Below are 107,708 nucleotides of genomic sequence, written 5' to 3' on the forward strand. Positions count from 1 at the left end.
CAATTCCATCGCTTCTTATCCCTTCCTCTGAGAGAGGCAGTGGGGATGGAGGGAGCTACTGTCTGAAGCTTAACATTTCCCCAGAGTTGACACAAGAAAGGCAAGGCAAGGGTGGTCACCACAGGCCACCTACTTCTTCAGGACTCAAGATCTCGGACTATCTACTCCCCCACCACGCACAACATATTGGAAAAAAAGAAATAGAAAAGACATGACAGTTCATGTTTGGGGCCACTTATTTATTTTGATGAAGCAATAATAGTCACATGGTTCAGTACTTGGGATGTTCTGAGTGGCATTCAGTACCCAGTTCCTGCTCTCACCCATCCTCTTCCCCAGAGGTAATCAGTGTTACTCATTTCTCAATGCAGGAATAAACAGATACACACTTATATCCTCCTCGTATTTAGGCTTCTATTTGTCTTTTTAAATAATTCTTTTTATTTCTGTGTCGGCATCTGGGTGGGTATGTGCATGAGGACAGGTGCCCATGAAGAGGGCATTGGGTTGCCTGGAGCTGGAGTTACAGGTGGTTGTGAGCAGTTAATGTGGGCGCTGGGAACCAAACTTGGGTCCCCTGCAAGAGTGGTGTGTGCACCCTTAATCACTGAGCCATCTCTCGGGTGCCTTTCTTTCATTTTAATGGTGCTGAGAATTAAACCCAAGGCCTTGTACACGATGAACAAAAAAAAAAAATTATCTGTTGTAAAACTGTGCCTTGGGTTCTCTACCCCTGAGTCACATTTCGAGCCCTTGGTTTCGTGAGATAAAGTCTCACTGTGCAGATCAGTCAAGCCCCCAGGCAGACTCTGGGATCACAGCTGTGTACTATCACAGCACTAGACGTTCTCCTTGCTCTAAAAACACAAGCAGGGAGTGAACAGAAGCATTTCTGCATGCCCTTTCCCAGTGAAGGTTACTTCCTACTAACAAGTAATGGCAGAACGGTTTTCAGCTCAGTTGGGTTGCACTGTAATACTGTCACAATGGGCCTAGCCTGGTCAGTCTGCTCAGGAACAGTGCGGTGTGTCTTGTTTTCAGCCACTGGTGTTTCTTTGTACCGTCCCCTGTCCAGAACTCAGGGAAGCCAGTGACAAGAAGCCCTGAAGCAGGTCCCATGAAGCCATATCCCTCTCTATCATGCTTACTTGCATGTCTGTTTCTAATTGGACAACCCTTGCTTTGGGCATGGAGTCCCAGGGCTTTCTGTTTCTCACCTTTGATGTCCTCACATGGTCCCTACTCCACTGTCCCAAACTGGCTACTGCGGGGCACAGAGACCATAATCATGCAGAGTCTTGGAATAAAATAACTATTTGTCATAATCATAGCAACTCCAAGCCACCTGCTGTCTCTATGACATTTTGAAGAGAGCACAAAGCAAGACTGTAGCAAAGGCAATGCCTGCTGTTGATATGTGATAGACGCTGGGAGCCAGGCAAGCCTGGTCCTTTCCAATAAGATGTTCCTTTGCATCTTTGAGACTTCCACAGACTCGGGACCAGGAGAAGGGAGTGCAGTTGAGAAATGAGGGCAGAGAACACGAAGGACAGGCATCCCTTCGGACTGAGTGGGAAATCCTAGAATGTAAGAGCGAGCAGGGACTCCAGGAGGTGTGGGCAAGAGAGAGGGAAGAGGGAGGCTGGGAGGAAGAGGACTGTGGACAGGGGTCCCTTTCAGCTCATCTGTGGATGCTCCAGACTCAGGAAGACCCTACTCTGTGGTCTCTAGAGAATTATCCTCATTGCAGAGTCCTCAGAATGACTATAAAACTTTTACTAAAAACCAAAAAGAAGGAAAGAAAAAGGAACCATTTTGGGGAAAATAAGAACCACCCATAGCCATTACTCCAGGCTCCTAGCAAGGGCACTCTGCTCCTGAGGCAGAAACTCAGTACAGCCATGATCAACAAAAGCCCAGTGTCCCTGTGTTTCAGGCATCATGATGGGCTCAGCTTGCTCCAGGCAGGGAGGAGGAGACAGCAGAAGAGAGATGGGATATCAGAGGTGTGAGGACAAAAAAGGGAACCAGACTGCCCTGTGCACTGCCAGCTCTTGCTCCCCAATCCTTACCCCAGGGACCTTGGCTCGACTGTCCATCCAGGGGACACTTATTTATGAGTAAAGCCCCCATGGGAGAAGTCAGGGAGGTCAGGGGCACAGGTGGCAGTTTGGGGCAAGCAAGCCAGGGGGTTGACCTCACAGGCCCTGACATCCTGGTCCTCCCGGAAATAGATGGAGTCAGCAGAGTAGAAGGAGGGATCCTCATCAAAGAAGTTGTAGGGTCTGAGGAAGAAGCCCACCCCGTTTCCCACAGTCACCGTGTTGGGGATGTCTTCTGCATGTGGGATATGCAAAAACCCGGCTGTCACCCAGGCCACCAAGTCCTAGAGGGAGAGAAAAAGAGGATGGTGAGGTGGGCTGGACACAGCCTCCCTGCACAGAGGTCTTTTCAAGAGTCCACAGATCTTGAATCTTTAAATGGTGTCTCCTTCTGATGTCCCAGAAGTCAAAACATAAAAAGCTCATTCCATTTTGGGAACCTCGCCTGCCTCCCTGAGACGGGGTCTGCATCTCCATCTCTGCTGCCACCATCACAGCGCCTTTTCCCTGCTCACACCAGAGGGTGATCACTCCAGGTGACTTCTGCTTTTCTCTCCTAATTATCTAAGAGGCCCCAAAGTGTAACTCAGGAGAGTGTTTGTGGAACAGGGACATTCAGGCTTTAGAAGGTGGGAGCAGGGTCTGGAGAGATGGCTCAGAGGTTAAGAGCACTGGCTACTCTTCCAGAGGACCTGAGTTCAATTCCCAGTAACCACATGGTGGCTCACAACCGTCTGTAATAAGATTTGGTGCCCTCTTCTGCTGTGCAGGCATACATGCAGGCAGAACACTGTATACATAATAAATAAATCTTCCAAAAAAAAAAAAGGGTGGTAGCAAGTTGACATGTAGAATACACCCATCAAGGCAGGGATGGGAGCTGTGGTCTGTGGTTTTTCTCTGTAAAAACCTCAGGCCTGGAAAGGGCTCAGTCTACAAACCTGAGGCTTTGAGGGCTTTAGGACCCAGTTGTTTGCACATGACTTCTCAGCTCTGGAAGAGCCTTGCTAGAGCAGAGGTTTTCAACCTGTGGGTCACAACCTCTTGGGGGGGGTCACATTTCCAATATTCTTCATATTAGATATTACATTATGATTCATAACAGTAGCAAAATTACAGTTATGAAATAGCAATGAAATGATGTTATGGCTGTGGGTTACCACAACATGAGGAACTGTACGAAAGGATCCCAGCATCCAGAAGGTTGAGAACTGCTGTTCTAGATGTCATGATCACATCCATCGACGTGCAAAAGGCAAGAACCAGCTCCTTTTCTGAGAAGTTCAGATGGTTTCCAGAGACCCACCCGTGAGAAGGTAAAGCTCATCCTTGTACCCCCATCTCGGTTCGTCCCACTGGCTGCTCACCTCTCCAGCAATGGTCTCGTTGCTGATGAAGTTAGAGAAATCCACAGTGGGGGTCCACGGGTCATTCTGGTTGAAGATGCTAGAGCTACTAGGCTCTTCCTCCTTCCTTCGGGTCACAGCCAAGTGGTACCTAGAAGGGCACTGGTTAGGTCTCCATGGTTGCTAAGCCTAACATGATGCCTGTTTCCGATGGGGACAAGCTCTGTGCTCTGACCAACCTCCACATATGCTCACACAGCAACACCAGGCTCTAGAACCCCTGACACCACATTGGAGGAGGATCATGTCATACCCCTGCCATTGCACAGAACAGCCCACCCCACCACCTGAACAGAAAAGTTCTCCCCTGACTCGAGTCCTCCAAGGGGATATGACAGCCCTACCCAGACCCCTTGTGCCCAGAGACAGGCAATGTCGGAAACAGTCTGATCTGTTTCCAGGTATCCCTCCTCTACCCCCGCCACACCCTAGGACACACCTCCCCAACTGTTTCTGATCACCTGCCACTCACCTCCCCCAGCTGACAGCTTTCTCTATGGGGCTTTTCTGGGGCAGTGGTTCCCCGGCAAAGCTGAAGATCTGGATGCGGTAGCCTCGCCTATGCCCCCACTTGTTGCTGTGATTACTGGCCAGATACAGGTAGCGAGGGGTGACACCCCCCAAGGGGAAAGCAGCCTCCTCCTCTGTCTTCAGCAGCTTCCGAGTCACCTGCAGCCTCTGCATCTGGTACTCAGGACGCCAAGGTACGTTCATGGGGACAAAAGCCATGTCCTCTGCCCAGGCCCAGTTCTTCAGCCCTGTGTAAAGTGTGTAAGTGGTCATTCGGCCACTCTGGACATTTCCGGCATCCACCTGGCTTCAGAGTGTCCCTCCCTGTCCCAAGACCGCCCCCATCCTTCAGACAAAACTATTAACCCATAAGTTTAAATATTCAGGTGCTAAAGACATGGCTCAGTGGTTAAGAGTGCATACTGGTCTTCCACAGGACTGGAGTTTGCCTCCCAGCACCCATGCTGAGCCACTCACAAGTGCCTGGAACTCCAGCTTCAAGGAGCTCCAACATCTCTGGTTTCTAGTGGCATGTATCACTCATGTGCACTCATGTGCACATACCCACAGACATATAAGTCAGAACAGAAAATACATTTTTTGTTGGTTTGGTTTGGTTTTGGTTTTTTGAGACTGGGATTCTCTGTGTAACCCTAGCTGTCCTGGAACTCACTCTGTAGATAAGGCTGGCCTCAAATTCAGAGACCAGCCTGTCTTGGTCTCTTTTTCTTTTCTTCCTTCCTTCCTTCCTTCCTTCCTTCCTTCCTTCCTTCCTTCCTTTCTTTCTCTTTCTTTCTTTCTTTCTTTCTTCCCTCTTTCCTTTCTTTCCTTTTTCTTTTTTTTTTATATTTATTTATTTTATTATGTATATAATTTCTGTCTGCATGTATGCCTGTAGTTCAGAAGAGGACACCAGACCTCATTACAGATGGTTGTGAGCCACCATGTGGTTGCTGGGAATTGAACTCAGGACCTTTGGAAGAGCAGGCAATGCTCTTAACCACTGAGCCATCTCTCCAGCCCCTCTTTTTTTTTTTCTTTTCTTTTAGCTTTGTTTTTCGAGACAGAATTCTCTTTGCTTTGGAGTCTGTCCTGGAACTAACTCTGTAGACCAGGCTGGCCTCAAACTCACAGAGATCTGCCCGCCTCTGCCTTCCCAGTGCTAGGATTAAAGGCGTGCACCACCACCGCCTGGTTTTCTTTCTTCCTCTTCTTTTTTTAATTTTTTTTTTTTATTTAGTGGGATGGCCTGAGCTTATCCCTGACGCTAGAGCTGAATAAACTTCATTATCACCCTCAGGCTCTCACAGGCCCACAGGGGTCAAAGAATCCATAGCCTGGCCTCAGGGTGAGGAGGCCAGGGTGAGACAGGGTCAACATTCCAGGAATAAAGGCGCAGGCAGGGACTGGACTTCCTCCAACCCCAGGATAGAAATGTCTACCCCTAAAGGATATCATCAAATGTTGCAGAAGGCCCTTCTAGCTGGGAATAAGGCCTGAGTTCAAACAGAAAACCCATGTGCCTGGGACCTGGAAGCAGTGGGCACAGCTACAGCAGAGCCCTGGGAGAAGCCTCTCGGGGTGGGCGAGCGATGGCAGAAGGGACGTACTCCTGCAGCGGACATCCTGGTGGGAGCAGCAGGCTGGCAGGAGCAGGACAGTTCTCTGTCTACAGAGTGGACCCTGAAACTAAGAGCATCAAGAGTGGACCGACCTGGGCAGTGGTGGCACACACCTTTAATCCCAGCACTCGGGAGTCTCTGTGATTTTTTTTAAAAAAATATTTATTTATTTATTATGTATATAATATTCTGTCAGTGTGTGTGCCTGCAGGCCAGAAGAGGGCACCAGATCTCATTACAGATGGTTGTGAGCCACCATGTGGTTGCCGAGAATTGAACTCAGGACTTTTGGAAGAGCAGGCAGTGCTCTTAACCGCCGAGCCATTTCTCCAGCCCGAGTCTCTGTGAGTTTAAGGCCAGCCTGGTCTACAGAATGAGTTCCAGGACAACCATGACTACATGGAGAAGCCGAATCGAACTCCACCTTCCCCCCCAAAAAGGAGTGGAAACAGAGACCCAGTGAGAATTCTGAGATATTTCATATTGAGAACAGAAAAAAAAAATCAGGTGATGACTCAGTGTAGGGAAGAAAAAGAAAAAAAGAAAGATGATCTTCAGGAAACCATGACAGCCTTGGCTATCTCTGTGACCACAAACTTCAGGAGCCGGAACCTCTCCACAGTACCCACTATCCCCTGCACTGAAGCCAAGGGTGCCCAGAAAGAGCTGAAAAATCAGGGAAGAGGAGGGTCCATCTCCCACGGGAATGTAGAGCAGCAGTTGTTCCAAGCCTGGCTTGCATGCCCAGGGACTCAGCAGACCCAGACACATCCAGGGCTGCAGCACCATACGTGGGACAGAGCTGTGCTGGGAAACAAACAGCTGCGAGCTTGAACAGAGGCCCATGTGTGCCCAAGGGACTCTGGGAAACCAGAAGCTGCCTTCTCCCTCAGCTTAGCCATTTCCCAAGGTTTCCTAAGGCGGTCACATATATAGAAACTGGCAGTTTTGCACCCAGCTAGGGAGCTACGATCCAAATAAAACCCAGCTGCCATCTCTCCCAGCTAGCCCACAACGAAGCATGAAACCCCAAATCTTTCTTTTGTGAATTATCTACATAAACCCCAAGGCAGGACGACACTTATCCCCCTCCCTGATGTCCCTCAGACTGTCTTACCTGCCACATCCAGGTCCACTTTGAAGTGACCACTGTGGGTATGCACCGTGCCCAGTGTGTGCTCCCCAACTCGGTTCCCAAATTTTTCTCCAGCACCGAAGAAGAATGCTGAGCTGATGTAACCCGTGGCATGGAATTTGACTTCTATGGCCCCGTTGGGATGGAAGACCATGTCCCACACATAGTCGTAATTGAGCAAGGTAGCCACAGATCTGACCACAAGCACTGTCTCCACAACACCCCCAAAATAGTGGGAGTAGAAATCTGAGTGGTGTCGTCGTAGCGGGAGGCCCTGGTTCTGTTCAAACACACAAAATGCATCACGTAGCGTCTTGGGGGTCTGAGATTCCAGAAGGAAATGCCAGTCCACATAGGTGGCTAAGTAAGGACAGTCCACCCCACGGGTCAGTGGGGTAGAGTATTTGCCAATGCCAAAGTTACCATCCATATAGCAGGTCAGCATTGCAGCTGGGGAATTGCCACCATACAGGGCTATGGCCTCCTGGACGCTGATTTCATAGGCCACCCTTTCCCCTTGAAAGCGGATGTCAAAGATCCTCGGGCCACTGAAAGCTCCAAGGCCAAAAGAGAAAGTCCACAATGAGGAGGCCACTCGAGTCCCCTGGACACTGAAGCGGGGTCCCTGGGGATGGAACTGCAGAGGGGGAGCTGGACCCGGCGGCACTGAGGATTTTAGGGACCAGGACCCACCTGTGCCATTGTTTGGTACTAGCACCACATTTATCAGGCCATTCTCAAAGTGGTCCTCCAGCTGAATCAGAGTCTCAAAGTAGCGGCCTTGATAGAATACCTTCTGGATGCTCCACTGGGCTGGGTCCAGGGCCTTATGGTCTACCAGCAGTTCCAAGCCAATAGGGTGTGGGTAAAACCCAGCTCCTGAGAGGTTATAATACAATCCAAACCAGGTGGCCCGGTCCCCCGATTGCAGACCACGGGGGGCTGTAGTCATCGTGAGTAGGTTGTGTCCCCCTTGTTTATAGAAGCAACAGTGATGGAGGAGCCCAGAAACCTGGGGCAGCTCCCTGTGGAAGATCATCTGGTCGATATCCTGATACTCTCTGGCTAGCACAGGGCGCCGGTAATAGGGCACAGGCCCACCATGACGCTCCACAGTCACATCCCGCATGTAAGAGAGGTGAGGCAGGGGCCCCACCACCAGCTCAGTCACATTGGGCTGGGGTTGTGCACCAAAGAAGATGATGGCCAGTGCCTCTCGGGCAGGTGGCGGGCCCCCTCCGTCCAGGTGGGCCAGGGCTGCAGCCTTGGCAGGCAGCTGCAGCTCCACCGAGAAGACGCAGTTGTCTGAGGGCCGAGCCTGGGCTGCGTCTACCAGCTCTGGCCCCAGGTGCTTGGTCAGAAAGCTCATCACAGCTGTTAGCTCCTCAGGGCTCAGGTCTGCAAAGAGCTGACCCTGGCCAGGATTTGTCCAGGGCTGGGCACTAGGAGGAATGGAGGGGCACTGGGGAGGTTGGCTCAGTCCACCCCCGTCTCCGCTCCTGCCAGCTAACAAAACACAAACCAAGGCAAAGATGGTGATAACAGCCAGAGCGAGGAGCACCAGGGTAGTCTTCTGGGTCATCGTTCCTTGCAGACGGACAGTTTTGTATCAGACGCGGACTCCTCTCGGCTGAGTCCAGATGCTAGCAGCTTCTTTGCATTCTGATGCTTTTGCTGAGGGCGGGGAGCAGGGAGGCTGGAGCCAGAGTTGGAGGCGGTTCTGAGCTGGCTGCAGTGATATTCACAGACCTTACATGGCTTTGTCCTCCGGCTTCCCCATCAGAATGTGCTCTCTGGGTCAGGGTTTGGGTTGAGAGAAGGGGGAGGAACCCGGTCTGTGCATGGGAACCCAGTACCAGCAAGGAGCGAGGTCTGCCCCATAGCCCTGTGCCTCCCACCCCCGACCAAGTTCTTCCCCAGTTCCCACCTGTCGAGGGCCAGATGCTTCCTTTGCTTTCACTGGGAAGGATCCTTGCCAAGGAAACCCCCCACCTCCAGTATCTTTCCCAAGCAACATTCCTTGGCCAGGTCTAATCTCCCTTCCTGTGGATCTTTCTGTTGCTAAACTTCCTTGGCTAAAGTTCTTAATATTCTCCTGGAAACGCTCCATGCTTTAAAAAGCCAAAGAGTAAACTCAAGTAAAAGTTTTGCAAACCATTTTATTATCAGTTACACACAAGAATTCCTTTTAGATACACACGTGTAAGGTAAGGCCTGGAGTAATGTGAACCCCAGCGAGTTTTGAAACAGTAGGATTTGTGGTATTTTTGTTTGAGTATTCCAAAAACACTTTTAAATAAATTATCATTTAAACAACTAGCAGAAGCCAGGAGTAGTGGTGCATGTCTTTAATCCCAGCAGTCCAGAGGCAGAGACAGACAGATCTCTGCAAGTTGAAATCAGCCTGGTCTACATGGCAAGTTCCAGGACAGCCGGGGCTACATAGAAAGACCCTGTCTCAAATAGAAATAAAACAACAAGCCAAAATAAAACATAGGCAAGAATTAACCCAGAAGAGGAAGCCCAGGGATTTAGTGTGGCAAGAGGCTATTTTCTAAGGAACAGAGGGTGGAGACCTGGGGGTCAGGTGGTAAAAACACAGGAGATAGAATAGAGGTGCATGCGTCTCACTCCCTGGCCCCCTGGGGTCTTACCACATCCTCAGGCCTATAAGCCTTCATAGGAAAAGGAGGGCAAGTTGGGGACACAGGCTGCCAGCTGTGGGGTGCAGGCCACAGGGTTGACACTGCAGAGCCCCGCATCCTCGTCTCTCTCAAAGTAGATGCTGCCAGGGGAGAAGATGGAGGGATCCTCATCGAAGAAATTGTAGGGTCGGAGCAAGAAGCCCACACTGTTCCCCACAGTCACTGTGTTGGGGATGTCCTCAGCATGGGGGATGTGCAGGAAACTGGCTGTCACCCAAGCCACCAGATCCTGCAAGGAGGAAAAGCAGAGGCCTTTGGAGGCAAGGAATGTCCTCCCGGCTGCAGTTTCCCAGCCTCTAGCCTCAGCCTGGCTTCTGCCTCTGCCAACCATATTCCTACACAGAACACTTCATGACCTGTGTAAGGAGCTGGGTGGAGTCCCAGTGTGGTGACTAATTGCCCCCTAGTAGGGATGACCTGTACTAGGTGGAGGCTGGCCAGCCAGGAAGCCAGGAAGTGAAGGCCTTCTCCTCTACCTCTGAAGCTACCAACCTCTCCTAAGAGGGTTTCATTGTTGATGAAATCAGCAAAGGCCACGGTCGGGGTCCGCAGGTCATTCTGGTAATAGATGCTGCTGCTTTGGTACTCCTCCTCCTTCCTCTGGGTCACCACAAGCTGGTATCTGACCAGGAATTGTAGGTAGGTGATGTTGGGAAAGTCAGAGCTTTATAGGCCTACGAGCCCCTTGGATCGGACGCTGAGACCATTTCCCAACCCACATCTACTTGGATCTGAAGGCAGGTCCAGGGTACGGCTGGGGGACAAGTCCTTCCCTCACACCCATCCCCAGGGCCCTCCTCACCTTCCCCAGCTGAGAGCCCTTCCAATGTCACTCTCCACAGGTACATGGATGCCACGAGGGCTGTGGATCTGGATGCGGTACCCACGCTGGTGGCCCCAGGCATTGGTCTGGTTGGTAGCCAAGTAAAGGTATCGAGGAAGAGAGCTCCCCAGGGAAAATGCAGCCTGGTCCTCCCTGCTCAGAACCTGCCTGGTCAGCTGTAGGCGGTGTAGCTGATGCTCTGGGTTCCAGGGGGCTGCTACAGGCTCAAACACCGAATCTTCAGCTATCACCCAGTTTTTCAAGCCTGTCAGAATGAGGAAAGGGAGAATTCTACACTGGGGTGAGGTTGCTCAGACAGAATCCTTGGTCTCCTCTTGATGCCTATATTACTATCCTGACCACAGGCATCAGAGAGCGCTATGCTCAGAGTCATAAGCTTGGGCAAGTTCTAACCCACCATTTCAATCGGATAATCGTTGGTCACATGTGGCTACATATACTAAAAATCCAGTTCGTCAGTCACACTAGCTGCTCAGCATCACCAAGCGGGGTGACACATACCTGCAATCCAGTACCTGGGAGGCAGAGGCAGGAGATGGCTGCCAAGCCAAGGCTGGGCTGATCTACAAAGAGTTCCAATATAATCAGGGTTACACAGTGTGACCCTGTCTCAAAAATCAAAGAGAGAGAAATGGAGGGAGGGAGGGAGGCAGGCAGGGAGAGAGGGAGGCAGGGAGGCAGGGAGAGAGGCAGGGAGAGAGGAAGGAAGGAAGGAAGGAAGGAAGGAAGGAAGGAAGGAAGGAAGGAAGGAAGGAAGGAAGGAAGGAAGGAAGGAAGGAAGAGGGTATGTCCAAAGCCAGTCTACTAAATAGCGAGACCCAGTCTTAAACCACATGGCAGTCACATATGGCTGGAGACTCAGCCACAACACAGAGGCTCTCTTAGTGTGGGCCTACCGAGTAGATCCTACAACAGTTTGCGTCTGACTCTCACCTTCTGAATATCGATGGCAAACACAATACTGATTTATGGCTATGCTCAACACATGGAAAAACACATATGCTGACTGAAACATTCCTGTGACTATGAAAGGGACTTGAAGTGACACGGAAAACCCAGTCTTCTTCCACAGTCCCTGGAGATTCCTCCCGGCTCCAGGACTCCACTCTCTACACAGGGGCACTACTGCTAGTCTTTCCAGTTAGCTCTGTAGCTTCTCCGATCCTACTGCATGCACCAAGCCCTGCATCACCCAACATAGCACTTTATCACTTTTTCCCCGAGGCTCAGGACATTTGGTTCCCTTAAATGTGACCATGATCCACACACTAGAAGCCTAGTAACTGGTAGCAGGCTCTTTAATGCCCAAAGATGTTGAGTATTTTCCAATTGTCAGATTATCATGTATGGCCATCATGTTAGTCTTGGTTCTCCTACCCCCTACCACTCCCCACACACACCCCAAAACCACAAACGCATAGTGTGCAAGGTACACATGCCAGGGCCTCATACTCGAGAATGTTTCACAAGGTATATGTTTGGTCAGACATTACACTTGGGCAGCCACTTCCTGTTCCATCTCCCCTGCCTTCCTTAGTTTCCCCAAGTGTAAAATGAAGGTTTTGGTGGAGTTGACTTCTTTCTGGGTCCATGTCTGTGCTCTGATGAGTTTCTCTCCTTCACAGAGTCTGCCAGGGGCAGCAAGCACCAGACTGGCAGCCAGCCTATCCCAGACTTGCCACAACAGCGAACTGTTCATGTGATGACAGGAGAGGGTGGCCTTCCCACACTGTTAAGTGGCACTAACTGCAGAGCTACCCCCAACCCTGACACCATCCCTAGCCCTACTGCAAACTCTTCAACCAGACATTTGGTTCCCTCTGCTCAGGTCCTTGTCCCATTCACCCACCCTGAGCTCAAGAGGCTAAGTGCTGGCTCTAGTCCCATCCAATTCTCACTGGGTCAATCCACTGACCCAGAGGGTCCCTCTGGTTAAGGCAGCAGGGCGCAGCCATTACATTTTAAGTTAGTTTCACACCTGCAGACCTGGGGGAGGGAACCAGAAGGTGGGAGCTGGGCAGATGCCCAGGTGTGACTGCAGTGGCACTCAGACAATCCTCCTCCACCGGAGGTTAGACTGTCCTCACCACCATTCAGACTGCAGCCAGGTATGGAAGCTTCCAGCCCTGTGCGCTACTCCCAACCCTCAAGCCTCAGCCCCAGAACTCACCTGCCACGTCCAGGTCCAGCTTGAAGTGGAAAGCATGTGTGTGCACTGCTCCCAGCACTCGCTCTCCCACACGGTTCCCAAAGAGGAGGCTCTCAGACCCTCCGTTCAGGAAGGCTGTGTTGATATAGCCTGTACTATGGACACGCCCTTCAAGTGCCCCATTTGGGTACAGTATAAAGTCCCAAATGTAATCATAGTTGCCCACTGATGACACCGACCTGACCACAAGGCTTGAGCTGGCCAAACCACCGTAGAAATGACCCTGTACATAGTTGTGGTGCCTTCGAAGGGGTAATCCTTGGGCTTCCTCGAATATGCACACAGCCCCTGGGAGCAGCCGGACTGCCCCTGTGCCTACTAATACGTGGATGTCCATCATTGTGGCCTGGTAAGGGCAGTCCACCCCTCGGACCAAGGCTCGGCTGTTTTGGCCAAGCCCAAAGGTGCTGTCCAAGTAACGGAGCATCATTGTCTTGGGGGAATCAGCACCATAAACAGTCAGGCACTCCTGGACACTGACTTCATAGGCCACCCGCTCACCCTTAAACCGAACATCAAAAAGTCTTAAGCCAGTGAACACCCCATGACCAAATGTAAACATCCAAAGGGGGGATACCACTAAGTTTCCCTGCACATTGTACTGGGGACTCTGGGGTGAGAACTGAAGAGGGGGAAGAGGGGAATCCAGAGTAACTCGAGACCTCAGGGAGGAAGCCCCATTTGGTATGGGCAGAGGAACCCGAACCACTTCTAGGCGGCCAGCCTTAAATTCCCATTCCAACTGGGCCAAGTCTGCATAGTAGTGCCCAAGGTAGAAGACCTGCCGGACCACCCAGTGGGCAGGGTCCAGGGCTCTGTGGTCCAGCAGCAGCTCCAACCCCACAGGGTGAAGGAATATTCCAAGACCCGAGATGTTATGGTAGAGGGCTATCCAGGTAGTCCGGTCCCCTGACTGGAAGCCACTAGCAGAAGAATGCAGAGGTGCCAAAGTAGAACCATTGTAGTTCAAGACAGAAGCCAGAAAGGTGGGTGCCTTTGGGAGCTCCACTTCTTTCAAATACCTCCAAATCTGAACGAACTCCACTCTCAGCTTGGGGCGCCGGTAATAGGGCACAGGCCCACCATGACGCTCCACAGTCACATCCCGCATGTAGGACAGGTGAGGCAGGGGCCCCACCACCAGCTCAGTCACATTGGGATGGGGTTGTGCACCAAAGAAGATGATGGCCAGCGCCTCTCGGGCAGGTGGCGGGCCCCCTCCGTCCAGGTGGGCCAGGGCTGCAGCCTTGGCAGGCAGCTGCAGCTCCACCGAGAAAACGCAGTTGTCTGAGGGCCGAGCCTGGGCTGCGTCTACCAGCCCTGGCCCCAGATGCTTGGTCAGAAAGCTCATCACAGCTGTTAGCTCCTCAGGGCTCAGGTCTGCAAAGAGCTGAGCCTGGCCATGGTGTGTCCAAGGATGAATTCTGGGAGGAACTGAGGGGCATCGAGAAGACTGGCTGGAACTGCCTTGCCTGGTCAGCAAGACATAGGTCAGAGCAAAGACAGTAAGGAGAGCGAGCACCAGACACACCAGCAGCACCTTGAAAGCCATCGTTGAGGCTGAGATGCAATGACTCCAACAGCAGCTCTTTTCTGCTTCTGACATTACAGCAGGACTTATATTCAGTAAGAGACAGGAATGGACAAAACTCCACCCCGTGGGCTGGGCAGGAAATTTCTGATCATGTTTTATGTTAATTTTGTTCCAATTTTCTGTCCTGTGGTTTGGCTCAAAATGTTCCCTCCCTAAACTCCAACTAATAGTCTCTTAACTACGACCTTTCATAATTAGAACAGATGAGAAGGCATTGGGATAATGATATGCAATTACCTTGCCCAGCTCAGCAGTAAGTTCTTAGCTCTATCTGGGACTTAATGCAGTGTCTGACTGAATTGGGAGTCTCGGGCCTTATTCCATCCAGTCAGTGAGAAAACACTGGTTGAGGTTCTGGGCTTTCTGTTCATACTGGTACAATGAACCCATCCAAGTTGTGGTAGCCTTAAAGCTACTCATCTTGAGTTTCTTGCCTATAAATGGACAGTGGGACAGGGTCACTTATGTCTACAATCTCAACACTCAGGAGAGTTGTTAGGAGTTCAATGCCTGGTGAACTACATAGCGAGTTACTGGTCAACCTCAGTGACAACCTGCCTTTTAAAAATGACATAAATTGGGCAGTGGTAGAGCACGCCCTTAATCCCAGCACTTGGGAGGCAGAGGCTGGTGGATCTCTGTGAGTTTGAGACTGACTAGCCAGGTCTACAAGAGCTAGTTCCAGGACAGGCTCCAAAGCTACAGAGAAATCCTGTCTCAAAAAAACAAACAAAAAAACAAACAAAAAAGAAAGAGATTAAAAAAAATATAGCCAGTCATGGTGGTACACACCTTTAACCCCAACACTCAGCAAGCAGAGGAAGGTGGATGCCTGTGAGTTTGAGGTCAGCCTGTCCTTGAGTTCCAGGACCACTAGGACTATTACACAGACAAAACCAAAAATAAAAATTAAAAAAAAAATGCAATCATATACACAAGTGCTTAATAATCCCACAAAGCAGGCAGAAGCTACTTGGTTAGCTAGTGACACTAAACTCTGGGACAGAACAGATAGATGTCCTTTCCTTGCTGGGGACCTCAAACCTCTACAAAGTTGTCTTACTGGAAAAGGGGAGGACACTTTGAGGGACATGAGCCTCCTGCAAACCCTTTGAGTCATTTAAACCAACCCCAGGGGTCCCCTCAAAGAAGTTCAAGTATTAGGTAGAAAGGAAAGTTATTATGACAAAAAAGGAAGGCTGGATAGGGCGTGCCTGAGTGGCTGCTCCCACACAGAACCACAGCAACCTCTGCTGGTAGCTCATGGGTATCACGGGGAAGGAATCAGGATCTGGTGGATGGACAGAGAGGCTGTTTAAATTCCTAGAAAGGTTTTCACACAATTTATCTTCAAAACAAAGCAGGAACCACCTCCCTCTCTGGTCAAAAGCTTCGCTCTTTTTTCTTCTTGGTTTTTTCGAGACAGGGTTTCTCTGTAGCTTTGGAGCCTGTCCTGGAACTAGCTCTTGTAGACCAGGCTGGCCTCGAACTCACAGAGATCCGCCTGCCTCTGCCTCCGGAGTGCTGGGATTAAAGGTGTGCGCCACCACCGCCCAGCATAGAAGCTTCACTCTTGCCACCATGATACAAGAGTTCAATAGCAAGTGTACACACAGCAGGCTGGCTAGGGCATCTGTGAAGGTGGGTGTCTGAACGCTCACACGTGACCACTATGTCCCTCAGTCGCCAGAGTATGGCACAAGGGTCTGCAGCTTTAAAAAGAGGTCAAAGTACCTGTATTTTTAATAATTTCTTGACATGGTAAAAGAATTTTACATTACAATCCGAGGTTGGTAGGGTGAGGAGGGGCAGTGGAACAGTCAAACAACAAGGGAAGCTGAGAAACACATGGTGGGAGGGGAGGAGTTTAGCTGGAAGGGATCTGAGGGGTGGGTAGGAGTACTGCCCAACTGAAATGCAATTGGTTTGTTACTGAGCACTATTCATGGGAAGAGAGCATCCTGACTCCTTTTCTATAGAATACTGGGAGTGAAATGGTGCATCCCAGGTGGAATATGATTGGGAGTTGGAAGACAGAGAGGAGTAAAAGCCAAATAGACACTGAGAGTCCCTGGCAGGTTAACTGCAGATACCAACTCTCACTTAAAAAGCTGGGGGCTAATGGGGTTAACACAAAAGCTGTAACAAGTGAGATCTCTGGAAGATTCGAAAGAGGCAACTCTTCTATGGGTTTGACCTTCGCAGCATATTTATACACACACACACACGAACACACACACACGGCCACGTGTGTATGTGCACAGATACATATACACATGAATTACTGCTTTCCCTGGAAGCACAATACTATAAATATGAGAAATATTTCCCAAAGGGAAAGCACAGCGAGGAGTAGCAGCCTCTGGACCTCATAGCTGCCCACACCCTATCCAATGCACAAGCTGGCCTAGGAGAAGGGCAAGTGAGGGCCAGAGGGGCCAGCTTTTGCATAACACCAAAGAACCTGAGTCACAGAGGAAAGGCCTTCATGAGCCCTCTGCTCCTCGGCTCTCAGTTCTCCTTCAACTTACCCTGGGCACCAACGGCTACATTATCAGAAGAGAGGGTGGGCCTGGGACTTGCCTGGGTGGATGACTAAGACAACTGTCACCTGCTGAGGTGTTGCGTGTGACAGGGGCTGAGGGGGTAGTGGTGCAGGAAGGAAGGCTACGTTCTATAATGGAGCAGGAAGCATGTATACATGTCCCTATGTGTGTGTACAAGTGTACACAATATCTGTGAAAACCCCAGTTATAAAAACATCCAAAGGAGCTCTAGGGATGCAGCTGAAGGCCTAAGGTATCTCTTGTCACGGTCAGGTTCAAGGAGGGGTAGCACAGGTAGAGAGCCCCAGGGCATCGCCAGGGCAGCTGCAGTAGGCAGGACCCAAAGTCCCACAGAAGCAATAGACACTGGCCTTGTGACAGGAAGATGTCCCTTCCACCTCCACTCCCCCTAAAAGACACCTAACACTTTCCCTACAGTTCCTCCAGCTTTTAACACAAAACTTAAAACAAGGGGAGGAAGGGAAGGGAAGAAAAAACAAAAACCCCACAATTATTCTTGTGCCAATATCTCGCACAAATCTGGAGTTCTCCAGAAATTAGGACAGGCTGGGTGTGGGGTTTGGGGAAGTAGATAGAAGAGTTCCTGAGGCCTGAAAAAAGAGGTAAACACATCACAGAACTAGATGAGAGTTTCATTAGACTCTAACTAAAAACAGAGAGGTGTGGTTACTATTTCCAGCCAGTTTCCCCATCACGATAGTCATGTAACAAACCAAGGCAATGTCGGTCTTGAGCCAGACTCACAGAGTCCCCTGGCCCTGGCCCTGGCCTCAGTACAGTGTCTCTGCATTGCTGCTCCGGGGCCGTTTGATTTTCTCAATATTCTTCAGGATCATGTCATGTAGAGTGACCTGTGAAAGGAAAGGCCAGGGAATCATTCATTTCTTCAACCTCTACCTCATCAAGCAATAACTCATCTTACTTAATTCTATCACTTGACCTAGTGAAGGGGGAAACACTACCCCCTAGATTCATTCCTCGAGCGGGCTACCAATATTTACCACACTAACAAGTATAAGAAGTCTTTTAGGGTTGGAGAGATGGCTCAGAGGTTAAGAGCACTGACTGCTCTTCCAGAGGTCCTGAGTTCAATTCCCAGTAACCACATGGTGGCTCACAGCCATCTGTAATGAGATCTGCAGGCAGAACACTGTATACATAATAAATAAATCTTTTTTCAAAAGTCCTTTAATGTGCAGCCTCATTTACTGCTAAAACCCATCTTTGTAGTTGTAATCTTAACTCCCAAGTCTGAGCTTGAACATGATCAAGAACACACTTTCTGGGCTGCAGGGATGGCTCAGCAGCCAGGAGCAGGCACTGCTCTTGCAGAGGACTGGAACTCAGTACCTAGCACCCATGTCAGGCAACTCACAACTGCCACTAACTCCAATTCCAGGAGTCTGACATCTTCCAGTAACCCCAGCTACCTGCACTCTCACACATGCACATACTGATACACAGAGATGATGATGATGATGATAATAATAATAATAATAAAAATAATAAAAAAAAACTGGTTGGTTATGGTGGCACACATCTTTTAACACAGCACTTGGGAGACAGAATCAGTGAGTCTTGACACCAACACAGTGAGCTTCAGGTCAGCCTGGACTACAAAGTGAGACCCTGTCTAAAAACCAAACAACAAAAGAAAACAAATCACTCATTACATGAAAGCTTTGGTTACAAAGCTATCTTTCTGATTCCAAGACCCACACTGTATAACACCTCCACCTAGATAGAACAGAAACAACTAGACTTCCTCAGCGAGTTCATGTTCTCCATACCCAACTGATGAACAGTTATTCATGCACCTAGGCTGGCCTCCTGCTTAGTCTCCTGAGCAGTTGGGATTATAGGCAGATCCTGGCCATTCAGCTTCCCAGAAATTACCAGAGAAATAAGCGAAGCCAGGACAGCTACGGGCAGGGACTGGCTTTACTCACATACTGATTCCGTAGTTCTGAAATGATGAGACGGAGGCTGATGTACTCTTTCTCGTCGATCTCTGTGACAGTGCGGCGATAGTCCTCCTGCACGGGAAGGAGGGGAGCTCGTCTGCCAAGGCCCAAATGCCCAGAGACAGCTCATTCCTAGTACCCTACCTATCCTGCCACCCCTACCTCAGACCCCAAAACCCCTACTTACCACATGGGGATATTTAGCTATTTTAGAAACCAATTTGGCTCTTGTAATATAGTATCTGGAAGGAGGAAAAAAGAGAGGCAACTGAAGGGGACACTGAACATGTCTCCCACTTCAACAGTTCAACTCCCAGGTGCAGCCCAAGCAGCCCTACCTAGAAATCTGGTCCAGGTAAGATGCAGCTTCACTCTCGACAGTTCTTAGTTCTGCAACTGTCTCCTCCTGTGGGGAAGAACAGGTGAGTCAAGTTATACCTCCACATCACCCTACAGCAGCACCAGAGAGACAAGGTAGGGGACACATTACCTGAATAGATACCCCGAAGTTGTTCCCATCTTCTATTCTGGGAATCAAGAGCTGTACCCACATTTTGACCTAGAGTGTGAGAAGACAAAATTCATGTAGAAGGACCTTGGCACACGATGCTTGTTGCTGAGGACAGATGTCAGAAACAGAGTAATCGAGAGACTTAACCTGCCAGCCCCACCCATCCATAGGTCAAGTGGAGCTATTTGGGTCCAGTCATAGGTCACTAGCCCGTGCCTCACCGTGTTACATTTCTCGATCAGCAGCCGAATCTCAGGTTTTACTTTCTCAATAATGTCCACCAGCTGCTGGTTGCTTTTCAACATCCCGTTGGGCATCACAAACACCTTGGTTCCTGGAAGACACAACAAAGTCACATGTTCAGGGGAGTAGAAAAGTGAACGCACCCTCCATCTTTTCCTCTTTCCTAGACCTAGAAGATGAAGTGACCTTTGCCTTTTATCTTTCTCAAGCTAAGTGATTCCACGGTCCTTTACTACCACTGCAGAGGGGAAATGACACGGAACATGGACTTCTGTACAAGTGTGAAGTGTGGCTTCTGCACCAAGTCAGACCCTCCTGGGGTACTAGGAGACGAAGTAAGGACCACTGTAGGAAGACACTAAGTGTTGATTCTCACTTTTTTTTTTTTTTTTTTTTTTTTTTTTTTTTTTTTTTTGTTTTGTTTTGTTTTGCGAGACAGGGTTTCTCTGCAGCTTTTTTAGAGCCTGTCCTGGACCTAGCTCTTGTAGACCAGGCTGGCCTCGAACTCACAGAGATCCGCCTGCCTCTGCCTCCCGAGTGCTGGGATTAAAGGCGTGCGCCACCACCGCCCGGCGATTCTCACTTTTTGAACCACATTATTTCTCAGGATTGCTAGTCAGCCTAAATTAGGGGCCAGCTCTTACCTTGGAAGGCCTCTTCACATTCATCCAACCTGCGCTTCTTGTAAGTGGGCTAAGGGTACAAAGAAGCAGGAATTAGCTTGCATTCAGCAGCACATGCCCATTACAAGATATTATACAGGTTTAATCCATTCTTGGCCCCTATAGGTTATCTTATTAATTTCTGCACCAATATATAAAGCTTTTAAAAGAGGCTCTTGCCATAAAAACTTCAACAAAACACACTCTATCTAGGAAGGCCAAATTTTCAACAAATACAACACAAATAAAATTTACAAAGTATCAAAGGGGCCAGTGGAGCACTTCAGCAGGTGGGGACACGTATTACCAAGTTTGACAACCCCAGTTTGATCTCTAGGACCAACATGGCAGAAGGAAAAGAGCCAGTGTGCCCCCTACCCACATGCTGAATAAGCAGCGTTTGCTTCTGAAGCAGTCAAGGAGCAGGAAAAATTCTATTTTTAAAAAACAGGAAGAAGGGGCTGGAGAGATGGCTCAGAGGTTTGCTCTTCAGAGGTCCTGAGTTCAATTCTCAGCAACCATATGGTAGCTCACAACCATCTGTAATGAAACCTGGAACCCTCTTCTGGCCTGCAGGCATTCGTGCAGATGGAACACTATACATATAATACAGCTTTTAAAAAAACAGGAGGAGAGCAATCAAGGCAGGTAGAGAATAAGGGGAGTATGCACAAATTTGTTGGTTCTAAAATAAAAGCAATATTCAATCAACAAATTCAGAACAGTACCTTCTATATGCTAGAAGTAATAGTGGGAGTTAAGGATACAAGCAATTAAGATAGTTCCTCCCTTAATTGAAAATTTATTTTGCTTTGTGTCGGAAAAAGGATCCCAGTATGTGTCCCAACAAGCCCTCAATTCACTATGTATCCCAGGCTTGTCTTGAACTCACAACTCTCCTTCCTCAGACAAGCTGAGTACTAAACCATCAGGACCAGCTTAGTTATAATTAAGACAGTTCTAAAAGCCAGTAATTAAAAAAAATATATATATCACAGGAATCTAGACAAAACTATAGTATCACTGGTGTTACAACACAATGTAGACATGGAACTAATACAGAATAGGTATTAGCTGGCATGGTGGTGTACACACTTCAACCCGGCACTCAGAGAGCAGAGGCAGGAAGAGCTCAGTGAGTTTGAGGCTGACCCGGCCTAATCTACATAGGGAGTTCCAAGCTAGCCAGGGTTATATAGTGAGACCCCATCCAAAACAAAACAAAGTTCAGGTGCTACAGAGAGAGTAAAAACAGTGACTGCAGCTATGTGGCAAGAAGAGCTTCTCTTCCCACCATAAGACACAACACACTCAACAGAAAAGTCCTATTCAGGAGCACAGGGAAAGCCAGGTAGCTGGGAAAAATCAAAATCCTAGTTTAGAACTAAAATCCCAGGCCAACACTAGGAGCAGCACTAAAATACTCACCTTGCTAAAAAGGAAACTAAAAGTCCAAAACGTAGTATTCTGGAGTCACCATAACCACCTAAAACAGAACCCCAGATCCCAGAAGCAAAGCCCACGTCCTCTGCACATCCCCAGGCTTACCAAGAAATAAAATACTAAAAACACAAACATAAATGCAAGACACTCACACCATCCAGTCCATCGTGGCTATTGGTGAGGAGAATGGGGTCAGGGACTGGGAGATTCATGTCTGAGTGGATCTGAGTTAGGTCATGGATATTTAGGATTGGTTCCTGAAAGAGAGACATTCACCCCAAAACAGTATTAGTGTAAGTTAAAAGAGAGAGAGAGAGCAAAGAGAGTGAGCAAAGAGAGAGCAAAGAGAGCGAGCAAAGAGAGCGTGAGTGAGCGAAGAATTTCTTGTGAAAGAAAAGAAACGAGAGCTTCATAAATACACAAGAGAACAGAATCAACACACAGTCTGCCCCATTTGTCTCAAAGACTGGAACTAAAGAGGTGGTTTCAAGAAGTAACTTCTCACCTTCAAAAAACTATCAAGTTCTAGTAACTTCTTTGGGAAAAAATTTGCCACCAAGTCTTCTGCCTAGACAGAGAAAATACACCGAATTAATAAACGTGGGCTAGTCACTCCCTATGGATAACTCTTGTTGGGAAACCCCCAGCTGGGAACCAACACCACCTCTTTTCTCTCACCTCACTTGTGATCCGCTCCCTGAAAGAATCAACCTAAAATCAACAGAGAGCAATTCAATGCCAGGTGACACAAGGGTAAGATGGGGAACCCCAAATCCAACTGTCTCGCCCTCACCTTGAAATTATAATCAGAAGGTGAGAGGCCCCCAGACTGCAAATACTTTATTTTTTTGAGGATCCATCTCTCCATCTCAGGAGAGTCTGTCGGGGCTGGAGGCTCTTCTCCCTTTCCACCTTCCTCCCCACCCTCCCTCCCTCCCTCCCTCCGGTTGTCTGAAATCCTCTGAATTTGATAAGCAGACAATGGCCAGACTGAAAGGCATGAGCTCACAAACGTGCCAACTCCCACCCAGACCTGGCCGGTCGTGCGCAGCAGGCTAGCCTCCAAAGGCAGGGACAGGGACAGCGTCCGGGGGCGGGGACGTAGCTGGGCCGGGGGACTTCCACCTGTCACTAGCCTAAAGTACTGAGTTTAACACGTGTTCGCGGAGGAGAACCCGGTGCGCTCCATCACCAGAAGCAGGGCAGAAAGCCACCCTACATCGTCTTCTCCAATGCCGTCTCCAGGCGTGGGGGGCTGGGTTGAGCAGAGCGGAAGCTCAGAGCTGGTGTCCCCAGGGAGACAAAGACGACATGGGGAGTAGGGAGCAAGTCCGACTGCTGGGGGGTTCGAAGGGAGGGATGAGGAGGCCCGGAGCTGTGCCGCTACCTTGAGCTTCACTTCCTGATCCACCTTCAGCAACGAGGCCATGGCCGGGCAGGACCGTGTCCGCTCCGCTGGGTGCTGGAGGCGCTGTGGACTCCGGGGAGGGCGCCGGAGGGGCCTGAGGAATCTCCACTGCCCTCGGGACCCGGCCGCCCTCGCTGGCTTGCTCACCGCTTGCTCGTTCCCTCCCTCCGTGCCGGCCGGCCACCCGCCCGCCTGCCGCCTGCTGCCTGCTAGCTCTCTCGCTCGCCCTCCCGGCTTTCGCCGCTCACGCCGGAAGTTACGTCACAGCCAATCGCCGGGACTCCGGCGAGGATTAGCACGTGCCGCGCTGATGTTCAGCTCTTAGAAGTTCCTGCTGGGGCTCTTAGGGCTCTGGCCCTTGTGCCCTGCGGTGCTAAACCTGGGTCAGGGATGCTGAGACCCAAGCCTCCCGGGACCTCAAGAGTGGTGTGTCCTATTGTCCCGGAACTGGACTTCACCGTGGGACCGCATGTGCCACTGCTTCTGGAAGTGTAGCCGTCGCGTCCTAGTGACGTCGCCTGGAGAAGCCCGCGTCTCCGGTCCTTAGTTGAACGTTCCGGGCTGACTCCCTGACTCCTGCCTCCCATCCTTTTCTCCCTTCCCCTAGCACCAAACAGAAGACAAGTTCCATGACACCGTACTTTCCTGGTGTAGTTACCATAAACACGCAGGCCTCAGATATTAAATACCTGAGGAACAAAATTACGCCCAGAAGATGATTGTGGCTAAGGTAACCCATTGTTTCCAGTGACTTCACTAGAATCAAACCTTCCCAGTTCTAGGATAAAACTGTTACCATTTTCCTAATGGAAGTCTGAGACAATATCTCTAAACCAATTTATTGTCTTGTATAGGTTATTCAATACAATAAAACAGAACAGGGTTCTGTGCTAGATTCTAGAACAGTGTTACACAGATACTAGAAATGTATGCAAATATATGTAGGTTAATCTAACAACCGCATTGAAAAAAAAGATTAAATAACTTTAGCCACGTTTAATCCAATTTATATTACAATGTAGTTAGCCCCCTGTGTCTGTGACTTTCCAACTCACTGGGTTCAATCAACTTTAAAAAAAAAAAAAAGGAAAATATTCAGGAAAGCCTGAGCTACAGGGTCCTACAAGAAAGATGACACAGCAGGTAATAGGCGCTAAAGATGTAAATTTAATCCATTATACACACACTGTGAGAACCAAGCCCTACAAGTAGTCCCCCTGACCTCTATGCACACATGTGAAAGCAAGCTTACACACACACACACACACACACACACACACACCCCACACACACTATAACAAAGCAGCCACAGAAGTTGTGGCCCGTTGTAGTACTCAATAGCAACATAGAAACAACAGCTCGGGAACACTGAAAGTGAATAGTCCATTTAAGGTTTCTCGCTGTCCGTCAATGATGCTTCATATTGGCAAAAACACGGGAAAGTAAGGTAACTGTCACACCCTGTCTACTCCTAAAACATCTGCTCCGCCTTTTCATTCAACTCCATTTTATGGTCTTGGATCACTTTTCATTGAGAAGACAGAAGCAAAAGAGAAGTTCCTTATCACCTAGCCTGGTTAGATTTTCTTTTTTCTTTTCTTTTTTTTTTAACCTTGACAGAAGCCAAGGTCATCTAGAAAGAGGGAACTTCAATTTGAGGAACCGGCTCTATTAGATTGGCCTGCAAGCAAGCCTGTGGGCCTGTTCTTGATTGATGATTGATATGCAAAGGGGTAGGCAGCTGTGGTCAACCTAGCCCTGAGCAGGTACTTCTGAGACGTGTAAGAAGACAAACTGAGCAAGCCAGGAGGAACATTCCAGAAGCTATATTCCTTTATAGTCTACTATAGTTCCCACCTCCAGGTTCCCACCTTGAGTCCCTGCCACCTTGAGGACTGAAAGATAAAATAAACCCTTTCCTCTCCTAATTGCTTTTATTTATGGTTTTGATTTCAGCAAAAGAAAGCAAACTAAGACATCACATTTCCACCACATTGCCAACTTACCGATCCTTTCTGTCTCTCTTCATCTTCTCTCACGGGAGGAAGTAGCTCTCCTCCTACAGAAATGCTTTCCTCCTTTTGGGCATTGGCGTCCATCCTTTCAGCTCTCAAAGAGACGCTTCCGGCAATGGTCCTCTCTTTTATTTCTTGACACCTTCTTCCTCCCCCAACTCTCTGAGGCAGGGGCTTGTGTGTGTACCTCAGGGTGACCTCCAACTCAATATATAGAGTAGGCAAGCCTTGAACTCCCTGTCCTCTTGCCTCTACCTCCTAAGTGTGGGCATTTACAGGTAGGCACTGCCACACCTGGCTACAAGTAATTGGGACTTTAACAATACCTGGTGTGGTCTTCTTTCTCTTCTGACATCTACTGCATGAATATATTTTTAAATGAACTAAATGTAAGTTTCCCTAACAATTCTGACATATCCCAAGATCAAAAACAGAGCTTCTGGACCTAGGGTATCCTAGTAAGGTTGAGAGACTCCTCATTTGATGATTTTAATTTTTGAAGATGTGAATCACCACCTTTCATGAAGTTAATGTTTGTGTTTCAGAGCAAACTAAAAGTTTGCAAGTATTACAAAATTGTATATTTTTAATTTTTTTTTTTTTTTTTTTTTTTTTTTTTTTTTTTTTTTTTGGTGTTTCGAGACAGGGTTTCTCTGTGGCTTTGGAGCCTGTCCTGGAACTAGCTCTTGTAGACCAGGCTGGTCTCGAACTCACAGAGATCCACCTGCCTCTGCCTCCCGAGTGCTGGGATTAAAGGCGTGCGCCACCACCGCCCAGCTATATTTTTAATTTTTAAGTCAGGAAAGCATTAACCTAGCGGTGGTGGGTGTGTGTGTATTGATATATGTAAGCAACTGAAGACATAGCCTGAAATATAGGTACTAAAGAACAAAAATAAACAGTTAACTGAAGGCTGACCATCCCTACCAGCACCCCAGCCTTTCCTCTCCCTAATGTGAGCTTCCTTGTCCTGAGTCTTCCACTAAGAGCTGAGCCAACACAGACAGCTCTGCTTAACTTCTAAATTGGCTGGGCCTGTGGCCGAATCTCTGAGCTGAGGTCCTGATTAGGAAATTAGTGATGGCAGCTACTTGAGGAGATGAAACAGGTAGAGATACCTTGAACTCAAGAGTTCAGCGGCAGGCTGAAACAAAGTAAGGCCCTACACTATGTACAAACCAATCCTGACAAATGTAGCCATGGAAAGGGACCCTAAAATATGGAAAAACGAGATCTTAAAATTAGAATTTCTGCAGGAAATCTCACAGGAGTCTGGGGGTTGAGAGCACCCTAAAGCCCTGTCACTATGGGAGAAAATGTGTCCAGGAAAAGACTGGTCATTCCACAGCTGGACAACTTATTTTTTAATGATTTATTTATTTTTATTTTATGTATACTGATGTTTTGGAGGCATGCATCTGAGTGAGGGTATGGGATCCCCAGGAACAGGAAATACAGACAGTTGTTGGTTGCCTTGTGGATGCTGGGAATTGAACCAAGGTCCCCTGGAAGCACAGACAGTGCTTTTAGCCACTGAGTCATCTCTCCAGCCCCGACAACTTAGGTTTTTAAAGTAATTTTAAATGTTTATATGTCCTGGCGGCCCAGTTGCATGCCACAGTGTACATGTGGAGGCTGGAGGACAGACAGCTTGTGGGGAGCTTGTTCTCTCCTTCCATCATTTGGGTTCCTGGGATAAAACTGAGGGCTTCATACACACTCATAAAACATTGGCAGCTGAGCCAGTTTCCCTAACTCCTGATACTAGCTTTTACTCAAATCACAATATCTACATATTCATATTTAACTTTGTTTCATTTTTTTTGTTGTTGTCTGTTTATTGAAACAAGCTCCTGGAGCTTGCTAATTAGACCAGTCTGGTCTTAAACTCAGAGATCCCCCCGCCTCTGTCTCCTGAGAGCTGGAATTAAAGGCACGAACCGCCATTGCTGGTTTCTTATTTTCTTTTTAAAAGTGTACTTGTTATTATTGTGTGTATGTGCATGTGTGGATGATGTGTGTACACGGCAGGGAAGGGTGCAGGTGCTACAGTGTACTCAGGACTGAGGTAGAAGGGTAGTCAGTGAGCTATCCAGTGAGCCCTTCTCTTAAACAGCCAAGAGTAGGTGATGGAGAGACAGCTCAGTAGCAGTGAATTCTAGAGTGCTTGGGTTCCATTCCCAGCACCCATATGGAGGCTCACAACTGTCTATAGCTCCAGTTTCACAAAAGCCCACATCCTCTTCTGGCTTCCACTTGCTACCAGGTTTGTTCAGGGGTTGGACATACACAGTGCACATACACACAGACCCATACACCTAAAAAGTAAAAAAAAAAAAATCTCTTCAAGTCTACACAAAGGTAGACTAAATGTAGGGATGAGCGCATTTAATCCCAGCACTCGGAAGGCAGAGGTAGGCAGATCTCTGTGAGTTCGAAGCCAGCCTATCCTATTCTATCTAGCAAGCAAGTTCCAGGACAGCCAGGGTTACATGGTGAGACCCTCTATCAGAAACAAACAAACAAACAAACAAATAAATAAATAGCAAAAGAGAACAAGCAACAACAACAAAACCGTTAAAGAGCCCTGTTCTGATTGGTTGCCAACCTCAATGGCGGGGGGGGGGGGGGGGGGGGGGGGGGAATAGTGGCCGTGGCAGTGGTGCAGCGGTGGAGACTTCAGCTGGAAGGAGTCCCGGTGTAGCCAATTGACCTCCTCCTTCTTATCTAAGTAGGAAGGAAAGGTTTTAACTATTTACAATAATGGAGCTATTTCTGTCAAGCTTTCCACAGTGCTCAGCTTGGTTGTATTTGGCAATTTTAGGACTAAAAATCTCTGAATTTACCCTATTCTTGTAAAGGTATAGTAAAAACACAGTCTTTTAAATCAATCACTATTATAGGTAATAAAGAAAGCAAGGGAATTCCAGACTGTAAAGAATCCATTGACTAAATCATCTTATTTATGGCTCTTAAATCTGCTAACATTCTCCATTTTCCAGATTTCTTTTTAATGGCAAAAATAGAAGAAACCCAAGAACTGTTCAGTTCTTCAATATGAGCGTTCAGTTGCTCCTGCTCCAGCTGTTCTAGTGCCTATAATTTTTCTGATGTCAAATGCACACACAGTTCCGCCCACATCAGTTAACCATTTTAAAGGTGGGACAGTTGGGCACCTTGAAAGGACAGCAGCAACAGCTGTTGTGTCCTGTTTACTTAAAAACCTGAACAGTCTGGGACTGGGTTTTTTTTGTGGTTTTTGGTTTTTTGTGTGTGTGTGTGTATTTATTTATTTATTTATTTATTTATTTATTTATTTATTTTTGAGACAGGGTTTCTCTGTAGCTTTGGAGTCTGTCCTGGAACTAGCTCTGTAGATCAGGCTGGCCTCGAACTCACCGAGACCCATCTCCCTCTGCCTCCCGGGTGCTGAGATGAAAGGCACATGCCACCGCCTCCCAGTTATGTGACTGTTCTTGATAATATACCTTTTACTATTTTTCTCGGAAGCATTCTTTATTTCATGGTTTGTTTCTGAGATTGGAGGAACATTAATCTGTGTTTTCCATTGGTGCAGGAAATCACTTTCCCATAAATTCATGACTATATGAGTCACATACAGCTTTAATTTTCCTTTTTGTTCCTCTGGCCCTATAAATTCAACCCATCTCACACTTTGTTTTATGTAGATGGAAGTTTCTCTGTTCTACCCAGTCCCATAGCCGTTCAGCCCCAAAGAAACACACAGAGGCTGATATAAAGTATAAACTGGTTGACCTATTAGCTCAGGCTTATTTTTAACTAGTTCTTATAACTTAAAATAACCTATAATTCCTATCTATGTTAGTCATGTGGCTTGGTACCTTTTCTCAGAAAGGCATATCATCTTGCTTCCTCTTGGTCTGACTGGTAACTGACTCTCTGCCTTTTCTCTTCCCAGAATTCTTTTAGTCTGGTTGCCCCACCTATACTTCCTGCCTGGTTACTGGACAATCAGCGTTTTATTAAACTAATAGGAGTGACAAGTCCTTTCAGTGTACAAAAGGATTATCCCACAACAGTTTTACCTGAGATAAACTTCCAATCCCTAGAAGTTAAATATTTACCCACTGAAGAGTCCAATCTGGACACCAAGATTTGGATGAAATTTTCATATCTACTCCTATGCCAACTAAACCTTCAATTTCAATGCCATTTATTTGTGTTTTTAGCTTTGATCACTGATCATTTATAGCATACTTATTTTCTGGCCTCTCCTTAATTTTTTTTTCTTTTTTTTTTTGGTTTTTCGAGACAGGGTTTCTCTGCAGCTTTTTTAGAGCTCCTTAATTTTTTTTAAGCTACTGAGGCTTTTGTTACATCCAGAGCAGTGTTTTTCTGTTTTTCTGAGACCGGGTTTCTCTGTATAGCAGCCCTACTAACTGCCCTGGAACTAGCTCTTGTAGACCAAGTTGGCCTTGAACTCAGAGATCCACGTGCCTCTGCCTCCTGAGTGCTGGAATTAAAGGTGTGTACCCCCTCACCACCCAACCACAGTGTTGTTTTTAACAACAGGCATTAAATCTTTTAATTACTCTGCAGATGAGTTTCTCTGATGCATCTAAATTGGCCCCCATACAGAGTTCTAACAGCCTGTATTATGATATTTCCCATCCTTAACCTGTGAAAGATTTTTCCTTTTAATATTACTTAGCTCTCTTCTTGAGGACCTCTCAGTTGTCTTAACCAAATCTGATGGCTTCTCAGTTTGTCTGCAGCTGGTATGATTTCTCTGTGTGGTCATACTACGCGTTGGAGTGAAAATGTTGTTTTTTAACAAAATCTCAATTGTTCTAGTTTACCAGTAAAGATGAGGGAGCCAGATGCTGGGGTGGAAGCCTGCTAGTTCAGAGAGGCAGAGAAAGCCCCAGCTGACCTTCCTCCTCAGCAGATGTTCCAGAACTCTCTCCAGCACCATCTCAAACAAACCTCTCAAACTGAATATTTCTTCCTCCTACTTCCTGCATCTCTCCCATCTGCCCTTCCGACTTACTCTCTGTTTTTTTCTTAATAATCTCCATGTTCACTTCCTGTCAACAATTTGCCTGCACTGCCTCTCACAACTTACAGGTGATTTTCTGGAAAGCTCTTGGATTAAAGATATGTAGTAGAGCTGAGTCACACAACTGGAAATGGGTTGTTTTGTTTTGTTTTTTGAGACAAGGTTTCTCTGTAGCTTTGGAGCCGGTCCTGGAACTAGCTCTTGTAGACCAGGCTGGCCTCAAAATCAGAGATCTGTCTGCCTCTGCCTCCTAAGTGCTGGTATTAAAGGCGTGCGCCACCGCTGCCTGGCTCCACACCACAACTAGAAACAGGTTTTTCCAGTGAATAACACAGTCTTGGGGTTCACAGTGTGATCAAATATCCTGCAATATGGGAAGGCTCAGCCCATTATGATTGGAGCCACCCCTGGGTGGGCAGCTCTGGGTTCTATAAGAAAGCCTGCTGAGCAAATCATGAGGTACAAGCCAGTAAGCAGCACACCTCTATGGCCTCTGCATCAGCTCCCGCCTCCAGGTTCCTGCCCTGTTTGAGTTCCTGCCCTCACTGACTTTGATGATAGTATATGGAACTGTGAATGAAATAAAACCCTTTCTTCCCCAAGTCATGGTGTTTCATCACAATAATACCCTAAGATAAAATCATCTTTTAATATACTAACCACAGCTGTAACTTACATAATAAGCTTGGAGGAGACTGAGATGGGGAAGGGGGGGGGGTGGTAAATTCAAGGTCATCCTGATCTGCATAGCAATCCCAGACTATCCTTGGAAATAACTGTATCTATTCAAGCTAAATCTACATTTATTTTGGCCCAGAAATCTGTTCTATGAACATACCCCCCAAAAATATACTCACCCAAAGACACAAACAAGAATGTTCATAGCAAAGCTATTTATAGTAACTCCAACTAGAAACTATCAAATGCCCATCAATATAGGATGGAGAAACACATTTGGTGAGGATAGGACAGGGTCTTGATATAGCTCAGGCTGTCCTGGAACTCATGAGCTTCCTGCCTCTGCATCCCAAGTCCCTCCCTGTAGTCATCTTCAAGTAAATAGTATTTTGTATTTTGTTTCAGAGACAGGTCTAGTTAAGTGGTCTGGGGTAACCTGGAGCTTGTTATGTAGGACAGGCTGGCCTAAAATTTAGAGTACGCCTTCTGCCTTTGCCTCCCAGGTTCAGGGATTCTGGGCATGTTCCAATATGCTCTGCTTTGTTTATTTTACTTTTTTGAGGTCAGCCCATCATATCTCTTGCCGTCACGTTGGTTAAATGGTCTCCCAGACAACAGAGCCCTCCTGCCTTCCCTCCATGCATGTTGTTCCACTTCCCTTTGCCTTCACTTATTCCCATCACATCAGCTTCTGTATACCCAGTACCTGGTCTATCTATTGGCTAGGGCTGCCTCACAAAGTCCTGCCAGCCAGCCAGCCTAGAAGAGAGGAGCTTGTCTCACACTTGTGGGGGGCCTTCATAATGGTACCAGCGGGATCAGTCCTCCCTCTACAGGCTGAAGGGAGGCATTTACATGAGATGGTTACCTAGCTTTCAAGCACTTCCATGGTGGATTAGGGATTGTGTTAGTCGGTGTCCTGTCACTGTGGAGAGACAACTCCTATAAAGGAAAGCATTTAATTGGGGCTGGCTTACAATGTCAGAGGTTTAGTCCTTTAACAGCATGGTGGAGGGCAAGGCAGCACACAGGCAGATAAGGTGCTAGAAGAGAAGCTGAGGCTTCCACATCTGGATCTGAAGAGAAGCTGAGTCTTCCACATCTGGATCTGAAGGCGGCAGGAAAAGAGAGGTACTGGGACTGGCTTGGGCTTTTAAAACCCCAAAGCCCACCCCTAGTGGCACACTTCCTCTAACAAGGCCACACCTACTCTAACAAGGCTACACCTCCTACTCCCTCTCAAGTACTGCCACTCCCTAATGACCAAGCTTTGTTGTTGTTGTTTGTTGTTGTTTTTGTTTGTTTTTGTTTTTTGTTTTTTCAAAATATTTATTTATTTATTATGTATACAATATTCTTTCTGCGTGTATGCCTGCAGGCCAGAAGAGGGCACCAGATTTATTATGTATACAATATTCTGTCTGTGTGTATGCCTGAAGGCCAGAAGAGGGCACCAGACCCCATTACAGATGGCTGTGAGCCACCATGTGGTTGCTGGGAATTGAACTCAGGACCTTTGGAAGAGCAGGCAATGCTCTTAACCACTGAGTCATCTCTCCAGCCCTTGTTTTTGTTTTTTTGAGACAGGGTTTCTCTATGACTTTGGAGCCGGTCCTGGAACTAACTTGTAAACCAGGCTGGCCTCAAACTCAGAGATCCGCCTGCCTCTGCCTCCCGAGTGCTGGGATTAAAGGTGTGTGCCACCACCGCCTCTGCGGCCATTCTTATTCAACTACCACAGGGCTCTACCTGATGGCATTCACCAAAACTCAATCCACTGAAAAGATATGATTTCCAAACTACATTCACTGTCTTCTGGGCAGAAAACCTATTACACCTACCATTGTCTGAAATGATCTTGTTTACATGTCTGTTTGTCTACTTTCCCCCTCTAGAAGGAAAACCATTAGAGCAGTTTTCTACTGTGTCCTCCCAGATGTAGAATAGTGATGGGCACATATTAGGTCTTCAGGAAAGGGAGTGTTGGTTCTCATGGCGTACAACGGCTGTCAAGGACTTTCCCAGCAGAACACTGGGCGTTTTCTATGTGCCAGGTCTTGCTGCTCCTGGTTTTCACCTGTATCAACTTATTTTTATCCCTACAATGCTCCGTGGGTTGTAGACTATTGTATAATATCTTATTTAACAAGTGAGATTTCAAAACAAGGCCCAGAGAAGTTGTTCCAGGCCCCAGGGTTGGTGTACAGCAACAAGAAATGTTGAGGCCCTGTGGTATGGCTGTACAGCTGCTGGGGCCCTTATCTCTCTAGAAGCTGATTGATTTTCTGTGCTTTCTGATGGCGGCCAAGCAGGAAGACATAAAAGACTTTACACAGCCACACCAGGCCTAAGTGGGAATTCTTTGTGTATGATTCCATCTCTAGAGGGAGTAGGGTCTTATGCTGAAAGACTTGAAAAGAAAAAGGTGGGTGAAGACATCTCTAAGTTAGGAGGAGAAAATCAAGGAATTCCACTTATCCAGAACCAGTCATAGGAGGACCACACCCTTCTGAAATAAAAGAAAACCATTTCTGGAAGTCAGAACAACTTGGTTCTTTCCAAGGGTCTAATCATTTGTTTGCTTGTTTTCAGTTTTTCAAATCTGAGTTTCTCCGTGTGTAGCCTTGGCCATCCTGGAACTGTAGACCAGGCTGGCCTTGAACTCACAGAGATCTGCCTGCTTCTGCCTCAAAAGGCATGCACCACCACTCCCCAACTTTATTTGTGACTTTGAAAGACTTATTTTGATGAGACACATACTTAGAAGCTCTTAGCCAGGTGGTGGTGGCGCACGCCTTTAATCTCAGCACTTGCCAGGCAGAGGCAGGAGGATCTCTGAGTTTGAGGCCAGCCTGGGCTACAAGAGCTAGTTCCAGGACAGGCTCCAAAGCTACAGAGAAACCCTGTCTCGAAAAACCTAAATAAATAAATAAATAAATAAATAAATAAATAAATAAGTTCTCAGCAAGGACAGCCTATGTCTCTTGGTAATCTGTTCCTGGTGTTTAAAAATTAAAATACTAAACATTTACTTACCTTGACTGTCCTTCTTTCCCACTAGAATAAAGCTCTGGAGGCATTAATAGTTGTCTTTTTGTTGCTGCTAAATCTTCAATGCCCTCAAATACTCCTGAGCACATGGCAAGCCCTCAATTACTTTGTTGAATGAATAATATTTTACAGCTAGGTGTTTATTTAATTCTCTTTAATAGTTGCATAGTTTCAACTGAGTAAGTTATCCTACAATTTACTTAAACAACCCCATTCTTTTTTAAAATATTTTTTTAAAGAAAAAAGAAGCTGAGACTTGTCTCAGTGACTAAAAGGGCATAGTGGTTTTCCAAAGAAAACCATCTGAGTTCATCTTCCCAGTACTGGGCAGCTCTCAATTCCTGTAACCCCAGCTCCTGGGGAGTCACACCCTCTTCTGGTCTCCCTTCACATCTGCATTTTTTCACTATTATTTTTGTTGATTTTTGTTTTGTTTTGTTTTTGGGACCAGTTTCTCTGTGTAGCCCTGGCTGTCCTGGAACTCACTCAGTGGACCAGGCTGGCCTTGAACTCACAGAGGTCCACCTGCCTCTGCTTCCTGAATGCTGGGATGGGATGAAAGGCGTGTGACAAATGTCTGGCCCCACATGACTGTTTTGAAACACCATTTTTATCACATACTAAATGTGTTTGTATCCTTAGTGTATTTTTCAACTCTGTTCTGGTTCATTGACCCATTTATTACTGCATCAACACAAAAACATGAGTATATCTGTCTCTGTTGGGTGGGAGGGTATGATTGGCTTTACCAGTGAGCCACATCTCAGTTCCCCCAAATGATTTAGCTTTATAATTTTATAAGACTTACCCAAATCTGGAAGTGTTGAACATTTCCTAATTAATAATTATTTAGACGGGCGGTAGTGGCACATGCCTTTCATACCAACACTCGGGAGGCAGAAGCAGGCGGATCTTTATGAGTTCGAAGCCAGCCTGGTCTACAGAGCTAGTTCCAGACAGCAAGGGTTGTTACACAGAGAAACCCTGTCTCGAAAAACAAAAGAAAACAAACAAACAAAAAAAACTTGTATGATCTCCAAAAACAGGATGCCCAATCCTTTACCACTATCACCTTTTAAATTTACATTTTCAGTTTTTTGTATACATACATGCATATATACACACACAAACAATAAAATTTACCAGCCCGCCAAACGCACTCCCTCAGAGGTGTTTGAAAGACAGCTTGAATCTCCAAAAAAGACACTTTCAAAACTGACACCAAAGGAGTAATGGAAGTGGATCCACTTGGAATTAACACATCTAAATCTCTAGGACCTTCTCAATCAGAAGCGAGCAGGGGTGGCTTCAGCACACCTGCCGGCGCACGCTGCGCTTCCCCTTTCAGCTTCTAGATGGCGCCCCGAGCCGGGTAAGCAGGGATCTGGACTAGGGGTCCTTGCGTCAGCAGCCGTCAAGACGTCACGTCTGGTCCCGGGCGGAAGTCTTCAGCTAGCCGACCGGGAAGTAGCTGAAGACCGGGCGATGGGAACTCTGGAGGTCTCGCTCTGGGGCGGACCCGAGGCCACCGTGCCCCCTCGGTAGAACGAGCCTGGGAGGTGGGCTCTGGGGTCCTGAGGTGAAGAGCGTCGGGGCCTGAAATGAAAACTTAGAAAGAAGCCTGGGAACCCTGACAGCCACTTTAATGGCCCCTTTCCCCGCCCGGGAGTCCCTACTGCTTTAGGCTGGCTCTGCCCCGGAAGCAGGTTCTGTTGGTGTCATCCTACTCCCAGAGGGAAAAGCACCGACCGGGATTTTCCTCTTCACCTCCTCCGCCAGGGCAGAGGGTAGCCTCGGGCTCGAGGTTCAAGGGCGCCTATTCTTCTTAACGCGTTTCCTCTTCGCTGCTGCAGGCATGGAGGGGTCGAAGGCGTCCAGCAGCACGATGCAGGTGAGCTTCGTGTGCCAGCGCTGCAGCCAGCCTCTGAAACTGGACACGAGCTTCAAGATCCTGGACCGGGTCACCATCCAGGAACTTACAGGTCAGCGGGACCGGTGGAAAGCGGGTGGTCAAGAGTGTGGGAAATGGGCAACTTTAGAGACATTGGTCTTGTGGTGGCAGTCTCTGGTTTTCGGTTTCCTCATCAGGGGTCTAGAGTTCTGACACTGTCTCCAGAGTAGAGACATATCCACATATACCAAACAGAATTTCTTGAGGACGTACAGCTACCGGATGCAGTCCATTTATTGTTTCATTTAGTCCCTGTAACAGTCCCCGTGGAAACCAGGCATGGTGACTCACATCCCATAATTGCAGCACTCAGGGGGACTGAAGCAGGAGCTGCCTCAAGTTCCAGGCAAGCTTGGGCTACAGAATGAGACCCTGTTTCCAAAAATAAGAACAGAGAAGGGCCATGGTCGCATCCTTTTACATGTGAAGAATGGAGGTTAGAGAGGTTACGTGATTTGGACTTCTCTGAGGTCCACCTCAGTGTAGTCTCCAAACCTGAAGAAGTGAGCGAGGTGAACAGGGAATTTAAACAGGCTCACAGACCTGGCAGTAGGTGCTGTGTTCCTCTATTTTTCTTCATTATTGCTGTTATTTATGTGTATAGGTGTTTTGCTTACATGTCTCTCTCTACCACATGAATGCCTGATACCTGAAGAGAACAGAAGAGGGTGTTGAATCCCCAAACTGGAGTTCTGGTGGTTGTGAGCAGCCTGTGGGTGTTGGGAATCGAACCCAGATTCTCTGCAAGAGCAACAAGTGCTCTAAACTGCTTAAATGATCTGTCCAACCTGTTTCTTCTATTTAAAAACATTTTATTTTGTCTCACTGTGTAGCCAGTGACTGGCCTTAGACTCATAGAGATTGTCCTGCCGTGCCCCCTGTATTGTGGGGTTAAACACATGCACCCCCACACCAGGCTTATTTTTCTCATTTTTAAAGGTAAATTGTTGTGCATTGAACGTATAAAAAAAGGTAAAGACAGGGCCCACCCTTCATCTTCCCAGTGTTGGAGTAAAGGCATGTGTTACCATGTCTTACATATTTTTTAACTTTTTAAAATTCTGATGTATTTGTGGGGTACCACTTGATGTTTGACTACACGTTTGATATTCAAGTCAGGGTTTCCTTGAGGTAAAAATGTTCCTAATCTTCCCTTCTGACCTTTTGAGGCTGTGCGGTGATTATTGCTACCCACAGTCACACTGCACAGTGGAACTCGGAACCTGTTTCTCCTCTCTACCTGGCCCGTTGGCCTTTACCCATCTCCCATCACCTGCAGCCCCTGATAACCACCACTTTGCTCTCGGTGTAAATGAGATGAACCACGTATGAATGAGCTCATTCAGTACTTGCTTTTCTGTGCCTGGAGAATTTCGTTGAATGTTTGTCTTAAATAACAGGAGTTTATGCTTTAAGGAAAAAGACTGAGTAGACTTCCTTTGTATGTATATTAGCCATGTCTTTGTTGTTGCTGTTTTGTCTTTGAGATGCAGTCTTACTATATAACCCAGGCTGGATTTAAGCACATGATTGATTTTCTCAGCCTCCAAAAGACTAGGATTATAGCCATGTACTACTGTACCTGACTCTTCTGCTCTCTCCCGATGCCTGGGTTTGAGAATCGGGCTTTACTCGTGCTAGACAAGTGTCCTGCCACTTGTCCCCAGCTCTGCATCCGTGATACGTGGATACAGACAGGTTACAGCTTCCCAGGAAGTTATCTTATCCCTTCCGGTTATGCTAACTTTTGGGATGGAAAAGCTTAAAATACAGGATGGTAGGGATGGTATAGTGGTTAAGAGAACTTACTGGTCTTCCAGAGGACCTGAGTTCAGTTCCCACATCAGGTCACTCACAACTGCCTGTAACTCCAGTTCCAAGTGATCTGACAGTCTCTTCCTGTCCACAGTCACTACACTAACGTGCACAACCCCACACTCAAACGTATACTCACATGTACACATATATAAACCCCATACTCACACATACACACACACTTTTTTTTTCCCGTGACAGGGTTTCTCTGTAGCTTTGGACCTGTCCTAGAATTTGCTCTGTAGACCAGGCTGGTCTTGAACTCACAGAGATCTGTCTGCCTCTGCCTCCCAAGTTCTAGGATTAAAGATGTGTGCCACCACCACCTGACCTTATTTTTTAAGTTGTTCTAATTTTTAAAAAGGTTTTAAATATATAATTAATTCCTACATGCTCATCACCTAGTTTGAACAGTTACCTACACTTGTTCAATCGAGTTTGGTCTGTTGACCTATCCATCCTCTGGACCTTGAAATACCTTGAAGTAAATTCCTAAGACATGAAGACTGTAGCTCTTTCTGTATGACTCTTCAGGTCATGACACCCTTGTGCTTTTAGAATTCTAACATTCTCATAATAGGCGGGGAAGAAAAGAGGTTTTTCTTTGTGTAAAGAATTAAAAAAATAATTTAATCCCAGCACTCGGGAGGCAGAGGCAGGGGGATCTCTGTGACTTTGAGGCCAGCCTGGTCTACAAGAGCTAGTTCCAGGACAGGCTCCAAAACCGCAGAGAACCCTGTCTTGAAAAACCAAATAAATAAATAAATAAATAATAAATAAATAAATGGCCATTGTGGTGGCACAATATTTAATCTCAGCATTCAAGAGACAGGTGGGGCTGGAGAGATGGCTCAGAGGTTAAGAGCACTGGCTGCTCTTCCAGAGGACCTGAGTTCAATTCCCAGGAACCACATGGTGATTCACACCACCTGTAATGAGAACTCTTCTGGCCTGTAGGCATAAAGGCAGGCAGAATGTTGTATACATAATAAAGAATTAAAAAAGAGAGAGGCAAGTGTATCTGAGTTCAAGGCCACTCTGGTCTATCTACATAGTTCCAACTTTGGGGGGCTAGGAATCAAACCCAGGTCCTCTGCAAGAAACAACAAGTGCTCTAAACTTTTTTGTTATTGTTTTTTGTTTGTTTCAAGACAGGGTTTCGGGGCTGGAGAGATGGCTCAGAGGTTAAGAGCACTGCCTGCTCTTCCAAAAGTCCTGAGTTCAATTCCCAGCAACCACATGGTGGCTCACAACCATTTGTAATGGGGTCTGGTGCCCTCTTCTGGCCTGCAGGTATACACACAGACAGAATATTGTATACATAATTAATAAATAAATATTAAAAAAAAAAAAGACAGGGTTTCTCTGTAGCTTTGGTGCCTGTCCTGGAGCTAGCTCTTGTAGACCAGGCTGACCTCGAACTCACAGAGATCCACCTATCTCTGCCTCCCGGAGTGCTGGAATTAAAGGCGTGCGCCACCACCGCCCTATTTTCTTCTGCTTTTCTAAAAGCTTTTTTTTTTTTTAAAAGACAGAGCCTTGCTATGTAGCCATTCACTGGCCTCAAACTCATAAGAGGTTGTCCTGTCTCTGCCTCCTGAGTTAAACAGTGAGACCCTATCTAGAGAGAGATTATGGTACGGTTGGGCTGGTAATGAGACTATTTCAGGTTCTTTCCCATGCTTTGGGAAGCTCTCCTGATTTGATAAGACTGTTCTGACTGAGGATTTTCCTTACCCTTAGCTCCATTACTTACCACGGCCCAGGCGAAACCAGGAGAGACCCAGGAGGAAGAGGCTCACTCAGGAGAGGTAAAAAAACAAAAAGCACCCTCTCCCCGTCCTCCTCACAGTCTGCTAAATGGGAGACTGACGTGAAAACACCAGAGTACAGACTGGATCTTTGCAGAATATTTGGTGCCCCAGACTTAGAGGGCTAATAATAGAGAGTGGTTAATAACAGTATTCCAGCCAGATACAGTGTTACCCACCTGTAATCCACTTGGGAGGCTGAGGCCCTGAAGGTCACAAATTTGAGGCCAGCCTGGGCTACATGATGAATTCCAGACCAGCCTGTAATACATGTATTAAAAACAAAACAAAACAATAATAGGGGCTGGGGATGTAGTTCCATTAGTAGAGAGCTTACCTACTGTGCATAAGGGATGTAGTTTCCTTAGTAGAGAGCTTGCCTACTGTGCACAAGGGATGTAGTTCCGTTAGTAGAGAGCTTACCTACTGTGCACAAGGGATGTAGTTTCCTTAGTAGAGAGCTTGCCTACTGTGTACAAGGGATGTAGTTCCGTTAGTAGAGAGCTTGCCTACTGTGCACAGAGCCCTGGCTTTGAGCCCTAGCATCACATTAACCTGGGCATGGAGGCAGGAGGATCACAAGTTCAAGGTCATTTTTTATGTTTATAGCAGGTTTGATGTCAGCCCAGTATACAGAAAGAAACCTGTAAGTTAAGTTAAGGAGTTAAGGACTGGGGTTATAGCTCTGGGTTGTGCAAGGTCCTGGATTCAATCCCAGCACTGCAGACAAAGAAAAAGGAAAGTTGCTCATGGTCAGTCCACTGTGAATCACGGGAGGTACTAGAGTGTACCCCAAGGCACAGGGTTACTGAATAAGGCATCCATTTAAAAATAGAATTATAGCCAGGCAGTGGTGGCACACTAAGGAGGCAGAGGCAGGTAGATCTCTGGGCATCCAGCCTGCTCTCTAGAGCCAGTTCCAGGACAGCCAGGGCTACACAAAGAAATTCTGGAAAAACAAAAACCAAAAAATAATTAACAACAAAAATTAAAAAGGGAAAAAGGAATTATAAGGCCATAGAGATGGTTCAGTGCCACTCATCCTGTCACCCGTTTGTGTGTGCGCTTGTACACACACACACACACACACACACCAATACGTCAATAAATATTTTTAAAATGCGTTTTAAAATGTGATTATAGACCAGCATAGTGGTTAATGCTTGCAATTCTAGGTACTTGGAAGGCTGAAGCAGAAAGATTGTTGTAAGTTTCCAGCCATCCTGGGCTCAGCCTAACAATCTTAAGTTCAAACCCTCGATCCCACACAGGGGAAAGACACCTGGCTCCTGCAAGTTGCCCTTTGTACTACGGCATGAGCATGCACCTACACATAAATAAATAATGTAATTTTTTTTTTTTTTTTTTTTTTTTTTTTTGGTTTTTCGAGACAGGGTTTCTCTGTGGCTTTGGAGCCTGTCCTGGAACTAGCTCTTGTAGACCAGGCTGGTCTCGAACTCACAGAGATCCGCCTGCCTCTGCCTCCCGAGTGCTGGGATTAAAGGCGTGCGCCACCGCCGCCCAGCTGTAATTTTTAAAGGTAAATAACTAAGACCAGAGGTGGGATAACCTGTGTGTCCGGGTGGCTCCAGGGCATTCTTGGTTCATATTTTTTATTCTCTATTGTTATCGTCTCCATTCCTCTCCATTCACAAACACATCTCATTTTGACAAAGGGTGGTATATTTACCATAGACATAACAGATTAGCAGTGTTAGAATATATGTCATTTTTTAATTTTAATGCTGTCAATGATAAAGCTGGGGGTGTAGTTCAGTGATAGATCCCTTGCTTTGCATGGGCAAGTGCCCGGGGTCACTCTCCAGCAGCACTGCACAGTGATGATAAAGTAGTAATAATAGTAATAATAGAGATGGTTTTTATTACTAAAGATGTATGTTGTAAGTTGCTTTTCTTTTGCAGGGAACAGATCATTGTAGAAGTTATTTGGGAGAGGGATCCTAGCGGACTCTAGTAGGAAGCAGAGAAGGGAGATGGGAAAGGGAAGGAAGCCAGGATGGAGGCATAGTCGAGCTCCAGGGGGTCCTTGGAGCTCCATTCTGTGCAGCAGCACCTGTTAGAGGGCGTTGGCTTCACTCTTGAGAGTTAAATAAGGGAATATTTATCCACCTGGCTGTCTGTCATCTGGAAAGCAAACCTTACATGGATTGAGGGCCGTTAATTCTAGCCACATGCTCTGCAGGCAGTCTAGAATGCAGGGGCCAGAGAAAACCTGCAAAGAAGCAAAGGAGGCAGACAGGACAGCTGAAGCCAGTGATACTATAAAATGTTGAACATAGAGGAACTGCTATATAAAAGTTGACAATAGGCATACAGTTCTGTTAGGCAGGCCTACTGCTTGGTTTTTTGTTTTGTTTTTGGGGTTTTTTTTTAATATTTATTTATTATGTATACAATATTCTGTCTGTGTGTATGCCTGCAGGCCAGAAGAGGGCACCAGACCTCACTACAGATGGTTGTGAGCCACCATGTGGTTGCTGGGAATTGAACTCAGGAACTTTGGAAGAGCAGGCAATGACTGCGCTTAACCACTGAGTCATCTCTCCAGCCCTTGTTTTGTTTTTCAAGACAGAGTTTTTCTGTGTAGCTTTGGAGCCTGTCCTGAAACTCACTCTTTAGACCAGGCTGGTCTCAAACACAGAGATTCACCTGCCTCTGTCTCCTGAGTGCTGGGATTAAAAGCATGACCACCACCGCCTGGCACGCCACTTTATTTTTTTGGGACAGGCTTTAGCCTGGTCCTGATCCTTGGGCTTACAGATTAGGCAGGCTGGCTGCTTAGATCCAGGAGGGTAGAAAGATCTCCCAGTTCTGCAATTACAGGTGCATGCCACCCTGTTCACACTTTATTTTTTTTCTGGGTTTTATTTTGTGTGTGTGTGTGGGGGGGGGAGTGTTGTTGGTTTTGTTTTATTTGCTTTTCAGAAACTGGGTCTCTGTATTATCCTGGCTCTTGTGCTATGCAGACAAGGCAGGCCTTAAACTCACAGAGCCCTGCCTCTCTCTACCTCCCAGAGTATTGAGATCAAAGGCATGTGCCTCCCTGCCCCATTTGTTTGTTTAACTGTGGGGATCTGAACTTGGTCCCTCTTCCTTGAATAGAAAGAATGGTATTTACTTAGCCATCTCCCAGCCCAGACCCTACCCACTTCTTAAGTTGTTCTGGTTTATCAAGTTTTGTGGTTAGCTATCTAGGCTAAAGTCAAATAGTTCTTGGGCTTTAGGGGAAATAGATTTCCCCAAAGTTGCCAGAATTCTAATGCCCTTTTATTTATTTATTTTCCTCGAGACAGGGTTTCTCTGTAGCTTTTGGAGCCTATCCTGGAACTAGCTCTTGTAGACCAGGCTGGCCTCGAACTCAGAGATCAGCCTGCCTCTGCCTCCCGAGTGCTGGGATTAAAGGTGTGCATCACCACCGCCCGGCTCTAATGCACTCTTATTTCTTTCTCAGGAGCCATTTATTGAAACTCGCCAGGATGGTGTCTCTCGAAGATTCATCCCCCCTGCCAGGTGCTTACTATTCCTCAGTCCCCTGTTTCTTGCCAACGGCCAAGGGAATTTTAATTAAACCTGGGAATTAGGAATTGGGACCAGGTGATGTAGATGAATTATCATCTAGCCTTTTAGGAAAGATATGTTCCCTTACACATTACCCATCACCTTTCAGCACTGATTTCTTCTTTTTTCCTCTGTAGCCATTCCCACAGTGAGAAGGGTTAGTGCCTCTGATGTTGAAGAAGCGAGGGATGTGAGGGAGTGATTGAGATGGGTTCTGGAGGAGGTTTTAGTGCTGCTTGTTAGATGTTTAGGTTCTCAGTTCTCATCAGTGTAGCAGGGAAAAGTTGCTGTCAAAAAGTGTAATATTAAAAAAATGGTCTTTCTTGATCCTCCCTGCTTTTTCCTATAAACATACATATCCATTTTTGATTGCCCCCTTTCTCCTTAGTCCACCTGGGGTAACTTCCTGCTGAGTAGTGCCCCTGTGAAGGACCAGCATGGCCTTCTCTTGGGAGATAGGTATCCTTGGGAGGTCCAGTCGGGCTAGGAGTGGGTATTACCCTTGAGGCCCCTCAGCCAGTGCTTAGGTGGAGGAGGCCTCTCTGCTCCCTCATGTGGCCCATGGGTGGGGGGCTATCTGCAGGATGATGTCTACCGAAAGTGCTAATAGCTTCACTCTGATCGGGGAGGCGTCTGATGGTGGCACCATGGAGAATCTCAGCCGCAGACTCAAGGCAAGTGGGCCTCACTCCACTGTCAAGGACTGTGTGTGGTTGTCCCAGGGATTGACTGGGCAGACAGCCTAGAAGAGGCCCTACCCTGACTCTCCTGTCTCCAGGTCACTGGAGACCTTTTTGACATCATGTCGGGTCAGACAGACGTGGATCACCCCCTGTGTGAGGAATGCACAGATACTCTCCTCGACCAGCTTGACACCCAGCTCAATGTCACGGAGACTGAGTGTCAGAACTACAAGTAAGCACCTCCAGGGCCAGGGTGCGCCGGGAGACTGCTCGGCCCATAGGACTCCGGTGCTGGTCCTCGGGCACGTGGGACAACGGGTGTCCTCTAGTCAATAGACCGTGTTCTTGGCAGACGCTGTTTGGAGATCCTCGAGCAAATGAATGAGGATGACAGCGAACAGCTACAGAAGGAGCTGAAGGAGCTGGCCCTGGAGGAGGAGAGGCTGATCCAGGAGCTGGAAGATGTGGAGAAAAACCGCAAGGTAGTGGCAGAAAACCTAGAGAAGGTCCAGGCTGAGGCGGAGAGACTGGATCAGGAGGAAGCTCAGTGAGTGCTCGCCCTGCTCTTCTACCTTCCTGTCTCTAATACCAGGCCAGGGAGTGGTTTCTGGCTGAAGATGTCCGATTAGGTCAGCTGTCAGTCAGTGCCGTGTCTGCCTGTTGTTTCTGGGCTTGTTTCCCGGAGAGTGTCTGGGGCCGTAGACGAAGACTTTGACATAATAAGTGAAGAAAGGATGTTTTAGCTTAAGTAGGGTGATGGCACCAGGGTTCTGAAAACATCACTCGTGGGCCAGCTAACTGGTCCAGTGGGCTAAAGCACTTTCTGTCAAGCCTGAGACCCACATGGTGGAAGGAGAGAATAAAAGCCTGCCCACACACAAATAAAAAATATAATGAGAGACCCATTATTTTTGTTTGAGACAGGGTTTCTCTGTTTAACAGCCTCAATTGTCCTGGAAATCATTCTGAGATCAGGCTGGCCTCAAACTCCGAGATCCGCCTGCCTCTGCCTCCTGAGTGCCGGGATTAAAGGTGTGCACCATCACGCCTGGCTAAGAGACCCATTCTTAATTATTTTACTTCTGACAAAAACAAAAAAATACAGAAATGTTTTTGTCATGGTTCACAAGAATCCTTTTTTTTCCATCTATATTTTTAAATATGGGCATCTGGAATTTGAGGTGTTTTTATGCCTTGTAGGCAAAACATTCCTCTGAGAGGAATCAGTGGCAAATGGAGATTTCTGTAATAAGCTGTAACTCTACCACTAGAGTAAGTCCTTGAGAAGAACGGTGAGAAAGAGACAACAGCCTCCATGGTCAGCCCTTAGGGTCCCCTTGGCTGCTCGCAGGTACCAGCGGGAATACAGTGAGTTTAAAAGACAGCAGCTGGAGCTGGATGATGAGCTGAAGAGTGTAGAGAACCAGATGCGGTATGCCCAGATGCAGCTGGACAAACTGAAGAAAACCAACGTCTTCAATGCCACCTTCCATATCTGGTAATGAGGGCTGCGGGGTTGGGGGAGGCACATCTGGGAAGCATTTATATTTGTCAGCCACATACCAGGGTGAACACCTCCCCAGAGAAGAGGTGCTGGAGGTCCTCTTCACCTAAGCCAGCTTTATGTGATTCCTTGTAATAGGATAGCTATAATGTGGGGTGCATGTACACACACACGAATGCACACAGGTAGGATTCTAGAGTGGTTAGTTGGTCAGTGGTGGTTGACAACTTTAATCCCAACACTCAGGAGGCAGAGGCAGGCAGAGCTCTGAGTTTGAGGCCAGGTTGGTGGTCTACAGAGTGAGTTCCAGGACCGCCAAGGCTACACAGAGAAACTCTCTCAGAAAAAGTGAAACAAAAACCAACAGGAATGTAGTGGTGTCTGTCCACCAAATCCTGTTGCCTGGTGCAGCTTTAAAAATTTTTGTATTATGTTCATCTGTGTGGGTGCTTGCCGTCATATGTTATTGCACCACATGCATGCCTAGTGCCCACAGAGGCCAGATGAGGCTGTCGAGCCCTTGAGATTGGAGTAACAGAAAGTTGTGAACTGCAATGTGGGTGTTGGGAATCAAATCTGGGTCTTGTGGAAGAGCAGCCAGTGGTCCTAACAGCTGAGCCATCTCTCCAGCCCTGGTACTGATTTATTAACCCCAGGCTCATTTGTGTATTTATTACTGATTTAATAACTATTGAGTATCTGATGTGTGGAAAGCACTGTGCTAGACACCAGGAGAGTCCCAGCAAGAAATGTACAGGATACCAGCTACTCATTACCTTCAAGGAATGCATAAATAGCAGGCTGGTGTCACACAGTGTGATAGTGTGCCAAGGGTTCTGTGAAAACATGAAATGAAAGGGACCTTCCCACTTTGAGGAAGCTGCATGGAAAATTTCACCAAGAGAAGGCTGATATGGCTGAGGGGTGAAATAGATGTCTACAGAGGAGGAGTTATTCTAGCAAAGAGAACATGTGTGCAAAGAAACAGGAGCAAGGGAATGGCAAGTTCAAAGAACTAAAAGTCTTATTATGACTGAAGATCGAGTGTAAAGGGGCAAATGACCAGATGTGAAACTGGGGAATTACCATTATTAAGGCATTTGGAGTTGATCCCAAAGGCAGAGGGAATTACTGAAGCATCTCAGACAGGGAAGTGGCATAAGCACATCTGCATCTGTGGATGGTAGCTTTACTTACAGGGTGAGAAATAATCTGGGAAGGAGGTGTTGCTGGGACTCTTAACTGGAAAAGAATAGCAGCCTTGAGATGGAGGGAAAGTAGACAGATTTAAGACAAGTGGGAGGGGGCTAGAGAGATGGCTCAGCAGCAGTTAAGAGCACTTGTTGCTCTTGCAGAGAACTTGTTCACTTTCCAGCACCACATGGTGGTTGTTAATCATCCATAACCCCAGCTCCAGGGAATCCAACAGGCATGCATTGGTACAAATTCACACATGCAGGCAAAACATTCATACACATAAAGTAAATAAATCTAATAGAGAGAGAGGTAGGAGGCAGACTCAGTGGAGCCTGGAGGGTTTGTTTGGCTTTGATATTTGTGTTGTTATTTTGTTGGGGGAGGAGCATAAGAGTGTTCAGTGACTCTCGGTTCTGCTTGGACATCCAAACAGCAGGGGGAAAGATGCATTAGGTTTGGGGCAGCCAAAAGAAGTGTATGCTAGGTTCTGGGTGAAAGTGAGAAACCTCAAACGTTTTATAATCTCTATTTCCCCCTGACCCCCTCTGCCCTTCTCTGTAGGCACAGTGGACAATTTGGCACAATCAATAACTTCAGACTAGGTCGTTTGCCCAGTGTTCCTGTGGAATGGAATGAAATCAATGCTGCTTGGGGCCAGACAGTATTGCTGCTGCATGCCCTAGCCAATAAGATGGGTCTGAAATTTCAGAGGTGAGAACATGCCGCTCTCCACGGCACCTTGGGCAAGGCATGTCTGTGATGTCGTCTGTCTATACCACATGGTACTGCTTCACTATGGCCAGAACTCTTGCTGCCAACAGACAGAAGGGCCTGTGCCCTGCTTTCCCTTCATCACAGGGCTCTTGCTGTGATGTCATAGAGCAGTATCATCAAACTGCATGACTCCAGCAGTGGTCCCAAAAGTCACCAGAACTTAATTTTTCCCTAATGAAGTTTCAGTGTTTGTTTTTAAAAACCTACCAGGGTGTCCAGCCTTTTGATACTATGACATGATATTGTTGTCTACAGATGTGTTGAGTGTTATTCATGTCCTGGGAACAAGGGCAACCCACAGGCCTCAAGTTATACATACCTTCTAAAGCAAAATACCAGGCACAGTGTTGAACACCTGTAATCTCAGTACTAGGGGAGTTGAGGCAGGAGGATCAAAAGTTCAAGGTCAACCTGGCCCACATAGGGAGATCCTGTCATTTAAAGACAAAACAAAGACAAAATATACATGAGTTGATGAATACCCCGATAAATAATAGATGAAATCTTTTTAGTTAAGTCTTTAAACATGGACTCTAGAGGGAGGTGGAAGTAGGTGGGAATAATAAATAAAGTCCTTGGGTAAGATGCAGATTGAAAATTACTGGGTTGCAACTTTGCCATAATCACCATAGGAGAAATCCTGTAGCCATCTCTCTGTCTCCACTTTAGGTACCGACTTGTTCCCTATGGAAATCACTCATATCTGGAGTCTCTGACAGACAAATCTAAGGTACTCTGGGAGCTAGAGCTCTTGTTTATTCTAACAAAGTGGGTACATTTGGGGGCTAGGGATGTAGCTTAGAGATAGGGCACTTGCCTAAAGTATACAAGACCTTGTGCTTAAAAAAAAAGTTTAGTTTCTATACCTGCTGACATTTTTCAGTTTCTTTCTCAGACTATCTCATAAGGAGCCAACATCTTGTTCAGACTTAGCTCTTTGGGGTTGGTGGAAAAAATTCAGATTTTTACAGCCTGTTGAGAAAGGGTCTGGACAGATCAGAGGAGTGCATGCACTTGGGGACTTGGGGGTGGGAATATACTGAAGTTCAGTGCATTTCCAGTGGTAGGGGAGCTGCTGGGAGTTGCTGTTTGCCCAGGACTGTTGGAGTGGTTGAGGGTTATAGAAGACATCGGTCAGTTATATATAATACATGTTCTGGTGGGCATAGAGAAAGCTCGGGTGATTGGAGTGCAGGGGATGACTGGGGACATGCCCATAGCCAGTTCTCCTTCTTGGGCAGGAGTTGCCGTTATACTGTTCTGGGGGATTGCGGTTTTTCTGGGACAACAAGTTTGACCATGCAATGGTAGCTTTTCTGGACTGTGTGCAGCAGTTCAAAGAAGAGGTGGAGAAAGGCGAGACACGATTTTGTCTTCCATACAGGTGAGAGTTTGCCCTTTATCCTCTGCGGGCTCAGTGAACTTGTAGCAGGGACGAAACTGAATTAAAGGGTGGTGAATGGAACCAGGTCCTAAAAATGGCAAGAAGGAAAACAGTGCAGTCACAGGATGCTGATGGGCAAGGACTCACTTGATATTGAGCAGAACAGAGTGCGACCACCTGGTCCCTGGAGTAAAGAATACTGTTGTAGGTGGTAGTGGGATTTTCTTGGCACAGGGATCAAGTTTGTAGCCTTATTTCAGAAAGGCTTTTCCTGCAGCCTTTGGGAGTATACAAGAGTGCTTCTCTTAGTGTAGTAGTCCAGCATAGAGACTAGTTCAAGAGACTGAGTTTGAGAGCCAAGTAAGATGGGCACGCCTGTAATTCCAGCACTCAGGAGGCTGAGGCAGGAAGAATGTGTGGTTTTAAAGGTCGGTCTGTGCTTCATAGTGAGAGAAGGAGTAAATACAAACTGAGTTCAGGGATGCCTAGGCGGACAGCGAGGAGTACAGTAGCCTTCACTCCTCCTGCTCCAGACTGGTCATGTGTTTGGGTGTGTCCTGCCCTTGTACTCTGCGATGACAATGAGGCTCTTGTGACAGCCTTTTATTTTAGGGTTTCAAGCAAATCCAAAATACACACTAGCTGTTTGCCAAGCGCTGCTAGATAAATGACGGGAATAGTCTCGTGGTCAAATCCCTGCCCATTTGCCTGAACTGACTTAACTTGGATCTGTTTCTTAATGAGCTCTGCTTTGTCTATCTGCAGGATGGATGTGGAGAAAGGCAAGATAGAAGACACTGGAGGCAGTGGCGGCTCCTATTCCATCAAAACCCAGTTTAACTCTGAGGAGCAGTGGACAAAAGCGCTCAAGTTCATGCTGACGAATCTTAAGTGGGGTCTTGCTTGGGTGTCCTCACAATTCTATAACAAGTGACTTACTCCTTGGGGGTTGTTCGCCTTTAAGGTTTTACATTTGGTTTGGTTTGGAAAGATGCTTTAAATTAAATCTGGGTAATATTAAACCACATGTTTACAATACCAAAAGAGACAAAAGCCACTTTATTTTAAAATATCATGTGACAGTTTCCAGAGCTACAAGATGCCGTGGATAGCAAACAGCCATTGCCATAGTTTGACTCAATCCCATGCTTCCCTTTTGCCATTCCCTTGAAAACAACTAATTGACATTCACTTTGTTTTTTTAAGTTAGTTGATTGACACTGATGTGTTTTCACTGGATTTTATCTCTCTCGACTTCCTGCACTTATAATATGAAATAGGAACGTTTTGAGATGATATTAGTGGTACACATTTGGATGAGGTGGGAAAGGACACCAGGTCGGATGCCGGAAGTCTAACTCTTTCCTCACGCAGTTCTAGTATTAAATGCCTACTCTACTGTCTGTTAGGATTACAAAATGCTGTTTGGTACTGTTTGAGACATGGAAAGATTTAATTATTTGTAATAAAGGATTTGCTATGGTCTATTAATTACCAAGAGATGTGACGGTAAGTTTTTCTTTAAAATTGAGTATTTTATATTCTGGAAGAATTGAGTTCCAGTCAGTTTTGTAGAAATTCTGTTGAAAAATGTTTTAGTTTAAAAAAATAAAATGAAATGAAATAGTAACCAGACTTGATGGTATTTAATCCAGAACTCAGGAGGCAGAGGCAAGTGGATCTCTGAATTCCAGCCCAGCTTGGTGTGTATAGTGAGTTCTAAGACAGCCACATCCAAATAGTGAGATTCTATCTTTAAAAAAAAAAAAAGAAGAAGAAAGGAAGGACGGAAGGATGGACAGACGAACAGTTGTAGGGGAGCAAGAGAAGAAGGCTACTTCTGAGATACTCAGCCAAGGCCATCCAAAAGTCTGTTTTAAAACCCTGGGTAATACTTATATATCTGGTGTTCTCCGATAATCAGATTAAATTAGGAAAACTTAAATGTCTTGTCAAACAAAAATGAACCAATTTCATAACTAACTCTCCAATTCTTTGATGTTTTTAGCCTGCTATGAACATACAAGGATGTGTTTGTCCACCATAACTGTCTCTAATGTAGGAAAAAAGTGCCTGAAATTGGAATACAAAATACTGTCCAAAGGAAACTTGGAACTTTTGTACCCTGAGAATGGAAGTAAACAAAGAGAAGGAGAATACAGTGACAGAAGGCTGTGTCTGGGGTTTAGCCAGCCTCATGTGTTAGAGGAAGCAGCAGTCCTCAGAGCTCTGGCTGCCTTGTGGGGAACAGGCTGCTGTTGCCCAGGAGTGTGTGTTCCCACGCTGTGAGTCAGGATTGCATAAGAGAACTCAGCAATGCTTTCCGAAGCGATGCCAGTGATGCTCTGCAAATGCCCTACAACCTTCAGGAAGACAGAGTAACTTCTTACTACTAAAAAGCCTCAGCACATTGTAGTGCACAACACTCTTATGCACACACTAACAGATTCTTGCTTGAGATAGTCTCCCAAGCCTAACAAGCTTTTTATTTTTCTGAACACAAAATTAAATCCAGATTCCTATGTTTGCTGATGGCCAAGTGTCATTGCCCTGATAGTGTTAATGTGAACTCTTTCTCTAGTTAGCTGTTTCCCTCTGTTAAAAACAGAACAATGGGGTCATAATTATAAAGGAGTTGGACAAACTGAACTTGGGTGTCTCCAATTCATAAAGAAAATGGAGACACTTCCATCCTACTCTGGTTTTCCAACCCTCCCTTCTTGACTGTTTATCCAGTTCCTGGGTCCTGGCACTTCTCTTCTGCAGACTGTCCTCTGTGTTCCTTAACCGACAAGGAATGCTCTCTATTAAATTCTGATCATACTGGGCCTGCTCAGTGGTGCATACCTGGCTCCAGCATTCATGGTTTTGGATGAAAGCACTTGCTGCAATGATTCCAACTGCCAACAGCATGAAGTCTTCCTTCACAGAGATAAACTTCTCCCTGAATAATTAAAACCATATTAATTTTGGAGCTGATTCTAAATGCTAGGGTCATAGAACTTCAACTATGCATTGTTCATGTTGATCGTCTTGCACTTTAGACACAGAAAGAAGCCATCGTCAGGTAATAGCTTACCTGTCGTCATTCCCCAGCTCAATTGGGGTTAAAACACACGTGTCTTGAGTGTGACAGGCCTTTATTCCATCTCCCTAACAATTGTAATTGTGAGGGTTAGGTCAGTCTGACTGTACAGTAATCAAAGTCACTTTTGTCCAAGTTAGAGTCATGTGACAGGCTTCCCCCCTTCAAGTGACTATAAAAGCAATCCAGCACTCTCAAGTTTTAACTAATGGCAAAGGAAGAACTAGAAAAGAATGTTAAGCCGGGCGATGGTGGCGCATGCCTTTAATCCCAGCACTCGGGAGGCAGAGGCAGGCGGATCTCTGTGAGTTCAAGACCAGCCTGGTCTACAGAGCTAAGCTAGTTCCAGGACAGGCTCCAAAGCCACAGAGAAACCCTGTCTCGAAAAACCAAAAAAAAAAAAAAAAAGGAAAGAATGCTAATTGAAGTAATTTTCATTTAATAGTAAAAACCATGAGTTTTCCCGATTTGGTTCAGTAATCAGCAAGTGAGCCACATAACAGAAGTCAGAACCAATTATCCTGTGTTGTTTCTCAGTGTTGGGTATTGAATTTACTAGGCAAGTAGTCTACCACCAAGCTCCAAACTCCAAACACCTCATATTCATAGATCTGTCATCTACTAGGCAACCCCAGAAGGAGCCTATTCTAGAAAAGTTTCTTACCCTTGCAGCTGACTGGGCGTAGAATTCTCAATTGAAGCCCTCAACAGGCTCTCATAGATGGGTTCATGCAGAAGATAGACCAGGTCAAGGAGGGTCAGGCAAGTTGCATGTAGTTGTGTGGCTGGGACCGAGCAGCCATTGTACCCTACACGGAACACAGGCATGAAAGACAGCGTCAAGCTGTGCTCTCCAGTCGCAGTCTTAGGTCAGCTGTTTCTGTTGCTAGTGTGCTTCCTGATACACGCTACCATGGAAGATCTGTTAGCAGAGGGTCAGTTTTCTTTTATTTGAGACAGGGTCTCACTGTGTAGCCTTAACTGGCTTGGAACTCTGTGTGGACCAGGTTGGCCTCAAACTTAGAGATCCATCTGCCTCTGCCTCCCAACTGTTGGTATTAAAGCTATATGTCTGGCCAGAACGTTCATTTTAAAGGACAGATCTCCATCAGTGATGAATATATCCAATTACAGTACAGTTGTTCTGTCTTATGCTTCTCCATAAACCCAGCTCTTGGATCCCGCAATAAGAAAGTGTCTAATGAGCCCAGCATAATGGTGCACACCTTTAATCCCAGCATTTGGGAAACCAGCCTGGGTCTATAAAGAGTTCCAAGACAGCCATGGCTGTTACACAAAGAAACCCTGTCCCCAAAAAATAAAGTGCCTAATGAACGCAAATGAGGTGCTGAGACCTCTGAGCTACCTTGCCTGACGAGTACTGGGAGACTTTATATCATTCAGAAGCACGCAGGCTTCCTACTGCTCCTCATTGGTAGGGTGTGACTCCTGTTCCCAAATCCCTGGGCACATTTTTTTGTTTTGTTTTTTGTTTTTCGAGACAGGGTTTCACTGTAGTTTTGGAGCCTGTCCTGGAACTAGCTCTTGTAGACCAGCTGGCCTCGAACGCACAGAGATCCCCCTGCCTCTGCCTCCTGAGTGCCCGGCTTGTTTTTGTTTTGTCTTGTATGGCAGTCTCCAGTGCACATTTCCTGAAACATTTAATAAAGTACCTAGAACTTCAAGGAGCATCTCCACATATGCCAAAGGAGTGGGCAGATTTATCTGGAAGTTCAGGGACTTCAAGACATCAAGCTCTGACTCCAGTAGTTCTTCTTTGGTACACATATAACCAAGAGCCTGGAGGAAGTTCAGGACTGTAACGTTGCTGACTATCTGAGAAAGAAAGAAAAAAGGCAGAGGAGAGATAGCAGGATGCAGGCCATAAGCCCTAGCAGTCCACAGAGCACTGCAAGTCCACACAAGTCTTCTCTCTTGGTAATCCCACTAAGTTATGCAAGCAGGATTACTTGCAGTTAAACCCAAGTTCTCCCTTCTGGTCATTACACATGCTGGATTTCCCCTACCTTCTGCCTGTTCCTTTCTCCCTGCCTGCCCTAATTTTGTTTAGATTTTCTTTGTAGCTACTATCTCCCACCTACCAATTTCAATAATTCATTTTCTCTGAATAAACTTCTATGACTCCCCAAGCTGATGAAGTTCCTTTCCTAGCCCTGTTACACTAACAGACCACCTTTTCACCTTGTTTACCCCCATGCCTTTTCCCATTGGGTAAGGGACTCCTTGAGAGCACAGACAATAAATATTTTTTACTGTGGTAGCCATGGTATCTACTGAAACATCTAGCCATAGAAAAAACTCAATATTTGCTGGACGAGTGGTATTTTACTGTACAGGCACTGGATATAACGTAGAAACATTTTATCTTTAGGTGTAATCATTTGCCTTTAATGCTGATAGGCATGTTGGTAATTCAGGTACCTTATGTAAACTGTCCTTAAGTCCAAGGGGAGGAAAGGTGACCTGTATGAATGATGGCATCTGTCCAGCAATTATACTTTGGGAACAGAACTTCAGGCTGTTTAATAACTGCCTCTGTGTAACTGTGTGTGTATTCAGGCGGTGTGCTTAGGAAGCATAATTACACTCTGGAATTTCCACATGAGTAGTGTCACCTAGCTTAGGAGTGGGTTTCTCACAGCCGCCTTCAATGAGCTGCTTTCTTTCTAATACTCAGGTGCCCACGAGCAACCCCCCTCCTTACTTTGTAGTGGAAAGACAGTTTGCTGGCCAGCTGAACACATGACACCAAGCGGAGGATAAACTTGTTGAAAAGCTGCTCTTTCAGAGCCCTCCAGTTCTGCAATTCGGTCTTAGTTCTCGGCTGGATTGTGGCTTGCTGACAGATGTTCTCTGCCTGCTTCACCATAAACCTGTAAAGGAAGAAAAGGATGGAGAGAAACTTTCAGTCACACCAACTAAAGGGACTTTGTGCTGTGGACATGCTCCACTGATCAGGTAACGAATTTGCAAGTGAAAGAAGGGTGCAAAGCCAGCGGCTCAGTAAGGGCGAACGGCTAGTGCTGTGTGCACCGCCATTCTGAGGGGCACTAGCACAATGGCCTTCTGCACAGGCTTTACCTTTCTAGGATTTCTACAGCCTGGTAGCTCACAGATTTCTCCAGACACCATTGTTCAGACAGGAGAAAAACAAACTCTGCCAAAACAGGAAAGAACAGCTTAATTCACAAGATGCAAGCCAAGCCACTCTGTGAACTCTTGGCATTGTATAAAAGCGCTGATGAAGCTGAGAGAAGAGGGTCAGGAGGTGAGAAAGATGAGACAGGAGCAACCAAAGCTGAGCTCAGTTTCCTCTGCTGCCAATAGGCAGATCAGAGGCATGGAAAGGAGACCAACTCGGTGCCAAAGTCAAGGGTTTACCAAGCTCCCTCCGCGACCCTTGAGCAGTCCTGTGCGTCTCAGCTGTTAAAGGTTTGGTCAGTTACACACAAACACACCAGCTGGCCTAGTTGGTCTCTACCTCATGCTGGGAACCTCTAGCTTCATGGAAGGTTCTTGGATGTATAAAAAACCCTAACCCATATATTCTGTTTTCAGTGAATGTTGGCAGGAACAGAAAGGTCCCTCCTGGAGCTTCAACAGTCTTTATGACACTATTTGTTTAGTAACCACCCTCTGCAGAACTCCCATTGCTTTACAAACACAATTCACCTTGCAGCTGGCCACCGCCTCTCCACCGCCAGCTTGTTGTGTAAATCTCTATTGTTACTGTGCAGTGACTTGTTTGGAAGAAACATCCCCTAACTCAGAGAACACAGCCCAAGTCAGAAGGAAAGAATCATTGAGAGGGTTGGGAGGGTTAGGTACTTTGGCAAGATTTTATCCTGCTTCTGTTTCCCTTTGAAAGAACAGACTCATATAAAATTCTATTTAGCTGGCAATATCATTTGAGGGCAGAAACGAGGGTAAATGTCAGTTCTCGGTAAAGAGAACTACAGACCCAAGAACCTTTATCATTGATAAGCAAAGAATTACAGAGGGGGATCCTTTACCTCAGCCTGTATGCGCATAATCATACTGTCACATGTCTGTCGAGAAAATCTGACTTTCTTAGACGAAAAACAACGTATCAGGCATGATGGCAAATGCCAGTTAATTTCAGCAGGTGGAGGCAGGAGGTCGGAGTTCAAGGATATCTCCACTTAGCAAATTGAATGCCAGACTGGGCTACAAGAGACCCAGTCTCAAAAATATGTTTTAAACCTATTAAAAAAAAAAGTCAAACTATCGCAAGACAGTTTAGCAATATACTTAACTTACAAACAGATTTATACACAAAGCTTTGTTACAAAGACCACAGCCAGGCTAACAATCTCCGTGGAGAAGAGAACTGAACATGCCTATATGTTACTGGCCAGACCTTTGTCCTTTTATTCTTGGACCTTGGGCTTTATTTCCTAGCAGACCTTTGCGTTTGTTTTGGATTTGTTAGGACTTATTCAGGGAGTCGTTTCTGGTTTTTTATTTTAGGTCCTCACGGGAAGTGAGTTTGGGTTAGGCGGAGTAACTATGGTCACACCTGCACTTGTCTTCACCTCCTAACGAGCATGCTCAGATGGAGCGCTACACGCAAGGCCTTTCAGCCTCCGCCCCGCCATCTCATCAGGGCTGATTTCTTCTTTTTTTTTTTTTTTTTTTTTTTTTTTTTTTTTTTTTTTCTTTTTTTGGTTTTTCGAGACAGGGTTTCTCTGCAGCTTTTTTAGAGCCTGTCCTGGAACTAGCTCTTGTAGACCAGGCTGGCCTCGAACTCACAGAGATCCGCCTGCCTCTGCCTCCCGAGTGCTGGGATTAAAGGCGTGCGCCACCACCGCCCAGCTAGGGCTGATTTCTTCAATGCCCAACTTCCTCGCCTGCTCCTTCCACTTCATCATTCGCTCCCTGAAGTTTCTACGATTTCCCTTCTGCTTTTCCCAATCGGCTAAAATAATTACACCAAAGTTAGCAAACTTTGCAAACTGTCCTCTTCCGACCTTCATTTCCGCTGACGCCCTGGAAGCACCTGAGGCAGCTGACCCTTCCCAACCCTCCTGTTGGCTTCAAAAATGTTGGTTCTGTGCTTCTCTCCCCAACTATTGTTGGTTGGTAGGGTTTATTATTTTACTTTTTAAAAGATTTTTAAAAATTGTGTGCATGTGAGTGCAGTGTTTTCGGTGGCCATAAGTTGTTGGAGTCCCTGGAGCTGAAGTTAGGGGCTGTTGTGAGCTGTCTCATGTATGTGGTAGGGGATTGAATTTGGGTGCTCTGGAAGAGCAGCATAAGCCCTCAACTACTAAACCTTCTCTAAGTCTCTATTTTATGTGTGTGTGTGTGTGTGTGTGAGATTGAGTATGTATGTGCACTATGTTCATGCCAAGCATCTGCAGAGATCAAAAGTAAAGGTTGCGTCCCCTGGAACTGGAGTTACAGGTGGTTTTGGACTGCCATGTGGGTGCTGGAAACCAAACCTGGGTCCTCTGGAAAAACAGCTTAACTGCTGAGCCATCTTTCCAGGCCCTTGGTTTGGTTTTTGAGATGGGCATTGGTGCATCTTAGGCTAGACTAACCTGGGACTCACTATGTAGTTCACTCTAGCCTAGAATTTGCAATTCTCCTGCCTCAGCTTCCTGAGTCCTGGGATTACTGCATGAGCCACTTACTACATGCAGCTCATTGTATTGTTGACGCTCCCCTGTTCCAATTCCCTGAGCACAAAATGTTTCCCAAGGAACTGTTCTTGGTCTGCTTCTCTTCTCTCCTTGGAGTATCATGAAAATAATTTAAAAACCTTGATTTCTAGTTCTGACCTTTCTAAACCATCTGCTATTAACCTTCCTCTGGATGTTCTTCAAATATCTTAAACTCAGTAGATTCAAATCAAAACAATTTCCCCCTAAAACAAAAGTCACATTTCCTTATTTCTGTAATTTGTGTGTGTGTGGATGTGGTCCTCTCAGTGACTCTACTATGCTCCCAGTCTCTGGTTCAACCCTTTGACAGTCATTTTTACCTTCTTTATTTCTTAAATGAAAATTGGGCTTTCTAGATTTTGCCTCGAGATACTATAAATCCATTCTTGGCACTGCTCTGTTAACCCTCTGACTACACACGGGCTCCTCTAGCCCACCTCCTCCAGTCAGGTCCAGCCTTTTTACACACAAAAGCGTTTGACCAAGGCAAAAATTACAGCCACACTGCTTCCTTGTTTAAATTCCAGTGTCTTCATGCTAGAAAAATGCTTAGCTTTTTTTTTTTTTTTTTGAGACAGGGTTTCTCTGTAGCTTTGGATCCTGTCCTGGAACTAGCTCTTGTAGACCAGGCTGACTTTGAACTCACAGAGGTCCGCCTGCCTCTGCCTCCAGAGTACTGGGATTAAAGGCGGCGCCATCATTGCCTGGCAATGGCTTAGCTTTTACAAGCACTGACTGCTCTTCCAGAAGATTTGAGTTCAATTCCTAGCACCCACATCAGGTGGCTCACAACTGCCTATAATTCCAGTTTCAGAGAATCTGGCACCTTCTTCTGGCTTTTTCTAGCACCAGGAATACACATGGTGCATATACATGCTTGCTGGCAAAACACCCATACACATATAATAAATTAAATAAGAAATAACAAATTTTAGTAACTTTCTCATTTTTCTGCTAAACCAAGTATAAAGTCCTCCCCCTGGACATTCAAATTGCTACTCAGAATATCTCCAGACTACTTTCCTGGTCTTAATTTCTATGCTTTTCCACATGCTCTGCCCAACCTGGGCTGCAACTGGACCCTCCACTCCTGCCTTCCAAAGCTCTATTCATGGCATCCTGTTCTGGTAGAGATGAGATTCCCTTTATCTTCAAACAAAATGTCACCATTCCCTCAAGGTGTACCTCAAAAGTCACAAGCCGTGGGCCACAGCTTACCACTCCTTTAAATGTACTCTCTCTGTCAATTATTCTAACCATACTTGTACCTACTTGTTTGTATATTTAATATCCCCACCCAAAGTACATAGTTTGAGAGCAATGACTACATTATTGTTTCATCTTTCTCGCCCAGGCAATGTCAATAATAAACACTCTAAGCATATTTACGAAAGAAAGAGTAAAACTCTGCATGGTGCCATACGCCTTTAAATCTCACCACTTGGGAGCCAGAGGTAGGCGTATCTCTGTGAGTTCGAGGCCAGCCGGGCTATGAAGAGTTCTAGGCCAGGACTCTACAGTAAAACCTTGTCTCAAAAAAAAAAAAAAAAAAAAAAAAAAAAAAAGCGAAAAAGACGGGGCGGGGTGAGAGTAGGGGGTGCGGGAATGAAGGGGAAGGGTGCTGCTGGTAAGCCTTGTCTTCATCACTTACAACCTCCATGGCCTAGCATAAAAAGAGTACTAACAAAATATATTTGAAGTGAACAGCAGAGGTCAGTGCTCCCAGGACTCCCATAAACCCGACTCCCCACTCTGCATCCACACCCACGATCCGGCTCTCCCTGAAGCTGCCCATCCGTCCCGCAGCCTCCTTCACGGCTTGCTCATTCTGCTGGGCCAAGTGAAGCAGCGCGTTTTCGATGGTCTCTGTGGCAACCGCTCCAAACTGTAAGTCACTGGAATTAGCTAGTCTGGGCCTCAAGGGTCCTTCCATATTCAGAAGCCTTTCGGAGCCCTAGGACAGTTCACGAGATCCATAAACTGGCTTCCTTAGTTTATTTCCAGAATCTTCTGCCACACCTTGGGGTCTTCCTTCCCTTCCAATATGTCTGCCCTGGCCTCGAATCTGAGGAAAACGTAATTCCTACCACAGCCTCGAACCGTCATTAGCTTTTCGCGCCCCAACTGCCACGGAGCGCTCAGCCAATCAGAAAACACAACCGCTTCTCGCCTTTCCTGCCCCTCCTCCAGAGCGGAGAGACCCTGTCTCTACCCAGAAAACACCACGCGGACTACAACTCCCAGGGTCCCTTGCGGCGATCAATGCCTACTATTCCCGGCGAGTTCCGGGTTGTGCGGCTTAGGGCGGAGCAGCAACATGGCGGCGTCTGGAGCTGGTGACCCTTTGGGTGCTAAGGATGGAAATGCCCCATTCGCTCAGCGCATCGACCCGTCGCGGGATAAATTGACCCCAGCGCAAGTGCAGTTTATGCGGCAGGTGCAGCTTGCCCAGTGGCAGAAAACACTGCCACAGCGGCGGACCCGGAACATCGTGACTGGCCTGGGCATCGGGGCCGTGGTATTAGCTATTTGTATCCGTCCTGACTATACCACTTATGGGGTTAGGGAAAAGGGAACGAGACGTGTAGCCTTTAATGTGTGGACAAAATGGGGTTAATGCCTAATCTTACTATATCTACGCTGCTTAGTGGTTTTGTGATAGCAATTCAGTTAAGGGTTCAAAAGGAGCAAAAGGGTGGCACTCCACAATCATTAATTTGGGGTGATAACAAGGGTGATAGAAGAAAGAAATGCCCATATGCTTTTGGTTTCCTGAACCCACCCCGCCAGATGGTTACACGTTCTATTCAGTGGCTCAGGAGCGTTTCCTTGATGAGCTGGAAGATGAGGCCAAAGCTGCCCGAGCCCGAGCTCTCGAGAGGGAGAGAGCATCAGGACCCTAACTGTACGGACCATCTTCAAACTGCTGGAGCTCCTGTACCCCTTAAATGATGCCTGGCGATCTCACAGCATCACTGGCTTACTAACTTCGAACTGTGATTGAGCCCAAGAAGCCAGAGACTGTGTGTTTGGCCACTGCCAGAGGGGGGATTGCTCATTTCACATGCAGTTTGTACAGTTACTCAGCCTTCTAATTTCCTTGTTCGAGAGGTATGCGACCTTGCCTTTCCTCAAACTTTGTGGTTTACCCCTTCACCTCGCAGGGGCCCAACTGTTAAGGGGGAGGGTGTGATGTATCTGCAGAGTTGGAACCTTAAGTGGGAAAGATGGGGTCAAGTTAAGAGAAATAAAATGAGTCATCTCTCCTGAAGGCAAGGCTAGTGTTTGGGGGCCGAGGGACACATGGTACTTCATGCTGGAAAGCGCCCTGGCAGTAACTGCGGGGGTGGCACAGCCCCAGGGAGCGGTAAATGTTTAACTAGAATTACTTTTTCCAGCAGATCTTTCCACCTGATTTAAGGGAGAGATTACTGGGCTGTTTGAGACTGAACCAGGTCTTAGGGAGAGGAAGGTCACTCTTTTGCTCTGAGCCTTAAAGACTCTTAATGTCACAGCCTTTTCCCGTCACTGCATGGGTAGATGAAGGACAAGAGACAAGCACCTTCATTCTTTTGACATTCGCTGGTACCTGCCTATACAGGTCTAGGGTGGAGTCTGAAGGGGGTCATAGCTTGGCCAGGTGGATCACTGGTCATGGAGTTTCCTCATGACCTGATGGCAAAAAGCCAGAAAACTGGGCAGCGTCCATCCTGCCTCCCATTGTGAGAGAAGAATGGTTTCTAGAGCCTCACCCGGCTCACGCCACAAGTCTTTGCCCCCAGCTCCTAAGACATGACAGATACAGACCCACAATCCTTCCCGATATTTTTATTGATTGCTCTTCACTTTGGTGGTGTGAGCACACCTGCTACATTCCCAGCTGGCCTTCTAGAAGCATCTGGACTTGAGTGGGATTGCTTAGTGGTTAGCCCTTGCCTGGGTAGGAGCAAAGATGAAGGTGGGGAGGGGGTAGGGACAGAAATGACATTTCCACACAGCAGAGCCCCTACATTGTTTGACTCTCTTCAGGGTAACACAATTGCACTTCCTATGCCCCCTCAGTGCTGGGGTGTTCTGTGCTGAGTTCAGCTGGTCACCAAAACATCAGATTCTGAGAGCCCAAGTGCCACGGTGGGCCCTGGTGTTGGGGAGACATAGGACTTCTGTTCTGAATTCACTGGAGGGGAAAAGAAAAATGCTGAGGAAATGCCCAGAAGGTGGGGGAGAGGCAAAGTTGCTGCCAGTCACCATTCCCTGGGCTCTCCTTCCCTTGGGCCCGCCCTCACCATCCTGCCAACATCCCCGGCGAATGTCACCCCCTTGCTTGCCCGCTGCTCTTGGGAGCCGGTGCTGCTGCCACTCAGGGAGTTCCTTCGCATGATGCCTGGGAGCAGGATGAGGGAAGGAGAGCTCTAAGTGGAGAAAGGGGCAGCGAGGAGCGGGGGCTGGCCCCCCAGAACCAAGGCTAGACCACCAGGACTAGATCGGGTCGATAGGGAAGGAGTCTCAAGGGAAAGATGAAAGCTGGGTGGCTGCCATCTCACCAGGGCCAGGGAGGTCAGAGCGCTGCAGGCTGTTGCGGCGGGAGGTGGGGAAGCTGCCCTTGGAGAGGCGGCGCTGGCGGCTGGACAACATAGCAGCTGGGGCTACAATACCAGGTGGGGGCTGCTTCCCAAGCCGGCTATACAAGTCTTCGATTTCCTTTTTCTGTAGGGTCTGCAGTGTCTCCACTTCCGATAAGTGTCTGAGGATGCACCAAGGGCAGGAAATGGCTAGTCACATACTTTGTGCTCCCAGGTTTACCTCTAGTTCCGCCATCTTCCCCAGACTCACTTCTGACGAAGAGTCTGCAGCTCAGCCCAAAACTCCTCGTCCTCCCCACTGCTCTCTGATTCCTCGCTGCTCAGACACAGGCTGCTGTAGGAGTAGTTCATCCACACTGGGCTGGGATGGCTCAAGAGTGGGGAACTTCCCCCAGTCTGGGCCCCGTCATTCCCTTCCTCTTCGATCGCAACCCCTAGGCCCTCGGCTGCACGGTCACTCTCTGCCAGAGCCTCCCTGGTCTCTGGTCCTCCTGTGGCACTGTCCTCTGTGTCTGAGCTCTCTGAGGTCAGCTGAGGGGTTGGAAGCTTTAGGGAACTGGAGAGAGTTGGGGGTGCTGGCTGAAGGGGCAGCTCTGCTGGTTCCTTGGATGAAGTCACTTGAAACCGCCCAACAAGCTGGGGCTTCCCCTCTGCAGGAAGATGAGGCGGGGAGAGTGAGGAGGACAGAAGAAACTAGCCGGACAAATGTGTTGAGAGTAACATAACAGGCAGGGGAAGGCCTCACCTTCAGAGATGGGTGCCAGTCTAGCTTCGCCCAGTAGTGGCTGAGCAGAGTTTGGGGAAGCCTACAAAGTGTGGTACCATGAGAAAGGAAAGGATCCAGAATGGATCCCTTCTCCCTCCTCCCTCCCCCCAATATCCCTCTCCATCCCCTACTCACCTCACTCTGTGTCTCAGCCGTTTGGGGTAAAAGGCTCTCCTGGCCACAAGAAGCTAGGGGAAGGGGCAGGCTAGGCAAGGGACCTGGAGGAGACTGAGAAAGAAGCCCAGGGGAAGGGGACAACAGGGACTGGGCCACAGTCATCACAGCCAGAGAGAAGGCACTAGCTAGAGAGAGGAGGGGGCCTGCTGTGGTAGCAGGGAGGGGGTGAGGAGAGGGGCTAAGAGTGACTTGGGAAGGACCAGGAGGGAATGGGTGGGGAGAGCTGGTGGGGAGGGCACTCACAGGAAGGTGAGAGGATGGGAGTGGGAACTGAGGAGCACTGGAGAAGGGTGGAAGTGGGGAGCTGGGGGTCTGCGGACAGGGGTTTGAAGAGACCTGGGAGAATGGGCAGGGATGGCATGAGGGTGAAGGGATTGGAAAGATGGGGCATGGGAACACAGGGGGCGTCCCAAGGGAAAATGGGGTTCCAGGGGACAGGGGGGTTCCAGGAGAAGATGGAGAGGTAGAGAAGGCTGCCCAGCTCCTCTGTTCCAGGGAGATGCTTCTCTGGGGCTCTGCTGAAGAGGAAGGGTTGAGATTTCAGACCCCTATGCCCTCCACAAGGTCAACCCAAGGGTTGCAATGAACAGGAATAGAACATAGAACCTACCATTTGGTGGGCCTGGGAGGGCAGGCTGTGCTTCTGGCTCTGCCTGAGGGAGAAAGGGGGCCTTCAGTCACGATGGGGAAAGCAGAGTCTCAGATGGAAATTTGCAGGCGGGGATTCTTAAGATAGGACCCATGAGCCTCTAGGAATCCAGACACAGCCTCTTGGGATTCAAAAACATATGTGCTGGCCGGGCGGTGGTGGCGCACGCCTTTAATCCCAGCACTCGGGAGGCAGAGGCAGGCGGATCTCTGTGAGTTCGAGACCAGCCTGGTCTACAAGAGCTAGTTCCAGGACAGGCTCCAAAGCCACAGAGAAACCCTGTCTCGAAAAAAAAAAAAAAAAAACATATGTGCTGAAATATTTGGAGGGAAAGAGGCATGAAATCTGCCAAACTATTCTCGAGTGTTTCAAAGGAACATAACATAGAATACAGAGGAAGAATGAGAAAACTAGTCAAAAAACTAGTCTTAACCAGGAAATCTGGGCAAAGGGCATAAAGGAATGGGTTCTATAGTTCTTGCAATTTCTGCAAGTCTGCACTTCAAAATAACAAGCTAAAAGTGTCTGTTCACTGTTTTCTAGAACAAGAGTCTGTAGCTTTCATCAGACTCTCAAACTGAGTTAAAAGCCAGTTGTAAGTTCCTCAAGATTAAGAGAAGTTAATCCAAGCAGACTGCTGAGGGCAGAGTCTGTTCCTGCTGGGGAAGTCCGGAGGCCTGACCTGAGGGCTCAGGGCATCTTCAGCAGTCTCTGGAGGACCAGGATCTCTCTTGAGCAGGGTCTCCACTCGCTGGATAATCTCTCGGATCCTGCTCAGGAACCCATCTCGCTCCGAGGGCAGAATGAACTCATTGTACACCTGGTGGGGGTTACGGGATGGGAGGAGGCTGTTGTCTCACCGTTGCTTCCCCGCTCCCAATCCTGGGTATGTGTTGTGCACCAGGCACTTGTGGTCCAGGAGGAATGTGGTCCAGGAACTGACATGCCTAGGATGTGTGTGCTGTATGCACCAACGCTTTCCATGTATCGTCACATGTAGCACCAACAGCCTGCTACGGTCTATTAATATCCTCCCAGTGCAGTGAAGATAACTAATGTTCAGATTAAGTCTAGCTGGCCTGGGCCTGGAGAGATGGCTCAGTGGTTAAGAGCACTAGTTGCTCTTCCTAGAGGACCTGGGTTCAATTCCTAGCACCTGTAACTCCAGTCCCAGAGGACCTGACACCCTCACACAGACATACATGCAGACAAAATACCCATGCACCTTTAATAAATAATGTATTTTTTTTTAAAGTTCAGTGGGCTAAAAGTCATGCTATTTGAAGCCAGGTCCACTGAAAGCCAGAGCCTAAATTCTTTGCACAGCTGCATGCTTTTAGGCACAATTTCTGCATTCAAAGAAAGATTATAAAGTACATCACATGGGGCCCCAGTCACGCATGACAAGGTTAAGGGGAACAAGGCAGTCAATGGTAAATGTCACTTTCTACTCCACAGCCATTGTGTACCTACTGCCTACCACGCATTGTGGGAAATGCTGTTGAATAGGGGAAGCATGGAACATCGTTGTCTTCCACCCCACATCAATACACAGCAGGCTGCAAGTCGTCCTGGGGTGGGTAGAGCACTTGAGCGCCTTGCTGGTAGTGAGTATGGCTAAAAGTTCCTTTTTTTTTTCTTTCTGGAGGTGGGAGGATCTTTAGCAAGCATTTCAGACCTGCAAGGTCTGGAGATCAGGTTCACAACAATGTGGGTACTGTACTATTGAACACATGCTTTAAAGTGGTCACGGTAGTAAATTTTATGTTGTGGTTTTAGTCTTATGTTGTATTTGGTTAGTTGGTTTGGCGCTTTGTTGTTTGGAGACGGGGCGGGTGGGGATCTTGCTACATTGTCCAGAGTGGCTTCAAACTTGTGGCAATCCTCCCACCTCAGCTTCAGCTCCCTGAGGGGACTACAAGAACATGCCACTATACCCCACTTACAGTGCGTTTGGATTTTTTTTTTCTTTTTTAAACCGTAAATTTAGTCAGGCATGATGTAACACACCTTTAATCCCAGCACTCATGGGGCAGAGTCAAGCTGATCTCTGTGAGTTTGAGGCCAGCCTGGTCTACAAGAGCTAGCTCCAGGACAGGCTCTAAAAAACTACAGCGAAACCCTGTCTCGAAAAACTTAATTAATTAATTGATTAATTAATTAATTAAAAGGCAGCGCACATCCTGAAGACAGGACTCTGATGCAGCTGGTGGACTATGGTTTTTATGGCCATGCGTCCTGACTTTAGGATCACAGACAGCTGCTGCTGCTGCTGAAGATGATGATGAAGATGATGAAGATGATGATGAAAAGCAGCAAGATTCGGTCCAAGTCTCAAACTCTGCTGCAGGGACATGAACTAGTGAGGAGAGAAAAGAAAATGGATCCTGGATCCAGGGGCAGGGCGCTTGGATTTGTGTGGATTCTGAGTGCATGCAGGAACCCCGGGGAAAGGTTTTCAGACCTACAGACCCCTGGATAGATAGAAACAGAGACAGGAAGGCGCCCGGCCTCTTCCAGAACTGTTCAGAAACGTGTGTGACTTGATAAAGACTCTGGAAGGGTCATGTGGCTTGACGGAAGAGGACAAGCCTTAGATGTCTTTGCTCTGGAGACTAGGTGAATGGCCTCAAGGAGGAGGTGCTTTGTGAAGAATTCCTAAAGCCAGATGTTTTCCCCACCATCTCAGCGGCTGACATCTGCCACCCCACTCTGCTGAAACTGTACCACTGAGACCTCTAACAAAAGCCAGTGTCGTCTTGCTCAGGATTCTCCCTGTGCCACCTGCTTGGGACTCTGCCTTCACTAGAATCCTCCTACTTCTTTGGCTCCAACTTGCTGTCCTTTAGCAACGTGCCCCCACTTCTCATTCTCCAACAGGATGTTTGCAAGAGATGCAGTCTAGAAGCTTCCATGTCTCTCACTTGCAGATCTATTTTCACCCTCAGCGCTGGACTGAGGACTCCTAAACCCATCTCTCTTTAGCTCTTCCTGGCCATATTCTGTTGCCATGGAGGACCTTGACTCAGCTGTTGCTCAAGCTCATCATGACCCTTAAGAAACCCTGCTTTCATTTCCAACTTCTTCTCTCATTGAATAGTCTGCTCCTCTTTGTTCCTCTGATACGAGTTGCCCTTGATATCCCTTCTCCCTAACTCCCTAGCATATCAACTCAGCAAATATTTATTGGGCATCCACTACCCACACTGTACTACGTCAAGAACGTACTGGATTACACAGCAATTTTCCTGAAGCAAACCTTAGATCTACCCTTTCTTCTCCTCCACATTCCATTTCACCTTCTGGCTTCTTGTGTCCACCTCCCAACCAGATTCCTTATTCCTAAAACCCTCCCACATCTCACAGCAGAATGGTCTACTTAAAACCCATTCTCAGGGCTAGACAGATGGCTTATTGGTTAAGACCACTGCCTGCTCATCCTGAGGTCCGGAGTTCAATCCCCAGCAACAACATGGTGGCTCATAACCATCTATAATGGGAACTGATGCCCTCTTCTGTCATGTAGGCATACATGCAAATAAGAGTACTCATATACACAAATAAATCTTAAACAAAACCATTCTAGTCGTGTTTCTCTCTGCCTAACTTTCTTTACTTTATATGTGTGTAGCCTGTGCTGGCCTTGAACTGCTGTGCAGCCAAGGGCGACCCTGAACCCTTGATTTTCCTGTTTCCACTTCCTAAGTGCTCAAGATATCAGGCTCAGGCGTACACTGCCACTGCAGAGCTGCTCTCGGATGCACTCATGATCTGAATCCTACTTCCCGGGATTTACTGTAGGACCCCTTTCCTCCTGTGACAGTGGTTTCCGCAGTACGTTCCCCGCCCCCCAACACTCAGTGCTAATGAGCTAATGCTGTCCGGTGCTCGTACTGTGCCTCCAGCTGGGCACTCCCTTCCCACCTTCCCTGCAGTTCCTACTCATTCGCTAGGATGTGGGCCAATCCCATTCCTTCCTGTGCTGCTCCCGCCCAAGCTTTACTTCCAGTGGCGGTATGACACCTCTAGCAGGAACCACGTGCACACACCACTCACTCGCGTCTACCCAGTCCTTATTTGATCTCAACGTGTCAGCACCCGTGGCCGCCAAGAGGGAAATGCTTATATCCAAATCTGCCCGTCTCTCTCCCTCTCACCATGGCTGCTGCAATCTCCTCCGGGCTGTCCCCATCCAGATCAAATCGGAAGGTCACCATCTTGCTGTTGTGGGTCTGTAGCTGACACTCCACAACTCTGTCATTCTGGTCAGAGACCTTTAGATCCAAAGTCGGCAGAAAGACAGACATCAGTGCTTCTGACTCAATCATGTCCTCCCACCCTCCTCTAGCCAAAGCACGTGGGCCAGAATGGACACTGAGCAGATTCTACCCCCAGAGTCTGGCACTGAAGGTCACACGCAGTCACACGCTGCAGCTCTGCTTTTCTGGCCCGCCTCCCCTGTCTCCCTGGCAGTTCCCCACGGGTTCTGTAGGTTGTTCCCCAGCTCCTATGCTCGCCATACACTAGTGACCCGAAGCCGGGATCGGGGTCTCCGGCGAAGGCTCTTCACTGGAGGCTTCCTCATTTGCCCCCCTTCTCCCATGTCACTGAGGCCTGATGCTGCATCTGAGGCACAGCTGGGCAGGGGAAAGAAGATAGAAGTGTTTAAGTGGGCAGTGGGGACCCAGAACTTTCTGTCTCACCCTGGTACCCCAACTTAAACCTGAACATACCTGTCCCCAGGAGAAAAGTCACTGCCAGGGCCAGAGCGTGGAATGGACAAGGCGAAACCCTGAAAGCAGATACACTTCATGAGATCAGGTGATAACAGCTGTTGATGGTAATTGTGGCGACCCAGGGAAATGGTGCCAGGGATGGGGGGAGAATACTAGGGAAACAGAATTGGAGAAGATAAGTTCAGGAATAGTGTATTTCAGGAACAAGGGAACAGGTAGGGGGTTGGGATTCAAGAGAAAGGGATAGGTCATGAATCACTGGAAGGCTCCCGAGGGACCCCCCCTCTCACCGAGGGCAAGCAGAGATGGGACTCAGCGGGGCTGGATGGCACCGCCCCGGGGGGCTGAAGGGCAGGGTCTGAGGCGTCCAGGAAGCCGGAGGAGCTGAGGTAGCCATCAGTCTCGCAATCAGCTGGTAGGGGAGGGAGTGGATCAAAAAATAATAATAATAAAGGACTGTGGTGGTAGAGGAGGGGACCTGCTGGGCAAAGAGGGCCTGGAGCCAGGAGGGAATTGTGGGAGTATTTGTCCCTAAGGGAAGGTTCACAGCTAGAGTTGGAAGGCTGGATAAGTGACAGCATTTCTGGGCTGGACTTCTGGGACCTAGAACTCCAAGTTGGGGTCACTTACAGGTGGTAGATGAGTAGCTAGCATGGCGGAAGAGGAAGGATTGGTGCTGGTCAGCCTCTGGTTCCTCGGGCTCTGGGGGGAAGGTACTGGTGGCACCAGGAGCCATGGACACAGTTGCTGGAGGAGGTCCTGACTCCTGTGGAAGAACCTTCAACTCCCTAGCTTTTCGAAGCTTCTCCCGCTTCCGCTGGATGGCAGCAACCCGTTCCCGTACTGCACGGGCCACTGGCTGGTAGTCAGCTTCGCAAACTAAGCCCAAGGCTACCTGGAGTCGGGGATAGAAAGGGAGACAGCTTCAGATTCCCCCCTCTCAAAAACTCACCAGGGACGGGGAGCTACCCAAGTTAGTAAAATGCCTACTGCACAAACATGACCTAAGTCTGATCCCCAGTGCTCATGTAAAGGGTCAGGCAAGCATGCTTGTAATCTCAGTGCCAGGGGAGGCTGGCCACCCGTCTAGCCTAATTAGCAGGCCCCAGGTCCCAGTAAGAGACCCTGTCTCAAAAACAAGGTTGCTGGTTCTTTAGGCATGACACTCAAAGTTAACATCTGGTTTCCACACATATGCACATATACATCTGTACATGCAGAGAGACAGAGACAGACAGACAGGATGGATCCATCGGGACACCTTTAAATTGGCTTCTGGCCTTCACACATATGTACATACACTTCTGTACATTCAGAGAGAGGAGAGAGGGAGGGAGGAGGGGGAGAGGATCTATTAGGACACCTTTTGAGGCCTCTAGGAATGAGGAAGGAGCTATTTATTGACTAAGTACCATGTCTGTTACTGAAAACTCATCCTTGTTAAGCCTTCTCGATAACACTGGGGAATAAACTTTGCTGCTGTTCTAGACATGATAGTGATCATGAAGGCCTGAATTCCAACCCCCAGCACCCATGTCAAAGCATGCACATGCATACATGCATGCATACATGCACACCCACACAGAAAAGTAATACAGCGCACACACACACGAACACACACACACACACACTCCCACACACACACACATCCCTTGCAGGTAATAGATCAAGATTTGATATTGAGGGCAGGCAGGCTGGCTTTGTATATAAAGGTGCCCACTGCCAAGCCTTACAGCCTGAGTCAGAACGATGGAAGGAGAAAAGTGATTCCTACAAGTTGTCCTTTGACCTCTGCTTGTATGCTGTGGCAAATGTGCACCCACATACATACACACAGTCACACACAAATAATATATAACTTCTTTAAAAAATCTTTTCAAGATAGGGTTTCTCTGTGCAACAGCCCTAGCAGTTCTGGAACTAGCTCTTGTAGACCAGGCTGGCCTCGAACTCACAGAGATCCGCCTGCCTCTTCCTCCCGAGTGCTGGGATTAAAGGTGTGCGCCACCAAGGCCCAACTACAAGATGTAACTTTTTAAAAAGATTGCATCTATAGTCAAGATGGGCAGTGCTTTGGCAATTGCATTTTTGCCACATTCAGTCTCAAGTTATTATCATTAGAGATAGGGTCTCACTGTGTATCCCTGGCCTCACAATATAAACCGAGCTGAGCTCAGAGATTCATCTACTTTTGCCTCCTGAGTGCTGGGGTCAATAATATGAACCACTGGGGCTGGAGAGATGGCTCAGAGGTTAAGAGCACTGGCTACTCTTCCAGAGGTCCTGAGTTCAACTCCCAGCAATCACATGGTGGCTCACCACCATCTGTAATGAGATCTGATGTCCTCTTCTGGTGTGCAGGCAAAATGCAGACAGAACACTGTGTACACAATAAGTAGATTTAAAAAAAGAAAAAAAAAATACGTGCCACTACGTCAGGATAGTCTCAGGTTCTTGACCCAGCACAGATGACCCTTGACCTTGCTGCTGCCATTTCTCTATTGAGAACCCCCTATTCTCACACCTACTCCCATTCAGGCTCTTCTCAACAAGCTTTTAAGGTTCTACCCTGGTATTGTCTATGCCCACACCTGCTTTCTCTTCCACCAGTGTCTGCTCCTCCCTGCCCCTCCCCTTCCCTTTCAGTTTAGCTGTGAGTTTTGCAGGTGGAATAGAAGAACAGCAGCAGGGCCACCTGACCAAATCTGAATGGCCTGAGCTTAAATCCCGCTTTCTCATTTGTTTACTTGGGACTCCAGACAAGACAGTCAGTCTCTCTGAGCTTGCATTTCTTCATCGATAAGTTGGGATAAAATTGCCTTCCAAACAGGCTCACGTGAAAGTGCTTCAAGTCACGTGTGATTGCTAAGGAGGACCTACCACCTGCCAAACAGTAAGGGCTTAGAGAAAAAAAAATCAGTAAGTGTTGTCTGGTCATGGATAGTTTCTAGTCTAGCAGAGGAGAGAGATGGTAACTGCATTCCGGTATAAAACCAAGCCCACGGTTGAGGCTGTGTAGAGGCCCCACTGATATGGAAAGAAGCATTCAACTTTTAACTCCAGAGGAGTGACCTTCCTGGAATTGAGGGTGCTAAGCATTGGGGGTGGGGGGACGACAAAGAAGGTGGAGAGGGAAAAATAAATAGATAAATTGCCAAGAAGGACATTCCATGATAAATGAATCTGCAAGAAACAAAGAAGCGAGGTTAGAGGATCCACGATTGGTTCTGGAAAAAAAACCCTAGTGTGTACAGGTGAATTAAGGCAGGAGAGGCAGGAAGACCCCTGTAAGAGATGCTCTTCTGGGTGGGAGCCTCCTCTTGCCCCTCTAGTGGCCCACCCTAATGACTAATGACAGATTGGCTGATCCCTTTACAAGCTCAATCAAAGCAGGACCTATCTCCTCACCATCTCCTGAGCCACCTCCTCAGCAGCATCCCGGCCAAGCTGGAACAGGAACTCAATGGCCTGGTTGTCCCGTGGGCGCCCCCCGCGCCGCGCATCCTCCATGCGCAGCCAGAGTTTGAGACCCGGCTTCTCGCCGTCATCCTCTTCTGCCAGCTCCACGTGCACACCTCGTTCCTCGCGGAAGAACGCGTGGGCCAGGAGATCCTGAATGGTGAACCTGGGGACCGTGGAGAAGTGAGGAGCTGAGCCTGCTGCCACCCTAGCTTCGTCTTTATGCCCTCTCTGGCCCGGGGGACCCCACCTCTCGTTCTTATCCGTGCGGATGCAGCCTTCAATGATCTCCTTCACCTCCGGCATCTTCACCTTGTAGAAGCTGTTGGGCTTTGTGCCCTGAGAGAAGAGTTGCATGAGGCCTCGGGTTGCCTGCAAGCCAGCTCTCAGGAAGTGTGCAAAGCAGGCAGTCTCCAAGGCTCGGGTGGGGGAAGGGTGCTGGTACTGAGAGACTCGATTTTCAATCCATTCCCTCCACATATTGTTGGTGTGACCTCGCCCAAGACTTCCCGGTTGGTTGTTTTCTCATTTGTAAAGCGCAGAGCAGAACATTTGCCTGGCTCACCTGGTGGGACAACTAGGAAGATCTGCCGAGACTAGATGTGAAGTTGCTTGTAAACGCTTAGGATTGCACATATTCTTACTAGCTTGTGTGAGGGGCTTATGTGCATACAACACAATTCTGCTTCACTGGGGCATCTTTCTGTCTGGCCTGTTTTTATTAAGATAAAGGGTACCGGCAACAGACAGGCTAGTTAGAGGGCAGGAAAGTGGGAGGACCTCTGGGGATCCCTTCTTCCCGAACCCCGTCCTTCTCACCGACGTGACCTTGCGGTAGATTTGTGCTGCATTCTGGCACTCAGAGTAGGGATACTCAGATGTAGCCATCTCCAGCATGCACATGCCAAAGGCGTACACGTCCACCGCCTCGTCGTATTTTTCCTCATACATCTCGGGGGCCATAAATTCCGGGGTCCCTGTTGGACCCACAGAAAAGGTCAGGCCTTCCTTTTGGTCCCCTCCCTCCATTCGGGTATATCATGGGCTAAGTAGCCCAAGGGCAACCCCGGGAGTTCTGGTGACCAACTCTTGCCCGAAGTGTGTTCTAGGGGCAGGAAGAATGGGTTGCTCTAGTTCGGGAGCTCTCCAAAGCCCTGTTGGAGCTCTTTTCTGATGTGGGGGAGCTAGCAAAGGCAAAGGCCCTGCTGGAGAGACTCACCGATGACGCTCTTGGCAAAGGAGGCGCGCTTGAGTGTGGCCAGTCCGAGATCTCCGATTTTGACAGAGCCTGAAGGGCCGGTAATGAAAACGTTGTCACACTTGAGATCTCGGTGCAGGATGGGGGGCACTCGGGAATGTAGGAAATGAAGTCCCCTCAAGATTTGGCGACTCCAGCGCTGAAGGACTCGGGGCTTCATTTCGCGGAACCGCCTCAGGTACCTGGGAGAGGGCGCATAACCATGGTCGGCGTGGGGATATCGATTCCTGGACTGGAAAATTTCCTCTCATCCTACCCTTGCCACCTCCGCGTCCCCTGCTAGATTCTTTTAAATCAGGTCCGTCTGGCCCCAAAAGAAACTGAGTCAATGAGTACGGTAAATAGGTTACAAAATGACTGATGGTAAATTCGGAGATAGGGTGACCGCCAAAGAAGGTGCTGAGGGAGCAGGAAGGAATGACTAACTGTCCCAAGAGTGGGGGAGGATTTCACTGAGGAAATAACTTTTGCCTTGAAGGAGGAGTATTAAGTTCAAGGGTGAAAATGGAAAGAGATGGAGATTTTCCCTGCTGAAGGACCACAGGAGTGACAGGGCAGGGTGGGAGAAGTCACTGAGAACTGGCTTTGTAAATTAAGCTAGAAATGAGAGTGTATTTTAGGGACTTTGTGGACTTTACCCCAGGGCAGTAGGAAATCTTGAAGAGGTTTGAGGAGGCAGTCAAAGGGTCAGATTTCCTCTAGGTTGCAGGAAGATGGGATAATGAGGGCTGCTGTTGTGTATGTGTTGCGGGGACATCAGTAGTGTGGCAGCAAGGTAGGGAGGGCAAAGATGAGCAGTGAAACCCAGCAGGAAGATATTAAGCAAAGACCTAAGAGACGCTGCTGTTAAGCACAACAAAGATACAGACATTTTTGACTGGTGTGTTGGGAGGACATAGTCGTGACTGGGAGAAGTTCCCAGGGCCTCGGAGTGACGTCCCATCCTCCCCCTCCCACCCAGGCCAGAGCTCACGTCTTGAGCGTGCCGGAGGTCATGAGTTCAGTGACCAGCACGATGCAAACCTGGCCCCTCAGCACCGACTTCCACGAGTCATAGAAGCGGACGATGTTGGGGTGCTGCAGCCCCTTAAGCATCTCAACCTCCTCGGAGAATCGCTGCCGTTCAGCTCGAGATAGTTTCCGAGTCTGTGGGATGGGACGATCGGGGTCACATCAGACCCAGAACCCCAGGAAGAAGAGCACGGGATATCTGGGGCAGAACTTGGGGGGGGGGGCAGGATGAGGACAGGAGCATATGGCCGGGGTTAGATTGGTGAGATCGCTAGCCAGAAGGGCAGCAGACCCCCGACTTTTGGTTGTGGTCTCTTCTTACTGCTCCAAGAACACACCCATCCTGGGCCTGGGGCAGCACTCCGGACCCCCCGCTGGACACAAGCGTCTTTATGCACAGGTCTGGGAGCCCGGCGCTCAATAGCGCCTTTGTGGCCTCCAGAGCCAACTGTGGAAGTTGGGGGGGGCTTGTGCCCTGGGGCTGGCAGCCGGTAGGCAGCAGGCAGACCACGGGCCGGGAATTGGGGTCGGCAAGAGGTTGGCCCTAAAACCTAGGAACTGCAGGCTCTAGAAAGAGGTAGATGAAGGTACCAAGAAAGAAAAGATCCTGAACCAGGGCCAGGAGACCGCCCCCCATGGCTGGGGCTGTCCCACCCCTCCTTTCTCTCTCTCTCTCTCTCCCTCCCTTCCCCTCCCCTGAGTCTGGCCGATTCTCCTGGCCTGGCTTAAAGCCTGGGGCGCGGCACTAGCAGGCACTAGCGGAGAGTCCTGTGCCAGAGCCAAAGTGGAAGGACCCCTCCTCCTGGTTTTGTTCCCTAATCTGGATCTTGAGTTTCTGGAACCACTCACACTTAGAGTGGGAGCAACGGGAGGAAGAAAGTGCTAAAAATCTGCATCCTCCTGAAGTCTAAAACTTGCTAGAGCTCAGCTCCTTTGGCAATGGAAAGGGAGAACCCAGGTATGTAGAGGGGTGTGAAACCGGACTGGACTCCAGCTTCAACTAGAGTGTCCTGTCCCTGCACCCTGAAGTTGCTGAGAAGTCTGTAAGGCTGACTGCTTCAGAAGGGACCTGGGGAGCCCCCTTCTGCCATAACTACCCTAAATCTTTTTGGAGGTGGAGAGGAGGAGCAAGAGGAAGGAGGAGGAGCAAGAGGACCAGAGTCACAACAGAAACTCTAAGGACTTGGGGAAAAAGAGGACTAGGCAGTGGTGCCCAGGGCAGGAGACTGGAGGGGCTGCCTCCCTCCCTACTCAGTTTCCCAACACTCAGATTTGTAGAGAGGCTTGAAAGTAAAGCTAGCTATGCTCATTGGCTCATTGGGAACCACCATATACCACCTGCCTCAGTTTCTCCTGAACCCACCCAGAGTCAGTGAGATCTTGCCTGCAAGGAGAGCAAGGGTGCCTGAACATCTGATAAGAAAAAAAAAAAAAGATTCTTTCCTTGATGTTGTCCTCCCGTTTTCCCAACCTGCGACTCCAAAGGGCCCCATCCCCAGGTAACACAGAGGGGGCGCCCAGCCACACCTGCAGTTCACACCAGGCCACCTCTACCGTGGTGTCGGTGTCTAGCCCTCGATACACCGTCTTGAAGGAGCCTCTTCCAATCTCAATGTCAAACTTGAGGTATCGGCCATCTGGAGACGTTGCCACAGCCTGGGTCTCTGTGTCCTCTTTCTCTTCCTGCTCCCGCCGCCGCTCCCGGGCTGCAGCATCAAGAAGCCTCGGTGGTTCCCGGGACCCGAGACCTCCCGAAGGTACCGCAAGCTCAGGACCTGCCGAGTCTGCAGCCTTCACCAGGGCTGCCCCGGTCCATGTGCTCTCGGAGGTTTCTTTGGCGCTAGGTGGGCTTTTCGTGTGGCCAGCGGGGTCCGGAGGATCAGGGGGTTCCGGAAGGAGTGACACTGGTTGAGACCAGGAGCTCAGCAGTCCCAAATCGACTGAGCTGCGGCGGTTCGGTCGTGAAGAGCGGGGTCGGGGCTCAGCCTTCCCAGAGAAGCGGCGCACTCGCCGAGGAGGTGGCCCCAAGCGGGTTGGCCCCGAGGAGATGAGAGCCGGCGGTGGCCGCAGAGCCAAGTCAGCCTCGGTTTGGGACATGGAGACCCCGTTTTCCGTAGTCCGAGGTGCTAGCATGGGGAAGGGACGGGCGCCGCAGGGCGGAAAGCCAGGCGACTGGAGGCGGCGGCCTGACAGGCGGACCGGCTGGGTGCGCAGCGCTCCGGCTGAGCGGCTGGGGCCCCAGCCCCCTGCGGGCAGTCCTGGCGACCCGCCCCCAGCTCCGCCCCACGACCCGCCCCCAGCCGAGACCGGTCCTCACCCCCCTGGGCCACCAACTTGTGAGCCCGGCGCGTTGCACCGCGTGGAGCTGCGGTGCTGCCCTCACCTCTGCCACCCGCCGCTTAGCCCCCAAGTCGCCCGCCCGCCTTGCTCTCCAGAGTTCTCCGCCTTCAACCCTTTTCCCAGGCTAGAGCTGAGTGAGTGGGAGGAAGCGGTGGGTGTGCTCCCGCACAAGGAGAGTGCAAACATGTTTGGGGTGGGGGAGTTGGAGGACACTGGAACAGGAGATGAAAAGTGACTGAGGCTCCCGTGCCTCGGTGGGGAGGAGGGCAGCTGAGGAGGGGCACCACTAGCCTGCATGCCTCTGATAAGGCAGCAAGCACTACCCAGCCCTAATCAGGAGTAGCCCCAGGCCTAACATCGGTGTTGGAAAGGTAAGGTTTTTCTGACTCAGCTAGACCCCCCCCCCCCAGTCCACACAGATGGGTTGTGTGTACTCCAGGACAAGTGCCACCACCCCCAACCAAGAGCTGGTCACCCATCAGCTCCACCCCACCTTGGCCTGAGTCTGGCCCTGGCCAGAAAGGCTGTTTTTGCTGTGGGCTCTCCTTCCTCCCCTTCTGTTTGCCAAAGTCTTCAATAAACCAAAGTTCACATCCGGTTCCCCCCCCCCCAGCTCCCCTTGGCCACAACTACCCCACCCAGACCAGATGGGTGGAGGGAGGGGCTTCAGAATAGTTCAGGACTTCCACGGGAGAGCAATTAAGTGACTCCAATTTAGAGAGCAGTCTGTCCCCAAGCTATGTTCCAACAGCACTCCTCCACACAACCCACCCAGCACATGGAAAACTAGGGACTCACTGGAGACCCCCAAACCCAGCAGCCCTTCTCTTGTACAAAGGCCAAAGGATTCTTCTCTCTCCTTGGCTGGGACACAATCAGGTGGAACCCGCCCCGCCTTCTGCAGTCCTATTCCAGCAGTAGTAACAGGCAGGCAGTGGGAGTAGAGATTTTAATATCTTAAATCAGAGTGGGCCCGCCTTTCATTGCCAGGCCCCTTCTGGGGCTTCCTATCTTCGTATTGCCTGGAAGGCTGCCTGCAGCCAGGGCTTCCCCCATCCCCTAAGAAGGATCCAGCACCAGCCTGAGAAAGGAGGCAATAGCAGCTAAAGGAGTGGGAGGGGGGAGGAGAAAGAAGCGTGTGTAGGCGCATGTAGGTGTGTACTTATGTGTGAGAACACATGTAAAGTGTCAGGTTTATAGACCCTGGCCCAGAGACAGTCTAGGATGGGAAAGGAGGTAGGGCAAGAAACATCCTTTCTCCCTGGCACCGTGGGCTCACCCAGTCCCAGGGGTAGGTAGAATGGATTATGTGGGAAATATCCCTAAGTCCGAGCTTTCAGGACTTGAGCCCTTTGAGTCTGGTGGAGTGAGTGATCCAGTCTGTGGGACACTTGGTCTGTCGCCTTTTGAAAGCCCTGGAAAGGTGGGCGGTAAGAAGTGGAGGGAGACAGGTCTCCGCTAGAAGAACTTGACTCCCCGGCCATCACCGACAGTGATAATCTCAGCCTTGTGCTCCTGCTGTAGGGCCTGCAGAGCACGAAGTAGGGTCGCCTCATCCAGCCCATGGAACTCTAGAGAGGAAGAGATGGTCAGTCAGGACACTCAGTTCTTTCCATGGCTGAGCTAGAAGCTGAGGACTCCAAAGCCAGGCTATTCTATTTGTGTGCTATCTGTACCACTGCAGCTGCCATTCACACTTCCTGGGCACTCACTGGGAGTGAGGAGTGGAAGGCAGCCTGGACAGCATGAAGTGAAGCAGGCTCATTTGACCTTCTCAGTTCTACCTCCAGAGACATTTGCTGTTATCAAATATCTAACGTACCACGGACACCCTTTGCCTTTAGGACCAAAAGTAAGCCTGATAACCTGAACTAGGTCAGGGCCCATGCACTGGACAGTGACCCCATCCAAACATCTGTATAAACCAGGAGGTCTGCCTAAATACATGGAAGTATAGCTGACACCCCTAGCTATACTTCCTAAAGTATAAAAAAGCTAAAGTTCACAGCCAAAATCGTCCTTTCCTAGATGAAAGGGAACCAAGGGCCAGAGGAGTAGCCAGAGATATGGGAAGGTACTGTCAAGATGTGAGAGGCAGCAGACAAGCCCTGACAGGCTTGCTCACCTCACCCCTCACCCCTCCTGACACATACACAGGGAGCCCAGCTCAAGTCAAGGAGTGAGCATTCTGAGGAAGCTTCCAGCTTTGTACAGGCTGAGTGGTGGGCTGGGCCAGGCTGCAGTGCTGAACTCACGGGGTGATGGTGGGAACAGCACGCAGAGGCCGTTAGGGAGGGGAGACAGCCAAGCAGTGTAAGGTCTGTTGGAGCACTCACAGCCTGGCAGAACACCTACCCCCGACCCTGGCAAAGAACCAAACTTTTGGTGATCCTGGGGATCAGAATAAAGAGTCACAGGGAAAAAAAAGCTATGAAGGTATTTTCCCTATGTAAAAATCAAAGGCCATACAAATCCTTGCTTGGCACAAACTCAATTTTAAATGGGCAGGGGGTGGGGCTGGGGGTGTTGGCCCAATCCCTTCAGCTGACACCCACAAATCTTGAGCCTTCTATGAGAAGGAAGGGTGAAAGAGAGCTTGAGTCAGCAAGGAATGAAATCCCAAGTTTAATCCCCCACGCTGGTTCCTCGCTGGCTTTTTCAGCAACAATTCTTAACATAGCCCTGAGAAATCTAAAAATACACAAACATCCACAGCAATAAAAGCTGGTTTGTTTGTAAACTCAAGTGGTATGGAATGTTTAGATGAGAGTTAAGTTTTGAACTGCACTGGAGGAATGGCTCAGTGGTTAAGAATACTTGCTGCTCTTGTGGAGGTAATGGATTTGGTTCCTAGCACCTATGTGACTGCTCACAACAGTTTTAGGGGATCCATCCAATGACCTCTTCTGGCCCCTATGGGCACCAGGAATGTATGTGGTGCATATACATACGTTCAGGCAAACGCTCATGTGCATAACATAAAAATAAACTTTTTTTTTTGAGACAGGGTTTCTCTGTGTAGCCCTAGGGGTCCTGGAACTTGCTCTGTAGACCAGACTGGACTTGAAATCAGAGATCTACCTGTCTCTGCCTCCTGAGGGCTGGTATTAAAGGCATGCGCCACCACCACCCAGCTAAAAATAAATCTTAAAAAACAAACAAACAACAACAACAAAACCCACAGAACTTTGCATTATGGAATTCAGAGACAGAGAAATGGTGAGTCTGAAGATGCATTAAACCAATACTGGAGAGAAGAGGGTTCTGATCAGAGGCCTGGAAGAAGAAAAGGGAATTACCTTCGTCCTCCGTGTCTTCCCCACTGGTCAGTTCATACAGGGTAAACACAGAGTTGTTCTGGCCGCTCCTGGAAACCTGAGGGCACAAACAATGAGGGCTGAGCAAGGCCCGCAAATCTGGGAGAAGGTAAACGTCATCTCTACCTTTTCCCTCCAGGAATGGTGCCTATTCCCAGATCAGGACTGTCACCTCTGCAGGGCCCTAAACCCATTAGCCCTACAGGTGCTATATTTGTCTGTGTGTACACACATTTGGAACCACTAAACCACAGCCGTTCACGTGTCTGAAAAGTGACCTCTCATCCTGGTTGTTTTCTGCTCAGGAATGGGTGGTGTGTGTTTGTTATATTTAGGTTGTTGGTGCTTCCTCCCCTCCTTCTCTCTTGGGAGTGTTTGGGGATGGTGGTAACGTGGAGTCCAAGGGACAGAGTACGCTGTCCTCACACCCACGCTGGTTCAGAAGGTCTCATTCATGGAGTGACACCATGAAGGCACAGTGGGAGAGGAACCCAGGTCTTTTTTTTTCCCCTCTCCCTTCCTTTCCCCATTTATCTCCTGTGGCCAGAGGCTCCAGCCAACAATAGCACTCATGGTTCCCAGTACTGCATTCTCCAAACATGGCCTCACGTAGCCTCTGGCCTCCTGCAGGCAAAGAAAGGAAGATTCTGTGCAGGAGAGACATTGAGTCACTGAAGGATGGTTGCCAGAAAGGCCCGTGCTTCCGTTTTTGCCCACTCCCACTCTGCCAAGTTTGGATCTGAAAAACGCCAGCTATCGGCTGGGCACAGGCAACAATTCTTATTTGCCATGGGTCATTGCTTAGTGCTTAGCAGGGTGGCCTCACCCATTGATAAATGAGTTTCCCCCATTCTTCTGGCCTCCGCCACATGATCAGGAAGCTAGACTTATTCTTATCCAACCACTCGAGGTTCCCTGTAAAACAGATACTTATGAAATCATCATGCTCTAAAAGAAGGGACAGAGGGGCAAACACCAACAGAGGGCAGAGTGGAAGAGACTGCCTTCAGAAGAAGAGATTCAATATTTATTTTACTATTCTTATATATAAAGCATCCTGTTCTCCTTAGGCCATCTCTCTTCAGGTTTAGGCCATAGAGGGATTTTAATTTTGGCTGTTAATGGGGGAAAAATGAATTGGGCCACCTCAGAATACCTGCGGCTTCAAGCTAGAGGAGAGGAAAAAAAAAGTCATTAAGAGGAAAAGAGATGCCCTGCTCTGCCCTCAGGAAAACCCAAGGAAGAAGAACACAGGTATCTGAGGAATTGAACCTACCTTTCTTTCTTAGCTCCTCTAATACAATCTGGATTGACTCCACAGGAAGTTTCCCTGGTTTAGGGTTAAGGGGTTGGCCTACGTGTGAACTGGCTTAAATAAAAAAATCTTCAGAGCAGGGGCCCATGATGAGTATCATCTAGTCCCTTCCTTTCCCTGCTATACATACATGCAATTTTTGAAGAAGATACAAGTTAGCATTTTCTGAATATTCTGAAAAGGTAAAAAGAAACTCCCAAGAACTGGCAGAGTGTGGTTGTACAGGCCCACCCTTATGAGATGGATACAAGAATCGCCAATATACAAGGATGGGCTGGGTCTCAAAAACAAACAAACAAACAAACAAAAAACCCAAGAGTTTTAGAAAATAAAGAGTGTTACCATTCCCCATTCCCGTCATTCTCTGTCCTTTTCTTCACATATTCTACCTATGAATCAGTCAGCAAAAATAAATGACCCTCACTTCCTGGGAGAGGTGGAGTAAAGCACAGAAAATTATTAAAGGTGGTTTAGGGGTTTGACCCTCACCGAGACGAGTTTCAAATTGTTTAAAACAGTCCGGGTTGTAAAGCTTGGAACTTGACTTAACGGCCCAGATTGTAAGACCCAGAACTTATTAACGCTAGGGTAAGGGTCTGGCACTGCTTGGGAGGGTGCGTGTAAAATGATTGTCTGCCATGTATCTCAGTCTGCTCCCAAGTCCAGTTTGGGCAGAAACCTGCCTAAAGCGGGGAGATGCCGTCTGGACAAGTAGAGAAGCGTGGGTGTGCGTGTGTGTGGGCTATGGAAGAGCCTGAGGGAGGATACGCTGTAGCTTGACGTTGTTGAAGAGCGGGCTCTCCTGGGCTTCCATCACCGTCATGCTGGACTGTTTGTGCAAGCGGCAGAAGGACAGAACCAGAGAGCACCAGGCGGCCAGCTGCTTCTGCCGAGTGTCGACGTTCGGCTGTAACCTGCCGGGTGAAGGGAGTGGGACGCAGAATAAGAGAGCGTGAGAGGGCGAAAGCAGCACCATTAGGGAGAACGTGAAGGGCTGGCTGGACGGAAGGCGGCCGGAGGCTCCTGTCTTCCCCGGAACCCCAAGTGAATCATCCGGGCTGGGCCCTGAACCCCGGGGAGGGGAGGGAGGTGCATGGGGTTTCTCGGGGTCTGAGCCTCACGTAAAGAAGGGCGGGAAGCGGTACTGCCACGGCCACTCGAAACTCATCGCCATCGTAGTAGCCCAGAAAACCCGGAACCGACAAGGGGCTTCCGGTCTCCGCCTCGGCACGTCCGGGTAGACAGCACAGCAGAAAGGTTCCGGGCTCCTCGCTGGAGGCGAGCAGCGGGATGAGAGCGGTCTTTGTCGCCAATCAATCTGACACTGTCCTAAAAAAATTTCACCATGCAGACCAGAAAGGGTCCTGGAAGTCTTCTAGTTTAAACCGAGGAAAAATAAGTGACTTCTGCAAAGTGCGCAGTTAGCAGAACGCAAGTGTAGAACCCAGATATCGAGGCTTCTTTACTTTCCTGTCAATTTCCATTCCACTTAAACTCGCAGCCTCCTGCAGTCCCACCCATGCTAACTTCACTACTTCGTTTCCTGTAGAACCGTGGGAACATATTGTGTGGTTTGCATCACTATAAGCAACTTTGCTCTCTTCAAAGATTAAAAACTAACATTTAGTTCTCACCTCTCCCACAACCGTACCTTTCTAGACTCCTGACTTGGAATCCCTGTTGTCTTTATCTGACTCATGACATGACCCGTACACTACTCAGTCCTTTTGCCTGCCTAAACTACTAGTCAGTTTCCAAACCAGAATTATTTTTCATTTTCCCAACACTATCTCCACTCCTGAGCTATGGAAAATTACTGAAGGAGAAAAATGACCAGACTGTGTTTAATGAGTCCCAGGCTCCCTGGGTATAGTCTCACAACTGGGCTCTCAGGGGGAGCCTTGTTAAATCTAGAAACATAAGTTTGGGAACCTTCTGATATGAAATGTAATATGAATCCATATTAGGGATGAGAGCGCTAAACAGAACGTGTATTGAAAAGAAGGCTGCTGTTGGATTGCTTGGAAATGGTCACTTTTAAAGAATGAGGGGAAACTGGGCTGTTCTCATTGATTCCTTGTCATCCTCATTCATCAGGATGGTCCATCTGTGTCTATCCTTCCTCTCCCTGCAGAGTGATTATGAGAATCCCTTAATCTGTCTCTGTCAGAATGTCTAATTCATACCTCAAAAGTTCCTCCTCACTTTTCCTTCCTCTTCCTTTTGGACTAAAAAGTATCGTTCTTCCTTTATAAGACCAACCATTTGCCATCGCTCTTGCCTCTCTTTTCCAATTTCCTACAGGACGTCCCTATCATCTTACCTCTCTCCCTTTCTTCACAGCTCAGTTTATTCCTATTTTAAAGTAATGTTAGCTGGTAGTGGCACATGCCTTTAGTCCCAGGCAGGGGCAGGAAGATCTCTGTAAGTTCCAGCCTGGTCTACAGGCAAGTTCTAGGACAGCCAGAGCTGTTTCACAGAGAAGCCCTTTGTGTGGTGTGTGTGTGAGTGGGTGGGGTAATGTTTAATTGAGCATGCCTTTAACCCCAGTGCTTAATCTTTAACCCTACTGTCTCAACCTTCTGAGTACTGAGATTTCCTAGTAGTCTTTTTTTTTCTTTTTTTTTTTTGGTTTTTCGAGACAGGGTTTCTCTGCAGCTTTTTTAGAGCCTGTCCTGGAACTAGCTCTTGTAGACCAGGCTGGCCTCGAACTCACAGAGATCCGCCTGCCTCTGCCTCCCGAGTGCTGGGATTAAAGGCGTGCGCCACCACTGCCCGGCAGTACTGAGATTCTATACGTGTGCCATATCTATGGTCTTGTTTGTTTGTTTTTATATGAGGTCCTACTAGGTGGTCAGACTAGCCTGAACTCTCCATCCCCCTGCCTCAGCTTTCCCAGTGCTGGGTTTATAGGTATGTTCCACCACACCTGGCTTTCTCTCTCTCTCTCTCTCTCATTGTTTTTTGTTTTTGTTTTTTTGAGACAGGCTTTCTTTGTGTAGGCTTGGCTGTTTTAGAACTCACTCTGTAGCCGGGCGGTGGTGGCGCACGCCTTTAATCCCAGCACTCGGGAGGCAGAGGCAGGCGGATCTCTGTGAGTTCGAGGCCAGCCTGGTCTACAAGAGCTAGTTCCAGGACAGGCACTAAAGAAAAAGCTGCAGAGAAAACCTGTCTCGAAAAACCAAAAAAAAAAAAAAAAAAAAAAAAAGAACTCACTCTGTAGACAAGGCTGACAATGAATTCAGAAACCCGCCTGTCTCTGCCTCTCAACTGCTGGGATTAAAGGGGTGCATCACCACTGTCTGGCTCTCTTTTATGTTTTAAAGGTGAGCATTTCCCTACAGTCAAACCTCAAACCTCAGCCATATTCTTTTCTTTTTCTTTTTTTTTAAATTTTTTTTTAATGTATACAGTGTTCTGCCTGCATGTATTACTGCAGGCCAGAAGAGGGCACCAAATCTCATTACAGATGGTTGTGAGCCACCATGTGGTTGCTGGAAATTGAACTCAAGACCTTTGAAAGAGCAGGCAGAGCTCTTAACCACTGAGCCATCTCTCCACCCCACCATATTCTTTTCAATAACACTTTTTTTCTCTTTTTCAATAAACTTTCAAAACCTTTTTATGCTTCTTATGGACACATTGTGTGTGAGGGTGGAAATAATCCTCCAGTGATATTTCTTTTTTTTTTTTTTTTTTTTTTTTAATTTTTATTTTTTTGGTTTTTTTGAGACAGGGTTTCTCTGTGGCTTTGGAGCCTGTCCTGGAACTAGCTCTTGTAGACCAGGCTGGTCTCGAACTCACAGAGATCCGCCTGCCTCTGCCTCCCGAGTGCTGGGATTAAAGGCGTGCGCCACCACCGCCCGGCTCCAGTGATATTTCTACACTCAACTCTTTCTCCCCTCCCCCATCCCGCTGTTGATTCTCTCTGAGATATAATGATTTGTCTCATTGTTACCTCACGTTACACACTTCTTTCTTTTCCTTTCCTTCTTTCTCCTTAATTTGAGACAGAGTCTCATGCATCCCAAGATAGTCTGGAACTCTTTATGTAGCCAAAGATGATATTTTACTTCTTGATGGAGGACTTTGATTGGTTAATTAATAAAGAAACTGCTTGGCCCAATAGGTCAGAACATAGGTGGGTGGAATAAACAGAACAGAATGCTGGGAAGAAGGGGGTCAGGCAGACACTTCAGGCAGTCGCCATATGCAGTAGCCATGCCTCTCCTCTCCGAGATGGATGCAGGTTAAGATCTCTCCTGGTAAGCGATCCACCTCGTGGTGCTACACGGATTACTAAATATGGGTTAATCAAGATGTGTGTAAGAGGCTGAAATTAATGGGCCAGGCAGTATTTAAAAGAATACAGTTTCCGTGTAATTATTTTGGGTAAAGCTAGCCGGGTGGCGGGACGCAGCCCCGCGGCTCCTTCAACAACTTCTTATCTCCCTGCCTCCACTTCCCGATTGCTGAGATTAGAGAGGTTCACTGCTCCCACACCTGGCAACATCCTTTCTTTCTTTTTTAAAAAAACATTATTTTATGTACATGTACACCTGCATTTTATGCAGGTGCCCATGGAGACAAAAAGAGGATTCTCTGGGACTGGAGTTACAGGGGTTTGTGAGCGGCTTGACGTGGATGCTGGGAATCAAACTCTGGTCATCTGCAAGAGCACTGAGCGCTCAACCTCGGATCTATCTCTTCAGCCCCCAGCACCCTTTACTTTAGGTCAGTCCTGAAGGCCCAAGTCTGACTACTTCTCCTTCACCCCCCCATGCCTGATCCAGTAGATCTCTTCATTGATTTTAATCATACCTCCTGCTTTATAATTAGTTTCTACTTTCCCACTCATAAGTTTGATTAAACCTTTCTTTTCTTTTCTTTAAAAAAAATGTATTTATTTTTATTTTATGTGCATTGGTGTTTTGCTTTCATGCATGTCTGTGTGAGGGTGTTAGATCTTGTTGTCACAGACAGGTGTGAACTGCCATGTGGGTGCTGGGAATTGAACCCAGGTCCTTTGGACGAGCAGTCAGTGCTCTTAACTGTGAATCATCTCTCCAGCCCCAAATATTTATTTTCTCACTCATGAATGCCTTTGTTCTTTGCTTTTTGTTTTGTTTTGCTTTTTTTGAGACAGGATCTTACTATGTAAGTCTGGTTGGCCTGGAACTTGCTACATAGACCAGGATGACCTCAAACTCAGAGATCCACCTGCCTCTACCTTTGAAGTGCTGTAATGAAAGGTATGGGCCACAAGCCGGACACTGGTAGCGCACACCTTTAATCCCAGCACTTCGGAGGCAGAGGCAGGCGGATCTCTGTGAGTTTGAGGCCAGCCTGGTCTACAGACCAAGTTCCAGGACAGACTCCAAAGTTACACAGAGAAACCCTGTCTCAAAAAAAAAAAAAAAAGTGTGTGCCACAATGCCAGGCTTCACTCCTGGATCCCTAATTCTTGCTCATTTCCACTATCTACTCTAGGTGATACATTCTACCTAATGCCTTGCATGTACAACTCGGCAGACACCTTCTTTGTGAGTACATGTTATGGTTGGGATAGGAAATGTTCCCCTGAAGGTTTATGTGTTGAAGGCTTGGGCTCCAGCTGTGTTTGTTATTGAGAGGTGCTCGGATCACGAGGAGTCTAACTTCATCCACAGGTAATTACTGAAATTAATGAATTTATGGCAGAATGGACTGTTAGCTCTTGCCCGGAAGTGGCAGTGCAATCCCAGCACTCAGGAGGCAGAGGCAGGTGAATCTCTGTGAGTTCAAGGCCAGCCTGGTCTAAAGAGCGAGTTCCAGGACAGCCAGGACTGTTACAAAGAAAATCCCTTTCTTTGGAAAAACAAAACAAAGAAGCAAAAAGAAGATAGGGCCTGGTGGAGAAAGTAGGTCACGGGGGAGGGGGGCAATGCCTGAGAAAGGTGTACCTTATCCCTAGTCTCTGCCACATTCTGCTTTCCAGCTTCCATGAGGGTTCTGCTTGGTCATGTGCTCCCTGCTGTAATGTTCTTGCCTCACCATGGCCCCAGAAACAATGAAGCCAAGTGGCCATACTCTGGATCATTAAGAAAAAAAAACCTTTACTTCCTTGAAGTTGCCTTTGCTTTGGCTGGGATTTTGTCACAAGCGACAGAAAGTCTAACATCACATCTCTTGTGATCCTCTCAGCCAGACATCCTTCCCTGCTTCCTTTGCACTCGGATGCTAATGTGGGCTGTTTCCCTTGCATGACTGCCTCCGTATGGTCTATGTTTTTCATTTATTTGTACGTGTCAAGTTCCCCAGAGGATGAAAACCATTTAGAGTAGAAACCAGAATTGCTCTAACTTGCCTTTCAACGTTCTGCTGCACAGTGTTTTAGAGCAGCAGACCCCTAGCACACAGTAGTAAGATGAATAAAGACAGATATGTACTCATGGAAATAGAGCAAATATTATCCCAGCTGAAAACTAAAAAAGCACCCTGTGGTGGCACATTCCTTTAGTCCTAGTACTTGGGAGGGGCAGACTCGGGTGGATTTCTTGAGTTCAAGGCCAGCCTGGTCTACAGAACAAGTTCCAGGACAGCCAGGGCTACACAGAGAAACCTTGTCTTCAAAAACAAAACAAAAATCCTTAGGTGACAGATGTGGCCTGGGGAGAAGTGTATCTTTAATAACACATGGGTAGGTTCCAAGAAACACAGGCATGTATCTATCAAACAGATAGACGTGTGCCCGGATGTAGACATGCACTATTTAGGGAAGCAGACGTTTCAGCAGGGAAAACAGCAGCCTCTAAAGAGGCTGCGAATGCTGCAAAAGACAGTCAGATGTTTGTGTGGGAAGGAGAGCGGCTTTGCCTGTGTTTGGGGGAACCTGGCGAGTGTAGCTCTGGAAGGGTGGAGATGAAACACCGCTCACAGAGAGAGTAGATGTGTCAATGGAGCATCCTATCCATACGTCTCAAGAAGCTTATACAAGGGCCCAGCTAAGAACTTGGCTCTTGAGGACATAACATGGTTTTGAGTCCCAGCCAGCGTCCAGCGTTCCTCAGCCTGGAGCTTCCTCTAGATCCCATACATTGCCTGGTTGCTGACTTTAGTGGACACCAGGGGGCAGTGTGTGGCCATAATGAATCTAAGAGGATGTGGGATGAAGGCCAGGAACCTGATGGGGGCGGGTGGGGGGGGGAAGGGGGGGACGACCTTAGACTCTTATAGAGAAAACCCCACGGCTTTAGGCCTCAGTCCTGAGGTCGTGAAGGATAAATTCCTGCTGGTAATCACATTTCTTCTTCTTTCTGTCTCTGGAGTAAATCGAGGCACAAAGAGAGGGCAAAGCTGGGTTCCTGGGTAGCCTTCCTTACAGGAATCACGGTAGAGATTTCTTGCCCCTCCTCCCACAGCTCCCCAACTAAAGGCCCCCAGCTGCTGTCCAGACCGGAAGGGAGTCTCTTCCTGCTGGTTTCCTGGAGCTGGGTTTGGATAGGGGCAGGAAAGGCCCCTCCCTGGGAGGAAAGAATATAGGAACATGGCTTCTTACGGAGGCCGAGGGCAGGTGAAGTGACAAACAGCAAGCCCTGTTCCTAGGAACGAGGCTCCGTAGAATGGTTATCGACACGGGCCCCACGAAAAAGGAAATATTGGAGCCGGGCGGTGGTGGCGCACGCCTTTAATCCCAGCACTTGGGAGGCAGAGGCAGGCAGATCTCTGAGTTCGAGGCCAGCCTGGTCTACAAGAGCTAGTTCCAGGACAGGCTCTAGAAACTACAGGGAAACCCTGTCTCGAAAAACCAAAAAAAAAAAAAAAAAAAGGAAAAGAAAATATTGTACAAAACATGTATTTTTTTGAATTTTAAAGACTACAGAAATTGTGCCGTGACTGTATTTGGCTTCCATTTCCACCAGTCCAAAGGTCTGTGGGAAAGGTGAGAGTGAGAAAGGAACCGGGAAGAGAGGGGAGGAGAGATTCCCGGTTCCAGCAGAGGAAAGGGGAAAAAATGGCTGCCGAGGACCAGCCCTCTAGGCCTGGCCATCGCTGTCTTTACTCCTCCATACCACAAGAGTGACCAGGAAAGGGATGAGGCAGATGGGAGCGATGATCATGGCTAAGAGCACATCCTCTGGGGGATCGGAGAAGGTGGGCTGCACCAGGGAGCAGTTGGCAAAGTGTGTCAGGTGAGTCTCCAAGATGAGCCTTTCTGCCAAAGGGTTTGGGAAACCCAGGCCAAACCGGTCCGCATGGTACTCCAGGCAATACTGCAGGTCACTGTAATGCCTGAGGAAGGGAGCAGTAGAGGCTTTGAGTGAAGGAAGGGTTGGGCGCAGGGTGAGGGGCATCCCACATTCACTCAAGGTCCATCCACAAGAAGTGTGGGCCCCACTCCTGGCCCGAGACACCCCTCAACACTGCCCCTACCTGCTAATCAAAGTCCAGTTGCACCAGTCCTTGACAGAGTCCATATGACTATTATAAATAATCCAGCAATGTAGGACATTCTCTTCGTAGCTCTCCACCACATTCGCTGTGGGGACAGAGGCTTCACAGTGACCACGCCCCTGCCCCTGGCCCTCCCTCCAAGCCTTCTGACCCAGGTATTTCCAAAGCAGAGCCCTTTGCCTTTAGAGAAGGGAATCCCTCCGCAAATTTCCCTAGCAGGACACTTGTGGCTAAGGGGAGGTCCGGGCTCTGGAATCCTGTAATGGCTTCCATGTGTACAATGTTTCCCTTCCAGCCTCGCAGGCACATCCACATCCACCTTATCTGGGTCTTTTTTACCCAACTGGGGTAGGATACCTCAAAGCTGGATTCGGGCTTTGCGGGATAACAGGCAAAAAGACCATAGGAACCCCCAGAGACACCACGGAGGTCAGCGGGACATCAACTGGCCCTCGGCTTCTCTTGTGAAAGGACCCCTCCCCTGTGCTGGCTTTAGCCTTCCGCTAGGTCGTTCTCCCACAGGCTTGGACACCCACCTTTTGACAGCAAGCTGTCCTCAGTGGGAAGAGATTGATTCAGGGACTCCGGAGAAGTTGAGACAGCTGTAAAAAGAAAGAAGAAAGCGAGAAGGGCGAGATGATGTGGGGAGAGGTCTGAACAGGGGTGCCTGTTTAAGGGGTAGTGACCAAGGCTCTGGAAAGCCAGCACTACTTTGGAACATAAAGAGAAATAATCTCCCCCTCCCTACTTTATTGTCCTAGTCTGGGAAGGGAGCGGCTGGTACCAGCTGCGCCCTACTCGTATCCCGGGCCCAAAGCCCTCTCCTTTCTTGTCAGTCCCGGACCTCCCAAGACCTCTCCGCCAGGTCCTGGCAGGAACCCCAGCTTTCCTTAAATGGAAAGCGCCGTCCTTTGCCAATCGGGAGTTGTGCTCAGGGCCCATCTGCAGGTCAGAGCTGCTCCCTCCGCGCGTCGGTTGGTACTTGCATGGTGGTCCCGTGCTGGCCTCGGTAGTCCAGGCCCCTTCCCCTCCCGGACCTCCCTCGTCTCCCACCCGGGCCCCTGGCGTTGCGCTCACCGCCCAGCAGCAACAGCAGCAGAAGCAACAGCAGCGGAGGGAGGCGGAGCGCTGCCGGCCGCCCGGCGCGGATCCTAGCGAGCCGCGATCCACCCGGGGCGCGCTCCTCCAGGAACCGGGCCATCGCGCCTTGGGCGAGAAGGCGAGGAGGGGCGCTGGAGCTGAGCTGGCCCGGGCGGGGGAGCCTATATCCCCGGCCCCAGCCGCAGGAAGCCGCGCCGCTTCCTCGGAGGGGCTGGGACGGCGGCGGCCACGTGGGGGGCGGGCTGCAGGGGGAGTCACTGCCGCACCCGCGCCTGGCGCCCGCGCCTCGCTCCGCCTGGCGCGCCTTGGCCCACTCTTCCTTCCAGCTGGGTCTGTGGGGCTGGACAGCTCCCCTGTAACCCCAGAACCCGGGTTTCACTTCTCTCCCGGTACAGACTCCCAGTATCAGCTGAGGGATTCAAGTCGCCTCCTCCTTCTCACGTCAAGTGTGGGGACCAGCTGCCATTCCAGACCTAAGGAAGAGGGAGGCGGCTGGTCGCTCCAAATGCCTCCAGACGCCTTGCTTGGTTTCTGAGGCAGGGGTCTGAGGGAAGCGGTGCTAGGAGCTGCGCCCGCCCGCTTTTCCCAGGGAACACCCACTGATGTCAGCCTTTCTGCCAAGTCCCATGGAGGAGAAGAGAGGCCTGGCTCTACTGAGAAATGGAAAAGGGCAGGGAAGCAGGGTAGGGGGGAAGTAAATTCTGGGTCCTTCACCCACAAACCTGATATGGCAGTGCAAAAAGTAACATGACTACATTTCCAGGAATATGGCCACCTAGGTTGCTATAAAGAAGGGAGGGATTAGAACTTGCAATATTCCTCTAGTGTTTGAGGTGAGTTATTGTTTGCTGCTGTGGGTGGAACCTCAGCCCCCAGGTATGCCTGTTGTCACCTGTTTGACCGAGGAGGCAGCAGCTAAAGCTCAAGGAAAGACCGCAGGACTTGAACTGGGAACTTCTGGTCCTAATTCTCCTTTCCCACCCCCAGCTATGCAGCCTTGAAGCCCACATTTGCAGTCAGGGCTTCTCATAACCTGTTGCGATGACTTACCTCATCTGTGGAAAGAGATTGCACTTACTCTGCAGAAGCCGGTTTTCCCTTTCCCTTTCCCGAGTGAACTGACTAAGGTCACATTATTGGGAAGCCCCAAGGCTCAGCTTAGGCCTCCAGGGAGGGACCCTGTCTGCTATCACAGCTCAGCTGTTGCCGTATATTGAGCCAGCAGTTTGTTAGCCGGAAGCAGCCCAGGAGCTGGTTTGGCTATGATGTGCAACCCCAGGCACACAGCTGTCAGCACAAAACTTTCCCAATTACTCCCAGACGTTGACCCTTGAACTCAGCTGTTGCTGTTGTCACGGTTTACTGATTCCTGTCCACCGAAGTTCTCTTTCGTGATCTCTCTTTTTTTTTTTTTTTAAGATTATTGTCTCAGGACCTCCAGCTGCTGCACCGTGGCCACCGGTAGCTGGAATCGGCAGGCAACTGTGAGAGAGGTGGCCCTTTGGATACCTCACAAGGTCCATTGGTAAGGATCGTTCTTACAAAGGTGCAGAGGAGAGTCAGGTATCCTCAGAGCCACTTCAAACTGGGGCGCAAGATTTCTATCTCTCATTCTTCCTGGAACTGCCCCTTCATTAAATTTTAAATACTATTTTATTTATCTATGTGTGTATAAGTGGACATGTATGTATGTACATATGTGTACAGGTGCCTGAAGAGGCCAGAGTACAGTGTGGGGTTCTCTGGAGCTGGAGTTACATTACAGGAGGGTGTGAGTTACTTGATGTGGATACTGGGGATAGAACCCCCCATCCTGTGCAAAAGCAGAAAACGTTCTTAACCACTAAGCCACCTCCCTAGCCTGTCTTCCTTTCTCCCTAATCTCCTTCCTTCCTCCCTTCTTCCCTTCCTTCCCTCTCTCCCTCCTCCCCTCCGTCCCCCCTCCCTCCCTTCCTCCATCCCTCCCTTCCTTTCTTTATTTTGGATCAGTACCTCATAAAGCTCTAACTGATCTCAGCACAGTCAAGGATGACGTTGAACTCCTGATCTGCCTGCTCCACTTTCTGCATACAGTGTTGGGATGACAGGCGCATACCCCCACACCCAGTTTATGCTGTGTTAAGGAGAAAATCCAGGGCCTCATGACCGCAAGGCAAGCTCTCCATCAGCTGAACGTATTTCCAGCCGAGGATGTCCTTTTTAAGAAGGGAATTTGGTCAAGAGGAAGGTTTCTGGGCCACAAAATTGAGAGAAAGAGAGATAAGCCAGGCGTTGCTGGCACACTCCTTTAATCCCAGCACTTGGGAGGCAGAGGCAGGTGGATCTCTGTGAGTTCGAGGCCAGCCTGGTCTACAGAATGACCAGGACAGGCTCCAAAGCTCCAGAGAAACCCTGTCTCAAAGAAAAAAAAGAAGATAGATTGATTGGTTGAGAGGTGAGCAAGGAGGGGCAGAAAGCAAAAAGAACAAAAAGAAGGCATTTCCACTGGGTGGGACTAGAGCCACTGTGGGTCACAGTCAAGGTTAAAGGTCACAGAAGCAAAGATAGTTTTAAATGAGGCAGTCTAGCATAATGGAAGGAGGACGGTCGCAGGTTCAAGGCCAGCCTGATCTGATGGATCTAATGGTAAGTTTCTGGTCAGCAGAGCTACTTAGCCAAACTCTCTCTCAAAAATGATGACAACAAAACAAAACACAGAAAAATATGTTTTCTTTTAAAAAAAATTTGGACTTGCCAGGCACACGCCTTTGATCCCAGCACTCCGGAGGCAGAGGCAGGCAGATCTCTGTAAGTTCAAGGCCAACCTGGTCTATAATACAAAGTGAGTTCCAAGACAGCCAGGCTGTTACATAGAGAAACTGTCTCAAAAAAAAATTGGACTTATTTATTTCATGTGTATTAGCATTTCATCTACATCTATACATATGTGTGATGTATGTGCCTGGTGCCCACAGAGAGCAGAAGAGGGTATCTAAACCCTTGGAACTGGAGTTACAGATGGTTGAGAGCCACCATGTGGGTACTGGGAATTGAACCCTGATCCTTTGCAAGAGTAACAAGTGCTCTAGACAAGCGAGCCATCTCTCCAGCCCCTGAAAATGTGTATTGTATCCTCCTCCATTGTCCAGTCTCCTTTCCTTCTTCCCTTCTCCTTAAAGCCCTTTCTCCACCCTCATAGTCCCTGTTGACATGGGAGTGGCCCCACAGACTCGCATGCTTGAGTACTTGGTCCCTAGTTGGTGGAACTGTTTGGGAAAGATTTGCAGGAGGTGTCTTACTGGGGCAGCAGGGAGGCTTTGAGGTCTCAAAAGACTCATGCCCATTCTAGTATTTTCCCAAAGGCTGAGGCAACTTGCCAACCCTCACATTTTCTAGGCTATCTCCACTTCTTGGCTATTGTGAACAGTGCAGCAGCAATAACAAGCGTGTGTAATTATCACTATGCTAACGTGACAGAATCATTTGGGATTTCCCAGGAGTGATATAGCTGCATTATATGCTAGTTATACTACATTTTTTCCCCCCGAGGAATCTCCATACTTATTTACATGCTCACAAAGGACAGCCAATCAAAATTATTTCTGACTGGGTAGTGGTGACACACACATTATTCCCAGCATTTGAGAGGCAGAGGTCAGGTGTATCTTTGCAAATTCAAGGCCAGCCTGGTCTACAAAGAGAGTTCCAGGCCAACGAGGGTTCCCAGTGAAACTTTGTCTCCCAAAAGCCAAAAAGCAATAGTTATTCCTGAACTTGATAACCCAGACCCTCCCTTGTAGAGTCCGGGAATGTCCCTGCCTATTGATTCTGTTCTTCCCATTCCCCATACCAGTTGGATATTTGGATGTTTCATTGACCCCTTGAGTGCATCCTGGTAACTAAGGGTCTTTTGTGGGAGGGAAGGGTCCTTTGAGGTGGACTGGGGACTATAGACCTCAGCTTCCTCTTCCAAGTAGCTCTTATGATCCCGAGCTACTGGAAGAGGAGGGTTCACTGGGGACCTATTTGGTCCTTTCCCAGAAGTCCCTTGTTTTTCTCCCGAAGGGTTACTACTTTGCTCTTCCAATCCCACTTCTGCTGTTAAGTCTATACTTAGCAGAGGTCTCGAGAGATGGCTTGGTCTGTTAGAGGTAAACGTACTTGTTGCCAAGCCTAATGACCTGGGTTCGATCTCTGGGCCCCACATTGTGGAAGGGAGATAACTAACACCTCCAAGGTGTCCTCTGACCTCCACAAATGTGCCATGTTCATGCACAGATGCGTATGCATGCAAAATAAGTAAATAAAAATATAATAAAGATTAAAACAACCTCACACATATGCAACTTTGTTTTGCTTTGTTTTGTTTTCTGAGAAGAGATCTCAGTCTATAGCCAAGGCTAGCCTGGAATTCACTGTGTAATCCAAACTGACCTCAAATTCACAGCAATCCTCGTGGGTCAGCCTACTATTGTGCTAGGATTACAGGCATAAGACACCACCTCTGGAAAAAATATGTGTGTTTTATTACAAATAACACATGCGTGTATAACAACTGCAGAAGATTTAACATAGAAAATTTTATACCCCTACTTCTTTCTGTCTTACCTTCTCAACATTTTCAATTTTTTAAAAAATAATTTGCTGGAGCTGGGCAGTGGTGGTGCATGCCTTTAATCCCAGCACTTGGGAGGCAGAGGCAGGGGAATCTCTGTGAGTTCAAGACTGGCCTGGTCTACAGAGAGAGTTCTAGGACAGGCTCCAAAGTTGCACAGAGAAATCCTATCTCAAAAAAAAAAACAATAGTAGTAGTAGTAATAGTAGTAGTAATAATAATAATTTGCTGGGGTGGAGAGATGGCTCAGCAGTTAAGAGCAAAGGCTGATATTCCAGAGGTCCTGAGTTCAATTCCCAGCAACCACATGGTGGCTTACAACCTTCTGTAATGAGATCTAGTGCCCTCTTCAGGCCTGCAGGCATACGTGCAAACAGAACACCATATACATAACAAATAAATCTTTTTTAAAAAATAATAATTTGCCTATTCAGGCATGGCAGTGTGTACTTTTGATGCCAGTATTTGGGAGGCACAGGTGGGCAGATCTCTGAATTCAACAAGGCCAACAGGGTCTACAGAGCGAGTCCCAGGGCAGCCAGGGCTACAGAAAGAAACCCTGTCTCAAAAAATCAAATAATAGCCAGGCATGGTGGCTTAAACCTTTAATCCAAGCACCCAGAGGCAGAGGCAGGTGAATCTTTGTAAGTTCAAGACTATCTTGGTCTACGAAATAAGTTCCAGGACAGTCAAGGCTGTTACACAGAGAAGCCGTGTCTTAAAAATTCTATTATAATAATGATAATAATAATAATAATAGTAATAATAATAATTTGCATGGTGGTGCACACATTTAATTGTAGCACTCAGAAGGCAGAGGCAGGTGGATCTCTGTGATTTTGAGGCTAGCCTGGTCTACAGAGAGAGTTGGAGGACATCCGGGACTACATAGAGACCCTGTCTCAAAAAAACAAATTAGTAATAATAACAATAATAATAACAACAACAACAACCGTTTAATGTGTATGAGTGTTTTGACTACACATGTACCATATACATTCCTGGGCCTGTGTAGGTCAGAAGAGGGTGTTGGATTTCTTGGAACTTGAGTTACAGATGGTTGTGAGCCACCATAGGGGTCCTGGGAACTGGTACGGGTCCTCTACAAGAGCAACAAGTGCTCTTAACTTCTAAACCAGTGGTTGTCAACCTACGGGTTGCAACCATCCATTGAACAATGCATACTTATAATGGTTTTAGGAACTGAGATACCATTTCTCTATAAAGTTGCAGTTACGAAGTAACAACAAAAATAATGTTATGATTGGGGCTCATCACAACATGAGGAATTGTATTGAAGGGTTGCAGCATTAGGAAGGTTGAGAGCCACTGCTCTAGGTCATTTCTCCAGTCCTACACACATAAAACACAAGCATAAACCGGTGGTGGCGCATGCCTTTAATCCCAACACTTGGGAGGCAGAGGCAGGCGGATCTCTGTGAGTTCGAGGCCAGCCTGGTCTACTAAACCTGTGCCAGGACAGCCTCCAAAGCTACACAGAAACCCTGTCTCAAAAAACCAAAAAAAAAAAGCATAAATGAAATTTGATATATCTTTTACTCAGTTACTTTAATTTTTTATTACATTTATTCTCTCTCTCTCTCTCTCTCTCTCTCTCTCTCTCTCTCTCTCTCTCTCTCTCTCTCTCTCTCTCTCTCTCTCTCTCTGTGCTTATACCACAGAGGATGTGTGGAGATCAAAGGAAGATTTGTCAGAGTCCATTTCCACCACATCAGGCCCAGGGATGGAACTCAGAGTGTCAGGCTTAGCGTCAGGTACCATCACCTGCTGAGCTATCTTGCAGGCCCATTCAGTCCCCCCTCCTTTTTAAACACCTAATAGTATGTCTTGGATAGTGTCCTTGATACTGCATATAGAAATGTCTCTTTCCTTTTAACCATGGCGCTATATTTATTTCCTTTCTCCTTTTATATCCGGTAGAGTCTGTAAGGCTCTTAGCAGTCCTTGATTCCTCTGTCCCACCCCACTCCCTATGCCCCAGTGCTTGCAAACAGAAGACTCTGGGTCTCCTCCAGCTGGATACTATCCTGAGATTTCTTACCCCAGTGTAGATTGATTCCTTCTGAGTGGGGATCTTACTACCATAGGAGTTCCCCTCTTGTTACAGGCCAAGGGACATCTTGCCCGGAGCAGGGAAAGAGGTGACTCAACTCTTTGAAGGGGTGCCATTTAGACTCTTTAACCTCCCCCTACACACCCACAAACCCAGAACAACACAGAAGGGAGTCAAAAACACCAGAGGCCTCCTACACCGTGAAATTCTGTGCAGAGCATCCTGCAGTTAGTTCACGCATGCTGGCCTCCTCCCCAGCTGTCTGCAAAATCAAAAGCGGAGCTCAAGAGAAGATGAGGGGGAGACGCAGGGTAAGGAAAACCAGAAGTTCTGGCTAGAAGGGGTTCATCCTTCCAAACCAGAAAGAGGAGACAGACTCCTTAGAGAGGGGGAGGGGCGCCAGGAAGAAGGAGCGGAGCTACCAGCCTGGAGCCAGCTGGCTAAGAGGGGGTGTAAAGACGGTAGAGACACAAGGATTTCTCCATTAGGCTTCTCCATCTCCACGAAGCCTGGCGCACCTAGTGCGACACCCAACTCTTGCTCAGAGAAAAGGGTGGTTATCGGAGGGAACTTTGGCTTGTGAGTTGGTAAGAGGCAATGGGTAAGCTTCTAACTTAACAGTGTTGTGAGTTTAAAGTGGAGCGATTTACTTAAGTACTGAACTTCCTATCCAGCATTCTCGGGGCTCGAACGTGTTATGCCCTGTATTATATAACACCCAGGCTCCTGGAGTGTTAGGACATGGGGATGCTTCACAGGACAGCATGGAAGAACAAGGAAACAGATAGCAATCCTGACATCTGGCACTGGGAACTGGCAGCAGACCTGAGAGTCCCAGGTATTGAGAGACCAGCAGTTCTCAGTGCTACTGGGTATTCTCATCCAGTGCTGGGGATTTGATAGCAGCTAACATGCATTGAAAACTGATCCTATGTTACAGTGTATGTCTCTGACACTTTTTTGATGTGCATGTATGGTGCTTGGAATTGAATCTGTGTGCATGTTAAGAGAGTGTTCTACCAATGAGCTGTATTCTCAACCCCCTTAGCACTTTAATTTAATTTTTTTATGGGCTGGAGAGATAGCTCAGAGGTTAAGAGCACTGACTGCTCTTCCAGAGGTCCTGAGTTCAATTCCCAGCAACTACATGTTGGCTCATAAAACCATCTATTATGAGAAATAGTGTCAGCCGGGCAGTGGTGGCACATGCCTTTAATCTCAGCACGGGGGAGGCAGAGGCAGGCGGATCTCTGTGAGTTCGAGGCCAGCCTGGTCTACAATAGCTAGTTCCAGGATCAGCTCCAAAGCTACAGAGAAACCCTGTCTCGATAAATAATAACAAAAAACAACCAAAAAAAACCCAAACATTTATTTATAGCTGGGCATGGTGGTGCACACTTTTAATCCTAGCACTCTGGAGGCAGAGGCAGGTCAGCCCAGTCTACAAAGCAAATTCCAGGACAGTCAGGGATCTGTTACACAAAGAAACCCTGTCTTGAAAAGCAAAACAGAACAAAATTTTATTTATGTATATGTTTAAGTATCTGCGTGTACGCATATGTACACATGCTGCACACATTCTTAAAAACTTAGCACATTGGAGCCGGGCATGCTGGTAGACAGCTTTAATCCACGCAAGAAGCAAGTGGAGCTCTTTGAGTTAGTGCAAGACCAACCTGGCCTACATATGAAGTTCTAGGCTAGCCAGGGATACATAATGAGACCCTGTCTCAAAAAAAAAAAAAAAAAAAAAAAAAAAACTTAAAAGCTTCACATTTTTATTCTCAATGGGGAAATTAGATAATTGAGGTAATAGCAGAGTCAAGATTTGAACTCCAGGATAGCTGGACTCTAAGGGCCATCTATAAACCATATGATTTATCACATACTTCTTATTCCAGACCAAAATTTTATTCTCTAGCGGGCCTTTTTTTTTTGGTCATTGGAGGGTCAAGTAGTGGAGACTGGTCCCAGGGTATCCTTCATGATAAACATACACTCTGCTATTGAGCTATATCACCAACTCTCTTTGCTGAGTTCTGAGAAGAAGACAGAGGTTCGTTTAGGACCAGATGGACTCATCTGGAAACAAGACGTGTGCAAACCGCCTCCCCCTCCCTCTCTGGCCCAGGCTGGACCATTACATCACATAATAGAAGCTGTTTTTCTGAAAAGAACCCAGGCCAGATTTACAAGAAGGACACTCAGACAGCATGACTGAGAAGGCCCGAAGCCAAAATGACCACAGCATACGCCCAGCAATGCTGAGAACATAGCTAGTCCCTCAGCACCTGGGGTTGACTCATTGTCACCCTCAGGATCCAATGCCAGATGCAAAATTGCTGGGACCCTCACCCTGTCCCTCACGACTGTCCTGTGAAACCACCCTTAGGAATACCGTCTCATCCTAGAATCTCAAGAACCTGGAAATCACATAACGGAGTATACTACACTAATTTACCAAGCCCTGGGGACACCAAGCAGGATACCCAAAGCGTCACACAATTTGCTTCATCTGAAATGTGACTATCAGATGAGGTATGGTAGTGACCCATATTCTAGACAAGGAAGCTGGAGCTCAGAAAGTTGGGTAACTTGAGGCTGGAGAAATGGCTCAGAGGTTAAGGGCACATATTGGTCTTGGGGCTCAGTTCCCAGCACCTACTTCAGACAGGTAACAACCTCCTGCAACTCTAGCTTCAGGGAATGTGAAAGCCTCCTCTGGATCCTGTGAGAACCTGCTCTCTCTCACACACAGACACACATAATTTAAACATAGTAAAAATAAATCTTTAAGTCTGGAGAGATGGCTCAGTGGTTAAGGGCACTGCCTGAGGTCCTGAGTTCAATTTCCAGCAACCACATGGTGGCTCACAACTATCTGTAATGAGATCTGGTTCCTTCTGACCTGCAGGCATACATGCAGGCAGGACACTATACATAATAAATAAATAAATCTTTAATCCCGGTACTTGGAGGGTAAAGGCAGGTGAGTCTCTGTGAGTTCAAGGCCAGCTTGGTCTACATAATGAGCTCAGGGACAGCCAGTGCCAAGTAGAGGCTAAACAACTTCCTGTCTTGAAAATCTACCTAACCAAACAAACAAAAAATAACAACAACACACATTTAATGTACAATGAAAATAATAAATAAACACAACATATGTTAAGTAAACATACTAATGGCTCCATATATACATACTTAAAATATAGTGTTTGTAATGCAAGCTTAACTAATATTATAAAAGACAATATGTGGGGGCTGGAGGGATAGGTCAATGGTTAAGAGCATTCACTGACTTCTTCCTGGGGACCTGGGTTCAATTCCCAGCACCCACATGGCAGTTCACGACTGTCTGCAACTCCAGGATCCAGCACCCTTACATAGACATACATACAGGCAAAACACCAATAAAACAAAAATAAATTTAAAAATATATAAATTTTAAAAAGACAATATGTTCTCATCTGTTAAATGGGTATTATGAATTAAAATGTGTTTGGGTGACAAGTTGACAAGGGATGGACTTGCGATGATTGGTCATCATTGTCAACTTGATTAGAGGTAGAAACATCTAAGAGACGTGCCCAGAGGCATGTGTGTTTCCGGAGAGGTTTAAATGAATAAGGAAAACCTAGTGTGCATGTGGTTGGTACCATCCTGTGGGCTGGGTCCTGGACTGAAGCAAAACACAAAAAGAAGACCGCCAACAGAGCATTGGCGTTCATCTCGCCCTGCTTCCTGACCGTGTAGGCCATGTGACTGCCTCATACGATCTAGAGTAGCTCTCACCGTCATGCCTTTCCTATCGTGATGGACTCTACCCTCCGAATATCAGCCAGAAATAAACCTTTCCCTCCTTCAGCTGATTTTGTCAAATATTGGGTGACAGCAAAGGAAGAATAAGTCCTATCAGCGGAGTTAGTTTGAATCTGAAATGTCCCACATAGACCTTCATTTTGAACACTTGATTCCTAGCTAGCAGCACACTTTTGGAGAATTCTGAAAACTTGGGGAGAAATGAGTGCTGGTGTTCAGTTTTTTTCCTTTTTCCCTTTCCCACTTTTTCTTCCACCTTGGACCCCAGCCCATTCAATGGTGCCATGTGGAATATTTCTTTACAGTGTGAATACGTGTCACTGTGATTGGGTTAATAAAGAAGCTGACTGATCAATGGCTGGGCAGGCAGAGGTTAGATGGGACTGACAGACAAAGAGAGAGTGAGAAGAAGAAGGGGAGAAGTCTCTTGGAAGTTGCCAGGAGATGCAGAGGAAGCAGGAGATGAACTTGCTGTGTACCTAGCTACATGGCAGAGCATTGATAACAAATATGGACTCATTTAAAATGCAAGAGTTAATCAGTAACAAGCCTACACTATTGGTTGAATATATATAATTAGTAAGTTTCTGTGTGATTACTGGGGAACTGGGTGACAGGAAAGAAAAGTCTGCCTACGGTGCCACATTCAGAACTATTCTTCTCTCCTCAGTTAAACCTCTCTAGAAACACTGCTGTAGAACAACTCTTTTCTATACTATGATTATGTATTACTCTCATTTGCTACTAAAATGCTGACTGGTTGATAGCTGGGTTGGAAGAGATTGAGCGTGAGAGTCAGATGAGGAGAATTCTGGGAAGAGTAAGGGCAGAGTCGGATAGTTGGTGACAAATGCAGAGTAGGAAGATGAGAATGCCATAATGAGAAAAGGAGCCAGGGCATGTAGCGAAGTATAAATAGAATTATGGGTTAGTTTAATTGTAAGAGTTAGCTAGTAACAAGTCTGTGCAATCGGCTGAGCATTTAAGAATAATAATACTAATAACAAATAAATTAAGCCTCCGTGTGTTTATTTGAGAGTAGCTACAGGACAGGAAAACCCCGATTGTATATGGCACCCAATGTGGGGCCAAAATTTCCACATAAAACCTGACAAAGCTTTAAAAAGGATTCTAAACACATAAGAATGGAGTCAAGCATGGCTTCTTGGTCAGCTCCTTTAGGAGACAGCTTTCTGGCTTGGTGCTAGTGGCAAAACAGGGTGGATCTCTTAAGAGGTCCTACTACCAAACACTTAAATGGTGATCATGAGCAGAGGGGCAGCATGCTACTCAGTGGTGGCACGGACCTAGAAACTTCCCAGAGTTGGGGAAGTCAACATAGCTACCAGAGCTGGCAGCAAATGTGTGTCTACCATGAGACTAGAGTCTCAGTGAACCAAGGCTGAGGAGCCAGGACCGGCACTCCATGATCTAAGTTACACAGTAGGTTTTTGCTCATGTAGACAGAAAAGGTTACAGATACTCAGTAAGGACAGATTCAGGGAAAAACAAAAACAAAACAAAACAAAACAAAAAACCCTCTAAACCATTTACAGTGTGTTAAAAAAAAAGTATTTGCAGGCCTGGAAGAGAAAAGAAAGAGGGTAGAAAAAGTCCTTTAAAAAGAAATAAGGTAATAAAAAGTTATAATAAGTCACATAGACATGGAAAATACACAGAGAGTCTGGATCATGTATATTATTGTGTTGTCTTTAAAATTTATAATCGCTAAGAGACAGACCTTGGATTGTGGAAACTACTATATTAATTCAACCTATATATTTTAAAATTATCTTGATTTTAAAATTTAACTCAAAAAATATGTTACTTTGGGGGAGATGTTATGTTTCTGTTTCCACAGGAAATGCGAGGCTATGGATTCATTCCAGGTTAAAAAAAAAAATCAGGTTTTATTGAGGAAGAACCCCTGAGAAATCTCTGAAAGGAACAGATGGCCCAAGTGATTCAGCATCCAGGATAGCTTTCAGCCCCACAAAATACTCCAGTGAGGACTTGATCATAATCCTAAATTTTCTCAGGGTCCCCCAAAGATTATCAGTACCCCTAATCAACAGGAAATAGTTTAGAGAATTATGCCCACGTTCCCAAAATATTGGTTATACATGTTTGTTATTATTTAAGGGGGGTTAGTTACAAGTTGTTATTGGTTATAGTAAAAAAAATTACTAAAGGAGTTAATAATATTAAGCCTCTGTGTGCTTATTTGAGAGCGGTTGTGGGACAGGAAAACTCCGATTATAAAACATTATTGAGGAAGGAAGTCACTAGCGGAGGGCCTTGATATATATGTTATATATGTTCCTGCCCATGGCTTCTATGGTTCTCTCTGCTTCTACTATAAGGTCAACAGCCTCTGCCACATGGTCTAGCCACTAAGAACTGGGCTGCTCTGTCTCTGTGTCCCTCCTTTTCTGCTGTGATGAGCTGAAACTGTAAAACTATGAACCAAAGAAAATCCATAGTTCCTCAAGCTGGTTCTCTCAGATATTATGCTCACAGCGATGTACAAGGAACTAACACGGGCGATAATAGGAATAAATTATTATTATTATTAAATATTTATTTATTTATTATGTATACAACAGTCTGTCTGTGTGCTTGTCTGCAGGCCAGAAGAGGGCACCAGACCTCACCACAGATGGCCGTGAGCCACCATGTGGCTGCCGGGAATTGAACTCAGGACCCCTGGAAGAGCAGGCAATGCTCTCAACCACTGAGCCATCTCTCCAGCCCAATATGAATAAATTATAAGGCATAAACCACTTAGAGCAGAATTTGGTTGTTGTCAGTGTGTATTATTTATTATTGCTGCTGCTGTTGCTGCCTTTCCTGTTGCAAGCATACTCTTTGGCATTGACTAGGCTTCGGTTTGCATCTGAGCTCTGTTGCTTATTTACCTGTGTAGGGCTTTATTTTTTTAAGGCACCTAACCTCTCCACATGTGTATCATATCTGCCAAATGGGATGGACCTCACTGATCATTATGATAACACACACAAAGCATTTGGCCAAAGGCCCTGGACCGTGGAACATGCATGTATCTGAGCAGAAGTTACCAGGGATGCTGCTCAGCTGGTTGAGTGTGTCAACCACGCACCTTCATTACCTAGTGTGTGACAAGCCTTAGGTGTGGTCTCCAGCACTATGTGAAGCAGGTGTGGTGGTGCACAGCTGTAATCCCAGTACTGGGGAGGTGGAGGCAGGAAGGTCAGAAATTCAAGGTCGTTTTCCTCAACACAGCAAGACCAAGGCCAGACAGTGGCACACAAGAACCTCTCTCATTAAATCAACTCACAAATAGTAAGTTTTTAAAAGAGTTAAAAAGAAGTGACCCATAATGTGTACCACATATGATAACAATATATTTATATGATATGGTAATAATATTTCTAAGATATTTGGGGGTCTTTCCAGTCTTGTAATTGTGTTTTCATTATATAATACTCCCTTTATTGGAAAAGATGCAGATTTTGGAGTCAGATTTAATCTGGTTGGAATTTCAACGCTCCTTACTGCCATAAGGCCATGGACCGACTGGCAATTTCTCTAAGTTCAGTGTCCTTCTCTGGAAAATGGGGATGATAATATTATCTATTTTTCAGGTATTTTGCAAGGATTACATAGATTCAATTCACCATAACAAATTGTTAAATGTTTAAGTAAATGTGATTTATTCCCTCCACACACACACATACACACACAAGTGTGTGTGTTTGGGTATGTGCATGTGAGTACAAGTGTCTAGGGGTGCCAGAGATGAAGTCTGACCCCTGGAGCAAGAGTTACAGGCTGTTGTGGACCACCTAATGTGGGCCCTGGGAACTGAAACTCTGCTCATCTGGAAGATTAATATGTGCTCTTTCTTGTAGCGGAGGGTTTTGAGGACAGCTCTGGCTGTCCTTGAACTCACTATGTAGATCAGGCTGGCCTCAAACTCAGAGATCTGCCTGCCTCTGCATCCTGAGAACTGGGATCAGAGGGGTGATCCACTACTGCCAGGCTGCAAGTCTCATACCTCAGTTACCTGCACTGGGATCACAGACACTCGACTGCCATGCCTAGCTTATATATTCTATTTTTATTTATTTATGTACAATAAAAGAGATCTGAAGCTGGGTGACCCATCCTAACCTCAGTGTATTTACAAAGGACCAATACTATATCATACTATCAGTGGGGTGATCTGGTAAACTGATAAAACCAGGAAAAAGAAAGGGGAAGTCACCCAGCCAAGGGGAACTCCCCTTTCCTGCCTGGCTAGGATTTGTTTGTCTCCTACAGAAACTGTTCCCTGCTGATACGGGGGTCTGTGGAGTGTCTAGCTTTGGTTGGCGTCTTTAGTACAGAGGAAGTGAGGAGTGCCTTAACTTTAAGCTGTTTCCCTCTGGAGGAGCAGACTGGAGCCCCTAATAGATTCAGTTTCTGGCGCCACTGGTGAGAGCAGAAAGCCAGGGAGCGGATCCAGAATCATGATGTCAGAGTTAGAAGACCTCAGAGGAGGGAGGAGGTAGAGCAGAGAAGTTTAGAGCATGGGCTAAGGAGGGAGAATGAAGGCACAAATCCTGGCCACACTTCTTTATAGCTACGTGACCTGGGAGAAAGTTCTAGAATCATGCCCAATTTTCCTCAGCTGTAAAATGAGAGTAAGAATACCCCTGACTCTAAACTGGGCAGTGGTGGCACACACCTTTAATCCCAGCACTCAGGGAGGCAGAGGTAGGTGGATCTCTGAGTTCGAGGCCAGCCTGGTCTGTAAAGTGAGTTCCAAGATAGCCAGAGCTACACAGAGAAACCCTGTCTGACTCTATATGAAACAAGACCAGCCTTGTAAAGAAAGCACTTAGCATAAGGACAGGCATATACAGAGCTTGATAGTTGCAGGCTGCTGTCATTTGTGGGTTTTTTTTTTCCTAGCTCTTCCATTTCACTTTTACAGTTGAGGCTCCTGATGGCCAGAAAGGAAGCGGAGCTCATTTGGTCTCCAGCTGACCAGAGCTACTTCCCAGGCGGGGCTATGCCAAAGATGTGTCCCGAGAGAGCAAGGCCCTGCATTAACGGTGCTGAACTCTGACAGTCAGATGGGAAGCAGCACCCTAGTTGTGGGATTGGATCTTTCAGAGTACCACGGATCAGGGCATGACCCCACGTCCCCACCAAGCAATCTCCCAAAGAGGCAATCTCTTCCTGCTGGAATTATTTATTTTGCAATTAACAAAGGCTGAGGAGCCTTGTTTATGTTTTGGCTTGGAGGCTCGGAGTTGAAGTTTCTAACCGCCGCGGACAAGGGTTTATTGTGGACTTGCTCTTGCTTGCTGAATCAAATGCAGTCTTAACGACCTCTAAGTCACTAGGGGCCAGGGGCTAAGTACCTAAGGCAGAAAGTGAGTTTTCTGAGATCAGAGGACAGAGTGTCCAGCCGTGGAAAGGCTTCGAAAATCAAGCCATGGTTCCCTGGCGCCATAATGTCCAGCCCTCCACTCGCTTTGGAACTGTATTGGCCCTTAAGCATTCAGGGAGGGGTCTGGCTGTTCCCCTGGTCACACAGCGTCCTGGGCAGCAGCCCCAGTTTCTAGTGACCTTCCTGCGGGCGGGCGGGCGGGCGTTTAGGCTGTGCTTTGCTTTGTTTTCCTGTTTGGTTCCTCACTGCAGGGCGGCCTTTCCCTGCTTCTGGGTGGGAACTCGGGGAGGGAGGGCGCTTCGCTCCCATCTCCACAGCTGTGTTTACACTTCCCTGTTGGGGAAAGCTGGGGCCCAGTCTTTCCACGGTCCTCTGTGTCCCCCTCCAACACTTGTTAGTCGATATCCCTGGGGGCTTCACAAGGGAGGGTCAGGATGGCCGTTGGGGGTGGTGTCGCCAGCGGAACGGAACTCAGGTTGAAAGGGGAAAGGAACAGTGCAGTCCTACTGAGAAGCCCCGTCTCTTTTCCTTTCTACCAGGGATTGAGGGCTAACGGGATAAAAGCAGTTAGAACTCGCCCATCCCAGAAGAGACGGAACACGTGATGTGCCATTTCTAATCACCGGGCTGAACAAAATCTCGCCTTGGGAAGGGGACGAGAGGGCACAGAGCAGGGCGCTCTCCTGGGCTTCATTGGGGCCGGTGGTCAGAGATAGAACATGTTAAAACCAATACGATTAGACCGAAATACAAGCAAATTAAAGAGGATTTGAGAAAATAGCCAAGTAAATAACACTCTTCTCCAGGGAGCAAGTTGAGCTGGTATTAATCAGTCTCCTTGTGTTGCCAGACTCTCGGCCAAGCCCGGCAGAATGGCTGCCAAGGCAAATGAGGCATTAGGTTTCAGAAATTAAACACATAATTTTATTTTTCCGCAATAGGGGACTTTCAGAAAAAAAGAACCCGTCCCTATTAGACTACTCAGCACACTGTGTCCAGTTTCTCTCGGCCCCAGAGGCCTCCAATTTAAGAGAACGATGAGCAACGAGAAGCCAAAAGTGACAGAGTTATTCCTTTCTCTCCCTAGCTTCCTGGGAGTGGGGCCCCGAGAGGAGAGTGGGCCTGGGATCCTGGTTTTGCCTTTCAAAGGTCCAGCTGCTGATCCCTGCCAACAGTTGTTGTGTGGTTGTTCATCTCCCCCACCCCCCACCTGGACAAAGACCTAAGGCGTTGGGGGAAAAAAAAAAAGCAGAGGTTCCTAAGGAGAGCTGGCCAAATGCAGGCTGGCTGATGGTATCTGGTGGAACAGGGTCAGCTGAGAAAGTGCCTGGTCTCAGGAAAAATACCTGGCCTAGCACAAGGAGGAGGAACACCCTGGCCACTGGCAAGCATGTTTTCCCCTCAGAACCACACACTCACTGATAACTGGGAACGTTGTTTTTCTAGTCCTTACTAA

General features: G+C 47.7%; 9 protein-coding genes across 16 annotated transcripts; 2 read left to right on the top strand and 7 right to left on the bottom strand.

Moving 5' to 3' along the window:
* Positions 1-218: 218 nt before the first annotated feature.
* Positions 219-8,692, bottom strand: Aoc3 (amine oxidase copper containing 3). Its single transcript, XM_038328301.1, has 4 exons — positions 6,758-8,692; positions 3,981-4,266; positions 3,470-3,599; positions 219-2,386 (listed from the first exon to the last, which is right to left on the bottom strand). Exons 1-4 carry the CDS (start codon positions 8,355-8,357, stop codon positions 2,111-2,113), a joined length of 2,292 nt encoding a protein of 763 aa, XP_038184229.1. The 5' UTR covers positions 8,358-8,692; the 3' UTR covers positions 219-2,110.
* A 584-nt stretch (positions 8,693-9,276) lies between these two features.
* Aoc2 (amine oxidase copper containing 2) lies at positions 9,277-14,754 on the bottom strand. The gene is made up of 4 exons (XM_038326865.1): positions 12,495-14,754; positions 10,283-10,568; positions 9,973-10,102; positions 9,277-9,709 (listed from the first exon to the last, which is right to left on the bottom strand). Exons 1-4 carry the CDS (start codon positions 14,137-14,139, stop codon positions 9,443-9,445), a joined length of 2,328 nt encoding a protein of 775 aa, XP_038182793.1. The 5' UTR covers positions 14,140-14,754; the 3' UTR covers positions 9,277-9,442.
* Positions 14,755-15,840: 1,086 nt separating this feature from the next.
* On the bottom strand, positions 15,841-23,185 carry Psme3 (proteasome activator subunit 3). Its single transcript, XM_038328791.1, has 11 exons — positions 22,905-23,185; positions 22,196-22,228; positions 22,023-22,085; positions 21,670-21,774; positions 20,057-20,105; positions 19,391-19,503; positions 19,149-19,217; positions 18,997-19,064; positions 18,846-18,900; positions 18,644-18,730; positions 15,841-17,545 (listed from the first exon to the last, which is right to left on the bottom strand). The coding sequence occupies exons 1-11, from the start codon at positions 22,944-22,946 to the stop codon at positions 17,465-17,467; spliced, it is 765 nt and encodes a 254-aa protein (XP_038184719.1). The 5' UTR covers positions 22,947-23,185; the 3' UTR covers positions 15,841-17,464.
* An 11,948-nt stretch (positions 23,186-35,133) lies between these two features.
* On the top strand, positions 35,134-50,038 carry Becn1 (beclin 1). Of its 2 annotated transcripts, none has more exons than XM_038327196.2 (12): positions 35,134-35,269; positions 35,564-35,692; positions 39,220-39,287; positions 42,760-42,818; positions 43,450-43,540; positions 43,645-43,781; positions 43,902-44,096; positions 44,901-45,047; positions 46,812-46,961; positions 47,694-47,754; positions 48,266-48,408; positions 49,174-50,038. In XM_038327196.2, the coding sequence occupies exons 2-12, from the start codon at positions 35,566-35,568 to the stop codon at positions 49,340-49,342; spliced, it is 1,347 nt and encodes a 448-aa protein (XP_038183124.1). In that variant the 5' UTR covers positions 35,134-35,269; positions 35,564-35,565; the 3' UTR covers positions 49,343-50,038. The 2 variants fall into 2 exon arrangements, with proteins under 2 accessions (XP_038183124.1, XP_038183122.1); XM_038327194.2 differs by having other exon boundaries at positions 35,151-35,289.
* On the bottom strand, positions 49,438-59,375 carry Cntd1 (cyclin N-terminal domain containing 1). 2 transcript variants are annotated; one of them, XM_038327198.1, is made up of 7 exons: positions 58,966-59,375; positions 54,596-54,671; positions 54,219-54,387; positions 53,167-53,329; positions 52,158-52,302; positions 51,256-51,352; positions 49,438-50,771 (listed from the first exon to the last, which is right to left on the bottom strand). In XM_038327198.1, the coding sequence occupies exons 1-7, from the start codon at positions 59,132-59,134 to the stop codon at positions 50,604-50,606; spliced, it is 987 nt and encodes a 328-aa protein (XP_038183126.1). In that variant the 5' UTR covers positions 59,135-59,375; the 3' UTR covers positions 49,438-50,603. The 2 variants fall into 2 exon arrangements, with proteins under 2 accessions (XP_038183126.1, XP_038183125.1); XM_038327197.1 differs by having other exon boundaries at positions 50,658-51,352.
* A 114-nt stretch (positions 59,376-59,489) lies between these two features.
* On the top strand, positions 59,490-60,472 carry LOC119813213 (cytochrome c oxidase assembly factor 3 homolog, mitochondrial). Its single transcript, XM_038328411.1, has 2 exons — positions 59,490-59,732; positions 59,992-60,472. The coding sequence occupies exons 1-2, from the start codon at positions 59,519-59,521 to the stop codon at positions 60,102-60,104; spliced, it is 327 nt and encodes a 108-aa protein (XP_038184339.1). The 5' UTR covers positions 59,490-59,518; the 3' UTR covers positions 60,105-60,472.
* Positions 60,473-61,013: 541 nt separating this feature from the next.
* On the bottom strand, positions 61,014-76,038 carry Wnk4 (WNK lysine deficient protein kinase 4). 5 transcript variants are annotated; one of them, XM_038328410.1, is made up of 19 exons: positions 75,368-76,038; positions 73,803-73,975; positions 72,791-73,011; positions 72,391-72,548; positions 71,822-71,910; positions 71,521-71,737; positions 68,743-69,007; positions 68,403-68,524; positions 68,110-68,168; positions 67,899-68,013; positions 67,534-67,650; positions 64,059-64,196; positions 63,338-63,380; positions 62,686-63,245; positions 62,530-62,590; positions 62,035-62,434; positions 61,746-61,945; positions 61,488-61,585; positions 61,014-61,378 (listed from the first exon to the last, which is right to left on the bottom strand). In XM_038328410.1, the coding sequence occupies exons 1-19, from the start codon at positions 75,971-75,973 to the stop codon at positions 61,376-61,378; spliced, it is 3,645 nt and encodes a 1,214-aa protein (XP_038184338.1). In that variant the 5' UTR covers positions 75,974-76,038; the 3' UTR covers positions 61,014-61,375. The 5 variants fall into 5 exon arrangements, with proteins under 5 accessions (XP_038184338.1, XP_038184336.1, XP_038184335.1 ...); XM_038328408.1 differs by having other exon boundaries at positions 61,488-61,613; XM_038328407.1 differs by having other exon boundaries at positions 61,014-61,613; positions 62,686-63,242.
* Positions 76,039-77,114: 1,076 nt separating this feature from the next.
* Vps25 (vacuolar protein sorting 25 homolog) lies at positions 77,115-82,027 on the bottom strand. The gene is made up of 6 exons (XM_038326750.1): positions 81,934-82,027; positions 81,581-81,726; positions 80,774-80,827; positions 80,324-80,412; positions 79,480-79,555; positions 77,115-77,751 (listed from the first exon to the last, which is right to left on the bottom strand). Exons 1-6 carry the CDS (start codon positions 81,984-81,986, stop codon positions 77,639-77,641), a joined length of 531 nt encoding a protein of 176 aa, XP_038182678.1. The 5' UTR covers positions 81,987-82,027; the 3' UTR covers positions 77,115-77,638.
* A 6,603-nt stretch (positions 82,028-88,630) lies between these two features.
* Positions 88,631-91,539, bottom strand: Ramp2 (receptor activity modifying protein 2). 2 transcript variants are annotated; one of them, XM_038327882.2, is made up of 6 exons: positions 91,397-91,539; positions 90,323-90,819; positions 89,782-89,847; positions 89,225-89,330; positions 88,796-89,083; positions 88,631-88,751 (listed from the first exon to the last, which is right to left on the bottom strand). In XM_038327882.2, the coding sequence occupies exons 2-5, from the start codon at positions 90,444-90,446 to the stop codon at positions 88,828-88,830; spliced, it is 552 nt and encodes a 183-aa protein (XP_038183810.1). In that variant the 5' UTR covers positions 90,447-90,819; positions 91,397-91,539; the 3' UTR covers positions 88,631-88,751; positions 88,796-88,827. The 2 variants fall into 2 exon arrangements, with proteins under 2 accessions (XP_038183810.1, XP_038183809.1); XM_038327881.1 differs by having other exon boundaries at positions 88,631-89,083; positions 91,397-91,537.
* Between the last annotated feature and the right edge of the window lie 16,169 nt (positions 91,540-107,708).

Source organism: Arvicola amphibius, chromosome 4 (assembly GCF_903992535.2).
Source record: "Arvicola amphibius chromosome 4, mArvAmp1.2, whole genome shotgun sequence".
In the NCBI taxonomy this organism is placed as follows: Eukaryota; Metazoa; Chordata; class Mammalia; order Rodentia; family Cricetidae; genus Arvicola; species Arvicola amphibius.

Coding starts and splice junctions, on each gene's coding strand:
- Becn1 (XM_038327196.2), top strand. CDS start 35,566: ATGGAGGGGTCGAAGGCGTCCAGCAGCACGATGCAGGTGAGCTTCGTG. Junction 39,288..42,759: donor AAGAGGCTCACTCAGGAGAG/GTAAAAAAACAA, acceptor TTTCTTTCTCAG/GAGCCATTTATTGAAACTCG. Junction 44,097..44,900: donor CTGGATCAGGAGGAAGCTCA/GTGAGTGCTCGC, acceptor GGCTGCTCGCAG/GTACCAGCGGGAATACAGTG.
- Aoc3 (XM_038328301.1), bottom strand. CDS start 8,357: ATGACCCAGAAGACTACCCTGGTGCTCCTCGCTCTGGCTGTTATCACC. Junction 3,600..3,980: donor AAAGCTGTCAGCTGGGGGAG/GTGAGTGGCAGG, acceptor GTGCCCTTCTAG/GTACCACTTGGCTGTGACCC. Junction 2,387..3,469: donor ACGAGACCATTGCTGGAGAG/GTGAGCAGCCAG, acceptor CTCTCCCTCTAG/GACTTGGTGGCCTGGGTGAC.
- Cntd1 (XM_038327197.1), bottom strand. CDS start 59,134: ATGGAAGGACCCTTGAGGCCCAGACTAGCTAATTCCAGTGACTTACAG. Junction 54,388..54,595: donor GCTGTAGAAATCCTAGAAAG/GTAAAGCCTGTG, acceptor CTTCCTTTACAG/GTTTATGGTGAAGCAGGCAG. Junction 53,330..54,218: donor AACTGTCTTTCCACTACAAA/GTAAGGAGGGGG, acceptor TTTCTTTCTCAG/ATAGTCAGCAACGTTACAGT.
- LOC119813213 (XM_038328411.1), top strand. CDS start 59,519: ATGGCGGCGTCTGGAGCTGGTGACCCTTTGGGTGCTAAGGATGGAAAT. Junction 59,733..59,991: donor GGCCGTGGTATTAGCTATTT/GTATCCGTCCTG, acceptor CCACCCCGCCAG/ATGGTTACACGTTCTATTCA.
- Vps25 (XM_038326750.1), bottom strand. CDS start 81,986: ATGGCGATGAGTTTCGAGTGGCCGTGGCAGTACCGCTTCCCGCCCTTC. Junction 80,828..81,580: donor CAACAACGTCAAGCTACAGC/GTATCCTCCCTC, acceptor ACCCTAAACCAG/GGAAACTTCCTGTGGAGTCA. Junction 79,556..80,323: donor GGAAACTCATTTATCAATGG/GTGAGGCCACCC, acceptor TTGTGCCCTCAG/GTTTCCAGGAGCGGCCAGAA.
- Psme3 (XM_038328791.1), bottom strand. CDS start 22,946: ATGGCCTCGTTGCTGAAGGTGGATCAGGAAGTGAAGCTCAAG. Junction 21,775..22,022: donor AACTTGATAGTTTTTTGAAG/GTGAGAAGTTAC, acceptor TCTCTCTTTCAG/GAACCAATCCTAAATATCCA. Junction 19,504..20,056: donor ATGTGAAGAGGCCTTCCAAG/GTAAGAGCTGGC, acceptor TGTGTCTTCCAG/GAACCAAGGTGTTTGTGATG.
- Wnk4 (XM_038328406.1), bottom strand. CDS start 75,973: ATGCTAGCACCTCGGACTACGGAAAACGGGGTCTCCATGTCCCAAACC. Junction 73,012..73,802: donor ACCTCCGGCACGCTCAAGAC/GTGAGCTCTGGC, acceptor GCCCTCTCCCAG/GTACCTGAGGCGGTTCCGCG. Junction 72,549..72,790: donor CTTTGCCAAGAGCGTCATCG/GTGAGTCTCTCC, acceptor TGGGTCCAACAG/GGACCCCGGAATTTATGGCC.
- Ramp2 (XM_038327882.2), bottom strand. CDS start 90,446: ATGGCCCGGTTCCTGGAGGAGCGCGCCCCGGGTGGATCGCGGCTCGCT. Junction 89,848..90,322: donor GCTGCTGTTGCTGCTGGGCG/GTGAGCGCAACG, acceptor TTCTTTTTACAG/CTGTCTCAACTTCTCCGGAG. Junction 89,331..89,781: donor GGACAGCTTGCTGTCAAAAG/GTGGGTGTCCAA, acceptor CTGTCCCCACAG/CGAATGTGGTGGAGAGCTAC.
- Aoc2 (XM_038326865.1), bottom strand. CDS start 14,139: ATGTCAGAAGCAGAAAAGAGCTGCTGTTGGAGTCATTGCATCTCAGCC. Junction 10,103..10,282: donor AGGGCTCTCAGCTGGGGAAG/GTGAGGAGGGCC, acceptor ATTCCTGGTCAG/ATACCAGCTTGTGGTGACCC. Junction 9,710..9,972: donor ATGAAACCCTCTTAGGAGAG/GTTGGTAGCTTC, acceptor TCCTCCTTGCAG/GATCTGGTGGCTTGGGTGAC.